Below are 144,179 nucleotides of genomic sequence, written 5' to 3' on the forward strand. Positions count from 1 at the left end.
GGTATCTCTTTTGTTCTTAGAATCACCTCTTCTGAAGTTCATAACCTCTTGAGTATGAGAAGTCTTTGCAATTCAACAGACATTGTTGAGGACCTACTGTGTGCTGACCGCTGCTCACACTGTGGCCTCAGCAAGGATGGCCACACCCTGCTTCCCCAATGCCCAGGCGTGCTGAGTGCTGGGAGGGGAGGCACCAGGTGCTCTGGAGCCCAGAGCAGGAGCAGGGTCAGCTTCACAGGAGAGGGACCTGGGCGGTGACACCGGGCCCTGCATGCAGGAGGGCTCTGCACTTGGGGTTTAATGTTTGCTGTCACCATCTTGAAATTCTTAATTATTTGCCTTTTGCATGGGCCCCTGCAAATTCTGCAGCCAATCCTGGGGCAGGAAATTTATGCAGCTTCTGGTTACAGCCAGGTTAGCTCTAGAAGGCTGGTTAGGGTTTTCCCTTGCAAAAAAGTAGGAGATGAGCACCCTAGGAAGAAGAATCAGCGTGTGCCAAGACGTGAGCAAGAGGCAGGGAGCACTGCGTGTGTAATCTAGAATTCTCCCTCCTCGTGAGTCAGAGGAAACGAGCTGTGTGTGGAGAGCATTCTGGTTTGAGTGCCTGCGTTCACTCTCCCCAGGGTTCAGCATCTTCATCTGCCAAAGGGGGAAATTCACAAATCCAAGAGTCCAGACGTCACACACATGCCTCCTCTTCTTTTCTGGCATCACTTTCGAGTCAGAGCAGGGAGAGATCCTGTGTGTGATGAAGGTTGTGGTCAGGGAAGGATCCAGAAGGACAGGGGAGCAGAAGTGCCACGCCAGGTCGTGGAGGTGAGCAGGTCTGAGAGATAGGAATTCAATCAGTGGGGCTGTTCTCAGTGTTCCTGAGAGAGGGACATGGCCAGAAAAGGGGCTGGGCGACACTGTCAATGACCCCAAGTACCCAGCCAGAGGGCTTGGGACTCTGAACAGTGGGGGCTCCTGGAAGCATCTGGGTGGGACCTGATGAAAGTGGCATCTGATGAAAATTCATGTCTGGGAGAAATCCCACACAGCTCCTTTCAAGGTTGGATCACAGAGAGGAAAGCCAGCTCTGCTGAGGACTCCTTAGGGTGGGGTGAGACCCGGCCTCGTCTGCCCCTCAGCACAGGACACACCATGCAGAGGAATCCACGGGGTAGCCAGGAGCCTCATGCTCCTAAGGCCACCGGAGCTGAGCTCTGTCTTCTTCCCCCTGCCCTCCGGAGGAATTGCAGCCCGGCTGCCCTGGGGTGAGTAGGGAAGCCGAGGTTGCCAGCCCGGAACAGGGCCTGTGCGTTCCAGAGGCTGAGCGAGGTTGCACAGCCCACCCCAAGGAGACTGACTCCACTGTGCTGACGGTCACACGGACACACACGAAGCAGGGTTATGTCAAAAGTTCAGGAGGAAGCATGACAGGATAAGGAGGAGAGGAAGCAACGTGGACAGCGCAACTATCCCGGGACTGAGACCCAGCATCCGGACTTCCAGCTGCAGGAAACCAGGAAGGGTAGGGACTAGAGCTGGCCCTCCCGCCCGGCCAAGGGGACCGGAGAGTGGTCAGCGTGATGCTGAGTGACGGGTCAAGCCCAGATGAGGGGTGGAGTGGCCCCACTGCGTCCCGAGTCTCTCAACTTCCTTCTCCAAACCTGGCTCTCAGCCTGCCAGGATGCCCCCACCCCATGTCTTCCCCTTGGTGACTCCAAGCAAGTCCATCCTCGGATCTGCAGTGGGACCACCGCAGGGCTGTTCCCACTCCAGGCAGGCCTGGGTCTGCACAGATGCAGCGGGGCAGCCAGTGCCGGTGGTCCAGGGGAGCAGGCCACCAAAGGGTGGAGAGACGAAGCTTGGGGTCCTTCCTGACAGATGAGACACATCTGTTGAAGGCCCTTCCCCTGATTAACTCCCACAGGACACAGGAGCTCCTCTTCTGTAGGACTAGGTCCAAGCTGCCATGGCTTGGCCCTGGATGTCCTCAACCTTTATATCCCAACAACACAAACCTACCAGTTGGCTTGAGGCAAAGAGCCCTTTATTTGTGCCCTAATGACAAGCTGTCATGGAAGCTGTTGGAACCCTGATCACATTGCATCACGGCTGTATGTGTCCATCTCTCCAGGAGGCTGCGCTGCATCTGTATCCCCAGGCGGGGGTCCAACATGGAGCTGGTGCTGGGGAGGACGGAAGGGACATGGCCCATCTGAGGCTGCGCAGTGGGACCGGGGTTCCAGGGTTCATACCCGCACCTCCTGACGGGCGTGCTGGGCTCTGCTTTTCTGCTCTCCGTCTGTCTCGCCTCTTGCTAAACTGAAAGCACCAGGCTGGGGCAGTGCCTCGCCAGCAGCTGGAGCACGGGCAGAGGAAGGGGGATGCAGCAAAGGAAGCCCTGGGACATCAGGACTCCTTTGCTTCATGACCTCCTTACCCATCCCATTGGACTGCGCTTTCAGAGCCTAGGGTATTTTTATAAGGGCTTTAGTAAGCTTCCAGATTTGGTCTGCACTTAAAAATCAGAAGTGCTAGAAGGTTGACTTAGACTGCAGCGTGAGGGATCTGGGCAAGAAAGAGAGACTTTTCCCTCAAATGAGGGTGGAGATGAGCAGCCAGGCGTGTGCGTCTGCGTGTTGGGGCCAGCTGGCTGGGTCCCATCTCTCCGGGGGTTGGGTCGGGGGAGCCAATGTCAGAGGAGCTTCTGGGATGCCACGTGGGCCGCCAAGTGCCTTGCGTGTGTGTTTGCCTTCCATCCTGACGACACCCAGTGAGGTGGGCAGAGCAGGTGTCGTAAACTGAGCAGGAGGCAGCCAAAGGGAGCAGAGGACAGAGGACCAGCACCCAGGCAGAGGGAGTGGTGTGTCTGGAAGCCCCGGAGCAGAGTGGGGCTTGGCTCCTTCCAGGATTCTCCTAAGAGAGAAGGATCTTTTCTTTTCCTGATTGACCAATAAGCTTTCAAGGAGCCCAGCCAACAACTGGCCCGGAAAATAGAACCCCGCTGGGTCCTTTTGGGACAGAATCTTCAGAGTTTGGCTTCCCAACATCTGATTTTTCCTTTAAAATGTAACCTGACATGTCTCCAACAGCCGCATCCTAGAGCTGACTACTGAGCCACACCGCCATGGAGTGATGCTGGAGATGCATATTATTTCCATCTTCCATGTCATCTCCAGTGGAGGTCTGACCGCAGACCCCTAGAGGAGTCCGGATTCCACAACCTGATTTGCTTCCACTAAGCTTAGGCTAGACCCATTTGTAAATGGAGAGGCTCACCTGTGCTGGATTTTTTCGAGATGAGTAAGAGATGTTCTTTGATAATTTCAAGCATGCTTCTGTCTTGACAATGAGTTGCCCATTGGATATCTCTACTTTACTATCCCATGGGTACCTCAAACTCCTTACCTGTCATTCCTGTCTTCAAACCCACTCGTCTTGCAGTCTTCTTGACTTTGATCTAGAATCATCATGCTTCCAGAAAATAGTGGTCATAGTGGTCATCCTCCTTATGTCTTCCCCTCTCACCTTCCACATCCAACTGGTTACCAAATCCGATTGATGCCATCTGAAAAGCGCTCCTCTCATCCCAGGTCTCTCCCTGCTCCCTCTGCCTTGTCCTAGTCTGGATCCTCCCTTTTATAATTCATTGCTGATCTTCCAGCTCTCACTCCATCAATCTGCCTCCAGTCCATCCGTCAGTTATTCTACCACCAAAATCATCTTCTTAAAAAATCAAGGAAAAAACTCTTGTTGGTTCCTCATTACTTAATAAACTAGTGATTCTCAAAGTGCACAAAAACATCTCCTGGGAACTTGTTAGAAATGCAAAATCTCAGGCCCCACCCAGACCTAATCAGTCAGAGGCTCAGGTGATAGACCCTTCAGGTGATTCTGAAGCTAAAGTCGAGGGTCCTCAAGCAATCAAATCCAAACTTTATAGCCTTTCACACATGGCCTTGAGTTATTTGGTCCCAGCTTCTCTCTCCAGCTTCCTACCGTCATAAAATTCTCCTTACCCCAAACCTTTTACTTTTCTCTACATGTGTTAGACCCCTTCACCACCCTGCACTTTTGAAGGCTGTTCCTCCATCTGGAATATCTTTCCCCTCAATCATCCCTGTCAAACTCCTACTCATCCCTAAGAGCCAGCTCAGAGTTGCCTCCTCAGGGAAGCCTTCCGTGACTGTTCCCAGCGGCATTTAGTTGCTCATTTTGTGGGTTCCTGGAACCCTTTTGCTGACATTCTAGTTATATCTGTTTTATCTGTAGATTTGGCTTCACCATAGGGAGTGGATTTCTATCAGATAATTAGAGCTGTTATAAAATAGCACCAACTCCTTGTGAGCAGGTGCTTATGGAGAGGACGTGAATGTTATCAGGGGTACTCTCAGCGGCTATACCTGAAGGTCGCATCTTTCCTACTCACTGTTCTTCCAGGAGGGATGACATCTTTCGTGCTGAGTCCATACCGTTGAGCTGGGTGCCAGACACCTAATAGGCATTCAATGGATTAAAGAATGTATTGAATGGATAAAAGATGGATCTCTGATGTAAGGGAGGATGAAAAGTTCCGTCCAAATGTGAAATTCCCATCTTCTATCCTTTTGCAAAAGCCCCCAAAGGAGGTTACAGCCACGTTGATCTTTATGTTTCAGGGCAAAGCTACAACCACCAATCCAGCGAGTACAGCAGTTGATAAATTACTGGGTGGGGGATGGATGGTTTGGGGGGTTTGGGTGGGAGACCCACTCCTCTTTCCCACCTCCTGAAAGTCCCTGCTGCAGGGAGCCTCCGTGCTGGTGAGTCTGGCATCTCCCCCAGGTAGATCGATTGCTCTGAGTCCCTGCTGTGTTGACCCTTTAATTGTTCCTTGTACCCCATGCCTGCCACCCTCCTCACTCCCCCACCTCACTGAGATTCAGGTCAAGGTCCCCTGAGGCACTCAGCATCCTCCCCATTGCTGTCTTCCTCAAAGAGTGCAGAACAGGTGCTTCCAGACCACCCAGACCTCCCGGGCTCCCATCTGGACACGTCCCCTTACCAGCTGTACCACCTTGGGTAAGTTACTTAACTTTCCTTGACCAGTGTCCTCAACGGCACAGAAGAGAACTACTGGGGTGTACACGGAGCCTTACAGGGAAGCAGCAGCCAGTACATGATAACCATTACTATGATTATTTATTCTTCAGTCTGACCTTACCTTCCCACCCCTCACCCCAGCACCAGCTTCCAGCACTTTCCTGCCCAACCAGAAGGCCCACACCTTCAGCCCCTTCTGTTTTGGCTGCTGGAATCTGCCTGATGCCTTTTCTGCCTGTAAATCCTCAACCCCGACCAGCCTGTTTTCCAGCCCCAAGAGTGTTCGTGTTCCATATGCTCCCCAGCTGGCTCCCCAGCTCCTAAAGGTTAAACTAGTGTTCTAGAACATTCTTTTCAAGCATGACCTTTCCTTAAAAGAAGGCAATACATCCATGGTTGGGAAATCAAAGCAGCTACACACACACACACACATACACACACACACACGACTACGTGCAAACACGCTCATGGGCGCCCACCCACCTCCCTACAACTCCATGTGAAAAGCCATCTAACTCATTCAGCTGTGCTTCACCATTTCCCAGTAAACTTTTCTGTTTTCCTGCCACGGAGGTTTCTGTCACAGCACACGCAATGTCATTACTGACCCCTGCACCAAGTCAACTCAGCCAAACTCCTCAGAGGTAGCTCGCCTCTAGAAAATTCTCTCGATATGTTTGGGCCTTCGCCTCTCCACCTCGTGGGCCCTCCCCACCCCTGGCCCCCACCTCAGCCCATCTGTGCTCATTTTGTCAGCCTTTCGTACCAAATACAGGTCCAGGATGGAAGGAAACAAACCCGTGGTCCTTCAGAGGGCTTGCGTCCTCGCCGTGGTTCTGCTCGTCCGAGCCGGGCCACCTTCCATCTGGAGCCAAACAAAAGCCCCGGGGGTCCCCGTCAACCCAGAGGCGCTTGCTTTTCAGCCTGTGGTGAAACACGTGTGCCTCGTGAGCAGCCCACTGGCCTGCTGTAACTTGAGAAGCGAGTGCAAGGAGTTTGGGAGGTCTCCTTAGATCTGGGGCTGGGAACCTGGAGGACGAGGGTTAGGCTGAAGAAGAAGGCTCCAGGTCAGAGAATCAGCCCTCGGGGGCTGCGGCTCTTCCTGGGTTTGTGGAAAAAGAGCAAGGCCAGGCCTCACGGGGCAGCCGGCATGGCTTTGCACGGCCGGGGCCATCCAAGTTCAAAGCCTGGGGGATGCGTCTTCCTGGTGAAGTCAGACAAATCTCCAGGTAGCTGGGAGGTGACGACACGAATTTCATTCCTGCACACATGTTCGGAAGTGATAACATACACGCATATGGTTTCTCCAAGCCCTGGTGGAGGGTTTCCACGCCGACTAAATGAACTAAAAAGCAGACGTACACATACAGACATGCTCATGCATGGATGGGGAGGGAAAAACAACCAAGATCTTCAAAAATGCCAAACCCTAAACACCAACCTGGAGAAAGCATTGTTGGACATGAGAGACAGACAGACAGACAGACAGACCTATAATACAAGAACAAAGCTGTCCCATAAATTTGCAAGAAGGAACAAACCCCATAGCCACCCATACACACACTCTTCAGAAAATCACGTGCGTTGCCAGTAGTTTTGCTGAGAAGGGTTCAAGAGATCTGTGGAAGGGAAGTGGGTGAACAGGGGACTGCCTCCCATGGGGTAGGTGATTAAGACTCTTTAATTAGGATCAATCCTCCACTGTGAAGTTGGGAAATTCCTACTGGAATTCCAGAGTGAAGGCTCCTGAAAATTTCCCCAAACCTAACCATCAGAGGTAACCCTAAAGGGGCTTCTGATGGGCCAGGAACTGGATATTTTCATTACATTGCAAAATGATCTTATGAAGTAGGCACTATCCTCATTTTATAGACAAGGAAACAAAGGCTCAGAGAGGTTAAGTAACTTGGTCAAGTTCACACAGCCTGTAGAGGGGGGCGTCCTTATGAAAGAGCAGAGAGAAGCCCCCACCAATGGCCAACAGAGCTTCTGAACGTGGCATCCATCCAGGAAGAGAGGACTGGCAGCCTGGATATTGCCCCTTTCTGCAGTAGGAGCTCGGGATGCTGAAATGCTCACTTTGGAACAGGTGAGTTAGCCAAGGTCATGCCGCCACTGGCAACAAAACTGGGCCAGAACCTGCCTTCCCTCCAGCCAGGCTCCTCTCCCTGCAACACACCTCTCTGTTTAGCGAAGCTCCAGCAAGAAACAAGGCCACAGGGGAAGATGACAGAGAGCAAGTACGTCTCCAGGAGCCAGACACCTGCCCTCCAAGGCCCTCCCGTCTCAGAGATGAGTTGAACTGCCAATCATCTCAATGGAAAATGTGTGCATCAGATTCAAAAGGCCTCCTGTGGACCTTGTGGAAGGCTCTGCCCTGGCCCGTGAGTCTAACACGTTGGCTTTGGCAGACCTTGGATGCCCTCTTATGCCAGTATAGCTGCTGAAAGGGAACTGTGTTCCCCAGCACGGGGACGGAAACAGAGCTGCCCCACAGCCTGAAGCCCGGAGCTCCTTTCAGGCCTGTTTTCATCATCCCCGGGTTCAGCTCTCCCGTGAGCTGCACTTATCCCGGAAGCAAGCTGCTCCAGACTCGCTCTCCACATGTAGGCAAACTCCTTCCATTCCACATGGGGTCCAGGACTCAGCCCTGCTGTTTAGGAACTATGCCTTCCCAGACTGGACTCTGGGGTCTCCATCACCCAAGCCCATCTCCCCAGGCAGCCGGACCTTCCAGACAGGCCCTAAACCCATTGGGAGTACAAGTTCCAGAAGAGGAACATAAAGGCTCCTTAACTCCAACCTGAGAGCTGGGCTTGGGTCAATCATAAGACTCCCAGTATCCTACTGGCATGTTTACTGTGTTCTTGACATAGGCTCATGAAGCAGGAGCTTCCAAAGGTTTCCACACAGAGAACGAAGCTTTCCATTTCTCTAGTCCTGTGTGGTTCATTCTGAAATGCGAGGCTGCAGGAAGGGGACGGGAAGGTACTAGAGATGAGGAGACAGGACAGCGTCAGCACTCAAACAGGGATTTCCACCCTCCTTCTGCTACTTACCTGCTCAGTGGCCACGGGCAGGTTAAATCCTCAACCCTCAGTTTCGCCACCTGTAAACCGAAGATGACAAGTGCTACCTCAAAGGATTTGTGACAACTTACGGTGGGTGGCAGCACTTGAAAGTGCCCAGCATGGGGTGGGTACATGGGAAATTCCTCATTTCCTGCCCTTGTGTTTTGGTCATCCAGAATCGAGTGCGATCTGACGATGCTCATCCCCAAAGCCACGGCTGTTTGCTGAGTCTGCTTCAAAAGGGTCATATCCCATAAGGGACACAGACGCTATTAGACATGTGTGTCTTTTATGGGAGGCCAGATCTCGGGGCACAAGCTGCTCCAGATATCGAGGGCACACACGGGCCTTGGATGGAGGCAGGGAAATCCAGAGAAGAGAACAGACAGGGTTTCAGGGCAGTAATGCAGGGTCCATAGTGGTATGGTGGGTACCTCGTGTCTCCGACCAGATGGGAGATGGGAGTCCTTAGGCTCCACACCCTGGAGGGTGAACTGCTTCCCAGGGGGAAAAGCACTTGGAGGGCATCACTAGTGTCTTCCTTGGCAGGACAGATGTGGCCATCATCAAGTGACCCCTCGGCTGTTGTGGACCCCTCCTGGGATCAGTAGGCACCCGGAAATTTCCCTCCAGTTGGGGTTTTTACATCTAAGGGGATGAATCAACCAAAAATGATACAGAGCTCATGTATAGTAGACTCTAAAAAAGCTGAACTCACAGAAGCAAAGAGTAGAACTCTGGTTGCCAGGCGCTGGGGATGGGGGAAGAGGAGATGCTGGTCAAGAGTACAGATTTCAAATTTTAAGAGGAATAGGTTTGGGGGAGCTAATGTACAGCATGGGGGCTATAGACAACAATACTGTACTGTACACTTTAAAGTTACCATGAGGGTAGCTTCTAAGTGTTCTCACAATAACAACAATGACACTTGTGTGAGGTGAAGGATGTGCTAACTAACCTTATTGCGATAAACATTTCGCAATATATACGTGTGTCAAATCATCACACTGTACACCTTGAACTTATGCAATGTCATATGTCAATTATATCTTAATAAAGCTGGGTGGCGGGAGAACAAAAAAAACCCCACCAAAACCCAAAAATGATGCAGAGGAACACAATACCTAAGTAAGGAGAGGGAGGGAAGGGATAAGGAACTTCCATTCTTGAATATCTACCCTCTGTTGGGACGCCTACCGCCGTAATATAGCTGAATCACGGCAACCTGTGGGGTAGGCAAGACCCATACCTACATCTGAATCTCTGACTCCAGGAAACCTGGGCTCAGGGAGCCTTCAAAACCCTGCCCACAGTCACAGGGGCTAGCTGGAATTTGAACCTAGGTCTGACTCCAAAGCACCAGCTTTTTTCAGTTCCCCCTGCAGCACCAAGAGGGAACAGCAGAGGAAGGGGTGGCGGGGCTCCAAGAGAATCTCTTAGGAGCACATTTCTCTTCTGTGTGCCGATGACTCATGATCCATTTCTGCTTTTGGGTAACCATACAATTATTTCTTTTTTTTGTTTGTTTTTTGTTTTTGCGGTACGCGCGCCTCTCACTGTTGTGGCCTCTCCCATTGCGGAGCACAGGCTCCGGACGCGCAGGCTCAGTGGCCATGGCTCACGGGCCCAGCCGCTCCGTGGCATGTGGGATCTTCCCGGACCGGGACACGAACCCGCGTCCCCTGCATCGGCAGGCGGACTCTCAACCACTGCGCCACCAGGGAAGCCCCCATACAATTATTTCTGTTACAAATAGTTAAAAAATGTTTCCTGTGTGCGTCAGAAAACCACTTACAAAAAACAAAAACCGAAGCCAAAAAAAAAAAAAAAAAAAAAATTCAACCCTTAACAATCTCAAACCCCCAAACAACAAATGTGCTGAAAAGAAACTTCCAAAACGAAAATTGCCAGGTTCAATGTTATTGTTTCGGGACTGTAACATTGTAACTCTAATTGGCAAAACTGACAGCAGAGAAAGGCAAGTAGGTTCTGGGCAGTGAGCTTGTTGGTCAGAATGAAGGGTGTGGCTCCGAGCTGCCCAGCATCACTGCAACAGACGTGGTAACAGTTCTTTTAGTTAATGAGTCAACCAGGAGGCATCCCGGAAGAGGGGATATAACTGTGTCTACACACAACTCTGACATCAGCCGATTTTAACAAGTTTACTAAAACGACAGTCATGGCCTTGACAATACTGAATGCAAAATACTGGTGTACACAGATTTTACAGGGCGGTGGCTCCCAAGAGCCAGGTTACAAGGATCAGGTTTAACAGATGGGAGAGGCCTGAGGGGAGGCAAGCACACGGATTTTATTGAGAAAAAAAGCTTATATACTGTAGGGTTGCTGAAGTTTAATAAATAAAGGTCAACTTATAATATATAAAAACAATATAAACATTTATATGCTACGTGCATATTGTATAATTTAAAGTAATAATTTATATATGGGGAGAGATGCCAATTTATGTTCTTCCGATTTTTCTCGACAAGGCACACACACAGGATGTGTCTATCCGTATCCACCGCCAGCCGACCAGCTTGTTGTTTTCTGACGTCAGTGCCCGGACGTAGGTTTGGGAGGTTTTGCACTGTGAGTTCCAGTGTTTGTCGTCAATGCCTCTGCAACCGTTCTTGACAGGCCTGGCCTCTTTACATCTCGTCTCATAAAAATATTGTTTGACGGGAGAGTTTCCGGTTTTGATCTCCCCCAGCACTGTGACCTGGTGTCCCCGAATGTCGATGGCCGATGACTTGTCGGTCACCCACAAGCTCTCGCTGTCACACACGGAGTACTCCCCTCGGTGACTCTTGTGCTCCGCATACCTCTTCCTCCGCGCCGTTCTGTTGGTCGCCACGGGGTTGCCCACGTAATCCTCCATGAGGTACAGGGGAGGGGGCTCCAAGGGGGTGCTGTCACTCAGCAGGACCCGGGGGGAGTTGTAGCGTCTCTGATGCCTCAGCAGTTCGGGGCCCATGGCCGTCATGGGCTGGAATTCCGACTTGGCGGGCTCCCGGGGGGCCTCTGCTTTGGGCAGGGTGCCCTGGTAGTTTTCCTTCACGTCCACCATCTGCTTGGAGAGCTTGTTTTTTAAGATATCTGCCTGGATCAGCTTAATAATCAGGGAATTGAGCGAGTCTTCCGGCAGACTCCTTTGATCCATGCTGTTACCTTGGATGCCACGGAGATAAGCGAGAAATATCACATAAAACAAGATGGACATCACCTTGTTCACCTGTAAGATCTGAAAAGGAAACATAGGTGTTAACAGAAGGTGGTGGCCGCTGGGTCTGTGTCATCCTGAACCAGAGGCTGAGGATCCCTGTGAGGCAAGAGAGAGAGCAGGGTACCACCATCCTAGGGGAGCACCAAAGCGCCCCTGTACTGGCCAGATACAGAGGCTGTCTAGTTCTCTCCCCTTCCCCTGGGAAATACTGCCTTTTACGAGCCCTCCTTTCTCTCCTAGATGTCCAAGTGCCTTCACCACAACAATCTTTCCTCCAGCATCGTGGCTGTGTGAGAGGGAAAGAGGTAGGTAGGTGTGTGTGTGTGTGTGTGTGTGTGTGTGTGTGTCTGTGTGTGAAGACAGAGGGCAAAATCATCTTTTTCACAAGGAAACCAAGAACATCACCGGAAGGACTACAGCCTGAAGAGTCAGGTCTTTCCCGAAGACCCGGGTCACAAAGAGGCAGGTGTGCTTGACTCCAGGCTTTCAACCTCCATCTCTTTGCTGGACAGATAGCGCCTGTCACCTTTGCACCTGATGTCTACCATCTGCAGCCTTCTGCTGTGTGTAGATGACGTCCTGCCACTTCTTTATTTTATTTATTTATTAAAAATTTTTTCTTGGCTGTGCCATGCAGCATGTGGACTCCTAGTTCCCCAACCAGAGATGGAACCCGTGTCCCCTGCAGTGGAAGCACTGGAAGCGTGGAGTCTTAACCACTGGACCACCAGGGAAGTCTCCTGCCACTCCTTTAAAGGTCCCTTGAACCAGAAAAGATCACATCCCGCTCCACCTTGGCAAAATACAAAGAAATGGAACCTGAAAATTATAAATGCGTACATACATTTTTAATTAAAAAAATATCGGTGGCAGTAGCTTTGCAATTGCCTCAAGAATCATAGTTCTCTTGCCCCCTCCACTTCAGCGCCTGAGATCTCTCAAAGGAACAGATACCCCAAGGCTGGGGGTTGGGCCAGTTGCTTCTACATCCATAGCATCAGAGACGGCTGGTTCTTGGCCAGCCTGGCAGAGCTGTTCTCTTGCCCTTGTAAATGACCATGTGGGCTGCGACCTATGCTGTGAGAGGGCCTGAGTGTCCGGTGCTCTGCCGACCTCTCCAATGGACATGCTTGCCAAGGCACCCACCTGATCCCCAGAGACCCTCTTCACAAGACAGCAGCCCCCCCAAAGCACCACCTGTAGAAGATGGAGACACAGCTCAAATTAATGGGCTACACTTGCCCTGAAGTGCAAGGTTCCCTGTTAATTTTTCATGTTTGACTTTTTAAGTGTCCACTATGAACTGTTTCTTTCTTTCTTTCTTTCTTTTTTTGCAGTACGCGGGCCTCTCACTGTTGTGGCCTCTCCCGTTGCGGAGCACAGGCTCCGGACGCGCAGGCTCAGTGGCCATGGCTCACGGGTCCAGCCACTCCACGGCATGTGGGATCTTCCCAGACCGGGGCACGAACCCGCATCCCCTGCATCGGCAGGCGGACTCTCAACCACTGCGCCACCAGGGAAGCCCCTGAAATGTTCCTTTTAATGGTTCTGTTTCTAATTCAGCTGTCTCCTTGTTTCAATGGCATATTAACCTATCAATGCTCTCATTCTGTTGCCCTAGTAGAACCTCGTCTTGGGGTTTCTGCTGAGTCCTTGTGGAATTAGAGGGCTGATCTTGACATACCTTCATTGCTGGCCTCTCCCTCACTAGAGCACAGCCCTGATTTTCCGAGGGTTGGCACGGGAAGGAAATTTTTCCGGTGGGGAGGGCTGGCTTCACTAATGACCCCTCCTGTGCCCCGTGCTTCACACCACTCGCCTCGAGGTGCTCATTCTGTAATCACCATTGAAGCCAACTTACTGTCCCCAGGCCTTTCTCGTTTCCTCTTTAAAGCTCTAAGCACGGAAAATAAAATCCTTCCCTTGGTTCACCTTTGGTATTTCGAGAAACCCAGGGGGAGAAGAGAAGGGAAATAAACAAATGTGGAACAAGACATAGAAAATCAGCCCTGCTTACCAAGTACCCGTGTCTGAGCCTGCCCGAGCTAACTCACTCCCGGGACTCAGAGGCATCCTTTTTCCCCATCTCGCTGGAAGAACTGCGCTCTCGTCCCCAGAGGCCAACAGCACTGCTGTCACTTTCTTCCAACTTCCTCCTCCTGGCGCCCAGCCTGTCTCTCTGATAAGGGGACCTTCTTCCTTGCATGGGAACTACTCTCTGGACAACTGACTCCTTCAAGGTCAAGGCTGAGAGAAGGATTCTAGCTGTGCTGCTCACCTCTAGAGGTTGCCTCCAGGAATTGTATTATCCTGGGAAAATGGTTCCCACAGGATAACTGATCTCCCCCCCAACTCTGCATAAGAGTGACATCCTCTTCAGTCTTGCAGGCCCAACAAAATCAAGCTTGAACACAAAAAGTGTGGTGTACATGCAACTAGAATTACACCCACTTCTCCCTTCCAAAATAGAATACAGCTGCAATAAAATAATTTGGGATGGAGAGGCTATCGAAAAACAATTTATGAAACCCCCCAAAAGCCCAGCCACTATCAACTAAGAATAAGCAGGCTACCTGCTCACAGGGAACTCAGTCAAGTGTGGGGAGTGGAGGGAGGTCCCAGGTCCAGTAAGAGTCATGCCTAGATGAGTAAGGTCATTGCAAGGGTGAGTTGGTAGGAAGAACGTTGATGGCTTGGGCTGCTATATGGGAGGTGGCCTGGATATGGAACCAAAGGATGTAAGAAGGAGAAGCGTATTTAATCCAACTCCTTCATTTTATAGATGAGGAAAACCCAAACTGCAGTTTCAAGAAGAGGAGAGGCACACAAGGGCTGAGAGGGGGTCTCCGCACTCTGGGCCCAGCATTCCTTTTCATCACATCATGATCGGGCTCCCACGCCCCACCCTTCAGCCCTGCTCACTGTTCACGAGCCGCTTGAATAAGTTTACGGCGCATGTGACCCTTCACCTTGCACACTTTCATAGCCTCCTCTCCTGCTGAAATTTTGCTCATTCTTCAGTGCCTGGTTCAGAAGCTAACTTTTCCATGATGCTCCCCTGATAGCGGCAGCCCGGCCTCCTTTGTTTCTCCGTGGCATGGTGGCAGGTGTCACAGCCCTCAGGGCATGATGTGGTTTACTCCCTAGACTCCCCCTCCTTCCTGTTTGTGTCTGCCTCTCCCCTGAGTCCACACCACAGTGAATACAAAATGGGTGCAGTGAGTCAGAGATGGACCGAGGGTGGCTGGAACGCCTGCCCTCCATGCACAGAACTGGCTACCTAGTCTGCAGGGTCTAAGGCAAACATTTCTCACAGGCAGGATGGCGGCAGGAGGTGTGACCACATTTGAGGCAATGCTCGGAGCCCCCAGGTGCATGCTCCATGGTCCCGTGGGACCTCACTTAGAAAACCCACAGTCAGGGCTTCCCTGGTGGCGCAGTGGTTGAGAGTCCGCCTGCCGATGCAGGGGACACGGGTTCATGCCCCAGTCCAGGAAGGTCCCACATGCTGCGGAGCGGCTGGGCCCGTGAGCCATGGCCGCTGAGCCTGCGCATCTGGAGGCTGTGCTCCGCAACGGGAGAGGCCACAACGGTGAGAGGCCTGCGTACAGGAAAAAAAAAAAAAAAAGAAGACCCACAATCAAAAATAAAATTCTTCCAAATTTCAAGATGGTAACCACAGAGCGTTACACCTTGAGTTTGAGGTCCCCTCTCTGAGCACCAGACTCTGTGTGATGCCCCAGCTGCAGGAACTAAGACAGTTCGTCCTGGTGAAGTTGTCTGAAAGTAAGGGCGGGAAGTTATCGTTGGTCAAAAGGGATGTGCAAAGCCCACAGGGTGCTGCGAGGCAGGGTGCAGCGTGCATGGCCATGGACGGGAGCTGTGACTTTAGTGCAACCCGGCAGGGAGGGCCCGGGGTTGTGGACAATGAGAAAGGCTCCTGAGACCGCCTTCCTTGCTCCCCTGGGCAGCGGGGGATTGGGGGAGAGGTCAGGATCATCAGAGAGGAAGACTTCATCACGGATATTGCAAAGAATCGCCAAAGCACAGTGATCAGATCATACAAAACAGACTGACTTGTAGTTGATTTATTATTATTTTTCAATTCTCTACAGAGAATTGTAGAGGTTGGACTGTTCCTACCATCCCATCTACCTGTGGGAGCCCCAAGGCAAACCCCAGTACCCCCTCGGGTCCCAAGCACACAAATTCAGCACAGAGACATCAGGCCAGCACTGCTGGTGGTAGGGTGGGACAAATGAACAAAATGAATTATATAAAAATTCCCAAATGCCCCTTAGCATGGGTCCTACCCATTTCTGGATCTGGATGGTTGCTTACCATCAAGTCGAAAAACTCGTCATGATACTTTGGAATAAGTCCTGGGAGTAAATCATCTGAAGGCTGGTAAGTGTTTCTAGATATCTGCAAGGCTGCGTTAAAACCCAGCAGGCTTCCTGCGGACTCCACTTTGATAATCTGTTTTCAGGTTTTTTTCGGAGAGCCAGTCCAAGAATGTCGCTAATAAAATTCGCCCAAACACAGATGTTGAAGTTGGAAGGGGCCATAGGGAACCACCTCATTTTTACCACTAAGGGCACTGAAACCCGGAGCGGTGTAAAGTGAGCTGTGTGAGGTCTGACTGCTACATGACACAGAGAGGGACAGGGGACCCTTGGTGATTAAGTGTAAGAGAGATCGCCTGGCTGGTGCATAATCAAAGTTGTTGTCAGGGGTGAAAAGTGACATCGTTATGAAAGCACTTAGCACCGTGCCTGGCACACAGTGATCCACTGGACAGGTTCGATGAACATGAACCTCAGTTATCTGAGGCAGCAGAAGACACCGCACGCCTGCCCTCCATGCACACACACCAGGTAGCAAGAGGACTAGTTCCCTGGAGTGGGGAGTGGAAGAGGAAAGGCAGTACCAGGAAGGCGCATCAGTGAATGTTTCAATTTGGAGAGACTTCTATGCTCCTTCGCTAGTGGTGACTGCAGTTTATAGAGACCCCCGTTTAAGCAATGATCCTACTGAGTTATCATTGTCTGAATGGCTCCTCCTGGATGACTAGGCCACGTCTTTCTCACCCCCCCGTCTCTGACGTCCGGCACGGGGCTGCACTGTTGTCGACTCTCCAGGTCCATTTACTGAATGAGCACCTACTACAAGCAAGATCTACCAAGACACAGCTTCCTGGCCTCGGATTCTGTTTGGGTTTCTGCCAAGCCTGGTTTGGAAGCCAATCAACTCTGCCTTCTTCTCCCAAAGAAAATACAGGCCTGGCTCTGAAGCAGGCCAGGGTCCCCAGGCTCTTCTCGGCTATAATTGGAAAAAGACCTGTTAAAAACCTCCGTTGGACCCCTTCCTGCACTCTCCCCAGTGCCCGCTTTCCCCGCTCAGAGTTTTCCAAGATTCTGACCAGCTTGCAGATGCTATTTTGCTCGCTTAGAAATGCTTTCCCACATATGGTGCTTTCCCAGTCCCTGGAGCAACATTCCTACAGGGTTTCACCATCCCTCAAAATACTCAAAAGAGAGCAATTTCTGATTCCTCCTCTTTGGCTCAGTATACAATACACACAGAGGGGTTGGGGTCTGGGAGGAGCAGCTGAAATGGAAGAGAAGCCAGTGAGGACGGTGGTACAGGGTCTGAGGCCACAGCAACCAGGGTCTGTCCTGCCACATGCGGGAGACGGGGGCCGTCACCGCTGAGTTCCAAGTCACCTCTCTAGGACTAGCTCCCTGGCACGTGCGAGCCACCGCCTGGCCGTGAACCCCCAGCCCTTGCTTGTTGCACGTGTTCCGAGTGAATTCTGTAGCCTGGGCAGAGTGGGGTCACCAAGCACAGAAATGTTCTTGCCGGGAAATGACATACGTTGCATCTTTCATCTTGGTAACAACCCCTCGAAGGTAGGTAGTTACATTTCCCATTTCAGATGGGGAAACCGAGGTATGGGGAGGTTTAATAATTAGCTAACAAGCAGCAGAGCCCCGACTGGATGGCCGTCTGCCCCTGGAGCAGATGCCCTGTGCTGTCTCTCTGTCCCGGCTCTCACACAGTCCAGAGGAAATTCAGTTTCCAAGCCTGGAGCCAGGACAGCTCAACCCGGCAGGCTGAGCATCCCCGCAAGAAGCCTCTAGGCACCTCTCAGCAGTTTCCAGGGGCTTGAGGCCACCACTCCTGTTTCCTCCTCTCAGATTCCCCATGAAAGGAAACACAATTCAGTTTCCTCCCGTCCTTCCTGGGCCTGATGCCCTCCAAGGTCAGGCCCCATGCAGGTGCCTGTCCCACGCGTTGCTTCATACAGAGCACAGAATGTACCACCTCAGACCCATGGGTTTGGCCCCAGCGCTGGAAAATGGGGTGAATAGCACAGAAGGCATAAAGGCTCTGTTCTAGCTTTCCTAAGGGAGGAGGTGTGAGAGCAAAGGTGGAAGCACTTTTTAATTTGCCTAGTGTTGAATATGCAAATTCTAGAGATTTCATTATGTCCAGGGCAGCCACATCCGCCGGAGGCAAGTGCACTTTCTGGCAAGTGCACCGAGGACACTGGCCAGTTGTAGCCATAAGGACCGAATTCTCTGGAGAATTTCTGCAGCGATGACCTGGTCTCTGATGAAGCCTACGAGGTCCAAAGACCACCTCCTGCCAGATAACCCTAACATCTTGTTCAGGGAGTGGAAAGAGAGAGAGGTGGGGAGGCGATAGATTCAAAGCAGAATGACCAAAAGGAAAGGAATGTGGTGGAAACATTAAACTAAGGCCATATAAAAGGACTGGCCAGGCTTGTTCTCCTGCCTTAATTGCAAAATTAATTCAAATTGGCTGTGTTCTGAACACGGGTCCTGAGTCAGTTGGGGCCACATGAAGATGTTCTGACCCCTGACAAGGCTGGGAGCTGGGAGAGACAGGTCCCGGTGGAGCCTCCGCTGGGGACTGGTCTGGTCTTGGTTAATCTCTTTAATAATGATCGGGAAGCAGGGGAGAGGAAAAAGTGGCAGGTTAATTGAAACGCACAGATGACGCTTGAAGGGAAGGCGCTACAAACACCGATGAGGACAAACCAACTATTCCCCAGCCCCCGTGTGGGCGGGCAGCCTGGAAGAAGCAGGATGAGATTAGACTGGAAACACGTAGGTTAACTCACTGGGGGCAAGGTGCATCCAAAACCAACAAGGGAGGGAAACGCTTGTGAAACGATGGAGGGAAGGAGAGACTTGGGGTGCCTGGAAGGAGCGGGTTAGAAATGAACTCACGAGAACTGGGCTGTGTGGGTGTTCATGGCGCTCTTCCCCCGACGGCCCTGCATGCATCCCTCAAACACACCTCTCTCACTCCTATTGCACCTCTGAGGGTGGCCACTCTTCCCTGTCTTAGGGGGAACAAGAACACATACATTGAGCTTTAGAGAGGGTAAGAAATCGAGCCGAGATCAGAGAACCAGTCAACGACTGTCATCAAAGATGCTGGTGAGCGTGGTCTAAATCCCCGCCCCCAACCAAAAAGCATCACCTCTCTGCTGTATTTGGTGAGACCCCTGATCCCTGGGCAGGTCTGCATCACATAGAGTCCATACAGGTGACAGCAGAGGCAGGGAGATGAATTCCTTCCCTGTTCTCTAAAAGCCCCTCATTCAGCATAGCTCCTCTTAGTGAAACTTACTTAACTCAGGGTTCTGAAACTGACTGACACAGACAACGCTTGGCCCAAGATCTGAACTAGGACAAGGTCCTCGGTTTTCAGGGGATGCTGGCTTCCCAGTGGAAACAAGACAACCTATCAACAAGGAAGGTGTGTTCTAGGATGAAACAAAATGAAATAGAGACCTCAGAAGGGTGACTCACCTCCCTCAGAAAGGAACTGCTGAAACTGGTTCCTCTTGGAGGCCAGAAAATGAAGACAAGAGACCCCTGAAAGGGCAAGGAGCCGGTCTCCCAAAAGCAAGCTAAACACCCTGAGCTGGAAGTAAAAAGCTGGGAGTTTCTTTTTCACAGCTGTTGGAAGAGGAATTTTACATTGTTCAAAGCATCCACTCATCGGGCCCCAAGGTAGTGAGAGACAGAAGGTATGGCACATGTCAAAACAATGTGCACCACAGCTCCGAGAAGAAGGTAGTGCAGTTATTCCCCAGGCCAGGGAACCCTCTGGCTTGGCCTCATCTTGGCAGAGAGATCTGAAAGGAGCTTGGTATGCCGACACAAGCCCCAGGAAACCCAGATTTACTTTATCCTTTGCATACTATCAATTCTCATTTCATGGCCAGAGGGTGGACAAGGAACAATCTGCAGAGAAAATCTGAGTCAATCCAGCTACTGGCCATAACTGTGTTTATCTAGTAAATTCCATTTTCTTTGTTGCTCATTCACTGATGCTCATTCACCACTGTGCTTGAAGATGTACATGTATGGGTTTGTGGTGGGCTTGTGTGTGCATGCGTGCACGCACACACACACCTCACACACACTGTAGCCTCCCAAATGAGGATGGGTTACAGTCGAGTTATTTCCAAATTATTATATCATTTAATATTCTGAGACATCTTGATTTTGGTTTCATTTTCTGCATCTGGGTTAACTTCATTTTTCCAAGTGTGGAAACACACAAGGGAAGATTGCTTTCATTACACAGACAGTTGTGGGTATGGCTGGCGTTCAACTCTTAGCGTCAGAGAACAACCTCCCCAAGCAAATGAAACTTCTTGTCCTAGATGTACTCCTCCTGTTTGAGTTGGGTTGATGGGTCAAGCATATGTATTACCTGTAAAGTGCTACCCAGCTGTAAGCTAATTGTATCAGAAGGCTGCTGACCTCCAATCTTTAATAATTATAATAAATAATGATGAGGATGATCAATTATCTACTTTGTCTACCCAGCCAAGGATGGGTCTCAAAATGGCAGAATAAGGAAGCTGGCTTTATCTTGAGAGCTGGGAGTGAAGGGAAATCCCAGATGAGGACTCCCATTCACTCTCCAGATGCCTCTTCCAAACCAAGACCACAGCTGGCTTGGCAACGCCTAGGCCTGTCACTGCACCCGCCAGGGCAGCGGCAGCGAGGCCGGGGTCAACCCAAACCACCCTGGTTTGGCCTCACGAGGACTTGGCCACAGTGAGTGTGGTCAGATGGCAGCCTTTCTCCTCCAGGCTTGGCAATGGGGCCTGTGTCTCCCGCTCACGCTTCCCCTAGACCACAGCCAGCCTCCTTCCACGAGGATGAGGGACTGGCAGATGGTCCATGGCTGCCTTTGGTCTGGACACCCTCTCCAGGAAACCACGCTGTCTGGGGACTCGGAGGGCCAAAGCCTCCTTCCACGGCTCACCCAGCCACCGTCCTTCACCTGAATCCCTGCCAGACCAGGAAAGTAAGGCAGGAGAGGCGTCTGCACGGGAGATTTCCTGAGCCTCTTTGCACCCCCCTGCAAAGGGAGGCTGGAATGGACACACAGAAAGCAAATCCATCTTCCACCCGAACCCAAGTGTGTGGAAGGCACTTCATAAACATTATGATCCAATCCCAAACCATCTACCGACTCTCGCTCTGGGCAGCTGAGCAAGACTAGAAACCAACCCAGAGTTTGTCCTCTGAATTTTGGCACCAACATTGTGGACCCAAAGCTGTCATTCATCACAGACACAGTCATCATAACCACTTGTAATAACAGCTAGTATTTACTGAGCCGCACCATATGCTGAGGACTTCTCCAGACTTTACATGGATTGTCTCAATTAATCTTCATGGATACAATTTTCATGCCCACTTGTCAGCTCAGGAAACTGAGGCTCAGAGGATTAAGTTATTTTGTCTGAGATCACGCATCATTTGAGAGGTGGAGCCAGGATGCAGACCCTTGTGTGACCCCCAGGCTGTACTTTTAGCCAGTACTGCAGACCACCTCCCAACTCGTTCCAGAGAGTTGAAGGCACCTGCCACTTGCTTGCAGGGAGTGAGGCACCAAGCCCCACATTGATACATTAATGCTTCTTTCCTTGTTCTGAGAAAGAGATCTCCAAGACAGGTGCTCTGAAGTGCAAAGGGAACATTTCACCATCCAAGGCTGAGCATCGCCAATTCACGGTGGCTGAGAAGCATATCTATGCAACACGGGGCTGACGGGCTCACTTATCTATGCCTTAGTTTCCCCAAATGTCACACATTCCTTTCCTCTGACCTTATTGGATGGTAAAGAAGACCAAGAACCCAGGGATTCTTTTTGAAATTTGCTGGAATTTTGAAGGCGAGACAGATTTCTGATTATTTGGTTTTCATAGATTTTTAGCGTATTGACAAGGAGAAATAAAATAATGCGGACTCTCGGCACATCTCCCACTTTGATTTAAGAATGAAAAGCATCTCTGCCACTGATCAGCTTTGTGGCTACGGGGGAATTACTGCTCGTCTTGGGGTCTCAGTTCCTAACGGGCTTTCTCCATAGGGCTGATGCTGGTATTTTGGGCAGGAGAGTTAGTTCTTCATTATTCAGCTTTGTCTCCCACACATGAAGCTATGCCCCCAACCTACTAAATGTCAATCATGTCCCCAGTCATGGTGACGACCAAAAAAAGGCACTCACACTTTTCCAAATACCATCTGGGGAGGCCTTATCCCTCCTGGTTAAGAATCACATAACATAATGCTGGTGGACTAAAGTGGTTCTCAGCCGTTTTTGACCCTTTTTAGAATGTGATAAAAACTAAAGAAAGTTTCCCCTAAAAAAATGCATGTGCACATATCGGAAACAGTTTGCAAAAAAATTGGAGGCAGTTCACCAGCTCCCCAAAGCCTAACCCAGAGACCCATAGATCCTCGGCGAAGAGCTCTTGAACTAAACAGTTTTTCACAGCTTCTTTCCAGCTTTAATATCCTGTGCTTCTATGACCCTCTGCTAACCCCGGGCCATTTCTTCACCAGACAAATGATCCTCGATACTGGTCTCGTTTTCTGGTCCTTCCTACTTTTCTGTGTCCTTTTGAAGGACACAGAGCCAGGCACTGGCATCCTAATCTACTAGAATTCTCATACAATGGGAAGGTTACAGCAGGAAAGTGGCCTGCCCCAAATGCAACAATCAACTAATGGAAGAGCCAGAACCAGAAGCCAGCTCTCCAGAGGCGCAGAGCCATGCTGCCCATCTGGAACCAACACAGAACCATAAATATAAGGACACCCAGAGGGAAACCTGCCCACGAGTTTGCAGAAGGGCTTCTCCGGGAGGTGCGGCGGAATCGGGACCGGCACAGCATGTGGAACGCTACACTGTGAGAGGGCTGGAGCCCTCGCAGCCTGACTCGGCTCAGAAGGTAGCCCATGAGGCAGAACCCTTCCTTTCCTTTTACAAATATTTGTGTGGCATCAGCACCCTTGTCTAGTGACATCTGCACACCTCAAGAGCTTTGGAATGTCATGTCTTTTCTCTTCCATCTCTGGTCCCACCACCATTCTGGATGACTTCACCTCCAGCCTGATGGCTTTTCCATCCCTTTGGTTTCCCTGTTCCTCAGCATGCTCAAGACCAATGCTCTCCCTTGGCTTTGAAAACCTTGCTGTTTCCGAAGAGCTTCTCTGCGTTCCAGCCGACTGGCCTTATGAGTGTGAGCGTGGCTGCACACTGTCTCAGGAGGAGAAGCTGGAGGAGGGAGGGGTGCAGGACAATCACAGAACATGGCCCAGGGGACACCCCAGAAGCCTGAGAGAGGAGGCTTAAGCACCAATAGAGGCTCTCGTTTATATCAGATGGCAAAAGTGGATAAGTTCATTGCTCTGGAAGAGACTGTAGCCAGAAGATACATTGGGATCAAATACTGTGCACAAGCAGGTTGCTAGTTTAAAACATGCTGATTTCTGACACTCCTCCCACCTAGTGGTGGGTCCATGTGCCTTTCTCTTGTAGGTGGCTGGCCTGTGCCCATTTTGATCAATACAGTATAGAGGAAGTAACATTACGTGACTTCCAAGGCTAGGCTGTAAGCGGCTGTGTGGCTTCTGCCTGTTCTTGGGGCCCCGAGCTGCCATGGGAGGCACTGACATTCAAGGCCACCATGTTGGTGACCCCCCTCACCATGGTCTTCCAGCCAGTGCTGCCAAGGCACTCGTCTTGCGGGTGAACTGGCCTGGGTGACCCATGCCAGCCCATCAGTCCACTGAAAACCACCAAGGACCTCTGTCAAGGCCACCTGACACAGAAGAATTAACCCAGCTCGACTCAATTCCCTGAGCCACAACACCATGAGAAATGAGAAAACAGTGTTTTCTTTTTATGCCACCAAGTTTGGGGGAGTTTGTTACACAGTGAAAGATGGAGAAGCACCCAGAGCTGGAAAAAGTACAGAGGATGAGAGGTGTCACCTTTTAGTGCCAGTGATGACATTTCACTAAGTTTGCTCAGAAGAGTCTGAGTACATTCCTGGAGGATGGTCTAAAATGGACCTCGGGGATCATGACTGAAACCACGAAGAATAGGACCGTCCCCACGGAAGAGGCGAGCCGTCAGACACCTGAGGCCCTGCAGCCAAGGGTCTGACTGCAAAGGGGTGACACAGAGCCACCTCTGCTCCTGGGGACCTCAGGGCAAGTGACTGTGGGGGGCTGGGGAGGAGGAGGGAGGGAGGGAGACACAGAGAGAAAGAGAGGATGGAGGGAGGAAGGCAGACAAGGCTTTCTTGAACAGGGTTTCAGCTGAGTCCAAGGCCCCTGCATGGTGGCTTTTGCCCCAGCTAGGGAAAAACAGGGGAGGAGAGACTGTCCCCCAAAACCACCACGACTGCCGCCCAGAGGGTGTCTGAATCCAGATCCACCCGTGTTAGGAGCCGTTCCACCCCGCCAGCACCCAGAGTTGGCTAACCCCACCCCAGGTGACATTTTCTTCCTAGCAGCCAGGGACATGAACACAAGCAGGAAGGTATGAGCACTCAGGGTCAAAAAGGGCTCCCTGGTGGTGACACAGAACAGGCCACGCTCCTGCGGCCACTGGGACCTTGTCCCAGAGTGGCTGGGGCAGTGCCTACAGCTCTCTGCCATCAGAGCAGAGCAGACAGAGGAGGAATTCCAACCTATACACGAGCTGCTGGGAAACAGGCCAGCAGAGCGTGTGTGTGTGAGGATATCTGTGAGTGTGCCTGTGTGTGTGTCCATGTGAGTATGTGTGTATGTGTGCATGTATGTGTGTGAGTGTATAACGTGTTTACTTGTGTGTGTGGTGTATGTGTGAATATCTGTGAGTGTGCCTGTGTGTGAATGTGTATGTCTGTGTGTGAATGAGTATATTTCTGTGTCTGTGTGTGTATGTATGTGTGTGCAAGTGTATATAGCTGTGTCTGTGTGTATATGTATGTCTGTGTGTGACTGTGTGTGTCTGTGTCTGAGTGTGTGTCTGTGCGTGTGTCCATGTTTATCTGTGTGTGTCTGTATGTGTGTACGTCTGAGTGTGTGTGTGTATGTCTGTGTGTCCGCGTCTTAGGGTGTGTGTCTGTGCGTGTGTCTATGTGTATCTGTGTGTGTATCTGTGTGTGCGTGTGTGCAGTGTGTTGGGAGAGGGATGCCGAGGAGGGGAGACATCCCTAGGGTTGGAGGAACACAGGCTGGATGTGCCTTGCAGCTTTCCCAGTCAGTCTCCATGGGACCTCGGACAAGCCTTGTTTCCACCTCCCAGGAGTCAGTTTGCTCTTCTACAAAGTGAGGGAATCCAGGTAAATCATCCTAAGATCTTTGCAGTGTCTGCAGTCTGCCTCCCCACAGAGGGGCGGAGACAAGGCTCTGGGCTCCCTGCTCTCTCTCTCTCTCTCTCTCTCTCTCGTCCCCAGGGACAAGGGGGTGGGTGGGTGGGAGACGCCTCTGGGGTCCTGCTGACCCCGCTCCCACCCCTCGCCAGCTCTGCCCATGTAAGGCGGAAGGCACATGGGCCCAGTGGCCCTCTCGGGTCCCCAGGAATTGGAAACATGTAAGGACAGGCTGGGGAGAAGCCCGGGAGATAGAAAGAGAAACTCTGGGTCAAGTTTGCATTTCTCATTATTCCTCCAACCCTTCTCAAATTCCTTTTGTTTAGAAACCTCCTTGGGTTTCTGAAGGCTGTTCCCTCCCCCATCCCACTCCTGAAAAAGTCTAGGAGCTCCTCCAGCCTGTAACCCTTCCGGATAACATGTTCCATATGTCGGTCACTCTCTGCATGAGATGTGAGCACTCCCTTTCCTGGTCACCTCCTCTTTGGTCTCCCCACAAGCCTCTCCCTAGAACAAGAGGCAGCGAGGGTTTCCAATAGGTTGGAGCCCGCTGAACCTGGGGATTCCTTCAGCTTTGCCTCCGAGTGCCTGGAGCGTGCCTGCCTTGGCCCCAGCCTGCCCACCACCACCGACAGCTGCACCAGACCCTCCTTTAAGCTCTGGGGCCAACTGAGCAGCGCTGACCCAGCTTGCCACGTTAGTTGCTGAGAGCACGCTTCTGCAGCAAAGCAAACAGCCCTCTATTGTTCTCCTTTCCCACCCACCTCCCCCTCCTCCTGTGGCTACCCACCGTGGTAAATAAAGGCTGAGGATTTTTCCAGCACAACTTCCAATGCTTTTTGAGGGGGATGTGAGCACACCTTCCATACCTCTCCCCTGACCTCTACCCCACACCCCCCACCCCCTCTGATGCATCTTTTGGTGATTGAGTTTGACTCTTGAAAAATACAATGCATGGCTTCACACTAGTTCTGGTGGATTTCCCAACAGACAGAACAAGGTGGGTCTTCACCCCTCTGGAGGGGTTGAGTTGGAAAGGCTGAAGATGACCTCAAGTAAGCACCAGGGAGCCTGAGAACTGTGTGGAGCTCCTCTTCCTCAAAAGCACAATTGTACTTAAAGGCTCCAGGCCCCCGTGGGTGTCCTGGAGAGCAAGCAGAGGCTACCCTGAGACAGGCAGTGAGGCAACCCTTTAATCTAACAAACACAGCCAGGAGAAGTGGGCAAAGCATCCATCAAGAGGCTCAAGGCTTTCACAGACACAGGTTGCGGGCAGAAAACATCTGGGGACATAGCAGAACCCCCTGATCTCTTAAAGGAAGGAAGGATGCTACACTAAGCACCTACTATACGCCAAGGACTGCAATTTAAAACTTACATCCTACTGCCTTTAGCTTTTTGGGTGGACATGAAGTTAGGAAAATTATAAAGAGAGGGTATTGCTATTTTAAAGCTGAGAAATTTAGGGCATAGCGTAAGTGAGTGATGCGCTCAAAGCTGTCACCGCCAGAACCAGAACCGTGCTTCCTGACTCCTGATCCAGCACTCTTCCTAGAGGATAACCTCTATTCTCAAAGCCCTGAAGGGCTTCCCTGGTGGCGTAGTGGTTGCGAGTCCGCCTGCTGATGCAGGGGACGCGGGTTCGTGCCCCGGTCCGGGAAGATCCCACATGCTGCGGAGCGGCTGGGCCCGTGAGCCATGGCCGCTGAGCCTGCGCGTCCGGAGTCTGTGCTCCGCAATGGGAGAGACCACAACAGTGAGAGGCCCGCGTACCGCAAAAAAAAAAAAAAAAAAAAAAAAAAGCCCTGAAGAATCCAGAGGACAGACCATATGCCTGGGACCGCCCAGGAAGTAGAGATCCCCTAGCTCTCTGTGAATTTTGGGAGAGTCCCTACAGCTACAAAATGCAGACTGCACTTTCCTCTAGGCCCACTGCCTCTTTGATGCACCAATTCATACAAAGTGGATCATTTCCAAAGATGGGCCACCTCTGGCTGCAGGAGCCTCTTCCTGTGCAGGGAGATGGGTGGGGCCAGTCCTTGGCTCAAGTTCTGCACCTAGTTCTTTCTAAGCCTCCCCCAGTCCCCCCTCCCCCATTCCTGGCTCTATTTCGTCTGAAGATTTATTGTATTCTGGAGATCAAACAACTGGTTAAGCAAAAGCCTGTGTTAAATACAATCTTTCTCAACAATACCTGTTTTAAGAAAATGACAACAATCGTGAAGGAAAATGTGTTTGATGATGGACATGCGACTAATGAGACAACTGAACTAATATAATTGGGGGAATCTCACTTCAGAAGCTCCAATTACGCTTGATGGGCTTTGGCAAGGAACCCTGCAATTTGGTGCTAATGAATGCGTTAACATAGAGGGTACGTTGGAACCCAAGCATGTGCAGGAATGTGTCCTGACACTGCACTGGGCTCGCAGCAGGAGGGCCACCGAGGACCTGATGAGCTGAAGTGGAAAAGGGTTGGAGACCTCAGGACAAGCAGTCATTTCTAGTCAACAGACCAGCTCTTCTGCCTCTGGACCAATTGGCAGAGTTTGCGTCATCTACTTCAGGGAGATCTATTTGGGTTTTACTAGAAAGAAGGCTCTAGTGAGTTTCCAGGCATGCCGTCGAAATGGCCAGATTCACTGGATTTAATGGAGAGGATTGCAAAACAGTTCTTTCCGGACCTGAGGCTCTGTGATTCTATGTAAAGGCAAAACACTCCACCATGGGGACGCTGATGGGGCCATAGCGATGTGGGGGAACAGTCAATGACCTCCACCCTGAAGTGGGTGAGTCACATGGTGGAGAGGAGGGGATGGCTGCAGACTGTAGTCACACTGAAGGGTCTGGAAATATACTGGCATTGATTCAGAATGTGGAACTTTTGATCCTATAACATTTTACATTTTAATTCCCCTTGGTGATGTTAAGAACGCAGTTGGCTAGTGCCACACTGACAGAATTTATGAAGCAAAACTCATCCAAGAACAGGAAGGAATGACCTCAGTTTATACCCTACTTATGCCTCTGAAAATGCTGAGTGCAAATCACATTTCTGTGAATTGATTTGTGTTTTAAAGATACTAGGAGGGTTTGCAACAAAAAATCTTACTGGGAATTCCTATGGAAAGCAGTAAATAACCACTCTTCCATTAAAATATATATACATCAGACTAGTTTTAGCTTAAAGCAAAGTACATCTTTAAATGTAGAGCAACTATGCTGTGAATATATATCACAATTCCACAACGAACACATGTGCTTTGACATTAAATTCTTCACCAAGAGAGTAAGACTTAATCCTTTGATGAGCTCTTCAACTATCTGGGTGCCCTGTTACCATGCATTATTCCTTATGGCTTATTCTTCAGGAAACTAGAAACTGGGAGGAAGGAAAGAGGCAGGAGAATTTTCTGCTGGCAGGTCCCATTTTGTCCACTCCCGTGTCCTAAACAATGTCAACCTAAGTGCCCATAAAAAATGACACGTCTGTCTTCTTCTCAAAGAGCCCAATAAGGAAAGGAACAGAAGGAAGAGAAAGCAAGCAGAAAGCGAGCATTCGGTATGTAGCGAAGGCTCAAGAATAATTATATCAATAATGATGATAGCATTTGTTCCTGCCTGGAACTTCGCTAAGATTTAATTCTGCAACAACCCTCTGAGGCAGGTCCCACAGTTGACAGTCACTTATCCGAAACCCTGTGTATTACTGTACATTACCTAACACTCTCCACGGGTCTGGGGCAGCCCCTGTGATTAAACAAGGTAATATTTCTATTGCAAAATTATAAATACTCACTTAAGAGAGATAAAGATTATGTCAATTCAGGTTGTATTTTGCAGCCAAATAAATCTTCTGAAACTTTAAGAAGGGACTCTGGGTTTTCGGAGCTTTGTGGGTTTTGGAATTGTAAAGAAGAGACTGCGGGAGTGCGTTATTCTCTCTACTTCGTAAATAAAGAAATAGGGCCCCAGAGAAAACAACTTGCCTCAGATCACACCACTGCTATACTAGAGCTGGGGTTCAAACCCAGGTGTGTCTGACACCAAAACTTATTTCTCAAACACCATGCTATCTGTGTGATGTTTCCCATCTAAGAGGTCAAGAGGATACGGAGGCCAAATTAACCCGTGATTGCATACACCCTTTTTATGTTTAAAGAATTTTAAATAAATTTCTCTAGAGATTCTTTTTCCATGTTATAAAAGTAATAAGAGCGTATTGGAGAGCATTCTAAAAATACAAAAATACAGAAAGAAATCTATCAACTCCCACAAGTACCCAGCCTTTTCTAAACACGTGCAAAGTTTTTCTATGCATTACAAAATTGAGATTGTTGAATACACATCCTCCTTCGACTGACTTACTTAATCTTATAATCTAAGCATTCTCCCATCATATTAAAATTGTACATAAACAAAGTTTTGATGGCTACATATTTAATATTCCATCCCAGGAAAGTGCCGTAATTTACTGGATTACACCCCCTTTGTAGGAAATGTATTATTTCCAATTCTCCATTGTCATAAATAATGCTGCAATAAACATCTTCCTGTGCAGAGGTGACTGTGGGTCTGAGTTATTCCCATGGTCCTTTGCTTCAGCCCTTCTTTTACCCCACCCCACCCCCACCCCCCACCCTGGTCACATCTGCCCTGCACTTCCCCAGCCTCAGGTCAATCAAGCATCCATTTCTCCGGCTGATACTCGGCTGCAGAGACGGGGAAGGGTGGCATGGGCACTGTTTGGTGCCAAGCAAATTTATGTTCTCAAGTTTGTCTCAGCCCTTGCTGTAGATCAATTTTTTGCTATTCTTCCTATGTGAGGTCTTTCTTCTGTTCCTCACAACAGCTCTCTCAAAACCACATTTATCTCCTGAAGTCTCAGAGCACAGAAAGCTTGCTTCCTACTTCAGAGAAAAAAAAAGAGAGGGTCCCCCAGGTGAGAACTCCTCACTCTGTAGACACATCTCCTTGAATGCACACAGCTGAAGTGGCCAGATGCTTTATCACCCTAACCAGTAAACTTGTGAAAGTGAAAGGGGGTGCTATTGATCGTTTGGTTGGGGTAATGGTCACAAGGCAGGCCTGCCCTGGATCAACCAGGACTCCACACTCACACGGAGTCCAGCCATAATTTCCTCTGAGTGTCTGGGTTGTCCTGGTCACATTCTCTCTGCAATAGCATCTACAGTGACACGCTGGCCCCACCGCCTCCCATTCACTGAGAAGCCTCCATCCATCAGGGCCTCCATCCCAATCCTGTCTTCAAGCTGCCCCTCTCTGCAGGTTTCCTTTCCTCAGTAGACCCAGGCAGAACTCAGAGATTGCTTGCCCTGTGGGTTCAGTTCCAGACCACTTGCAATAAAGCAAATACCATGATAAAGCAAGTCACATGAATCTTTTGCCTCCCCAAGACATATAAAATTTATGTTCAGGGCTTCCCTGGTGGCGCAGTGGTTGAGAGTCTGCCTGCCGATACAGGGGACACGGGTTCGTGCCCCGGTCCGGGAGGATCCCACATGCCGCGGAGTGGCTGGGCCCGTGAGCCATGGCCGCTGAGCCTACGCATCTGGAGCCTGTGCTCCGCAACGGGAGAGGCCATAACCGTGAGAGGCCTGCGTACCACAAAAAAAAAAAAAAAAAAAATTTATGTTTACACTATAATGTAACCCATGAAATATGCAGTAGCATTGTGTCTAAAAAAAATGTACCTGCTTTAATTAGAAAATACCTTCTGGCTAAAAAATGTTAACCATCATCTGAGCCTTCAGCGAGCTGTAATGTTTTGCAATCGTCAAATCAAAAATCACTGATCACAGATCACCATCACCAATAATAATGAGAAAGTTTGAAATGCTGCCAGAATTACCCAAATGTGACACAGAGACATAAAGTGAACAAATGTGGATAGAAAAATGGCACCGATTGACTTGCTCAAGGCAGGGTTGCCACAAACCTTTAAATGTAAAAAAGGCAATGTCTGGGAAGTGTGATAAAGCGAAGCCCAGTAAAACAAGGTGTGCCCGTGATGTTAGCATGTTACCAACCCTAAACAAGGAAAAGAAAATAGTTCTCCCCTAAGGACGACTAGCTGGTCCCAGGCCAGCTTCATATAAAAGCACCTGCACTGGTTACTTCCACTTCCTCCACCCCCTCGAAAAGGGCAGAATTGCCTCCATCCATCCTCACCACCAGCACTGGGCCCTCCCGAAGCAACCCTCCCAGAACAGCCCTGGGTCCCTTATTTGAAAATCAGGTAAATGCCTTGTAGCCCTTTCTTCCTTAGCCTCCTGGCCCGCCTCCTTCAGCTTCTGTGGCTCTCCCACCGTTTTCGTCTAGCCGTTACTAAATGGGATCTTAGTTCCCAGACCAGGGATTGAACCCGTGACCCCTGCATTGGAAGCACGGAGTCTTAACCACTGGACCACCAGGGAAGTCCCATTAAGTTCCAGTTGATTCTGCCTCCTACTTCTCACAATGCACGCCCCTTTTCCCTACGGCCCGTACTACCTCTCCTGCCGGGATTACTCCCGGGGACCCTTAGATGGTCTCTGAGACCCCATTTTCACCCTCTCCCAGACTCCCTCTCATTTCCTCTCCACACTGGAACGGAAGGATCTTCTAAAGTGGAGCCTAACTGCATCGCTCCCCAGCTGGAGAAATTTCTGTTCTTTTCTAAAACCTTCGAGGTGAAGCCCAAATTCCTCAGCCTGGCATGAGGCCCTTCCCAGTCTGGGCCTGGGTGCGTGCCTAACCAGGAAGGGGTGCAGTTCTGCAAACCCACCAAGTGCTCTCACCTCTTCAAGGATCTCTTGTGATGAGAACTTTTTTTTTTTTTTTTTTTGCGATACACGGGCCTCTCACTGCTGTGGCCTCTCCCGTTGCGGAGCACAGGCTCTGGACATGCAGGCTCAGCGGCCATGGCTCATGGGCCCAGCCGCTCCACGGCATGTGGGATCTTCCCGGACCGGGGCACGAACCCGCGTCCCCTGCATCGGCAGGCGGACTCTCAACCACTGTGCCACCAGGGAAGCCCGTCTTCAAGGATCTCTGATGACCCCCTTTGCCGGCAGTATCCCTCCCACCCCCACCCTTTACCTGGTTGATTCCTATGTGTCCCTCCGACCCTGCTCCTACACCAGCTTCCTAAAGACACTGCCTTTCAGCACATTCTTTTATAACCCTCCTTTTCCTTGTCTTTCTCCCGCACCGGACTGTAAGCTCTCCTTCTAAGTCTGATGTCCTGAGTATCTATAATGGTGCCAGGCTCACAGTTGGTGTTCAGTAAAAGGTTCCGAGAAACATAGTCAATGGATCAAAGGGATGGACCTCTTAAGAAGCGTGATCATTGATGGTTTTGTCCTGGTATAATTATTATTCGTTCTCCCTTTCATGCTCACTTGTCTCCAAAGGCCCTTAACATGGACTAATTGCACCCTCTAAAGATACTTATTGAGTCAGGAGCAACAGAATGGCTAGTGCGACTCAGCTGAGGATGCCGTGAGGGTGGTGAGAGGAGTTCATGCTCACTTGTCTCCAAAGGCCCTTAACATGGACTAATTGCACCCTCTAAAGATACTTATTGAGTCAGGAGCAACAGAATGGCTAGTGCGACTCAGCTGAGGATGCCGTGAGGGTGGTGAGAGGAGTTCATGCTCACTTGTCTCCAAAGGCCCTTAACATGGACTAACTGCACCCTCTAAAGATACTTACTGAGTCAGGAACAACAGAATGGCTAGTACGACTCAGCTGAGGATGCCGTGAGGGTGGTGAGAGGAGTTCCTGGGCGTCCTGGCAGCTGATGATGACACGGGTGACCTCTCACACAACCCGTGTGCCAGCCGCTGCAGAGGAAGGATTCGGGTGCCAAAGAGGAAAACCAAAGTTTCATTTCCAGCAGTCCTGGCCCACTGCCCAGAAGCAGCACCGCTGCCTCTCTTTAGGAAGGAGAGGTGAGCAGGAAGGCAGCTCCCCCGGGAGTACAGAGAAGGACTCCTGCACCAAGACGGGAAGGGACACAAGTCCGAAGCCCCTCTGGACCTGCGTCTCCTCTCTCACTCTCCACCTACAGTTCTGGCAGGATCAGGATTAGATTGGGAATTCCTGGGGCTTGGAGAGAATGCACGAGACTGGAGAACCTGCAAATAAAAGCACGTGGGAACCAGCACCCAACAGGACTCATGAAGGTGAGACTAGGGCTGGCCCCAATTACCCCTACGCTGCGGCCACGGAGGCTAAGTTCAGGGTGGGGCAAGGCTCTGGGAGGCCCTCCAACCAGGTCAGGGGGCCCCGTGGGGCTCTACGTGACCACTGGCTTGCATTGTGCCGGAGGGCAGGGCCCATCTCATTCAGCTCTGCAGCTCCAGCCCCTAACACAGTGCCTGGAACAATGTGGGCTACAGGATGACATGTGTGGATCAGAAAGAACTTACTCCCAAAAGACATATAAGGATCTGGGAAGAGCTGGCCAAGCAAAAGGTAAAGAGGAAGCAGGCTTGACTCCGTCACAGTGACAAAAAGAAGGTTCAGGGTCACGTCTTTAGCAAGAGCTCTGAGGGGAGGGGAGGCTGTTTTTGAACTCAGCAGGACAGGAACTCTGCTGGACCCTCCCAGGAATACATACACCTGATAAGTGAACCTCAGAGAGGGTGCTCTCGTCACCCAGAGAAAAACAAGACTGGAGAACTTTTTTTTGAAAGTTCACTGAATAACAGCTCTGGGGGTAAATTAACACAGGCATCAACATAGAAATCTGAGGTCACTGATCCTCTAGAACAGAAAGCAAAAGCCTACTTCTGAGACCAACTCCTGGTCTCTGATCCCACCCCTTCCCACTGCCGTGGCTTTCTCCCTCAACATCAGCCTCCCAGGAACCCTGGGACCAGCGGGGAAAAGACAGGTACAAATGGGAAAAGAGACCAGCCATGATGGTCACGCTGGCCTTGAAAAACTGCCCAGTCGCCAGGCATCATGGGAGAGCGGCACCTCCCCTCCCCAACCCCAGGCAGGTTCAAATGATAGTAACAGAAGAACTGACTAGAAAGAGGGGCAGAGAGTAAGTAACCACTAAAGGGAAAAAGTGAGGACGTTGGCATTGGTGGCTCCAGATGTCACAATAATAATTCCGAACATATACACTGTTCTGTATATTTTCGAATTGATTATTACAGTAGCTCAATGAGATATAAGGAGCAATATTTTCTTTACTTTCCGTTGAAGAAAGCTGAATCTTAGGAAGATGAAATGATGTGTCCAAAGACAAACGGCCACTAAGTGACAGAGCTAGGCCTCCATCCGCATCCTCTGACATTTATTCTTTTTCCTAAATGCTTACACGCACTCTGTGCCTGATCGTGTGTTGCCTTCAGACCACACCAACCCCCAGCTCTCTTTCTGTCAACACAGTCCTGGGATTCTTACCTATTACACGATATTAAAAAATACTTTCAAGTTATTCCCTCTTTAGAGCCCAATTACATATAGATGGCAACCTGACCCTTAGCTAAATCACATACCTCTTGCGAGGTGATGCTTTCTGGACAGGATCGCAGAGATCACATTTATCAAAATGAAACCAGGTGAACATTGACAATATGCAGACAAAGGTCCAGGCCCCCAGCTCGGTTTTCTGTCTTGTACATAACGCTTTCTTGCACCAGACTTGCAGTGTTCATGCGAAGCACTGGGGAAAGTGTTTCCCCATCTCTCCGACCCTCCTACCGACGACCAAGACATACCCTGCAGGATGCCTAATGCTCACTTTTTTCTTTCCACTAGGAGGCAGAGACTTTCCCACCAGGAGATCCATCCTGGAATTCTATAGAGATCCAGAGATCTATCCCCAGGGAGCAAATCCAAGTCTCATGCAACACTATTCCCCTCTCTACAATGCCTCTTCGTGCAGACTTCCTACCCTCTTCACCAGCCTCCACCAGACGCTCTTCCATATCTCCAAGAAAAGCTCCCGAGCAGTCCGGCCACAGAAGGAAACACACGTAATAAAGAGCCGATAACGAAGCTGACTCTTCTGAAAGGCCCCTGGAAAGGGCCACGGCTACCATCAGCCATCCATGCCCTTGTGCACCAAGGTTTCCCCTATCCTCTATCCCAAATCTTCCTACTGCAACTTTTAGTCCCTTTTCTTTCGGTACGGTCTTGGTGGGAAAAGAGTACCCACACGATCATGCTTCTGTATTTCAGTGTTAGTTTCTAATTTCAATACACTATTTTATGAGTTTCCCAAACTCACATAGGTCCTCTGGGCAAGAGATGAGGAAGCCCAATGAGAAAGTGACCTATTTAAGGTCCCTCCCCAGTTGATGAATCCAGGTGTCCTGAGCCCTTGTGAATTGCTGTTTCCGAAGGCCGTCTGCTGCACATTAATAGCCTGTGAAACAGTCTATAAAAACCAGAGGAAGTTTTAGTGCCTTCAAGTCAGTGAGTCTCGACACAGACTATACCGGTGGCTGAATAACTATTTAATTGTCGATTGCAGGACACAGTCACAGGGCGGAGAGGAGCCTGGGGATGGAGGAAATGAACTGCAACTCACGTTGCCAGAAGGAAGGGTGGGGACGGAAGCGGCTCCAAGCAGGTGTTGACAACATGCCCAGCTCCTGTGAACACCAGCAGCCAGAGACTCGCACTCTGCACCTCAAAATAGCAGCCTTTATCAGAAGTCATCTGGGCGACATGCTCATCTTACAGCCAGACTTGCTGGGGGAGAGGCCTCCAGGCTGGGTGGCGTGCTCGCAGGATGTCTGGGGCTTCCCCTGGGAGGGGAAGATGAGGCTTCTGGTCTCACAGCGCGGCTGGTCCGGTGGGGGTGGGCAGAGGCAGGGGAAGGAAGGATGGTGTCGAGAGGAATCTCTGGCCCCCGGTTCCCCCTTCTCCAGCCATTGCACCAGGGACCCTGGAGAAGGCAGGGCGTGCTCTCCAGGACGGGAGTAAAGAGGAGGGCACAGCCCCTGCCCTGCAGCTAAGGGAGGGTGGGTGGTGATGGAGGTTTATCCACTGCACAAATGGCCACTCAGGCTCCAAGCAGAATGCCCCAGGAACAGGGATGACCCTGCTTCCACCTGGGCATCCAGATGTGACACGGGATTCAGCAATTAAACTTCAGGCTGAGGGGGTGTTTTCCGGCTGCAAAGCTTGAATGTACTAGCTGCTCACTCTTGGAGCCCGTGACCGTTAATCCAGTTTCCTGCTCACAGTAGAAATAAGAAAGAGCTCTTGGACCCGTATCAGAGGAGAGGAAGAATCCCAGCCATGTGATTCTTCCCCATGAAAACCTCTACAAGTCAGCCCTTAAAATGAACTTGTGAACAAGTAACAACACCAAAGGGAAATGGGGTTCCTCTCATTCTGGTTTTTAAATACGGGGGGGTCTCAATAAATCAAAGATAGGGATAATTTAAAAAATAATCGATGGCACAGGTCTAAAATTATCTCAACATTTAAAAAGAAATTAAATGCACGGTTTCAAAATTATTTTTATATTATTTTGGAATGTGAAAGAGACACACATTCAGCAAGCTGTGTGACCTTCAAGGTAAGTTTGGCCAATGTCTCTACATTTTGCCTTGTTGGTCAGGGTTAGTTCTAGATTAATTGTAGAATCCCATTCTATGTTCATGCCTAAGCCAGCAAAGAAGTGCAAGCTTCCCCTTTGTCCCGTGCACTCTAAGATGATCGCTGCACCCGGAAGCATCCCTGACTCCACCACCGTGAAGCCTCCCTCTCCCTAGGACTCTGCAGACTCCAGCCCCTCCCCATCTAAGCCGTGCCCCTTCCCCTCCAAACCCTCCCCTCCCAGCCTGCTGTCTTGGAAAATGGCTCTGATGTCCTTATGCTCTGAATCTTCTAAACTGTGGCTCTAAGAGGGTAAAGTTAAACTTTCAGTATTCACAAAAACTTTTCTCCCTTGAGTGGCTACTCTGGCAATGAAAAGCTATGGCTTGCCATTACTGTCTGTTATGGATTTACAACATTGATTCAGCGATTCGATAGACTTCTCTTTTCTATGTGGCCTCCACCCTCCTCTCTGAGGTTAATGACCCAATAGGTTTTGTTTTGTTTTGTTTTGGGGAGGGGGGCTTCACCATGACCCAGACTGGTGTCCTGTTTCATTGCCTCCTGGAATAAAGAGGGCAGTGTAATTAGCAGGCTAGCAGAATTCAGTATGTGAGGGGTACTGAGACTCTACCACTGAGCTGCCAGTTCTGAGCTCCTATCTGTGTTGTTTCCTACCGTCTCCGTGCGTCACGCCTTCTCAGGGCTTCCTCACCTCTCTTCCTCCAGATACAGAAAGGACTTATAACAGAAACATGAATGAAGACTTAGGAGAAAATGCTCCGTGGTACCGGGGAGGTGTGTGTCAAACGGACAAGCAAATCTCCCACCTCACTCTTCACGACTCCGTTATGCGGATGCGATTTACACTGGCAGATAAAAGAAGTCTGCCCTCAGTTTGTAACTCGTTTGTGACCCAGATTTACATGGCTGTTCTTAAAAAATAAAAAAGAGCCCCTAGGGTTCTCACAATGAGTCCCGTTGAGGTGACGTGCATTAAGATATTGACTTGGAGAAGGATGAAAAGAAATTACAGGCCTGATGGAAAATGTATCCCTCTTTCAATACACGATATCCATACATTATATGTAATATATACATATATATATGCATTTGAGTGTGTGTATATAAAACAGCTCGAGGGGTGGAGGCCAGAGCGTGAATTACATGAACAAATCAAGGCAGAGTGGATATCACCCAACAGACTGTGATTATGTTGATTGAAACCAGATTTAAAGAACCAGGGGAATTTGTTTGGGAACAGAGAATGGGACCAAAATATTCCCTCAGAGAGGAAATCTCATCAGAGGAAACTGTGGCTGGGGGGTGGGGAGCAGGCTTGGGAGGAGGGGCGGTGGCTTCGTGGCAGAGTTTGGGAAAGTAGAAAGGAAAGGGCGCATCTCTCCACTTTCACGGTGTACAGCGTACCCGGCATGATGGAGCCAGCAGAGAGGGTGGTGGACAAAGGAAATCTGGGCAGGGAGGGAGGGGGAGGGGAGGAAAGGCAGCCAATAAGGACCGGCCAGTCTATCCCTCTGCAGCCGCGTGCTGGGAAATAAATTCACTCCAATTTGGTGATTGAACAGTGAAACATAGCTCATCTCAAACTGTCAGAATTCAAGGTTGGACATTCATCACATGGAGGTTTGAAAGGAGCAAGATTAATAGACAGGTCTAGCAGGAAGCATCAAAAGAATCTTCTTTGGAGGAGGGGTGAGAGAGGGAAGAGTCTGGCATCGGGCCAATCCCTTGAAGAATTCAGAATTCTATCTTCTGAATGAGCCAAGGGCCTTGTAGCAGCAGGTGACCACAGCCCAACCCAATGACAAACCCCTTCAGATATAACACAAGGCCATGCTCACCTGGGGGACCTCCCCAAATACATGCTTTGAAATCATGGTGACATTTTTAAAAAGTCCTCAAGAGCAGGATTTTAGCATTCGGAGGAACTTGGAAATCATCTAAGCCCTCAGGCTTCATTTCACAGATGAAAAAACCAAGGCCAAGGAGTTATGAGCTGCCCAAGGCTCCACAGCCAGTTAATGGTGGAGCCGGAACTGGGGCTTGTGCCCCCAACTATAAGATTCTACGGGTTTTTTTAGGTTTTTTTTCCCCAAATTTTGTGCTGCTCTTGTGACAACTTTGCAACCCTCAATAGATCGATTAAACCATGGAAGACACTAAAGGGAATATGGCCTAAGAATAGGGGAGTTAAATACGGAGGAGGACCCACCAGCACATGAAAGGCCTCTTCCTCCCAGGCACTAGGATGCTGACACTTGGAGAACAAAACTCTTCTCTTTGGCTACAATGCTCTTATTCCCATCACAGGGAAGGATAAGTGACATGATCTGAGGAAGATCACAGAACCCAAATCCAGGACCAACTCTTCCTAACACTTCCCAATGCTCCAAAAAGGGAGCCTGGTGGACAACACCCCACGCCTGGCTCCCATCCCGTTCAAGGGCACAGAGGAAAAGTGCAGTCCTGCTGCTCTCTCCCTTCCCCCATTCTTCCCATGAACAAAACAAACAAGTACAGAGAGTTCAAGTTCCCTGTTCTGTCCCAGGGCAGACAGCTGCCAGTCCTCCTGGGAAATCCCAACCTGCAGGCTTTCTCCCCTGTTCATTTTGAAGTGGAGGAATTCCATGTTCAAGTTTGAACAAGAGACTACTCCGAAAACAAAAAAAGGCAAATAACATTCTGGTGAGCAGTCAGCACTCTCTGGATAGGTTTCTCTACCACATTTGAGCAGATTTAGAGTCCCTGTTTCTCCTCTTATCCCCTTTCCTGGATCTCCCTCAAGCATGTGTGCATACACGTCACTTCTGGAATGAACTGATGGCTAAAAAAGTCTGGATCAAAAGGAGCATTTGTCAGAAGAATTACGAGGGAACCAGAAGTTGTTGTAAAAGACTCTCCTGGGGCTGGCAGTACATTTTTCTGGCATTATCCTTGCAGGCTGGGCTTTGAAGCACAGGGAGGGCAGTGGGAAAGAATACCCAGAGCTGGCCTCACCACGTGCACCTCACCACTGGCCAGCCAGGACAGAGCAGGGCTGGCCTTTCAGAAGAACTCACTTCAAGATGTATAAAGCTCTAGTATCAACCCCTGCCTGGGGTAGGCTAGAGGCAGCTCAGCCTGGAGACTGGGGCACGGTCCCCATGGTGCTCACAGATCCCTGCCAGGCCCTGCTTCTGGCTACCTTGGCTGGGAGACAGCCTGGGATGCTCAGCATCCTTTAGGCAGACTGAGCTGCATATGGTGGGCCAACAGCTGAGTCAGGGACGTGCCTTTTAATCCCAGCCGTGCCACTTACAGGTCAGATGGTCTTGAGCAACTCCTGTCACCTCAACAGGGAGCTAAGTTTCCTGTGACAATGCTTCTTGAGCAGTCCCACCTGGTGCACAGTTCCTAATAGATAAGTAGGGACGCTGGTCTGAGCGACATGGCCGGTGTACCACGAGGGTTCCCTTGATGGAGAAGTTTAGTGGGGCCACTGGTCCAAGACTCAGATCAGTTCCACTAGGTGAGTGGTACAGAGGGGACTTTGGGGCAAGTGGGTGGTCTGGGAGGTCAGACAGACCCTCACTCGGAGCCTGGCTCTGCCATCTCTCTGCCGTCTGACTGTGAGTAATTCACACACTTTCTGTAAGCCTCAGTTTTTCCAACCGTAAAATCAGGTTGATGATGCCTATCCCACAGAGCAGTTACGGGAATCAATGAAGCATTGCATGACATACGCCCAGAGGGCACATGGTAGGCTTTCGATAAATAGTCTTCCCATTCATTTAGGAAAATGTCTGTCTTCAACCTAAACTTTCCCACTGGTACAGGGTAATAAGCCCTGCCTTCTTTCTGCCTCACATGAATTCTGCGCAGATGAAATAACATAAACATACGTTGTCATGGTGTTACTGCCTTACAAGGCGGATGTAAAGAGCTGTCACTCTCAGCAGCCAGGATCATCCCAGGTCAAAGCTGTGTCAGCCCCCCTGCTCCTGGGACAGGCTCCAGCCAGAGTCCTCCGCCACCTTGAATTCAGCTCTCCCTGAAGCTTTCCCCAACCACCCCAGCCCATGCTGGCCTCTCCCAGCTCCAGGATCCAGTGCTCTGGGGGGAGAGGATAGTTCTCAGTGGGGAGTGGGGAGCGGCAATGAACTGAGGGAGGAGTTTAGCTTTGCATCCTGGGTCTTACACTTGCTACTTCTGTGAGTTTGGATACATCGATTCACCTCTCAGAGCCTTGGCCTCCATATTGAAAAAAAAGAGATAGAACACCTAACCTGTCCACCTTAGGGGGGCTCTTTCCAATCTCAACTGATAAGTCTCATGAGTTTTAAATGAATACTAAAGAGAATGGTGAGGATGGGAATGATGATGTCACTTCATGTGAATGACTCGCCTTCCTAATGAGGTCGTCAGCTGTGTAGGAGCTCAGAAGTGGAGGTCTCACAATAGTCTAACTTAGCGTGTCCTTCTACACACCCCACCTCTGGGATGTAGAGGTCTGTATCAAGTACATAGGAAAAAAACCAACATATACTCAATAAATTCAAATAAATACAAGTACGGTAGAACACAGTCATTTTGAGGAACAACAGCTGAGCATCTTCCTTGGACTGGAGCTCCCTAAACTTGGCCCAGCATCACAATCACCTAGAAGCAGTTAATATTACAGATTCTCAGGCCCTACCCCAGGCTTGCTGAGGCAACATCATTAATGAATAGGCCCAAGAATCTATGCTTAAGCAAACTCCTCCATGGTGACTCTGATAAGCATGAGGTCTGGGACCCACTGCTCCCTCCAGGCTGACCTGTCTGCCTTGAGATCAGCAGGAATCTCTATCCCACGCAACTCCACACAACGCCTAGCATGGATACTGCTCAGAAAGTGTCTGCTGAACTGAGCAGAAATTCCAAGTTGGTGGACCTGCCTTATAGACCCCACTGGGACCTCCCATGGGGAAGAAGCAGCTGTGCTGACTACCTGTGTCAGAGCAGAAAAAAACCAAGCCCAGCTCAGACCAAGCCCAGAACTGGACCCCTGACTTTCTTGTGGGAACGGATGTCACTTTGTTCCCATTCCCATCTCAAAGAGGCATGATTGACAAAGAAAGAAGGGTAGAAAGGGAGAAAAGAAGGAAGGAGGAAAAGAAGGAAAGAGGGAGGGAAGGAAGGAGGAAAGAAGAAAAAGTTGCTCCCATCACCTTTTCATTATCATCACAGAATCATAGATGTCAGACCTAGAATCGGCTAAATCAATCTCCTGATTTTACAGGTGTGGAAACTGAAGCCCAGAGAAAGGCAGTAGCTTGACAAGTCCTCACAGCAAGTTGGTTCCCTGGGAGCACAGTATAATGGAAAAGGGACTAAGCCAGCTCTGCAATTATCCAAGCATCCGCAGACCTGCCAAGATCCCACACAGGACTTGTCCTAGAGCCATATATACGTATGCTTCTGAAAGCATATGTACTGACTTCCGCTTCTGAAACCCGACCTCAGCAAAAGAAAGAGTCCTGTCTCTTAGGCCATGCCCCTTACGTAAACCCATCCTCACTACAACCTGCGCCCTTCAGGGCTCTTATGGCCGCATCCTCATGCTGGTGCCTTCTCCTGCCTGTCAGTCCTATTGCCCCACCCCTGCCCCATCCCAGCCCATTCATCTAGAGCTGCTGCAAGACTGATCTCAAGGGCTACAGTTGCCGCCTCCTCCACGAGGCCTTTGGGGATCTGCCTCCTTCAAACTCCCAGGACATTCTGATGATCTTCTATTTTGCCACATCCTTTGTGTATTTTTTTATCCCTCATGATAGTTTTTAAGATGTATAGGGGCAGGGACTACGTTTTACACTTTTCAATGCTTCCCATATTGTCTGGCATACATGCAGGTAATCAATATCTATTTGTTTAATTACAATGAATCTTGCCTTGATGCAGGGATCTGGATCCTACCCCTTTCATTCCAGAAAAAAAGGACCTGATGGCCTTGACTAATCCTTGGTATGAACTGTTCACATTTGAGTGGAAAGATAAACAAGGAAAAGTCCAAAGAGAATCTGAAGCCACATGGAAGAGATCTATTCCACTCTCCTTTTTCATTGCAAATCAGTAGAACGGGAAGTAAAATGCACTACGTATAATATATATATAATGAGAAAGGCATTTGGAAGTCACTGACATCTCAGGATGTGTGAATTTATGACCCTAAGGGTTCAGTTTGCTCCAAGAATGTCCCCTGAGGTTGCTGCTCTGAAAATAACGCCTCCCCAGTCTGAAGGCAGCATCCAGTGCCAGTCTGACATCATGTTGGAAAAGGCAGTCCTGGGCATGCCCTACACACTGCTCTGCAGTCTTATGACCCTGGAATTGTTGAAGTACAATGAAACCTCTTCCAAAAAAGCCTGTCCTACCACCTCCATGGGTCCCTTGTTCTCCCTCATCACCACCAGCCAGAACACTAGGACAATGAGTTGTACAAATATCTCAACCAAGATCTCTTCCAGGGCTTTCCTTAGTCACAGGGAGGATGCTCTGCACAGCCAAGGTCTAAAGCAGGCCTGGCGTCAGCACACAGCTACACATGCAGCATGGCAGGTCCTGACACCGGGTGTGAACTCTGTCCTCCCAGGGTATCAAGGGACCATTATATTAGTTCTTGAAAGAGAGATTTAATAAGAGTCTTGACGATGTGAAGTTAAAGGAGGCAGACAGAGCCCCAGCTGTTCCCCATCTGCCTTCACCAAGGACATTCAAAGTAGCAGCAAGGGTGGGAGAAGTACTATCTATTGTCCTCCACATGGGAGAGGGAGCATGTCCCACTGCAAACTCATATTTGGTCATCTCTTGCTGAGCTGTTACAATGTGCCAGGCTCTGTCCTAGACACAACCACACACATTATCTTGTAAGTTACATGTTACCTTAATTAACCCTTATCTCAGACCTCTGTGATAACCACTGTTTTCTTACTAGAGAGGAAGAAACTAAAATTAGATAATCATTACTAATAATTAATTACCAACAAGTAGTAGGTTGCAGAGTAGAATTCAGGTATTCTGACTCTAAGCCTAATGTTCTTTCCATTAAATGAGAGGTGCCAAATGGGTTTCAGTCTAAGTTCCAAATCCAACTGATTGATATATGGCTCCCTGGAGACCTGCGCTGAGGATTAAAAGGCCTTGCGAAGCTCAGTGGGAATGAGTGTAATGATTGATTAGTGATGTCTGCTATGGGCAAAGAACTGACAGTGGGAAGGAGTGCTGTTATTGATTAGTGATGTCTGCTCTGGGCAAAGGGTAGAATGGTAGTACATGTGCTGAATTTGTCACCCTCACATTAAAGCACACTTCAGTGAAAGAACAGGTTACTCTGTTACAAAGTTTTACCACACATCTAATTCTCCACCACAGCCTTTAAAGTGTTCCCATGCATATACGCCTCAAACATTTTCAACATTCTCTCAATTTTTCCCCCCCAGGTCTTCCGAGTTCTCCACATTTCTCTTTAAGTGACTTGCCCAGAAAATAAGTTTTGGATCAGCATGGCTTATGGACACAGATTTCCCTTCTCCAGACTTCTTCCTGTAGGCTGCCCCAGTTCGACCTTCCTCATTATCCAGAAAGGCCCTTCGGGGATGGAAAACTTTCTCAAAACACAGAGGGGGGATGTTTTACATGACCCTTGACAACTATGCCCTGGGATGACCATTACTGATGCAGGGCTGCAGCTGCCAGGACACGAGGAATGGAGGCTGGGAGAGTGGGTGTGCTGACAGGGGAGGTGGGTGATGAGAAGGCAGGACCAGCCTCGGGGGTCAAAAGGCTGAATGTGGGCAGCTGAGAAGTGGCTTTCAGAGCTTAGGCAAAACGGCACTGCCTGTTTTGAGCGGGGAGCTGATGAAGGCAGAGGGAAAGTTTAACAATCAATAGCCATACAGCCTAGAAGTGATGTAGTGCCTTGTGCAGCCAACCATTAAAAACAAATCAGGAGGAAAAGAGAGGGGGAAAACGCCTCTTCTTCATTTTAACTCCTTTGTCTTAATCGTCAAAGTCATGTGGACATCACGCTACAGGCAGAACTGACCGCAGAGGAGGACTGGGAGAAACCAGATCCCACCCTCGGCCCCCTTTAAAATGATTAAACTCCTATCAGACCAGGCCGGATACCTTGACAGCAAAGACGTCATGCTTGGAGCAGCAACCCTGGGAAAGATCATTGGGCAAATCAAGACCTTAAAAAATAATTACGGTTCACACATCCTGAAGCAATAATGACTTCAAAACTGCCTTCACATGTGATTTATATATAAGCATATTTCCCCCTTGAAACTTCCCCACCCCCCTTCCCCTTCTGCTCACTCCACCCAAAGCCAATTGGTTAGAAAGTCAATATTCTTAGGTCCTGCTAAAAAGTCCAGATGGAAAAACCCTGGTCATATCAGGAGGAAAAGAACTGCTAACACCACCTGCCATTAAAATTCTTCTACACCCAGTTGTGCATGAATGTGAGTATGTGTGTGTATTCCAAGAGGTTCAAAGGGAAAAATTAATTAAGCCTCCCCCTCTCTGCCAAGGAATCAAATGCTCTCTGGGGCCTGGCTTTGAGGCAAAGAAATGTACTTCTACAGGGCTCTTGGTTCTGATCCAGTTTATTGTAGAAAGAGAGAATGAGGTTAAATCAGGGGCAGGGGCACTGGAATCGACCTTGCCCTCTTTTGTCATCCCTGGGAAGGTGGCCCAAATCGTGGGAGGAAATGATCGCTAAATGCGCATCTGTTACCTGCCAGGCACTGGCCCACAGGGAGGTAGAAAGGAACACATAAAGATGGAGAAATCCCTTGGATCATTGGCCTTGTGGTGACAAAAGAACAAAACGGAGACCAGTTCTGTTTTCAGGAGGTCCCAAAGGGGAATTGACAGGTGGGATCAGGAAAAGGGAAAAAGCCAGAGGAGAAGCTGGCCCCTCAGGACAAATTGCAACTTGAAATGAGCATCTGGAACAGCAAATCAAATATCTTTTCAACATCAGCCTTAAAGACGGAGACCAAGAGCTCATGCCTAGGCAGGAAGAAGAATTAGAGGCCAAGACCCCAAAGGGAAAAAAGGTGGCCCCACAAGAGCCCTGCTGATGAAATCAGCTCTCAGACCACAGCCCCTTCTGGGAAACAACAGCCAAAGCACCTTGATTTTTTTTTTTTAAAAAAAAGCACCTTGTCTGGGACATCAGCTGGGCTCTGTCTTCTCATGCTGCAACTGCAGGTGTAAAGAAATGGAAATGAAATTTCACAGCCAGGCAAAGATCCCAGACATATACTCCTCCCTGAAGATAACTGAAATACGAAACAGCTCCAAAGAAGATGGAATCACTTCTAAGAGGTCCGGGAAATAGCCACTTGCTGGAGTGTGTAAAGGCTAGAGCCAGTGCCCGTGTGCCACTCAAGCAGGGGAATAACAGCAATGTCTTTGAGAATGAAGGACAGACGCATCCTTAACAGGGCCTGGGAGCTGCCCAAGGCCTCTTGTCAGCTGCTCCTTCACCAGCAGGAACTGGCTGCCTCTGGAGAGCCTCCAAGAAATTTTATGGGGGTCAAGGAGGAAGGGTGTGGCCAGTCTCCATCCTCTGACTTCATCCCATCTGAGAATCCAGAAGAGGAAGCAAAGATGAATTCTAAGCACAGAAAGCCAGTTTTGGGGGAGCCAAATCAGGTGCTAACTTTGGGGGGAAGGACAGTGTAACAGCAGCGCTCCCCAAATCAGTGAGAAGTGGGGGGCATAAAGGGAACCAGCAAACCTGAGCTACAGCCTCACTGTCACGGTCACAGCTGCTTCCCCAGCTCGCGGGCTGATGGGATGTTCCCTGGCATGCCAAGAGCCCAAACAGAAGAGTGAGTACTGTCTCATCAAGGAGAGGAAGGGCGTGGGCGTGTCCACGTGTGTGGGCACGACGTCTGTGTGTGTCTGTGTGTGTGTGCGCTGCACACTCCCTTTTTCTCCCTCACTGGTCACAGAGAAAGAAGGAGCCAGTCCGTCTACTGCCAAAATCATTTCAGAGCTTGTTTTCAGAGGTTTTCAAAAAAAAGGAATAAGCTCCTTGTGGGCAGAGATTAAACCTCATTCAACATTTTACTTGGCTGTGTGGCATGGAAGGATTGTTGCCAACGTGAATGGGGTTAGTCACCTGTGCTGGGACTGCCTAATGCCACCCTGAGGAAGTTGGTTTCTTAATCCCAGGCCTGATCTCTGATCCCATTCCAGGTTTCTGCCGGGCAACCCTTTGGTTCATTCACCCTTTCATTCGACAACTGTGTATTGACTGTTTATTTGAAGCCAAGCCCTCTGTTCAGTGCGGATGGAAATGATGTTATGAAGAGTTCCTGCCCTCAAGGAGTCTACAGTCTAGGAAGAATGGTGTGGAACCAGGAGTTAGAATAGGAAACATGGGTGTTAGGAAAAGCCGAGGGTGCTCTGGGAGTACGTGGCAGGGAGCCCTGGTGAAAGACAGGGGATTAGGGACACCCTCCCAGAGGAAGGGGTGCTGCAGCTGACACCGGAGGGGTGACAAGAGTAGGCAAGAGGCATGGTGGGCAGAGGGATTGTTCCAGGTGGCAGGAACCAACACCTAAGTCCTGAGGCTCAGAGGCAAGACGGCACATGGTGTATCCTCAGAAACCACTACAAAATCCAGTAAGGCTGAAGGAGAGAGAGGGAGAAGGAGGGAGGGGAAGGGCGGAGGAGAGGACTGGAGAGGGAGAGAAGGAAGTATAAAGAGGATGGAGGTCATGTCAAGGGAGCCATGATAAGATAGGAAAAAATGACCCAATTAGCTTTGCAAAGTGTGGGGAATGGCAAGAGATGAAGACGCTTTTGACTGGGGTTGTGGCAGTGGAGACGAGGGGACCTAGATGAACTCAAGAGCCATCTCTGAGATCAGAATTCGAATGATGTGGAGGCTGCCTGATTGTGGGAATCAGCAGCGAGACGAGCTGAGGATGGTGCCCAGGCTCTGACTCGACCAAATGCAGAAGCAGGTGGTTTCACTGACTAAGCTGGGAAACAACAGATAACATTCCCTGGAGGTAGACCGGTGTGTAGCACAGAGGGACCCCATGTGGGGTTTGGGACACACCAAGCTTTCGGTACCTGCAAGACGTCTGCGTGGCCTATCTACCAGGCAGCAGGGTATATGGGTCTGTAGCTTACAAGAAAATCCCTGTATGTTTGGGAGTCAGCCCCATGCAGATGTGAGAGACCAATGGAATGCTTGAGAGAGACCATTGCCTATGGAGGGCACGCAGAGAGCAGAGCCCAAGGCAGAGGAGAAGAAGTCAGCTAAGAGAAGTGGGAAGAGACTGCCAGAGGCAGGGTGGAAAGCAGGACCGTGTGGGAGATCCAGGGAAGAGAGAATTTCAAGAAGATGACAACATGGAAAGGCTCGGAGGCCCAGCAGGAGGAGGCCAGCCTCTCTGGCTTTAGAGACGAGGCCGTGGGCCGTGGGGGCTCTGGGGCATGTGGGTGGTAGGAGCGAGGTTGCAGGGCGTCTGGGCATCACGGAGCTGGCACCTCTGTGAAAGAAGTTGAGTCGTGAAGAGGTCAGAGAGTCAAGGCAGGAGCGGGAAGGGAGGCCTCCCAGGGTGGCAAGAGGGGCACCGGGTTCGCAGAGCCCTGGATCTTCCTGGCAAAGACACTCACGGCTGGATTAGGTTCATTTCCACCTTCCGACCATGCCTACGTCACACCCTAATATGCCGTGGATGCGTGCAGTGCCTGTTCTCTCTAGAGTTCAAAACGCTTCATAAATATTTCCTCTTGGCTCCCATTCCATGCCTGTGTAGCAAAAGTAGCAAGACGACCATCTTCCCCATTCTGCAGGTGAGCAAACCCAGGCAGAGGCAGTGCTGTGCCCCATGGGTGGGTGGCAGGACTGGATGGGAGCTCAGTGCCCTCTTCCCACAGCACCCATCTCTCCGACTAGCAGCTGCGGGGTGCTTGGCACACTGGGCCACTAACAGGGTCATTTGGGGACTCTGGGGAACTTGGGTCCAAATCACTTGACCTAAAGGAACTCACTCTGTTTCCCTGTCTGTTCCGGGAAGCCTGGTAAAAAGCCTGGCGAGTATCAGAAACTGAATCTGGTCCTCACCAAGTCATCTGTGCCGAGCTGCTGAGAGGGAATCTTACACAAACCTCTCTTCCAATAGCCAGACACTTAGCAGAATAATGCTGGGGCTCCAACCCCGAATCACCGTTCCAAGAGGGAGGGGTGGAGGTGGAGGTGGGTCCCCAGAGGTCCCAGCTGAAGTAGGGTCACCGAAGCAGAAGTAGGGTCACCTCTGCCCAGCGAGCGAGCTCTCTGCAGAGCATGCACAGCCCTGCCTGGGGAGGTGGGGTGCAGTTGGCCCCAGCAGCGGGGAGATAGATTCGATAATGGTGGTGAGGCTCCACCTGGGGCAGAGGAAGCTGGAGTTTGCTGCAAAATCACATAAGGAGGATATCATTCGTCCCTTCTCGACTCACTTAATCGACGTGGGTCTATGTGATTCTCAGAAAGGGCTGGTACTGCCCCTCCTAAAGGGCATTTGGAAAACGGGGGGAGGCATTCCTGGTTTTCATGGTGATTGATGGGGGAAGAGGCTACTAGAAGTTAATACCTGCAGGGCATCCTGAACCCCTTAGAGAACCATCCTGTGCAAGTGATCACAGTATCCCTGCTAAGAAACACACAGCACCCCCCGAACACCTGAGACCACCCATTGACTGCAGAATTCCCAGGATACTTGAAGGAAGACGTCATCGATAAGCAAACAGCTTGCCTGCCCTGTGCCACCCTCTTTTTCTCCACTGGACCCTGCAGCGCTGAGCCTTAACCAGTGGGCCACTATGACCCCCAGCTTGCCACAGATGGTCTGCTTGCCTAGACTTTGTGGACCGTGTGATCCTTACCATTGACCTTTAGGCCTGAACCTTCTCCCAGGGTACCCTTCACCCTCTCCGTCAATCATGGAAAGGACTTCAGTAGAAGGGTGAACAGAGACAGCCTCCTGCCCATCAGCAGCTCTGAGTCAGCAGAGTGTTCCCAGCTCAGGTGCTGCATGCTCTGAGCAAGACTTCACCTCTCTGAGCCACACCGACCCTCCCCTTCCCCATCATCCATTTAAACAGGATGCAGACCTGGGCCTCCGCTGCCCGGGGTGCAGGCAGACTAAACCGGAGGGCATGAGCAGGGCTCGGGCTCCTCTGAATACAGGGGAGGGTGTGTGTGTGTGTGTTTGGTGAGTCTGTGTGTGTGTTCGGTATTGAGGCGATCGCAGGCGATCAGGACCCAAAGGTTCATTTAATCTGTCAGGGCAGCACTTGTAGAGTCAGAGCCCAGGCCCTCGGCCCCCTGCCCCAGCTGCAGGCATCTTCCTCCCTGCTCCCGGCTCACTCACGGGGACCAGCCCAGGTAGGCACGGGCTGTGTTCCAGAAGCTTGTAATAGTCTCCCAGGGCTGACAAGGATGGAAGGCAGATGTGTGCAGCCCAAGAGTAATAGGAATCATGAAAAGGAGTAGCCAGCTTCCATGTGGGAAGCTATTGTGGGAAGAGACGGCTGCCATGTGGGAAGAGACAGGAGTCGGACAGGGGGTGGGGGTGGTGGAGCAGGAATCAGGAGCCAGATGTGTGCCAGGTGACTCTGGGCTGGGGTCCCACGCGGAAGATATTTCCACAGGAAGAGGGGCTGCACTCCCTGCAGGGGCCCGGCCCCAGAGCTCATGAGGTCATCAGGGTGAGTCCCAATCCAGTATGGCTGGTGACCTTATGAACAGGGGAAACCTGGGCCAAGACAGGCACTCAGAAGACGATGTGAAAACACTCAGGGAGGGAGGCAGGTGAGATGGCAGGCTCCAAGGATTTGTCTACAAGCTAAGGAGCACCTCAAGCTGCCAGAAGCCGAGAGAAAAGCATGACACAGCTTCTTCCCTAGAGCCTTCTGATGGAGTATGGCCCTGCCAACACCTTGATCTTGGACTTCTGGCCTCCTGAACTGTGAGACAATAAATTCCCCATGTTTTTACCCACCCAGGGTGTTATGGAAGCCTCAGGAAACTCACATGCTTCCCCACCCTCGTGGTCTTCCTGGGCTGCCTGCCATACCCGAAGCTTCTCTCTGTGTCCACAGCAGACGACGGAAGGTTGAGTTTTGTTAACAAGCCACAGAGGATGAGCTGAGTCATGTATCTTGTGGATCGAAAATGCTCCCGGACCATGTCTAGGAGCTCAAACTGGACCCTGCAGGGTCCCCAGCATCCACCCCCCTCCTCCTGCCAAGAAGGCTCCCCAGGAAGTCTCAGTCGTCATGCCACTCTCAGTGTTGCTGGGCAAGGGAGACCTTCTGGACAGGTGTCCCTGGTCTGTGGTCAGCCGGGTAAAGATCCCAAACAAGCAGGGCAGCTTAAAGGGGCAGGAGGCTAGGCCAACAGGAGAAGAAAATCCTCCAACCACCGCAAACATTTGTTAGGAGAACAAATACCAGCTCAACAAGGATCAAAGAGATTTCTAAGTCACGGAGAGAACAGTTTGACAATGCAGCACACAGATAAAGCCAACTGGAAAGCTGAGGCTGGGCTCCAATTCCTCCTAAATGGAATAAATGAACTGACAAGGAGGGAAAGTCCAAATGGGAGAGCAAAGCAAACACATGTGGGCAGATCGGGGAGCCTGAGAAAAGCCACACTCTGTAAAACAACAGTGTCTCAGGGAAGGGGAGAGGGAAGGATAGAAGGACAGGAAAGGAGAGAGAGAGCTGTGGTGGGACTGGAGGAAACGTCTGGCCAGTAAGTCCACACGTGCCAGAGCGCTGACAACCTTGCGACACTTTAGACGTCAAAACAATATGAATATAGATAGGAATTATAATAATCTGTTGTCGATTTATCCAGCTTAAAATTTATTTCCTTAAAGCTGCCTTTTATTAAAGGTTTCCCACATGCCACGCACTGTTTAAAGCATTCTGCATGATATGATCATTTCATCCTGTACAATTCGATGAGTTAGATCTTTATTCCCATTCCACAGGAATCTGAGGATGATAGATGACTTACTCAAGGTCACCCCACTAGTAAGTGAGGGAGTTGGGATTCAAAGCCAAGCTGGCCTGGTTCCCACACCCAAGCGCTTTCCCACTGCACCACGTGACACATGCACTTCGCTGAAACGTACCTTCTAGAAATCTCCTCTAAGAAAGTAATCACATCTGTGCATAAACATTTATGTAAAAGGTTGCCTAACTGTAGTATAAAAACAGTGGCCAAAAGGCAAACGTGCCACAGTCATTAAACAGTTAAAGGGTGGCACATGATGGAATATTATGCAGTGAAAATGATCTTATACAAGTAAATTTAAAGACATGGAAGAAAATATACAAAGCAACATTAAGTGGAAAATTCCAGTTAAAAACTGCTCATCAAGTATGATGAGCCCCCTTATTTAAAAAAGGAAACACACACACAGAGTCACATACACATGTACACATGAAAACACACTCAAACACACACACACAGGAAAAGAACTTCAGGGGATATATCCTAAAATGTTGATGGGATTTCTGGTAACTGTGTTCCTCTATTCTAATAGTTTCCTAATTCTCTAAAATGGACATATTTTAGAACAGCTATTTATTTCATAATTGTACAACAATGTCGTATGTTATAACTACTTCTGAAAGGACCCCCAAAGCTTCAGCTGTCATCTTTTCTGTTTCCCACTGACCAGACGCAGAAAAGAGCAGACCTTGAGCAACCCCAACCAGCAATGTGGTACTTCTTTGGCCGTGATCTTAACCTAGGAAAAGCCCAAACTCTTGAATTAAGGAGGCGAATGATTTGCATTTCTGATTAGATAAAATGACCAGATATGTGAACTAAGCCTGGTGATTTAAGAGAGGATGAAGCAAGGACCATGTTTAGAGACAGAGGGGGATGAGGACACCAGGCAGAGGGGGACGGCCACTTACTGCATCTCGTAAATGACAACTGTGCTGTTCACTTCCAGCAAGAAAGGTGAAAAGCACTGAAAAGAGGGGTAGAGTGGGAGAAGGGGAATTGTTTATAAATAAACAAGAAGGCAGTGTGAAGTAGTGGTTAGGAACACAGACTCCAGAATCAGAAAAGAGTGATCCCAAGCTCGGCCACCACTTCCTAGTCATTTAACCTTGGGCAACTTATGTGGTCATTCCAGATACTAACTGAGCAAGTGCCATGTGCCATGGAGCATCTCAGGTGCTAGAGATACAGCAGTGCAGCAAGGATACAAAAAAGCCCTACACTCCATGAGATTTGTTAATACTAGGGAGAATAAGAAAATACATTAGAAAACAAGTGACATATACAGTTTCTCAGATGATCTTAGGAGCAATGTAGAAAAACCTGTCCGAGCCTCAGTTGCCTTGTCTGCAAAATGGAATGGAAATAAAGCAGCTATTTCCTCAGGTTGGGAGATTTCCTGAGATCACACATAAAGTACTGAGCGTGGTTCCCAGTTCAATAAATATTAACGATCGCCATTCTTTTGAGATTAAGAGTCAAATCTACTCTTCTACTCTGAGTGACAACACAAGAGTATCATGAAAAATGATAGCAACCATTCAGAAATTGCAGAAGCAAAGGGGATTCAACCCCATGTGATGAGGGAAAATTAAACCAACTACACTGTGGTATTGGGTTTCCTAATGGCTAAAACAAAGAGCAAAATTTTCCTCGCCTTCGGTTGTATCCAACCTCATAAGAAGTCAGAGGAATCCCTGACCTTCTTTTGATAAAGGTAATATCTGTTCTTTGGTTTCTCCTACTTCAGGATAGAGTTTAATGAAAGACACAAGATCCGGGGAGTTTCACCTGCTCCTGTGTCTCTTAAAGATGCTACATAGCAAACTGTTCTTGCAGAGGCCAGGACGAAAGGAGGTTGTTTGCTCCTCTAAGCCCACACATTCCCAGGGCCATTTGGGAGTCATGAGATCATTAAAGACTCAGATGGGGTTCTCCAAAAGCCAGGTGGAGCCAGATGACAGAGCACAATGCAGCCTCCCACCCAGGCGTTAGGGATGAACCCCCAGAAATCAAGGGTGCTTCTGATCCATGACCTAACCACTGTCCAATGACCAATGATTCCCCAGGAGAAGAAGGAAAGAGATGACATCTTGGTTAGGCAAAAGGAAAAGCTTTCCAGAAGTCATGCTTTAGAAGCCTTGGACTCCAGCCTCCTGGAGAGGAAAGAAGTCATAGAGGCGAGAAAAGGGCACGAAGAGATAGATGTGTGAATTTGTACGTGCACACGCCAGCCAATGCATGTGCAAGAATGTTTTAAGTAACGGGATGCAAGGCTTTAATCAGATGGATTATCCTGGGGCTTCACAAACCAGTGGTTTATTTTTTATGCCCCTCAGAGGGGCTCAGGGATTTGTTTGCATTTGACACCAAAGAAGATAACTTGTGATGCTTTTCCTCATCTGTACAAAACCAGGTTTGGCAGAGCCCTGTAAACTCAGGAGCTGGAAGTGTTAGGTTTTTCCTCTGAAGACCTGCTCCTATACTGAAGGGAGTCCTTCCTTTCCTGGGTAATGGGATGGCAACAAAACAGCAGAACAGGTACCTGATGCTAATTCAGAGAAACACTTCAGGAAGGCAGCATCTCCAACACTACAACCTACAAAGCAGGACCCATGAGATGGAGCAAAGGGTTAAACTGGGAACAGATGAGGAGACGGCCAAGGGGAGTTCCCAGAAAGTTCAAAGAATGCTCTGAAGGGGAAATAATGTAAACCAAAAACAGCAAAAGGGAAGAGGAGCCATGAGGGGACGTAACAGAGCCTTTCCCCAAAACCACAATGCCCTGGAGCGGGGGAGGAAGCTGCTTTGAAATGCAGCTTCTGTTACTTCTCTGCATAGACTTTCTCCCTTCCCGGCATCAGTCAAGCCCCAAAGCTCCATGCCTTTCCCACCTCTGTGCCTCCATCTGTGCCATCTAGAGCTACCTGCTAATTCTCTTGCCCAATCCAGGGGGTCTCCTCTTCACCCACCAGCAGTCTTTGGGACTCCAACTGCCCTCTGTGGGAAATAGTCCCATGGCCTTAATCATTTCTAGCTTGAGTTGTGTTTAGTTGGGGATGTCTTATCATCTCCCCAGATACAACATGAGTTCATGGAGGTGAGGAATCATGAATTTTTGTATTTCCCATCAGCCAGGACACAGTGCCTTACCACATCAGGTGCTCGGGAGAGCTAGCGGCTGGATGAGTGGTCTTTTCAGCCCCGGAGTTTATGCCCGTTTAGGTCACCGACCTGAGTTCGTTTTTCAGATTAGATAAAAGAAGCATAGTGAGCATTCTATTTTTCTTTCTCTTGCGCTTCTGGCCACAGCACACACAGAGTTCAGGCTGGAAAGTCAGCTCTTTCTGCGGGTCTTAGGAACCCAGCAAGGTCAATGGCATGTCTCCCTTCCTGGACTTGGATTGTTCCTTCTTCTATTGACAGCTTTCTTTTTCTTACACTCTCTTCTCTCACTTGTCCATCAAGTCTTTCCAGCCCTACTTCCAAAACAGACCCCAAATCTTCTGGTTCCTTAACACCCCCTCACGACCACCGGAATCCAGGCCTTCATTCTCTCTTGCCCGCTGTATTGGCAACCGACTTGTCTCACTGCCTTTGCAGCCTGCCCCCGACAAAGCAGGCAGAGCAACCTTTTACAAATGTTGAGCAGAGGACACTATTCCCTGCTCTAAAACTTCCAATGGCTTCCCAATACTCTCGCAGGGGAAAAGCTCTGGCTTCCCACCATATTTGGAGGGGGGCGTGGCTTCTAATTACACACCTCAACTCATCACAGGAATCAATTCTGTAAGTGGTCTACAAGGCCTTACACGATCTAGCCAGCCTCTCTCACTCTCTGTCCCAGCCACACGAGCCTTCTGCTGTGTCATGAACATAACGATCTAAAATACCCTCTCCAAAAAGAATTTGAAAAAGAATAGATACATGTACATGTATGACTGAGTCATTTTGCTGTACCCTGAAACTAATGCAACATTGTTGATCAGCTACGCTCCAATATAAAATAAAAAGGTAAAAAAAAACCCTTTCCCACTGTCTATCAATCACATCACTTGATTTTATCATCCATCTTGGCACTAATCCCCACAGGAAAATTTCATTTGCCTATCTATCTATCTATCTGTCTATCTATCTATCTAACCATCCATCCACTTGTTTGTTTCTGCATTGAAGACTGTTTCCAGTGGAATCTAAGCTCCTTGAGAGCAGAGGGTTGACCTATCTCGTTCTGTGCTCTGTCTCCTGCACCAACAACAGTGTCCCAGCACATAGCAGGAGCTAACTAAAAGCAGAGGGTTGACCTATCTCGTTCTGTGCTCTGTCTCCTGCACCAACAACAGTGTCCCAGCACATAGCAGGAGCTAACTAAATATTTCTGGATAGAACGCTCTTTTTGGACACTAATGTAAGAATCACCTGCCAGCAGAGCCAAGACTTTATAGCTCTGGCCAGGAATGAAGCAGCTGCTTTTTCAAGTTACCCAGCTGAAATTTCCCGTGGAAAAATAAAGGCAGCTTTAAAGATACACTCAACCAAGACAGATCCATCAGTGCTGGAAAAGTCTTGCCAAAGTCTGGGACCCCTCATGCCGCTGGAGTTCAGTTCAGTGTAACCAACATTTCTTACACACTGTACTAGTTCCTGGTGGATACAGTTAGAATAGGGCCCTTACCTGCAAAAAGTGGACAGACATTTGAGCATCTATAATGTAGTAAATGATATACAAGAGATATGCTTCTGGCCTCAGGGGAGGCTTTCTGCGTGAGCACTTGTAATGGTCAGCCAGGCAAACAGTGTCAGGAGGTTTGGGAATACAGTAAGTTCCCTACATATGAATGACTTCCATTCCGAGAGTTTGTTCATAAGTCCAATTTGTTCATAAGTCCAACAAGGTTAGTCTATGTACCCAACTAACACAATCGGCTATTTAGTACTGTACTGTAATAGGTTTATAATACTTTTCACACAAATGATACATATAAAACAAACAAACACAAAAAATAAAGCATTTTTAATCTTACAGTACAGTACCTTGAAAAGTACAGTAGCACCAGTACAACAGCTGGCACACAGGGGCTGTCACGGAGTGAACAGGCAGGAAGAGTTACTGACTGGAGGAGGGAGAGGAGGTGGGAGACAGTAGAGCTGAAGGATCGTCAGCAACAGGAGACAGAGGGCAAGCTGCAATTTCGCTCACGCCTGACATGGATGGAATGCACGTTCGAATATTTGAAAGTTTGCAACTTGAAGGTTCGTATGTAGGGGACTTACTGTAATGGGAACAGAAGTCTGGCTGTGAGAAACTCCCATAGAGGCAGGACACTCAGGCCTATCACGTGAGGCAGGCAGAGTGGGTCATGGGGCCAAGTGCATCATGTCCCAGGAGCTCGGACTGTACTTGACGGGGGTTGGAGAGTCTCTCATGGACCTTATTTATTCAAACATACATGTGTTGGGTAGTGTGGATGCATTCACTCTTTATTTCCATGGGCAGCAAAATTGCTCATCCACAAAAATCCCAGATAATGTAGGAAACAAAGAGAAGAGTGAGAGGAAAACCAGTTTTTTGTGTTGTTTTGGAACTCCCAACTTTTACTTGGTGTGACAATAAAGAAAATATTTTTAAAAACCAGGGCTGTTTCAGAAAAAGGGGTTAAAAACTTAAACTCAAAAATGAGTCTAACAATTAGATGAAAGATGATAAGAAGAGAAGAATTTCACCAATGAAACTGTGTGTTTCTGACAGAAAGGTGTGTGGTTTAAAGGAAAGATAAATGGCACCTGGGCAGACGAGGAAATGTGGTGTCTGTGGGCAACATATGAGTTGTGGAGTTAGAGAGCTCTGGCTGCTGATCAAGGCTCTATTGGGCAAGCAGCTGAAATTCTCTGAGCCTCAGTTTCCTCATCTGTGAAATGGGGGAAATTATGTCTATCTTGCCAAGTGGCTAAGGGGATGGGATTGTGCCCTAAAGCACCAAGCACAGTATAATACCCACTGTCATGACCCCACATGCAAACAAACAAGCCAATAAATCCGGAACAAATCTTTAAAAATCATCACTTTAAGAACCCTCCTCTTGGATCAGAAACTTGTTCTCTATCTGCCTAGGATTTAAGGATCTGAATCTTCACCATTTCAGATATTCCTAAGGCCTTCATTGTTTAGACTTGGGTTCAGCTTGGAAAAGGCAGAGAATTAAAGGGAAAAAGCTCACACAAACCAGGACCTGCATGTGTACCGTGAGGATCTCACTTTCTGACTGTAAGAGGCACAGCTTGGGGGATGCTTTCTTAGAGAAGAGCCTCAGATCTGCACTTGGGGAAAGGAGCTGAGCCAGGGATGGTGGTCTTTCCATGGCAGACATGCTCCGGCCTCCCTGAGCTACACAGGGCATGTGGGGAAGGTGAGAGTACCCCAGCCAGACCTCACCATGCTTCCCCAAACTGCGTGCAGAATTCATCTCATGCCCGTCTACTCTGGTGAAGACCCTCACTGGATTGTTACCCAAAGACAAAGACCAGGGATGGTCCCGAACATGCCCTAAACTTAGCAAGACACAGAGTCTCGCGGGGACACCTAAACCTGTCCTCTTCATCCTAAGGGGATGCTCTGTGAGGCCTGCTTATTTGTCACTCATGAATCTGCCCTTTGATCAATGCTCCTCTACCACCCTGCCACACAGACACTCACAGAAGCTCGATAATTTGGGGGCGAATGCTCAGTCCACAGGCCTGTGCTCTGAGAAGAGCCGCACCTTTGTTGAAAGGGTAGTACTCTGAAGTTACGTGCCTCTTGACATGACCATACTCAATGGTCCCCAGCTAATGAACTAGCATGAACCTATGACTCCAGTTGGGCCAATCAGATCTCACCCTAAGGAATTTGAAACGGGAGCCCTGGGAGAGTCAGTTGGTAGGCCTAGAATGAGAAGTGGGGAAGCAGGGTCCAGAGGCAGAGAGAACAGGGCCATGTGGTCCTGTAGACAGAGAAGTGCCTCCAGGCTCCTAGGTTAGTCTCTTATGAAGCGTGGCTACAGTTCCTGCCCTTGGATTCCCTAAGATGGCACAGTATTTGGTTATTTCCCCCTTTGGGTTAATTAATAATATCATGATAGTATCAGCTAACATGTATTGAACCTTGACCATGTTCCAGACTCTCTGAGTCTACACGCTGTAACTTATTTAGTCTTTCCAAACAATGTAATATCTTTTTACACTTAAGGGAACTGACTGAATCTTAGCAATACTGTCAAGATCTCACAGCTAAGAAGAAGCGGAGATGGGATTTAAAACCAGGCTGAGGCTCTATTTTAATTACAATAATATGCAGCTAACAGAACAGTTCTATCTACAATAAGCCCTTGCTATAGGGCAGGCACTGTGCGAAGTGGTCTGAGTTCTATTACCATTATCTCCACCGAGGCTTAAATGTTTCACTTGGATTCTTAAGAACTTTGAAGGGATTCCCATTTCAGGATGGCAGACTGAGTTCCCACTTCAATCCTCCTCCTCCTCCTGTATCAAGTCCATACATACAACAGAAAACACATTAAAACTCCCTTCCTGTTTTCCAGCCTAGGCAGTTATACATTGCCTAGGCTGGAAAACAGGAAGGGAGGCTTTCATTGGCTAGGAACTGTAAGGAATCCCTAAAAGAAGGTACACGTTAAAAAAGCCACAGATAATTTAAGAAGCTGAAGCCAAGCACTGAATCCACGTGCAAGGAATGTAGAAGAATCTGCCACAGAAGATAACCCGGCAGTGAGAATAACCAACCACCCTCCGAGGAAAACCAGCACCATGGAAAGAAGCAGCAAACTCTACTACTGGAACAACTGAATCCCCAGGAGGCAGTTAAAAGAGTGAAGAGAAAAGGACCTTGAATATTTCATAATCTCAAAGATATAAGGCAATGCATCCACACAACAAGAATAGGGGTGTTTCAAGGGTATTTGCATAATGATGAGATAGTAAACAGTAAGGCAGGGGAGGTCATCTATGAGCTCTGCAACCAGATCCACGATGCTGCTGGGAGGGAAGTTCTGTTTCGCAGATGCAGATATAATGGTGGAGACAGAGGATAATGAGAGCAAGCAGCTGGAGGCAAACTCTGGGGGATGGCCTTGCAGAAGGGATGAGGAACCCACATCAACATAACCTCAAGTTTCCTGTACCACATCTTGAATGCCTCATGCCTCTCCGCTCCCAATATGCGGTCCCATCCGCCCCTCACGTGAGCTTACACCCCAGACGACGTCATTAGAAACAAGTAAAGGAATACATGGATGCTTCCAAGCCACAGCTGTAACATTTCTTCCCACAGTGCCCCCTGAAGGCTCCCTCCCCAACTCTCAAGTGCTGTAGCATGTCTTTTAAGGAACATTTTCCCAGACTGACTTGGAGGAGAGCCGCCGACCAAAAAGGACAATGTGCTATTAGCATCAGAATATACCAGTTTCAAACCTAACATATAGAAAAGAAACTTACGGTTACCAAAGAAGGGGGAGGAGGGATAAATTAGGAGTTTGGGATTAAAACATACACACTATTATATATAAAATAGATAAGCAACAAGGACCTACTGAACAGCACAGGGAACTGTACTCAATATTTTGTAATAACCTATAAGGGAAAAGAATCTGAAATTGAATATATATATATATATATATACATATTTATATATGTATAACTGAATCACTTTGCTGTACACCTGAAACTAACACAACACTGTAAATCAACTGTATTTCAATAAAAAATTTAAAAAATAACCCAGATATAAATGCTTCAGCTCATCTCTTGCCCCACTCCTTGAAATACTACTGTCCCTTGAGTTAAAAGCAGAAAGCCATTGCTGAGGGTGACGGCTGTGTGATGCAGGGTCCGGGGATGGGGGGTGGAGCCTACCTGTTGTCAGGAATGACTTCAGTTCCACCTGCAGGATATGAACAGAGAGCCCTGTGGGTTTCTGCTTCCACTGCTTTTTGCAGGGCTTGTCTCTGTCTTCGATGGGGAATCCCCCAGCAGTGACTCGCATAGAAAGAGACCCCACCCACCTGCCCACACCACCTTCCAGCTCCCCCACCTCCCGCCCCGGGGAACCACCATCCCGGGCCCTACATCTGGTTGGCACGGCTCGCTCCATCATAGCTTCCAACTGCACTCAGGCCACTCAGCAGTCCGGAGAATCCCAAATCCAAAGGCTTAGAGACACACGCACTTAGCCACGGGCACTGGACATCCAGCCTCAGCACGACTGCCAGCATCCACAGGGATAACTTCTTGTAACGAGAAACCGAGGGATTGTGACCGTTCCACATTGTCCACTTTACGATTTGGGAACATGTGGTTGGCAATGCAACTGTTTCAGACCTCACTAGTTTTTTCAGACCTTGATTTTCAGCTTCCTTCTCTGACCCTCCACTCCTCTGCCCTCCTGCAAGTCCTGGCTCCCTAACAGGAAAACAGCAAGAAAACAACTGCCTTCTGCAAAGGAGGCCCGTTGGTTGAAGCTGGTCCTCAGGGTGGGCCTCTTGGGAGTACTGTCGTCCTAAGCCTGGCGCTTGAGTGGATCCCTCGGACTCGAGAGGGAAGAAAGGTGCTGACTTTCCCATTGAGCCATCGGTGCTGGACATCAACGGCAGCCCTTCTCCATAACTGCTCCAAGAGTAGGGCCTCTTACTGGTATGCAAATTCCCAGGGAGAACCATGGCAGGAAATCTGATCATGCATAGACCACAAACAATTCTGCACTCTGAACGCACTGTGGATGCCATGCCCTCCAGCCTGGGATGGAACTGTCTCTCGGGGGCAGCTGGGGGGAATTAATGAGATGACCTGCACAAAGGTACCTGCACAGGGACTTCCCTGCCAGTCCAGTGGTTAGGACTTCGCACTTCCACTGCAGGGGGTGAGGGTTCGATCCCTGGTCGGGGAACTAAGATCCCACATGCTGCACGGTGTGGCCAAAATAAAATAAAATAAAATAAAAAATAAAAAGGTACCTGCACAGCACTCAGGCCCTAGGAACACTGGTCTCTGTCCCTCTCTCTCTGCCGTGCTCCCTGCCCTCACCCTCAACACCGCCTTCAGGAGATGGAGTTGAGCTGCACTTAGGAATCTGCTGAGAACCTGTGATCTGCCCTCCTGGTCTCCTCTTTCCGAGGCAGGTGCCGGATGAGTAGGGAGAAGGACATTCAGCTCAAATGAGCTGAGCATCCCTCAGAGCAAGGGCCGACAGCCCCCGCCTTATGACAGTTAGACTTCCTGGACTTTACGATAATGTGAAAGTGACACGAGTTCAGTAGAAACCGTACTTGGTGGATCTTGAATTGTGATCTTTTTCCCTGGCCTGGCTATATGCGTAGATCCTCTCTCATGACGCCGCCCTGCAATCACGATACACTTTCAGCCATTCTGTGCCCCGATGGCCATTCTGTTTTTCACTTACAGTACAGTATTCAATACATTACATGAGATATTTGACACTTTATTATAAAACAGACTTTGTGTGAGATAATTTTGCTCACCTGCCGGCTGATGGAAGTGTTCTGAGCACATTTCAGGTAGGCGGGGCTAAGCTGTGATATTTGGTAGATGAGGTGTATTCAATGCATTTTCGACCAACGATATTTTCAACTTATGATGGGTTTATGGGGACCTCACTGAAGGGGACAGATGCCACGGCAAAGCCACAGAGGGGCAGGGACAGTGCAGAGGGGGGTTCCACAGTGAGGTCTTTGTTGAGCAGAGACCTTCGAGATGACACAGAACGTCCTCTTTGGTTCCCTTGCCTCCACCAGGGGGGATTCCTGCATTCTACCAGGCCAAGTCACTGGAGGGCATGCCAGGTGTCTGTGTGAGTCACTGTGACACACACTCTTCTTTTCTGTGCTAACCTACGTGACTTTGCAAGTGACTCTCTATAGGGATCCACTACAAGCAAAAGAGGTTCTGTGGAATTTGGTAATTTTCAGGAGACTTTGAAATACACACACACACACACACACAAACACACACTAATCGATAGGAATCATCAATAGATGGATCTGATGCCCAGAATCTGGGACCTGCCAGATGCCCCAGAAAACTCACCATCTGTCCACATCCCACTGTGAGCCTCTATGAAAAGGGCTGTGAGCAAACAGCCCCCTCTGGAGAAAGTCACCATCACAGTTTCAACTCTTCTGGGGTACGACTCCAAAAGCCGCTTTCATTTTTGATCCGGAATGAAATCAAGTTTGGATGGAAATGTATAGAAAATGTAAACAGGTTGGGAGATCCTCCCACAGCCAACTGATCTCTCAGCATTGTTACTGGTCCCCGTTTCCCTACAGCCAGAGCCACGCTGATCCATGACCTGTCGCCTGTCCTCCCAGCCCGTCCTGTCCTTCATCTCCCCCGGAGCCAGCACTGGTCAGAGTAACCAGTGATCAAGTCCGGCTTGATCAAGTCCCCCCTGCATTTCATTCATTTATTTGCTCATTAATTCATTCTTCCATCCATCCAACCAATAGTCTTTTTCCCATTGAACAACTATTTAGGAAAAGCCATCTCCCGTATTGAACCAGAGTGATCTTTTTTTTTTTTTTTTTTGCGGTACGTGGGCCTCTCACTGCTGTGGCCTCTCTGGTTGCGGAGCACAGGCTCCGGACACACAGGCTCGGCGGCCATGGCTCACGGGCCCAGCCGCTCCGCGGCATGTGGGATCCTCCCAGACCGGGGCACGAACACGTGTCCCCTGCATCGGCAGGCAGACTCTCAACTGCTGCGCCACCAGGGAAGCCCCAGAGTGATCTTTTTTTAAAATAAAAGACTGACTGTACCCTCCCCTGTGCCACCTCCACTGGCTCCTGCTACCCCTGGGGTTGGGAGGGGGCTCAGCGTGGGCCCTCCTTCCTCCCATCTCCCTGGACACATCACCCCACGCTGCTCCTCATGAACCACGACCTGGGCGGCTTCCGGTTCTTTTAGCCCCGACTTCCCTCACCTGGGGCCCTCTTTCCATCTGCACCTCCACCTGGAGCTCTCCTCCCCCCGCCCTCCTACTTTCACCCACGATTACAAATCACAACACAGGCCATCAGAAAACCTCCCACGAAACTGCCGGGAACTGAGTCTCTCCCTCCACATTGGCTGCTCTTGGAAGAATTTCCCTTTCCATCTCTGTCCCAGCCTCTGCTCTCTCTCTCTCTTTAGGCAAGATCCCAGACATCACCGTGCCACAGGAAAACACATGATAAACAACTCCTAAGCCTTTTAGTAAAAGGGTTTAGATCCCCCTCATAGTAAAAAATCAGACCTTCTCTAATGGCTCCATCCTTGACGGTGCCTCTGTTGAGAGGTCCCCCAAGAATTCAGGAGACTTTCTGCAGACAGACGGTAACTTAATACAGCAGCCCCAAAAGGAGATGTAAACACGGAAGGGGGACTGGGAAGAGACATTCCTGATTCGTACAAGAGCCAAAAAGTAAAAGGGAGATGTTAGAGGTTTAGAGTGACAATCTGAGGTCTCTCTGCCAGTAACCCAACTCCAATCCAACTTGGTTTTCTAAACTCACTAATAGACCACAGTCTACAGTACCTTTCTCTCTTGTTCTTTTCCCCTCCTTTTCTCTCTCTTTTCCCCTCCCTCTCTCTCTCTTTCTCTCTCTCTCGCTCTCACACACACACACAAACACACACATACACATGCACCAGAAGACAAGAACATGGAATAAATACACTTAAGGTTTCCTTGATGATCATTTAAATGTTAAGAAAGAGAGAGAAAAAGAAAGAATGGGAGTGAGTTGTGAAAAGCAACTTTTCCCCCATTTTAATCCACAGTCATCAAAAGTCTTAGATACTCTTTTTAAAAAGCTCCACAAATGCAATGGTAGAATGAATTCTAACATGAAGGAATCCTAGACCTGAGCTATAATCTACACTAGGATACTAATGCAGTTTCTTTTGGAAAAACTATCCTTGACTCAAGCACTATGCAGATGTATTTTGCAAGGAAGGTCCAGGGGGAGATATGGAGAGAAGCAGCAGGCAGACACGTCCTGAAAGCTGTTCACCTCCTCATAGCTGTACAGCACCTGAGGTTACTCTGGGGACATTCTCTCCCTCCCACTGTGTGTGGGGTTGTCAGGACAGGACACACCATGAGATGCCCTCCCTGCAGGGGATGCAAGAGGGACTCCGGCTCTACTGGTCCTTGACAAGGTGGAAACGAGGAACCACCTCCCTCTGCATGCAAATGTGGGATGCGATGCTGGGTCAGGGATGGGTGGGCCCTAGGACATTGAAACCAGCCCCCCTGGGTCACAGGGACCTTCTAGGTCCCCGAACTCCAAGCTCAGAGCCTGTTCCATGATACCACACAGCGATTTTAGGAGGCGCTCACCAAACCCTGGGGCTGCTAAAAGCAGACCCAGTCAAGCTGCCCACACTTGTCTTTCCCAATCACTCTGTCTACAAGGACTCCCCCTTCCCCAAAACCCCAAAGCCTCTGGGGTCCCTGCCACTCACGTGCCACGTACCAAACATATCTTGCCACATCCTAGGGTCTATTTCTTTGCAGGTCTGTCCCGACTTCCAAGTAGACTGCAAGGCTCTTGAAGGCAGGACTTAGCCTTCTTCGTCTTGGCACTCTACACGGTACCCAGGTACCCAGCATGGTAATTAAGAAGAGTCAAGAGAGGCACGAGGCCCCCTTCAAATAACACTTTCGTTAAGCAGAAAAGAAAAACATCTAACAGATGTGTTATGTTTTTTAAAGGCCCCCTTCTAAATTCCAACGAAGTTACTTAACAAGGACCTGATGTCTATTCTCTTTCTGCTGGTATCTGGACCCATTGAAAACAGGATGTGAAAAAAATGCTGAGGAGCTCACTGAGCAGGAAGGACTCATAGAGGACAAGAGTGGACAGTAGATGGCAGTCTGTCCCTGTGTCAGGAGTGGTCACAGAGACAACACACAGTGCAGCCGGGAGAAGCAGCGCTTAAAAGCCTCAGGCAGACGCACTTCCCCCGCCTGGGCTGACTACAGCCAAGAGCAGGGCTACTTCTGGAAAGCACACACACCTACACATCCACCCAGACCTAACACCTGTACATCACGCCCCTTCCCCAAACTCCCCCTGGGAAGAACCAATGGCTCCCATTACAACGGGCTCTGAGCATCCACCACAAGAGGCTTGGTCAGGCCTTGGGAACTCAGGGATGAGAAAAAGTGAAGGCAGTTCATGGACCCTCCAGCCTGCTTCTGGTCCAGAGGATTCCCCATCATTATTCACACCAACACACAACATTCCATCCAGGAAGCCTGTGCTTGAACTTCCATGCTCACAGGCCCCTCCCTAGAGCACAATGATGTAACTGGCCCATTGTCCTCACCAGCTCCTAGACCCTGGAGCTCAGAGCTCAGCGTTCATCTCTGCATCTTCTCCAGCATCGAGCACAGAGCCTGAGACTTGGCAGCCACCAACAGGATGCTTAATGAACAATCTTTAAACATGTGTTTTCTGAGTGTCTAGAGATACATGGCCCTAATTCATGTGCAGTGACACCCAATTTTCCCATGACCAAAACCCACATTTGCAGAAGGACTTGGCAGACTAAGACACAGGGGAGAAGGGGGGCTCTAAAGAGAGCAAGAACAGCCTTTCCTAGTGGGCCGGCAGTGAGCTTCATGACATCAGCCTCGGGACAGGCCGAAATGGGACACAGAGAACACGTACGGCTCTGGACCCTTGGGAAGGAGTATCACTTCTCTGAGCCCAGCCTCTCACCGCTGGACTCCCTGATAACCCACCTGTCATGCATTCACTCACCCAACACAGATCAAGGTGTTGGGGACACAGAGATGAAAAGACCAGGTCCCTTTCTCTGCAGAGCCCGTCTTCTAGTGAGAAGACAGAACACCGCGTGGTATAACCCAGGGAGACTGAGAGGGAGCCCCAGGCTCCCTGGAGGATGCAGGGAGGCTTCCAGGAGAAGGTAATGGTGAAGCAAAGATGTGAAGGATGCTTTCAATATCCTGGTGAAGAAGGGAGAGCTTTCTAAGCCCAATATACACACAGAATAAGCCCTCCGTGACCATCTCAAGTTCAAGAACAGATGTATATTTCTGCTACTCCTACCCTCTTGCAATCAGAGGACGTTTCCCTCTACATTCAAGCCCCTTATCAATCCATCCATCCAGGCTTTTCCACTAGCCCTCGATTCCCATAATTACTGATGAGTCAGGAAAGATTTGGGGGATCATCTAAGCCAGGAGCCTTTCACTCTCCATGGAGCAGAGACTCCCCAAATTGCACAGTGAGGCTCTGGGACAGTTTGGGGTGGAGTCTGGTATCTCTGCTCATAGTTCAGGGTCCTTCTGATTTCACTCACCAAATTCAACTACCCAAAGAGAATTTTATCCACATAAACCTTTTCCTATGCTTTCAACTCCCAATCCAAGATCTGCCACCAATCTGGCAAGCTTGCTTCTTCAGCACTTTATAAACATGCACTCCTCCATGTGTTCAAGAACTTATCTGGCATCATATAACTTCATTTCCTCCTCCACCCCCTCCACATCTCTGCACGTAAGTCCTCCAGAGGAGCAGGGATACCCAGAAATGCCAGGCATGGGCCACAGTGAGGCTTAGGGAGCAGCAGAGTCATGGAATATGTGAACGGTCATGACTGGCAGGGTCCTTTTGACCTTCAAGTGAATCCCATTCCCTCTTTTTCAGGAAGAGGAAACAGAGGCCCGTGGAGGGAGAATGCTTTGCTCAAGGTCGCACAGCTAGTTTGAGTCCTTCGCGAAGAGAGGTGAGGTGAGCAGTTTCGGGAGCAAAAGCTGGGTGTCAGGAGAGTTGGGCTCCTTCCCAATTACAGGACGCACATGTTGGGAAACAGGTGATTTCCAGAGCTGCACTCTCCCTCTTGGATCCAGTGGAAGCAGGGGATGGATGTGCCCCATGATCCATCAGGAGTAGATCTGCTAGACACAGAATGGAAATAATCCCAGAGTGAGATCTTGAACTATATTCCCTGAGGGATGATTTGGAGCCAGAGGGGGAGGATATTTTTAAATGCCAGGGGCTCAGACCTAAAAACAGAGCGGGGGGCAGGGCAAGATTGGTCTATCATAAAAAAATGATAATAATAGGGCTATGTCCTCTTACAAAGAAGGAAAGCATCCCCCTACACGTGGAATGTTGTTTTAAACAAAGGAAGCACATATCTTTTGAGCCACAATTTCACAGGCATTAGGTTAATGTTGTCCATTTATTAGCACATTGAAAATACTTTTCAGTAATAGAACCAAGTCATTCTCATTCATTGCTTTGAAGATGTATGTGTGGTAGTGGTGACGGGAAAGTCAGTGGAGGAAGAAAAAACAAGAGCCTTCAGTCACACCCTTCAGAGATGGCGGCAACATGCACCCCGAGAACACCCCTGGCTTCCCTACTTCTGGTATTGCCCAGAAGGGCATGCAGCAAGCAAGGGCCAGGGCTGGAAGACTCTAAAACTGCTCTGCTCTGCATCAAACAGAGCCTGGGGACCCCAGTCCTCGGTAGCAACTCCTGCCTTCAACCTCTCAGCCCCTGTATACATGGAGGAAGTTCCCTAGCCTTTCAAGGAAAGCCATTTTCCAAATTCTGAAGAGCCCTCACATTCTCCATTCTCTTTTACTTTGATTCTGTGCAACCCTCATCACAGGACTCAAGAACCCTGGGACCCACCACCTCTCGTGGGCAAGTGGATCAACACCAGATGTCCAGCTCCAATCTTACAGAGTTTACAAGGAGGCAATTGTGACTTAAATCAACACCCCCATTCTGGAAGGGCAGATTCCCTTGTCAACAGGACGGGAAGTGAAGGGGGAGGGTGATGGGAGCTGAGACAGATCTGACATCCAGCAGGTGGCCAGAGAGCCTCAGCATTTGTCTTGCACATGAAAATGAACCTTCCCATGGAGCAGGTTACCCTGTGGGGTGACAGACTTTGGAGAGGGCTATCAAGCAATCTCCCATCTGGATGACATCACAGAATGCAGAAACAGAACCTGACTGGCAGGTGATGGACTTGGGATGGTCACAGGCTGCAGGCTAGAATGTCAGCACATCGAGATCTAGCTGTGTACCCGTCAACATACCCCTTAACCTCACATAACCTCAGTCTCCCCACCTGCAAAAGAGATAATTTTGGGCACTGAGATAACACCATGTGATATTTACAGTAATGCCTGGCACCCAGTAAGTACTCAAATATTAACGATCATCATCATCAATCATCTTCAAGGTGGGTACTTCTCTCAGTCAGAAACACTAATAGGCGTTCATGTGGAAGCTGGATGATTAGCATCGGGTCTACCAGAAAGCCAAACCCCACCCCTTAGAGCTCTGTACACACTGTGCAGGCGAAGCCAACTTCAAGAGCATTCTTGGCCAAAACAAAACTCTATGGCAAATTCTTTGCATGCCTTTCTGCCTTTGACTCAGCCATTCCCCAAAGATAAAAACAGGAGCTCATTGAGGGTGTGCCAAGATGCACTCCAAGCAAAGCATATTAGCGCTAATCGAGGAGGAGGATGGGGCTACTGTAGAATCCTCAGATGGTGCCGTTGGAATGGAACTTTGAGATCCTCTAGTTCAATTTCTTCATTTACAGATGGGTATGTCAAGGGCTGGAGAGACCATCCAGGGTCACACAACAGCAGCCTATTAGTGACAGAGCTCAGTGGCAGGCTTGGTCCCCCACCTCTAAGTCAGCAGGCTTTCTGCTGCCCCAGGCTATTTAAGATGACCTTGGCCTGGGATCTTTTGAGATCAGTAAGCTGCCATTTACTCCTACAGCTCTGGTCTTGAATGAGCAAGAACCTCAACTCTTTCAAAAAATCTCTGACTGAACAAAATCCATAGAAGCCTGGGGGCTCAACAAAAGTGTTTCCTGGAGATGCTGCTGAAAAGTGAGCAATCACAACAGACCACACCAAAGTTCACGTCAAAATCCTTCTCCAGCGAAACCACACTGACAGGCAGAGGCTAGTCCTGTAAGGATGCCCAGAGCCACAGACAGCCTCTGGTGGTTCCCAATTAGGACTGCTTGAGAAGGACCATGGCACAGATGTGGACACGAAACAGCCAACGCATCCTCACCACCCAGACGCGTGTGCACACTTAGCCCCTTGGTATTTTTAGGTAGAAGGAAAGGCTGACTTACGGAAAACTATCAACAACACGCAAAGACTTTACAGATCTTGGTCCCTCTACATGTGCTTTCATAGGTTCTAAAATGAGTCCTCTGAAAGGCTTCCTTTGTCCAGCCTTGATCTTAATAGAAATGTGTTCAAGCAAGAATGAGGTTCTATCTGCACTGGCCTCAGATGTCCTAAAAGCTCACACATCCTCCATCCCCAAATACAAATGGTCTGAAAAAAAGCTGCTCCCAATTTCTTCCACAAGCTGGCTCTTCTGCAAGACACAATACGGTGACAGTCCAATCTGAACCAGGTGCCCATACACCTGCCACCCATAACACAAGCTCTAGAAATGCCTCCTGCCCTCCCAGGGCCCCTCCTGTGCTCTTGTGTCCCCCAGCACACACACAGCCCTGCTCTCCTCTCTCTCACCTAGGCATGCACACACCTATCTCACCGAGGCGTGCACACACCTATCCATGCACAAAGTACATCCACAGAGCTTATCAGCAGCACCACACGGGTCTTAGACTGGTCTCCGGTAGATTTGGTCCTTCTCCAACAAACTCAATTTTAAAGAAAACTAAATGGACAACCCTAGCAACGGTCATTAGTTCAGCATCCCCACCACCAGAAACTGCCTGCCTCATTAAAGAGTAAAACAGCAGCTGGTGAGGTTGGGAAGCAGGGTGGTGGGTTTGAAGGATCTTCTGTGTCGGCCTGACTCCCTGCTCTCATTCCAGCCAACCCTGGATTTACATTCCTCACAGTTGGGGTGGGAGCACTGTAACTGCTCAGGAAACAGTCTGGAGAAGCCTGCAGCAGGAGCCGCCTGCTGCATTTGCTGTCCTGGATGGAGGGGCGGAGCGGGGGAGGCCTGCACATCTGATCTGTCTGGGAGGGGAGCTGCGGAGATGGGAAATGTTATGTAATTAAACTCTGCTGGCCTGTCCCGCCTGGGGAATGTGAGAGCCATCAACAGTGACCTCTTCCAATCAACTTAATTGGCCCAATCTCGCCAAGAAAAGCAGCAGAATTGGTTTAGTGTCTCATGGAAATAGCTTAGCGCCTGACTATTTATGGCCATTGAACTCAAGGATGGATGGGAGTCTGACTCTGAGCCAGCAGTTCACAGCATGTGCTGACTTCTGGGAGGACTCGGGAGGCTTGAGTGGGTTTCCTGGTCCCTCGTTTTTCTTTTGGTCTCCATTTTTGTCTCTGGGGAAAGTGGCTGCACCAACTTGCTGCATTGGGTGTCTGCAAAGATCCAAAGCCCATGCCCTCTTCTTACGGGCAGGCTCTTGCCTGCCAAGGACGTGTAGCCCAGAGAAACACAGACCTTCGTAGTAACCCGGGTTGGCTGGACTTTGCTCTTCTTTTATCCTAACACGCCGAGGACAATGACTATTTTCTCTGTCCTCAGATCACATTTCTTTAGGCATCATGGCCTGCAGAAAAGGGAAACGTCCGTGTCGGAGAGCTAATGACATTGATTTGTGGGCCATCTTTCTTCTGAATAGTTCAAAGACCTGTTACGGAAACAGGTTGCCATCAACAGTAATCTAGGCTCGGCTGCCTCCATTTTATGGGTGAGTAAACTGAGGCAGTTATAGAAGGTTCTGTCTGCACCATGGGTGAGCAGTAGACACTCAGCGGGCATTAAGACTGTTTTACCAACTTGCACTGTAAAGAGAAGGAGGCCCAGGACCCATGTCTACAATGGTTCACATCCATGCTAGCGCCTGTATTCAACTCGGCGTCACCTTTGAGAAAAGCTTTGTACCCCTAAACACACCAAGCTTTGATGGGGAGGGAAGCAGAGTGAATTTTCCTTCTCATTGAGTCATGGCAGACAACGCCATTTTACACAGAGGAACAATGGAGGATCAGAGAGATTAGAACATTTTCCTGAGGTCACCCTGCTCCAAAGTGGCAGATCCGGACTAGAACCGAGCCATTCTCAATGGGAAACCTTCCATCTCCACCACGCCATCCTCCGAAATACTGCCGCAAGATCCTCTGACCAAGGGTCAGACCCTGTATCAACACTCGTACACAGATGAATTTCCCCGACAAATAAGGGAGAACCTCAAAATGGCACAGCCATCATTTCAGGAAATCAAAAGTGTCATGGGTCAAACAGACGAGGTTTATTCCCCCCAAACATATGCCCTCCCACGAATAGACCTAATCAATGAGGTTCCTGGTCAGCAGGTGTGTGCGGCCAAAGCCCACCCCTCCCCCTGCTCTGTGCCAGTTACCTCCCCAGCTCTTGCTGGTATGAACCCAACCAACGTCACATGCCCCTCCCTCCCCAAATGCTTCCTAATAAACCTGCAACCCTTCTTTTATCTGTACCTTTTAAACTTTGATACACATCTGAGCATCCAAGACAATTTTCATCCTTCCTCGGCCACAAAGAATTCCTGCAAAAATATACATTCCACTTCCTCCACCAGAGCCAGCATACACACCCTTCCTGTCCTCCAAGCTAGCCTCCCCCCAATTACTTCACTCCAGACCCACGGCGTGTGTGCATGCATACACGCACGCCCACACACACGTTAGCTTTACACTCACAGCCCAGAAGTCATCAAAGATTAACAAACACTCCCAACCTGCATCTTCCTGCTCACTGCCTCGCCCCTTCTCCAGCTCCACGTATGAAGCTGCATCCCTGCCATGCTCTCAGAAACTCAGCCCTCCAGTGTATCAGCACCTGCATTCTGACCTGGCTTGCTGCACCCTCCATTCCCAGCCCACACCCCCTACAAGAAACAGTAACAGCCCTCAGCTCCCTTCCCAACACACAAAACTATCCATCACCCCTATCTTTCTGCGCCCTTTTTACAAAACCACAGGTACCTTTCAAATCAGCTTCCCTTTGGCCTCCGAGATCCATAAACATCTCTAGAAACTGAATTATAGCTCTTGAAAAAACCTCGACTAGCACCGAGCTCTCCTCGTTCCTCCTGGCAAAACTGTGGCAGTCTGCTGAGCCCTGGGAAGAAATTGTTCTAGGGCACCGTGCCACGCCCCAGTACCCAGCAATGGGCTGAGCATCCAGTGGGCATTCCATTTCTTATTTCTTAAATAAGAAACCCATTATACAATGTAATACTATGCGCATCCCTGCCACGCGGCATGCAAAACACATTTCTCCGCTCACTCAGATCTCACTCACACACATCCCCAGCCGATACCAACACACAGAGGACTTTTCCCCTTAAATGTACATCCCTCATCCTAAGCCTTCTCCAATTCCCTCCCCTCTGGGGAGGTGCGGGGGGCGGGGGCGAGGCAAAAACCACCACAGTATCCTTCTCTGCAAATGCCCCATCTCTCCGTAAATGCGTCTGAGCCCACACTTTTCTGTTCCCCACATACCCCAATGCCCTCCTGGCCAAATTTCCCAGCACTCACTCATACAGTTCACACTCTGCTCTTTGCAGATAATCTCCCCGCCCCATCCCTTCGGTAATCCGCAGGCGCCTAGGCTAACCTTCCACACACGTCCCCCACACGGGCGCCCTCCCACGCCACACCCACTCCGTGTGTCTGTGCAGGCGCGCACAAGCCATCTGCTGCAACACACCGTACCTCTCCTGCCCCGACACCCTTCGCAGGCCCAGATTTCTCATCAGCTACACCTCTGTTCCCACATGCTCTCACCTGCTGCCCGTGCAAGAGAGCCTCAGAAACACACACACCCCCACCTGCACACAGAGCAGGGGGAGGTCCCGCACCCTGGCCGTCCCCCATGCACACCCTCATGCAGACACTTTCCAAAAAACCTCTTTCCCTGACCAAACAGAGCGCCCAGGGGTCCTGATCGCCCTCCACGGACCGGCAGACCCGTTCACACAGAGCCACAGCCTCCACTTCCAGCTACAAAACAGTCCACACCAGCACAGAGCCGTACACGCTCCTTCCTGCAACCCCGCAGACTCCCTACTCCCCCACAGCACCGTTCAGAGCTTGGTTTCTTTTCATCGCCTCCTCTCGCAACGCCAAACCCAGGTCTGAGCGTTTGAGCCCAAGGCAGAGGCGGTTGGATTTGATCCCCTGAATCCCACCCCTCCACCTTCTTTGTGTCGGGGGCGGGAGGGGGGCAGGCTGAGGACATGGGAGAATTTCTCAGTGCCGGGAAAGCAGAACCGACTGCAAAGTTCCTTCCCGTTCCAACTTTCTCCATCCTGACATTTGGGACAGAGGGTTTAGATGTGTCTCTGGCTCTCCGTTCTGCGGAGCGGGAGAGGACATCTCTTCATTAAAGAGCACTTGCCCAGCACAGTCCTTAAGCGACTAGAGTCCCGGGGTGACACCCACCCCTTTTAGCCCGCCCTCCCTCCCCACCCCAGCTCCCGCCCCCTGCTCCTCGGCGCACAGAAACAAGTCCAAGACGTGCAGTCGCCAGCTCTCCAGCTCCGAGCTCAGCGCTAGGGCTGCGTCCAGGCAGCTGCCTGCACTGAGACTCTGAACGTGCCGCCCGTCGCCAGAGGTCGAGACCAGGCTGTCTAGTTCGGTGTTTCCTCCACCTGGAAGCCCCCGGCCACGGATCCAACGAGAGGGATCCTTACTAGTCAGCAGCCCTCACCCGGTGCGGCTCGGGGGTCTCAGTGCTGTGTCTTTGAGGAACGCAGCAGCCAACCCCCCCCCCCCCCAAAGAAGCAGCGTCTCCTCGCCGCGCACCCACTCGCGCCCGAAAGCCACAAGCAGGGTCCCCTCCCCCACCCCAGGCCCGCCTTTCCCGAATCTTCAACTCCCGAGCGTTCTAAATTTCCTTGGGAGTGTGAGTCTACGACCCCGAGCTCAGGCTCAGGGGCCACGGAGAAATTTGGTCCTTGGGGGTCCTCTGAAGTCCGACCTAGCTGCGCCGGGCCCCGGGCCTCCCAGCCTCCCGGTACCTCCGATTCCTAGAGCTGGCCCGGAGGAACCGCGAGGATCTCCCCAGGGACCGCCCGGCCCCCGTGCCCGCCGCTCCCGGCGGCGACCCAGACGCGCGGGCCGCGCGCACGGCTCCAGCATCTGCGCAGAGACCCAGGGTGGGGTGGCCGCCGGCCAGGAAGAGCCCGGGGTGCGGGGCTGCTTCCGAGAAAGCTTTGAGCGGAGGCAGGGGGACTCCAGCAGGTAGCCACGCCACGCACGGAGTCTCAACTCCCGAAACTGGGAAGCGACTCTCCGGGGGGTCCGGAGCTCCGCGTCCCCCCGCCAGCCCCCGCCCGGCCCGGGCGGGGGAGGAGAGCGGAGAGCTTGGCGAGGTGGCGAGCGGGGCGCGGGGGGCGCATGCGGGGAGAGACGGCGGCACCCTCGCCTCCCCGCCGCCCCGGATACGACTGCCACCCCCTTTTGTTACGGGATGCGCGAGGAGCCTTCTCCGCGGGAGTAGACGGCTGCGCTGGTGAGGGGCCGGCGGTTTCCCCGAAGCCCTTTCCTGCCCTTCCGTCGGCCCCCTTTCCCCTCGCCTCCGCCCCCCACCGCCCCATTTCCAATCCCGGTCCCTTAAACCTGATCACTTTCCCAGATATTGGGCGGTTTCTCCAGCAGCCGAGGCACGGGAGGGAGGAGGTGGGGAGGAGTGTCCGTGCGCGGGGGCGGGCGGGTGGCTGTGATCGCACCTCGGCCTGGGCAGATCCGGGCGCAAACTTCGGGAAGGCACGAGCGGGGGAAAGTGTGGGAGCGCGGCGCGGTGGGGTGAGGGCGGGGTGCGGAGCCCGGGCCGCGCGCAGCTCCCCGGCCCCGAACCTGCCCGCCCAGCGTGCCCGCCTCCCCTTACCGTGGCAGAAGTGACCATGGCATCCGTGTGACTGTTTCCAGGGACGTCGACATGAAGAGAAAGGTGGACGCGAGCTCGGTCATTCAAAGTCTCTCCCACCCCGCCGCCGCCGCCGCCAGGCCCCAGCAGGGGACAAAAACAGGAGAAAGGAGAGGGAAGAAAGTAGTTGCGCCGGGCTCTCTCGGGGGCCTCGCGCGGAGCTGCTACGGTGGGGAGAGGAGCCTTCAACTCTGAGTCCCGTGAACAGAATCTGCGCGGTTATAACCAGCCAACCCGGCCAGATGGCTCCGCGCTCAGCGCCTTAACCCCTTCGGCGCCGCGCCGCCCGCCCCCGCGCCCGGCCGGCCGCGCGAGCCTGCGCCCCAGCGCCCCTCCGGCTGGGGTCGGGGGCCACTGGGGGCACCGGGTCATTTCCCCTGTCCTTTCTTAAAGAAAAATATTCCCAACCTCCAAGTCGGTAGTATGCTTCAGTTTGCCCCTCCATCTCCGATTTAGAGATCCAAGAAAAAACGAAATATTTAACTTTTCACTGCACTTTACACATTCATGCCTTTAGTCTGTCTCACGTGTTCTTCTCCTTGAAAAATCTCTTTTTGATCTTCTTTTTGCTTTTCATTTAAGGTTTTTCTTTACAAAGCAGAAGGGCCTTTCTTGCCCCTTGCCTCGGGAGGCTTGGGTCGAATGTGCAAACTCCTCCGAACCTTCGACCCTTTCGGCTCCAGATCTCTCCCCACCCGCTACCAAGAGCACCCGTCCGTCCTTCCCTCTCCCCACCACCGGAGCACGCCCCGGGACCCCGTTCCCAGGCTGCCCGCCGCTCCGGGACCAGCACCCAAGGCGCTGCAGGCGGTCCAGGCGGATCAAGCCAGAGAGATATGGGGTCGGGGTGGGGGGGCACGGGGCGGGGGGGTTGGGGAGGGCGGGTGTGTGTGCGCGCTTGTGTGTTTGTGCGAGCGTGAGCGTGGAAGGGAGAGGGTGATGAATCGGAGCCTCCCGCCCCAGGCAGCCTTCAACTTCTCCTAAGCCCCTTCCAAATGAGGGTCGGGCCCTGCAGCCGAGCGCCCTCCCAGCACCCACCAGTCTGCACGCGGGGACAGCGCGGGAAGCAGAAAGGCAAGCGACAGACCAACCTTTCTAAGCGCTCCGAAAGGAGTGACGTCCACTTCCCCACCCTTAGATTATTCGAGGAAAGGCCGGGGAATGCAGGGGGCAAAATCTCTTATTTCGAGATAACTTTAGCCGCCCATTAGACCCCGCTTGGGGTGAGCTCGGTCTCTCTAAATTTACCCTAGTTAATGCATTTTGCTTTCGCCCATTTGCCGTCAAGAGAAGTGGTGGTGGGGGATGTCACTGAGGGGTCAATGAGAAATCCAGAGCCTCGGAACGGAGCTTTGCCCTCCTGTCCTCCTCCTACCCGCTCCCCGGGTCGTGGCGTGGGGGGATCTCATCTCCGATCCCCCTCTCCCCCCACTTCTCCCTCCCTGCCACCTCAGTCACCCCTAACCCCATCTCTTTCCAGGACCTTTGGACGTGCGCGCGCTTGGGGGAGGGGTGTGAGTAGGTATCGCTTCTCCCCGCGGCCCTGCCGTTCCGGGCGTCTAATAAGCAGTTTAGTTGGCGTCCAAGTACAAAAACATCCAAATTCCCTTGACTTGATTTGAGAATTTAGTCAAACACCAAGAAATAAGGGCACCGCACCTACCAGATCAGGCCGAACCCGACGCAGAGAGGAGGCTGCCGGTCCGAGGGGAGGTGGGAAGGGATGGGGAGGCTGGGGGCTGCGTACTAGGTAGATTGTACCTGCCTCATCATTATCCTGGCTGCTGGAGATTGCCACATGGAAAACGGCCAGAAGCGCCTACTGAGGCCCAGGGGCGGCCCGTGGTCCCTGGGGAGAGTAGGGTCCTCCTTCCGTGCCGCCCTCGCGCCAAAAGGTTCAGGTCCTCCTCCGGGCCAGATTAAGCTGCAGAGATGTCCCCTCCACCCGGAGCACGGCACCATGAAGGTCTGGATTGGGCGTGCTCTGCTGGGTCCCGGTTTTCTCGCTCTGCTCTGGCCCGCCCCCCTGCCCTCCCCCACTGCCCGCACTTGCGCCCCAATCCCCCCACCCCCACCCCCGCTGCCGCGAAGTCAAAGGCGGGATTCAGGCCCACTGGCCACGTTCTAGGGGCTCTTCTCTGGAGCTCCAGGTCCTCAGGTAACCCAAAGACTGCAAGGAAAGAGGGGGTTGGCTCCCGCTGCAGCGAGGAATGGGTTAAAAACCTGTCCCGGCTGATCTGCCTGCCGCTCTACGGTCACCAGCACGATGGAGGGAGGATGGGAAGCGAGAGGGGCAAACTTAAATGTGAAAAAAGTCAGAAGGAAAAAAAAAAGAAGAAGAAGAAGACGAGGCAGCGTGGAGTTTAAGACCGATTTGCTCTGCAGATGCCAGGCGCTGACTGGCTCTCTCGTTTTGCCAGGACCTAGGCGATCCCAGGAAAAGTCTGTGCCTTTCCCAGCTCGAGGGGGTTTTGTCCTGAGCTGGTGGGTCTGTCTTTGAGTGCAATCAACACGCCTTGTAATATGAGAGGTGACACCTTAATCTTGCCAAATATGCGTGGTGCCTTGGGGGGGAGGGGGAGGGGGAGAGAAGGGAGGGAGGGGCTGAGAGAGGAGAGCGGAAGAGGAGAGAACAGGCAGAGGCCGAAAGATGCCCTTTGCTCACTTTTTCCTAAATGGAGAGCCACTGGCCCTTTCCTTTGTGGAAGGCCCTTTTCAAACAATCTTCCTGGAGCAGGCAAACTGCCTTTTCCTTACTGCTATCCTTTCTAGTTCAGAGCTAAGTGTCCTCTTCCCCCCCTCTAGAGACTGATATCCAGGTCCTCCCTCTGGCTTCCAAGAGAGTGACCAGGTGATCGAGAAATAGCGTGGCCAGAAAAAGGAATAGAAAGGTGTATTTTTTAAAAAAAGATAGAGTAAAAGATTATTGCATATAATATGACATCGTTTTAGAACTGTGGAGCATTGTGACTTCTAAGCAAATCCATTTTTCGAAATAAAGACAGATCTGAGTGCTGCAGACTGCTAAAGCAAAGAACAGAGCTAGGAAGTAAGCTGGGGAGTTCATGCCCCAAAGGCGGTGCTGGGTCCAGGGGCAATCCATCCAGAACTAGGTCTTTTTGGATCCCTTTCTCCAAGTTGAGCCCGTGGTCGCAGCCTGGGCCTTGGCCGTCCATCTGTTGACTGTATTTTTAGGTTGCTGAACTGTCTTTTGCTCCTGGCTGCATCTGGGTGTCAGGCCCTCCTCCTGAAAGCGGCTTGTGAGAGCGGGGACTGGATCTGGTGCTTGGAGGTCCGCTTTAAAACTCTCTCCTAAAACAAATTTCTAGAGCAAGCCTCCTGCCCACCCTTCTCTTTTGCAACAGCGCCACTCTGTGGTTGAAACACTGAATAGAAACAGAATGAAAACGTTGGCCTGAAGTGTGCCTTTTTTCCCTTGTAAAAAGCAGCACTTATGGCCTTGATGTTGTTAAGTGGACTGTGTATTGGCGAGGTGGGATGCCCAGCGTGTGGTCTTGTGCTCTAGCTGCCTGTGGTTAATTCACTGTGACATGTTGACCCAGGAGATAAGAGAATTGGGCCGAGTGGCCTCCAAGGACCCTTTCCTCTGTGACCCTTCGTGGCAAAGACAAGTGGTGTGATTTTCCCCATGATCAGCTAGCTAGCCTTGAACATTTGTCTTCTCTCATTGTCTTTTGTTTTGTTTTGTTTTGTTTGTTTGTTTTTCCTCCTGCCTTGGAGATCGCTCCTCCACACCTCATCTGATCCTCAAATATTTGCAGGTTGCATCTTCTGCGGCTGGAGGGCACTGCGGAGAATTTGGCAGGATGCCCGTGACTCCTTTCTTGGGCCCTACCCTGTCCCTCCCCACCCCGACTCACTCAGACTGCTGCTTTGCCAAGGGAGCCTGAAAGTCTCTGTTTGTGAAACAATTAAGCGAATGCAAAAGGTGCTTGCACAGGGACTGGGAATTTAAGGGTCAGGGAAGACCGTGCACTCCCTTCACTCCTGGCACTCAAAAGATTCCCCGTGAGCTTCCCTGGTGGCGCAGTCGTTGAGAGTCCGCCTGCCGATGCAGGGGACACGGGTTCGTGCCCTGGTCCGGGAAGATCCCACGTGCCACGGAGCGGCTGGGCCCGTGAGCCCTGGCTGCTGAGCCTGCGCGTCCGGAGCCTGTGCTCCGCAACGGGAGAGGCCACAACAGTGAGAGGCCCGCGTACCGCAAAAAAAAAAAAAAAAAAAAAAAAATTCCCCGCTGCCCACCCATTACTGCACAGGTCCTAACCACAGCGTTATTAACATCACACCCATGTGAACATCACGCCCATTAGCAACCCTGCCCAAAGGCCCTGAAGAGTCCTGTGTGAGGCATTACTCTTTTTTTGCAAAGTAGGTGCAGCTGTCCACAGAAGCCGTGTGCCCAGGTCTTCCCTAAAATTTCTATCTTGAGAAAGTGCGGCTTTGCTGTTATCAGCACTGGTGTCTGGCAGAGAGGGGATCCCAGAGATCATGTTCTCTGAGCCTCTGTGTCCTCACCCCACATTGAATAGTTGAGGAAACCGAGGCTCCAGCCTGACAATGACTCTCCCCACGGAAATAGAAAAAGCCTGGTAACAGATCAAGAGCTACGATTCATTGAAAGAGGGGATTTTGGACTCATCCAAACCCAGGTTTCATGCGGCCTTCTTCACTTCACAGCTGTGTGTCTCTGGGCAGGTGCTGAGCTTCTCAGTGCCAGCCTCATAGGAGTGTTATGAGGATCTAAGGAACGTATTTATTTAAAACACTCAGCACAGTGCGTGGTACCGTGGAAGCCCCAGCTCCCGATCTAATGGTGCTTGCACTGAAATCCTGCCACCCCACTGGTGGCGGATCAGCCTTTAGAAAGACTGTCCTGTTTTTTGTAAGCTGTCTTTAAACATTTCATTACGGTAACTCCATGGGTATATATTCTCCCCTTTGTACAAAGACAGAAAGAAATCAGCAGAATGAAGTAGTGGACATATTAAGAATTTTAATAGCTTCTTAATATGGACCTCAATGAGCATGGAAGACATAGCTGAAGAATTTAAAAATCTCATCTTATTCATTCTTTGCCTCTAAAACAGAATCACCTCAGCGTTGTAAAGGAAATTCCAGTGTCCTTTAACTCTCAACAGCTTGCCTAGGATGTTCTCGGTTTGTTGTTCTTGCTAATTACGTTCTAGAGCTTACACTGAACAATATAATGAGTTACACTGAACAATAATTGATCAACTCATTTTGTGAAATAGCATGCAGATTCATAATTATGCTTCAAAAAATTACCCAGAATAATAGAGAGAAGGTATGGATTCCTACCACACAGGTGGATATAAAAATCATAATAAAGTCTCCTATTTCACCAGTCATGACATGAATTCCTCACCACCCTATAAATTAGCTTTACGTTGCACCAAACTCCACGCATAAAAAAAATTGACATGAAGGTTTCCTAGGTAACTAATGCACTTCCAGAGGGCCTAGGCCTCAGGAGACAAAGGGGGCAGGGAAGGGGGTGGGGGCAGGGAAGTGAAGAAAGAGAAAAAAAAAACCTTTGATGAGACCCATGTGACATAAACAAAATATTTCATGGGTAAGAACTCATAAGGTTTTATTAACTGGGTTTGACATAGCTATGGCACTGCCATTAATTCCATCTTCAGACGATAAAATACTCGCTAGACTATCCCCCTCATCACGTGAGCCAGCATCTTCTGGTCCAGGTGCAGAGTTACAGATGCTGAGAGTAACTGTTCATCTGCTGAGCTATGCCCACTCACCAGCCAGCTGTTTCTTGAGCCCTTCAAGGGGTATTTAGACATCACCAAATGCTGGAAGTGAAAAACAGGGTCAATTTGGATGTTTCAAGAGATGGAGATGCCTATGTAACAGTATAGACTCTGAGCCCCTTGGAGCAGGGCTGTGAGCCTCAGGGGAAGGCTGGGGTCCACGGGTTGAATGGACAGGGTCCATGTCCGATTTCCAAACCTCCAGCCTGGTGGTCTTTTCACTGCTGCTTCATCTGGGGAAGGGTCTGGATGCTAAAGAACCCATGAATGCTTAGGAGGACATGGAAGGTTGTAGGAGGAGCTTAGGTTTCCATTTATGCTGAAAGAATGTTGGTTCATCCTGAAAGACATACAATCCAGGGAATCCAGGAACAACAGGGAGAAAGCAACACTGTCACTGACTTTGTGAGCTCAGGGAATTCACTGAACTTTTCAGCTCCTTGGTTTTACCATGTATACAAGGGACTTGGCCTCACTTTCTTGTATAATGGGGAATGGAAATAAGAAAATTAAAAAAAACACACTGACTGGGGTACAGTGGAAGTTTTATATTATCTGCTCTCCTCCACCTTCAGTAATTCGAGTGACAGTGACACTCCAGCTGGTTCCAAGCCACAACCAGGTGACTTCTCTGTGCAAAGCTTGGCGAGTTGCTGATTCCTGTGGCTGTAGTGTTCCTACCCATTACTACAGCATAGAGTGAAGCTTGCCTTTTGCACTTTCCGTGACTTGCTGGCAAGAGGGCACAAAATACAGGTTCTTGTCTAGAAAGGCGACTAGAAAACCAGAGTCCTTTCCATCACACGATCCCTTCCACTGTGTGTTGAAGTCATTTGGGGATTTACCTCTGGTTGGGGACTGGAATGGGACTAGGAATTAGACAAGTCTTCTGGCCACACCCTTCATTTACTATGCTTACTGGGTAGTCAGGGGCGGGGAAAGTCTAGGAGGCAAATCTATAGCAATCCAAAGGTACAGCTTTCCCAAGGATTTAAGGCTAAGTAGGGCAGGAACCCAGGTCTCCTTACTCTTAATTAGGAGCCCCGTCCGGTCCAGCCATGAGTATGACAGCGACATACAATAAAATGTCCTATGAGTACTCTCTTCCTGTACATCTCTCCTCAGAATTCCAGGCTGGGTGACCCAGCAAAGGTCACCTCATCCATTCTCCCACTCCCAAGACCAATCATCATTCACCACCGAAAGGACAGGCTCAAAATGTGCAGGATGGGGTGGGGGGCAAGGAAGGTTCATCCTGTTGTCCACGTCTCCTTGAAAACATTCTTCTCTCCAGCAGTCTACAAAACCAAGGACAGGGAACTAATCACTGAGCCCTTTCCTTTGAAGACCTTGTGCCCAGACTTCCCACGAAACACTCAAAAGGGATGTTAGCAGTTCTTGGGGGCCAAGGAAAGCCAAGTTCAAGTTAAAATAAACTTACAAACCACTTCTCTCCTCAACACACACAAATATATACAGACACACCCCTGCAGGCACTCATCCGATGCTTTGCTATATTTACCAGTCCGTTCACGGTAAGGTCTGACCCTGTTCCCACCCTGAGAGCAGGCTGCCCTCAGGACCCCATTCAGAATGCAAGTAACGCTCCAGCCACAAAGAATACCCAAGCTGGGGTCTCATAGAACCATAAACTCCCAGCGCAGGGAGAAATGTAGCAGGTGGGAACCTTCTTTACAGATTGTCATCATCACCATCATCTTATTATTTATTATTATTAACAATAGGTTATTGAGTGCTTCATGGGTACCAGGTACTGTTAATAATATGAGCATTATATACCAGGTACTTTTTTAAGCACCATGGGTGGGTATGTGTGTGTGTGTATATATATATGTACATATACGTGCATGTACCTGGACCAGCATATATTCATATGCTATAGATATATGTATATCACATGTCCTAGAACTGGACAAGGAGACAGAAAACCTGGTTCATGTCTGAGCTCCTGTGTGATCTTAGGCAAGTTACTTATCCCTTCCTAGTCCTCATTTTTAAAAAATCTGTTAAGTGGAGATAATAATTGTGCCGACCTGTAGGGTTTTTCTAGGGATTAAATAATATATAAGTAGGTACGATTATTATCTCCATTTTATTGATTTAAAATATTCAAGTGTAAAGAATATCTTGCCCAAGGATACCTAGGTCGTGAAAGAGTTGCAAAACAGAAGTTTGAACCCTAACCGCTTGTCACTTCTACACCATCCGACCTTGAGAGGGTGGTGTTTTTACAGATGAGGAAACAGGCCTAGAAGAAGACGAGCAACTTCCCTTGGATCACCCAGAGGAGCTCAGATGTGAGTTAGGTGTCCTGCCTCAGGTCCAGGGCCTAGGCCAACAGTATCAGGGTTGCAATATCTGTAGGGTTCATTCTCCTGGGCTCAAGGTCAGCCTAGGGCAGTGAGAGAAGGAAGGAGATGGATGATAGTGTACAGTGGTGTCAAGTCCATCCATGGCCCGGCCCTTCGAGAGCCTTTGTAGATGGAGGGAACTCATTCCAGAACAGTGACTTGGTACCTGGAAGAAAGACTGATTTTAGCACCCTCCCAGCTCCTCAGCAGGTCTCTTTGCCAGGACACAGCCTAGATAACAACATGCCAGCCTTGGGTAAGAGAAATCCCCCAAGTAAGCGGGACAAACCCATGCAGTGCCGGGTTACTATGAAATTCTTCCAAGGGGGCAGGCCGTTGGCTTTGCTCCAAAGATTAAAAGGCCTCTAATCCAAACTACTAGTGCTGACAGCATCAAGACATACAGGCAAAAAGTTGAGCCTTGAGTCTCTAATAAGTACTAAGTCTGTAAATTCCCACTCCAAAACCATAGAATGCTGGATTAGTACATTATGGAAAACTGATGTATTGTTACATATGTTTCCTTTGAATCCCATCCAGTCACAAGTACACTCATGCAAACATCTCCTCCTTTAGTTTAGACCCAGACTTGAATGCCACTTAGAGCTCAGACACAGCAGGCAAGCCAGCAGTCAAAACCTGCCTGTGAATGAGCTTTAAAGTCCGGAGCTGCTGCCAACAAAGTAATAATGAGGCATCAGATTTATATTTTACTGCTCCACCATGTCCAGCCTCTCTGCCTCCAAACAAGGATAAGAGAATTCCACTGGTCCTTCTCCCACTGCTTCAAAGGTCCTTTGCCAAAAGTTTTCAACGGTGAGTCCAAAAGTTAGAAAGTAGTTCCTGTGGCGCAAAGAGAAAGAATAACTTTGCAAATGATGACAGTGATGATCTTTCCACCTGTATCGATCTCCCCCCACTGACTTTATGGACAGTTTAAAAATAAAGTTAACAAAAGAGATATACGACAAAGTTGGAAATAGCCTTCTTTCCATACATGGATATTAATAAACCTCAAACCATGTAGTTTTCCCAGGGTTAGCAGGGAATCCATGGTTAAGATGGGAATGGACTCATAACTGGCAGGAGATTTACAGTATGAATCACTGGTCCACACTCTGTATCTCAAACTGGAAAACAGACCGGCTGTATTGTAGCATCAATGCATGAATGACTTAAGTTCTTTCAGAGTTGCGAGGTGCCTGAGATTCCCCTAGTGCAATTGCTCATTTTACAGAGAACATTATCAAGACTCAAGATAATGAAGGGACCAGCCAGAGAGCACACAGAAAACGAGACTTGTCAGTGAGAGTGTGGAACCCAAACTCACGACTCCTAGGATGCTGTTCTTCATCTGCTCTGTCTATACAACCCCCAGGAAATAGACACAACTCCTGCTTTCCTTCTGGAAATGCCCCTTTTCCCTTTAATTCCTTACCTTTACCTCTTTCCTCTATTTCATTATTTACTTCCACTTATTCTAATAGTTCATTGTCTTTATTTTGTTCCCATTGTGCACTACTGGCAAGACAAGAGAAAATTAACTTAACATGCAGCAGGCAAGGTTTCAGTAGGAAATGGAAAAGAGTTTTAATTGCATAGAGGTTAAAAGACAGCTTCAGAAGTGGAATGGACACTTTCCTATTTTTGATGACATAAGGTCAGTCCTTTCTGAAGAGAGGATTAATTAGACCAACTCTATTTTTCATAACATTATAAATAACCTTTTAAGATTCTCACCTGAATGAATCTTTTTAAAAAATCTTCTTTCCTTTGTATTAACGACAGCAAAAGTATCTATCTTTGCTAAGGGAATGTTTCTTTGGTACAATTTTTAATTTTATTTTTTTCTTGCAATAAAGCTATCAGTAAAATGTAGGGTCAAGTTCTTTGCTCTCCTATTTACATCCTAATTCCTTCTTTGTAGAAGAGCTGACACCAATATCTGTTATTGGCATTACAGACCTCAGGAGCTTAGGGCCATCCAATAAACAGGAGTTGCAAAGACCCCAATATCTAGAAGGTCATGATGTAAATTTTAAAAATGTGGCTGTTGTGGAAGACCCCAAAGGATAGAACTAGGAATTTGCAGGGGTGCAAATTTTAAATCAAGACAAAGTGATAGTTCTGACACACAGAATTTCAAGAATTAGAATCAACTGCCTCCATAGCTATAAGTCACTGGACAAATTCAGGCATAAGATTACCTTGAAACAATGTTGTGGAGGATGTAAGAACATATGATACACAGAGAAAAGATCTAATACACATATGATTAGTGTCCCATAAAGAGAGGAAATAGAAAATGGTGCAGTAGCAATATCTGAAGATTTAGCGGTCCAGAATTTTTGAAAATTGATGAAAGACACCAGCCCACATATTCAAGAAGTTCAGTGTACCTGAACAAGATAAATAGAAAGAAAACCACACTTGGCACACTGCAATGAATCTGTGGAAATCGAAGACAAACAGAAAAAAGTAAAAGTACCAAGGGGAGAAAAGACACATTACCTTCGATTGCAATGAGACTTATCAATGACTTTTTAACAGAAACTGTGGGACTCAGAAGACAAGAGAGTATCAAAGTACAGAAGAAAAGAACTGTCAATCTTGAATTCCTTAGCTAATAAAAGTATCCCTGAAAAACATGTGAAGTTATTTTCAGATAATGAAAATTTGAGATAATTCATTACTGGAAGATCTGCACTAAAGGAAATATTAAAGAGACTTATTCCTGAATGAGGAAAAAGACTGCATATGAAAGTGAGGAAATATAGGAAAAGTTAAATGTGTGGCAAATGTGAATGAATACTAACACTATGGAACCACAAAATATCTTGTAGAATTAAAGTCATGGCAGAAACAGCACAAAAGGCAGGACACTGTAACTAGGTAAAAGTTCCAAGGTTCTTGTGTTCTTTGGAAAACCATATTAATACTAATGTATATTAAACTTTAATAAGTCAGACTGACCTGTTGTAGTTTCTATGATAACCACAAAATGAATATAGCAAATGAAGATGCTAATGTGGGGTTTGGGAAAAATATTAACTCCAAAAAAGTCCAGAAAAGAGAAAAAAAGGAACACAGCACAGGTGAGAGAGAACTAATAGTAAGGTAGTAGGGAATTAGACCCAAATATGTCTATTTATATATTTATGAATGAATATATTGAAATAAAGTAATCTAACTACCTCAATTAAAGAAAAAAAGCTGGATTAAAAAAACATTACATGGCAATTACACCAAGAAACTTTAAAAGCAAGATGATTATAAAACATATACCATGAAAATATTTTCAAAATGTAAGTAGTGTAACTCTATTAATATCAGGTAAAATAGAGAATAAGGTAAGACTCATTACTGGAAATAAAGAGGGACATTTAAAAATACTAAGTTTCCATACACTAAAATCTAAACTTCCATGCACCTAGTAACATGTATATATTATACATATATAATATAGCACACACACACATGCACACACACAAGGGAGAAATAGACATATCCACAATCATAGTGAGAGATTTTAATACATCTTCCTCTGTAAGTGGTAGATCAAATAGACAAAAAAATTATTAAGGTTATATAAGATTTGTGCAACATCGTAAACAAACTTGAACTTACTGACAACAAATATTTAAAACTCTGCGCCCATAAATTTTTCCCAAGTGCACAAGTAGTAATTAACAGAATTAACAACATGCAGATTCGTAAAGTAAGTCTCAAAAAGTTTGTGAGCTTTAAAATCATACAAAATATTTCCCCTAACTACAGCCCAGTAAAGCTAAGAAATCAGTAACAGTGAGAAAACACCTAAATATTTGGATATTAAGGAACATATTTTTATATAACTCATAAATTAAATAATTGCAAGGTCTATAAAATATTTTGAACTAAATGACAATGAAATATGATATGACAAAACTTGTAAGATACAGCTAAAGCCATGATTAAAGGAAAATATATGTAGCATCGAATGTATAAATTAGAAAAGAATTAAAGCTAGAAATCATTTAACTAGATATCATCTCAAGAAGTTAGAAATGAAGAGCTAATTATAAGCAAGTAACATAGAAGAAAACAATACTCATAAGACCCGAAATTAATGAAAGAGAAAATAAAATTACTATTGATGGAATAAATTTTAAAGTTGTTCCTTTCAAATGTCTTTATAAGTGACTAATCTAATTAATATTAGATTATAATTAATCCTAGTACAGCTAATCAATAAAATTATAGAAGGCACAAAATACTGATATCAAGAATGAAAAGAATCACAAATTCTAAGAATTTAAATAAAAATATTTAAGGAAAGAACATTGTGAGCAAAATTATATCGATGCATTTGGAAATTTCTATAAAGTTTACAAATTCCTAGAAAAAGTACTCATTCCCCGAAGTGATATAAGAATAAATAGCAAATGTGAATATTCCTGTATCTCTTAAAGCATTTGAATCTGAAATTTAAAACCTTCTTGAAAGAACTCTCTTGGCTTAGATGGCTGCACTAATGAACACTTGTAAGTATTTAATGAAGAAATAACATCATTTTTACACACAATGTATCAGTGACTAAAATGAAGGAATACTTCCTAAATTGTTTTATGAGGCTAAAACCTGAAAAGGACACTACAAGAAGAAAAAGAAGTATAAGTCAGTCTCTCTTACCAATATAGATGCAAAAACTTTGAAATATTAGAAAGTAAAATCCAGGATATTTTAAAAGTATAAAATCATTTCCAATTTTTGTTTATTCCAGGAATGCAAAATTGCCTTAATATTGAAAACCAATCAATGCAATTTACCACGTGAAGAGAACAAAAAAGAAAAACCATATGATCATCTTAATAGATGCAGAAAAATTGTTTGATAAAATTCAAATCTCATTCATGATGAAACCTGCAAACGTAGCAAACTAGGAATAGAAGGAAATCTCTTGAATCTGATAAAAGGCATCTACACACACACACACACACACACACACACACACACACACACACACACATCCCTACCTACAAACCTACAGCAAACAACATATTTAATGGTGAAAAATTGAAAGATTTTGCCTTGAGAACATTAACTAGAAAAGGCTATCTGCTTAGTTGGAAGTCATACTCAGGATGATAAACAAATAAACAAATAAATAAAAATAAGGGTTGAAAAGGAAGAAATAAACTTGTCATTATTCATGGATAACATTATTGTGTATGTATAAATTTCAAAAGAAAATCCCGATAATCTATTTAAATTCAAAAGTGAATTTAGTAAGATCAGTAGTTATAAGGTCACCACACACACACACAATCTAATTATTTATTAGCAGCAAATGATTAGAAAATGAAATCTAAAAAATACCTCTTCAATAGAATAAAAATATTTGTATCCAAGAATAATTCTAGTAAATCTATGCAACATGAATAGGTACAATCATTTTAGAAAACTATTATATAAGTATTTATTGAAGTTGAATATATAATTATCTTTGGCCCAGCAATTGCACTTTAAAGTATATATTCAACAGAAGCATGTTGCACTTTGGCCCCCAAAACATGTACAAAATGCAGTAGCAATATTTTAGAAACAACCTAAATGCCCCTCAAATGTAGAAATAAATCAACTGTAGTGTGTTTATACAATGAAATACTCTATAGCAAATGAAACTGATGAATTAATGCTGCATGCAAAAACAGGAAAATCTGGCTACCAAAATGTTAAAGAAACAAATGAACAAAAAAAAGGTACAAAAGATTGCATAATATCTAATTTCATCTTCAATAAGTTTCTAAAAGAAACCAGACTAACCTGTGGTTTTTGAAGTTAAGATAGTGATTACCTCTGAGGACAAAAAAATGTAGTGCTTAGAAAGAGGCAGAATAAGGGCTTCTGGAGTATTAGTGATCATTCCTTGGTTTGGATGCTAATTACATGAGTGTTTACTTTTCAAAAGTTTATTGTCATGTATTTATCATGGGGGAACTCCTCTGCATAAATCTTAGAGTTCAATATTATTTTGTAAAAAAGGAAACATCCGTTTAAATAAATAAAACAAATTAATCAATTTAAAGAAAAATTAAGTTTATAATAGTTTTAGTGATATGCGTATATGGGAAAATCATTGTGTGGTTTGCAAAAGACAGACTTTTGGGAAATATTGAACTTGTGGCAACTTATGTTCTGCATTTCTCATCTTTTTTTTTTTTGTTATCTTTTTGGTCTCTGATTAGGCTGAGGACAAAAGACAGTCTGTCCTGACTCTAGGTATTTCTAACCCCTCACTCTTCTGCTGCCTGCATGGCCACATTACACTTTAGAGATCGTCTTGTTTGATTCCTCTAATTTTGAGGGCAAATGTATTAAGAAACAGGGGAAGTTTAAATTATATAACATCTCCAGTTGCTAGTCTAGCCTTCATTCTACTTAAATTTCAATAACGCTTGGTGAATTTGACATATACTTCCGTCCTCCTTCTGTGATATCCCTTCAGCCGTCCATCTTGGATGACCTCCATCCTAAAATGGGCTAATATATGTGAGAGAGCTTAGGATAATTCAAGAGAGAAAAAAAAGAAGAGAGGAAGAAGGGAAGAAAGAGAGGAAGGAAGGAAGGAAGGGAGGAAGGAAGGAAAGGGAAAAAAAGAAAAGAAGAAAGAAAAGGGAAAAAGAAAGCAAGAGCTTTAGAACCAAACTTGTTTCGAATCCCAACTTTCTTAGCCACTTTCTAGCTGGAGAACTTTGGCAAGATCATTAACATGTAATTGCTTCTCTGAGCCAATGTTTCCTCATCTGTAATGACTATTAAGCAGGATAACATATGTGAGGCCCTTGGCACAGTGCTTAGAATGTAGGCACCACAAAGTTATGGGTTCTGCATTTCCTCAGCATCTGATGCTTCAGTAAGGGATTAAGAGGGAAGAAATGATCTCGAGGTTTTGTGTGTCTCAGGTACAGGGTGTTATTATTCATCACACACCAGGCTGATGAGGGGAAGGGCAAGATTAAACTCTCCTGAGAAAATCTTTAATAGATCCCTCATGGGGTCCATACTCCAAAAGGGCTCGTCGAAGTAAGTTCATGCAAAGACATCATCTCCAGAAGGCCCCTGTCCAAAAGTATACATTGAGAGGGGCAATTTGTGCTCATTTGGGCTCATGGGCACTTAGTGTATCAGATCAGCTGGGTCAGGTAAGGAAGGTACGGCCTGCTGGAAAGAAGCAGTTACCCCTTGAGGCGGGCAGCGTGGTTGGTGTACCCCTAGGAAGCATAAGTGAGCAGGAGAGAGAGTTTTGTCCAATGGCTAAGAACACAAATTCTGGAACCACTCTGTTTGGATTCAAATCCCTTAGCAGTTCTGCAGGCTTAGAAAAATGCCTGAACTTTTTCCCTGCCTCAGTTTCATAAAAGGGAGATGCTGGGTGGGTGGAGAGGATGATGGGGCATAGGGTACAAGGACCATTCTAAGGAATTTCTACAAGAGTCGTGTTTGCTTCTATTTCCGGCTCCTTACTTACAATGTCCTTTCATAAACTTGCTTAAAGTCCCATTTCTGTTTTGCCAAAATAAGTTGCGCCATTGATAACTGTTTACTCTGAAAAGCCACTTAGAATTTAGAAAAGTGATCCTAGCAATGGAAACAGCATGAGATTAGGAGTCAGAAGACAGGTTTTAAGCTTGTCTCCATCATGAACACACCATGTAGTACTCATTAGGCCACTCCCTACCCCCCACTGTGAGTTTCACTTTTTATCTGGGAGATGAGGGGCTGTGTTAGAGAATCCCCAGATCCCCTCCCCGTTCTAAAATCTTATGACCCTTTTTAATTTGCCAATCAGTTTCAGGCTCTGAGGTGAGGGATGGCTTTCAAACATGTCATGATCAGATGGTGTGGCCAGCTGACCACATGGAACATTTTTCCCATTCCCCATCCTGGGTCTTGCGTGAATAACGAGAGTTTTCCGTTCTCCTTGATAAACAGATAACGGGAGAGGTTTTCATGTGTGTATATGTGGGAGAAATAAATAGATTCCAAGTCTATTTGCAGCCTCTGTGGGGGAAGAGGCAAAGACACACAAAGAGGACACTTGGTCACTTTAAATTCAAATCTTCTGGCTTCACTAAACTACATATTAACACATGAAGTGAATTAGCATTTATGATCTTAGACAATTGTTTATAACATTTGAGATTCATGGAAAAAGGGACTAGATACTGGAAGAGGGCAAATGTGTTTATTTTCAAAATAGGTGAGAAGGCTGACTCAGGACACTATAGAAGAAACTGAACATTCTAGAGGTTATTAAATTGATGGCTTTGAGTTCTTAGGCTGGAAGGTGACAGTCTCTAGGATCTAGGAAGGATTCACTGAAAATGTACTACAGAAGCTCGGCTGGTCATCAAGGAATTAGGCTGTCTCCGTGGGTTGAGGTCAAACTGCAGTCAAGTCTCAAGAGACATAAACAGAGGACTGTGTCTGTGTTCCGTATTTTCCATCAGCGACTTGGAAGAAGATAAACGTTCAAGCTTTCCAAATTTGTGTATTACTCCAGTCTTGGAAATATTTGTTGATATTTTCAATGGCAGAAACAATAGTCAAAAGAATTTGGAGACCTGTAATGCTACATGAAAACTAGCAATATCCAATTAAAAACGAAGGAAAAGGACAAAAATGTCAAGTCCTGCATTTCGATGCAAAGGCAGTTCTGCCAGGGTAAGAGTTCAACGATTGGGCGTGACCGTGAGTAGTTCCCGTGGACCAGAGTGGGAAGGTCAGTAGAACACAGACAGAACCAAGATGGTGATGCAACCATGGGCTGCATCAAATCATCTTTAGCTCCATTTCAAGGGAGCTAATCCCAGGGAAACAGGTCAGACATACTGGAGGTAGAGGGGAGGTCGAATTGGCAGACGTGCTCTGGGTCCAAAGTCCCTCACAAAGGATAGTAGAAGAATCCCTGTGAGTCCCAGTGCAGTGTTTCATCTTGGTGCCTTCTGGCTCTGAGTGCAAGGAATTTCCTTTTCTCTCCACTGGATAGTTTATCTTGTACATGATTATGTCCAGAGCACCCACCCATTAGCATGACAAATAAACTCCACTGAAATTTCTCCTTTTATTGAATAGTTCCTTTTAAAAGCATTCTAACAGCAGCCCAAAAGAGCTTTTAGAGGCAAAGTGCTTTATCACTCAGAGAATGTGCTCAAGGGTTTGTTTCACACCCATGAGATGAAGCTGGATTCTGGCAGGCAGTCCTAGTCTGGAGTCTGAGACAACTTCGAGAAAGAAGGCAGAATCCCAGCTTATCAAATAAGGGGGAGAGGCCAGTGGTTAAGGGCTAGGCTCTGCCAGTCAAGTCCAGGAATAGGGCCAAATCTTAGCTCAAGAACTTAAACAGCTGTGCGACCTTGGGCAAGTCACTTGATGTTTCTGAGCTTTGATATTCTCATATGTTAAACTGGGATGATCATATTACCCACCTCCAGAGCTGCTGTGAATCTCAAGTGAGACGATGTACAGAGTTCTTATCATAGTGTCTGGCAGCTTGTATGAGCTCTAACCTTGATAGATGTTCCCCAGAGGGAACCGTACAATTTCTCTAGTTCTTTGACACATAACCTATTCTAAAATGAGGACCCTGGTTTCATGCCAAGAAACAAAAATGTCATCATACCCTACACAGAATAGTGACTGCCTGTCTAGTATCCATTAACTGAGAATATTCATGATGACAGAAGGATATAAAGTCAACAGTTCTTTCAAAAGGATGTTTATTTTGACAATCCTAACATGCCCATGCCCCTGAAAAATAGTAGCACATAGATGTGCAGAACACACGTGTCTTCAGCAGCCCGTAACGCTGACCTGGGAGGACCGCAGGTGCAGCAGCGTAGGGTCCTGTTTCCCTGTGTGCTTTGAGGCAGCGCGGAGTGTGCTCTGCTTCTGCCCCGCTGGAAAAATCAGGCAGAGGTGGGCTTTGCAGTGAGTGTCCCCTCCCACTCGGATACCAGGACGACGGCTTCAGTTCACGTCAGGGCTTTTCTCCCTCCCCTTCCTTTCCTTATGAAACATACCCTGTGCACAGTTGTCAGAGTACTAGGGAGTGGCCAATTGGACGTGGGCTTTGGAATGACAATGACAATGCCCCTTGCTGTCTTTGTGAACTTGAGCAACTCATATCACCTTTATCTTGAGCCATACCATAGAGATGATAATATCTTTGTTTCAAAAATAAATAACGTACTATAAGCCAAATTTCCAGTATAATGCCTGGCAGTCACCAGAGGCTAACTCCCTCACTTGCTTCCCTCTCACCCCTTTACGTGCCTTTCCATCCCCCTGCGGCACCCAACTCCAGTACATTTTAGATAAGAGATGGCTGATAAATGTCTACGTGACTAATGGCCTCTCAGTTATGTCTTTCCATATCATTTGGGTGAATGGTTATTCGAAGTGATTGAGCTGAAATAGTAGGATATGATTAGAATAAAAACATTCTTGGATTTAAATAGGCCTTCAACCAAAGAATTAATTAATGAATGTAGGAATTCCTGGGACCCCTATAGGCCAGTGAACCATACATTGGACTCCAGCGTCCTGGTAAATCATCGCACCATGTACAACATGGGGCGCTCTGCCTGAGGTGAGTAATCACTTGGTTGTGGCTCTTCCACTGTGGTCCCCTTAGCTCCTAGTTAAGGTAGGGTGTGTGTTATATGATGTTTTAAGTCATCCACTTGTATCTGCTTGGTCCCTATCAAATAGCACAAGACTTTTTTTTTTATTTTTGGTGGTACGCGGGCCTCTCACTGTTGTAGCCTCTCCCATTGCGGAGCACAGGCTCCGGATGCGCAGGCTCAGCAGCCATGGCTCACGGGCCCAGGTGCTCCGCGGCATGTGGGATCTTCCTGGACCGGGGCACGAACCGCGTCCCCTGCATCGGCAGGTGGACTCCCAACCACTGAGCTTCCAGGGAAGCCCAACACAAGGCTTCTCTTGACCGGGTCATAGTCATCTCTGTACCACCAGTGTCTGTCATTAGCCCAACATACACAAGGTACTTGACAAATGCTGGGTGAAGGAATGAAAAGATATAAGAAAAAGCATCCAGTCATATGGCCCTCTTGAAACAGGAAAATGTTCCACTCTTCCACTCGCAGAAGGCAAGGTTTTGATCCCAGCAGTGAAGAAGCCTCATCTGGTCCAGCAGGTGGACCCACCTGACTCACTTCTCAGATGGAAGGTCTCCAGCACTTTATAGGGCTAGGCCTTGACATTTACAGCTGGACACACCAGGCAGCCAGCAGAAGGTGCAGGCTTCTCTTGCAAGAATGCTATGATGGGAGAAAGGAACTAGATCTCACTTTTCCAATAAGGAATTTAATTATCCAATAGCTGACATGTCCATGGAGACTCCCCTTAACTTTGGGGGACCTCTGATCTCATTCCTGTCTGCCCTCAGCATGGCTTTGGCTCAAGTACAAGGGAAATCAATGGCATTGTGCCTGTAGGCCAGTGACCTTCTCCCAAATCTAACCTCCCTGGCATTTGTCTGTTCTGAGAGATTCAGAAAGTGTTGAACGGATCCCACATCTTTGCAATGAGGGCAACCTAGGCTCCCACTCCAGTGCCTTGCTAATTTCCTAAAATGGCCTGAATCGCTGCAGTCACTTCCTAAGTGGGCTCTCCGTCTGCAGCTCTCCCCACTCGGGTCCTTTGTCCCCACTGCTGTTTCAGGAGCATGCTTAAAACAACAAAGATCATCAAGTCAGAATAGCTTCCCTTCTCCAAGCATCATTCCTGCTGTTGAGCCTACAGGATGAAATCAAGATCCATAGCACATGTGCCCCACCCTCTCTCTACCCTCTGGGTTCAACCTACCTTTTCTGTTCTATCTCCTAACCCTTTCCCGTAAGACACTGTGTGCACACCCAACTGTTTCACTAGGACCTTGCCACGCTCGTGCATTTGCATCCTCTCTTCCTTCTGCCTGGAATTACGTTACATATTAGATCTCTCCTGGAATAAGAAACAGAGCCTGTAGCTGTGAGGATTTCCCCAGATACTCAGAGGAGCTCATTTCAGCAAACTTGTAGGAAGGTCCTATTCTGGCCAGAAGATGCATTCAATCTGTTGGTCCTTTACAAAAATTGAAGTTTTTTTTGTTCATGTGAATTGGCTTACGATATCTGTTTTACTATGAGTACAGGAGCTGCTTTGCTATTATGAGCTGAATTTTGTCTCTCTCAGATTCATATGTTGAAGTCACAAGTCCCAATACTTCAGAATGTGACTCTATTTAAAGATAGGACCTTTAAAGAGGTGATTTAGTTAAAATGAGGCTGCTAGGGTAGATCCTAATCCAATCCAACTGGTGTCCTTCTAAGAAGAGGAAATTTGGACCCACACACAGATACCAGAGTTGCACGCACACAGAGGAAAGGCCATGTGAGGACACAGCAAGAAGGTGGCCGTCTGCAAGAAAAGGAGAGAGACCTCAGGAGAAACCAGCCCTGTGGACACCTTGATCTAGAACTTCTAACCTCCAGAACTGTGAGAAAATAAATTTCTGTTGTTTAACCCACCCAGTCTGTGGTATTTTGTAATGTGAGCCCTAGCAAACGAATACACTTGTAACAAGCAAAATGTTCTTATTCATCTTTGAATTCTTTAAATTCTTAGTGCTTAGAGCTTCTTGGAACATAGCAGATAATCAATAAAGGTATATCAAATGGCAGAAAGAATCTGGGATTAGCATCACCGTACAGGGCTGGGATGTAAGCACCACATTCTCGGAGAAAGGGCATATCCAGCTGCTGAGAGATCTAGGATGTTCCCAGGAGTCTAGGGCAGTAATAAAAATGATAGGGGTTCAGGGCACTGCTGTCCATTGCATATCACCAGCTGGGCACATGCTCAGGGACCCTCTGAAGACATCTCTTCCCTCCTGAAGACCTTCATATCCCTTTGGGATGACAGTGAGTTTCCAGATTCTTGGCTTGGTTTTCCTTTATCATAAGGAAACAAGAGAAGGTCTTCTTTTTTTTTCCACATCAGCATGCATTAGTATAAACTCCACCCCACATACTGCCTTCCACCTCTGAAAAATAGGACATTCCTGTTTAGTGAAATAACATGCCAGCCACAAAGACAAATGGAGAGCAGCAAGAAAAAGAAGCTGGGAGGCTGTGAATTGCTTTTCTTTCTTTCCCATATAAATATAGTACGAGAATGTCCGATGCATAACTGAGCTTTGGCGAAAAATCTCAGCCCATTTGTAGGGGAAGAGTGAGGACTTTTTACGGAGCCAACTTCTCTTCTACTTGAGGAAAAATTGATGTTGGAGCCAAGTTATACCCAGCCTGACCTTTTCCCTCTCTTCCTCCTCAAATGATGACACTTCCAGACTGTTTTCTGGGATTAATGTTCCCGTTTCAACCTACCTATGGTAAAGTCCCTTTATCCATGTCCTCATAACACATTCACTTGCATAGTCTTCTGAGTGCCTCCAATTTATACTTGTTAGTATACATATTTTTTACCAAGTTCACAAAGCTTTCGCTTCAAGGTATGACTGCCTGGCTTAGTGTCTGATGCCCATAGATGCTCTACAAATGTCTGTATGGAGGAATGAATGAGATGACCTTGTTTTCCCTACCTCCACCTTATGCCTAAACACACACACGCACACACACACACGTACACACATGCACAAATAATTCTCTATTCTACTCCCTTTTCTTGATAGCTGTTGTCAAGTTTGCACCTGCCTGGCAAGCTTCCCTTTAAACAGGGTCTCAGGACTTCTCTGGCGGTCCAGTGGTTAAGACTCCGTGCTTCCACTGTAGGGGGCATGGGTTCGATCTCTGGTGGGAAAACTAAGATCCCGCTTGCCGCACGGTGCTGCAAATAAATAAATAAATAAACAAACAAATAAATAAATAAGTAAATGGGGTCTCATGCTCTGGGCTGCTAATTCTTTATTGATCCTACCAGAACTGCCCAATCTCAGCTCTTGTCATGTCAATTACACCGATTCCAGAAAAAGAAATGTATTAGCCCAAAGAAATGAATGGTGGCATGCCAACCAAGTCTTGCCAGAAGGCCAATGGGGAAGAGATTATTTTAAGGGGAAGGGGATTCCTTAGATGACGCCACAGGTGTTTCCTGTATTTTAAGCTGACTCTGCTTGGCACGTTGGGCTATAGACAGCTTGCTGCAGAATTTTTCCTTTGATAAGGGTTTGGCGAGAAGCCTTATTAGATTTAAGTCTTTAGTATAGTGAGGGGACATCTTATCTACTTTGGAAAACCTGTTCTCTTAGAGCTCTATGCAATGCTATAATTTACATATGGATCAATCTGACCATTATGTGTCCAGTCGATAACTCATTTAGATTCTGATTCCCAGCATCTCAGTGTACAACTCTGCAAGAAAGCAACACTGTGTCTCTGCTCGTCTTTCGGTGCATGGAGACTCACAACCCCAAACCCATGTAAAGCATCCAGAACTGAAGACAGCGGGTCCCCTCTTGGACAATGCAGCTGATGAATGAGGCAACATTAATTAATAAGCCTAGAATGAATGGCTTATGGTCATTCATTCACTCAGCATATATTTATTCACAAAGCAGCTTCGTTTTGAGTTTCTCAAGGAGCTTCTGACATTTTCTTGGAAGTATAGAAAAGTCCAAATCTGTTATTCATAGACATAAACGGCTAGAGAAGAAAGAATCAAATTTAGGCTCCAATTTGAAGTCTCCTGGGTCAAAGCACGCCCTATGTCATGTAAGTATTATACTCCACTTCTGCACTTCTTGACACTTTCTTACCTGGGCTCAGGAAGCCCTGTTTGTGTTTGGTTGTTTGGGTTTTTTTTTTTTTTTTTTGCACAGCTAATACAAGGATCCTGCAGCTCCTCCAAATTCATGGGTCCTAAGCATTAGTGGTAGGACTGATTTTTAAAAACCTAGCATCCTATAGAAGTGCAAAGAAAAAGGGCAATATTTTAAAGGGTCTCTCCCCAACTCAGGCAATTTGGAAACCACTGGTTTTGTGAACAACTCAACCTTCTGAATTAGTAAGACTTGGATTTCAGTGTTCTAGTCTGAGTAAACTACCTCACCTCTCTAAGGCCTGTTTCCCACCATCTCTGAAATGGAGATAATTACACCTACTTCAAAGAGTTGGTGTGTGCATATGTGTGTTTTGTAAAAAAAGAGAAAATACCTATGAAGTGCTTATCACAGAACATAGTAGGTTTTCAGTAACTATCAGTTCCTGTATCTTCCAAGTTTCAGTCCTGAGAAGCGACTTAAGCCACACTGACTTCTCCTTCTTTACATCATGCCTGCCTCTTTGGGTTCTCAAAGGCCATTGCCAAGTGTTCCTATGCAGCCTCTAGCACGTACACTCTGAACTACTGATCGGTGTCCACCGAACCTTGAGACATTGTTCAGATTTGCTTCTGTAGCTTTATGTAATTCAAACAGGATTATGGAGCTGGAAAAAAAATGAGTCAAAGAGTCAGTGCACTTCCTTGCACCAAATAGTAAAAGAGCCCTTAGTTGAGAAGCATTTTCTGTCAAGGGAAGCTTCAGGCTTGTTCTCTACATAGCTGGACTTCTTTACTTCATGCTTAATCACAACTCAGAGAACATTCTGGAGGGCTGCAGAATCCAGCCAAGGGTGATGATGCACTCATCATCTTGGAAATGCACTTGGAAATCTCCCCAAAGTATCCATCAGTTTCCCTCCAGTGAGGGCTGCCTGGCCTCACTAATTTAATCAGCCAGGCAGGGGGAACAGAGGTGTTGCATTGGGCTCTGGGGGTCTTCATTGTGCTGTGTCATTAGAAGGGAATAAACACTACCTTATGGAATAAAGTCAGGGACAGAGTAGGGCAACATCAGACCGAGGAGGGTATCTGGTGACAATCCAGTTCAACCCCAGTCTTTAAAGAAGGGGAAACTAAGGCTCAGAGAGGGAAAACTCTTTGCTCAGAGTGACACGGATACTGCAGCTGGTGACAGATCTCAGGCAACAACTCCCATTTCCCGTTTGTGCTGCTGCCTGATTTGGTTCCGGCACAACAATTCTGTGGTCTTTGGAATTCCATAGGGTAAGGTTTGTCTTCGTCGTTTATTTTCAAACTTCAGTGATTCTCCTCATGACCCTTATTTCAGCTACCATTGCTTAAAGGCCACATTGAAAAGCAGGGAGAAGTGAATGAATGAGTCAGCGAATGCAGCTCTCAGCCCTCTGTCTGGTTGCTGCCGGCACTGCCCTAAATTAACTACACGGTGCATAATATTTGGCTTCATTGGGTGCCAGACAGATAGTGTTCCTCCCCGCTCAAGACTTAGGAAAGCAGGCAGTTCCATCTTTCTGGTCCTCATAATGTCCCTCCTGGAGCAGGGGTTCAGTGACATCTTGCTGAAAGAAAGAATAAATGAGCAAAGGAACCAACTGATTCCTACCTGTTGGAGTTCCTCTCTCTTCACCCTCACTCCCTGGTGTCCTTGTCCTTTTGTCCACAGTGCCTAGAATCACAGATTTTGAGAAAGGACTTTTCAGAAAGGAAATGCTGGATAGCCAGATCCAACCCAGTCCCTTTCCAGGACGGATTACGTGCCTAAGGAAGGGTCACAGAGTGACTCCGTGTCGGGGCTGGGACTGAATCCCAGCTTTTGTGATTCCTGGTGCAGGAGCTAAGCTTTCCCTGCCCCTTTGTTCCTTCTATTCGCTTGTCCTCCCCAGGAACATCTCAGGCCTTGGCTCTTAACCTGGAAGATGTGTTCCAGGAGCCACTTTACATGCTCACCATACGATGCACTCCAAGATGACATCCTCATTAAGAAAGTTGGCTTAACAGTAAGTGTGTAAAGCATGGCTTATCCCCTACACTGAAAGATAAGCATTGCCTTTCCTCTATCCTGAAGGACCACCCAGCTCAGCTGAGACTGGTTTATAAACATGGGGCTCCACAAGGGTCTCTGAGGACTGGGGCCAAGGACTGGGGCCAAGGACTGGGTGATAAGCATCACATCATGCCTCACACTTGGTACATCTCAGTTTATTGTTCTCATATGATGCTTATATATCTCCTATTATCTAAGAATATACAGATATACAGCACATTCTTAAAGATGACAGAGGCTCAGAAATTGGATGATTTGGCCAAGTGTCTTGCAGTGGCTATGATGGAGTGAGGACTCCGGTACCTGGTGATGGATCGATGAGAGGATATTAAAGTGGACGGATATTCTTTAGGCCGACCTCAATAGGAGCATCCCCTGCCTTCCACATCATATTCCTGGTCACTACAATTTGAGAGTGAGAATTAGGTTGAGAGAACTGTGAGTCTCAATACTGATGTTCTTAGTTCTCTTCCTAAGACTCTCAATACCGAGCCATATAAGTTAGGACATTTGCTATCACAAGGCAACCTGAAAATACAGTCTCTTAAATGAGATAGAAGTTTGTTCTCTCTTTGCTAACTGTCTGAGGGGAGCAGCTCAGACAGGCAGGAAGCCTTGCTCTCAGAGGTTGTACAGGGACCTAGATTCCCTTCATGCTGTGGATCTGTTCCCTAGGGTGTGAGAAGCAAGCAATTGCCTTTAAGCAGTGACATGAAATTCACAACCTGTCACTTTTTCTTACTGGCAAGAATTTAAGTCATAAGGCTCCCTCGATCTGTGAAATCCTGAGAAATATAGTTTGTAAATGAGTGGGTGTGCGTGTAGTTAATTTTGTTTGTGCGTTGAGGAGTGGTTCTATTATTAAAAGAAAGAAGGGAAAATAAATGCCAGGGACAGTTAGCAGTCTTGGGCACACGGGCTAAGAAACAGGTTCCTCTCTGAGCCTTACTAAGAAGAAGAGAAATCAGAATAGTGCACCTTTATTGACTACATACTGAAGGCCAAAGTCTGGGCTAAGTAGTGGATGCCTATTGTCCTATTTAATGCTCATAATAACCCTACAACATATGTGCTATTATTATTCCTGCATTCTGCATAAGGAAACAGGATGGGATTACATAGCTAGTAAGGAAGAGCCAAGACTGGCACTCAAATCTAGCTGACACTTAAAGTTCGTGATCTTAATTTGTATGCTATATTTTCTTTTTCCCTACCATTTGAATTCCAAACTGGGAACTCCTATTTGACAGGATGGCCCAGGCAACCTAAAACACTCAGTCAAACAAGGAATATATCCACTCCCCACTGTTCTGTTAATTATACTTAATGTACAAGCAATCCAAGGCGGCATTCACTGATAGATTCATTCATAGAGTCATTCATTCATGAAGGAAAAAAAGATTGGACACCTTCTAGGGAGCAGGTTTGAGGTTAATCATTTGCTTATTCAATGCTGAGAGAATTGGACATAGTGTCTGATCTTTAAGGAGCTTATAAACTAGAGGAGATGGTCCTTAACTCTGTAACGACAACCTATAATTCCATAACTAAATCTGGTAGTAAATATATACTATAAAGAAAATGCCATAAGAGAAAACAGTGGGAGGAATCACTTACTTTAGACTGAGTGACGTGGGAAGACTTCTCAGAAGAAGCATCATCTCAGCTGTGCTATGAAATGTGAACAGGAGGCATGACAAGAGTGTAGGCTGAAGTCTCCAGGGAGAGGGACCAGCCTGGCAAGGCCTTGAAGCAAGCGAGAACTTGGCATGTTCAAGGCATGGGCAGGGGACCAGCTTAGCTGGAGGTTGGCAGGTGGGGAAATCCCGTAGGAGATAAGGATGCTCTGGAAGCCCCAGGTCAGACCAGGGAGAGCCCTGGAGACTGTGTTAAGGAGGTTGGATCTTTATCTTGCTCCACGGGGACATTGGCAGGAGTGAAATGAACTATTTGTATTTTACTAAGACCCCTGTTGTGGATGTCTGGAAAATGGAGGGGGGAGAATCAAGAGAGAAAAAGGAAGGAAGGTTGAGAAGCTATTTGTAATGGTTCAGGTGAGAAATGATGGTGGCTTGGATGAGGGAGTGGGGAGTGGGGGTGGAGGGTTGTGGATTTGTGACCCATTTGGGGTTGAGTGATGGATTGGATTGGAGATGGTGGAGGGGTTGGGGTCCTGAACCGAGTTAAGAAAGAAATGACTCTCCCAGATTTCTGGTTGAGAGACTTGGTGGATTGTGGTACCTGCAACTGACATGGGAGAGATGAAGAGAAGGACTAGTTGAAGGCGATGAACTAAGGTGATCAGCAGAGTGCGGGAAGATTTTGAAACAAGTATCGTGGCCAAGGGGCAACAAAATTAGGTCAGACCCACCCTGGGACTCTGGGTGATTGTTCTACATGCAGGTTACACATGCACATTGAGAATTCCTCAGTGAGGGGCTCTTTGGGGGTGAAAGTCTGTTCACCAGATCAATTCAGGGATACTGTGGGCAGAGCTGCTCAAATTATACTCATCAAGGAATGACCCTAAGTCCAGGGAGAGTGACAGGGTACCCCAGGGGACAAATACGATAGGGAAAACAGGCTTGAAATTACTCTGTCTTTTGTTTTCTCATAAAAGCTAATGTGAATTTTTTTCTGTTCCATAATATATACCTGTATTTGTGTAATATACATGTATGTGTATATAATATCTATTGTAATAAGATTAATATTATTAATATTAAATTATGTCTCCAATTACTTATAATCAAGTGAAATTGACCATCCAGGAAAAGGTGTCTCATTTATACCTTGGTTTCATTTACCTCCTGGCATAAAGCCAGGCACTTTCCGAGGTATGTGTCTCCCTTTCTGAGAAATATGACTGTCAATGAATAAAAATCAGAGTGGGAACATGTAGGTATGCCTTCACCATCATCTCCAGTCTTGGGTGAGATTGTTCCCATCCCACGAACAATGAAAATGCTGTCCATCTGCCCACCTGCAGTGGCCAACTTCACCATGTCCCGTGCACACAGGTCATTTTAGTCTTTATCTGAGCTGGACAAGAGGCACTGTGGCTTTCTGCCCCAAGACCTCGTGGTGTGTGAAGATCAAAGTAAGGTGATCAGGGAGAGCAAAGCTCTGACGATACCCCATGCTCCTGGAACTGAGCCAGGGCACACACCATGGACAGGCACACACGGCTTCTTGTCTGAGGAGGAAGCTCTGTCCCCAGTCCTGAGCTCTTTGCATAGAAGTGGGAGTGGGAGGCCTGCCTGAGAATGACCTTCATTAGCTCTGAACCAGCTCTTCCTCCTCTCCCTTTCCCCCATCAGAGATTTATTTATTCCTTTGCTTTGGCGGAGTTAATGGGGACTGAGGCTGGGATGGCGGGTAGCCAGTAGTGGATGGAGAGTGTTATATATTGCTTCCTGCAGGGTGACACTGGGGGCGGACAGGGCGGGAGGAAGGGAGGGAGGGAAGGACCGGGCTAGACGGGCGGCTGAGGTCTGCTCTAATTGAATACCTAGAGAACAAGATGGATGGTCCCTCCCCCCCGCCCAGGGAGCAATTAGAACTTGAGGTAGCAGGAAGAAAGAGGAAGGAAAAAGCTGCGTGGGGACCGAGAAAAGGAGTCAGGGAGAGAAAACCCCCGATGGTGTTGGATCTCAGAATAAGGCAGATACACCAGGCAACAGAGACGGAGGTGGGGTGTGGGGAGTCCCTGTAGCACACACATCCCAACAGCAGGTCCAGCCCAGGGCAGAGGCGCTGGCGTCATTTAAGAAAGCCCTTCCGGTCTCCCCCTTGGATCTGGCATCTCCACGTTTGATGACGCATGAAATCCATTACTTAGGCTTAGGATTTTGAGTCCCTTGTGGGAAGCAATAATTTAAGCTGTGATCATTGTTTTACGCCACGGTGTGAATGAGTTGTGTGGTGGTGTGGTGGGTGGAGGGGAGTTGTTAAGAGCAAATTAATACCTGGAAAAAGCAAGTTAGGGGATATGAGAGGAAGATGAGGAGGAACGAATGGGGTTGAGGACCCCGGAAGCTGATCACTTGTCTTCCCTATCACCCCAAGCTTAGTGCTCTATGGCTGAATTTGGAGGCTTCAGTGCCCTGCCCCAGAAACACAGGAAGAGATGCAGGAAGGATGCTTGAGGGAGGGTGGGTGGAACTGGCATGGGGGAGGCATGGGTAGAGAGCGTGCCTAAAGATTTGGGGAGCTAGGCAGAAGACTGCTTCAGGGAAAAGTTATTACCAAGACAGGAGGTTTTTAGGGAGAATTTGATAGAAAAAAATGAGGTTGAGTGGCAGATGGGTGAGTAGCAGGCAAAATGTAAGGATCTTTATCACACGCTATGGAGTTTGGGCTTAATTTTACAGATCACCAGAAAGAACCACCAGCACTTTCTGAGCAGGGAGAAGAAGAGAGGTGGTTGAAGGGGAAGGTGCCGAAAACTAGCCCTCTGGACCTCATTTCACTTGCTCTTCCTAACACCCCGCGAAGGGAGGTCTTACCCTCTGATTTCTGCGGCTGAGGACCTTGTGACCTGAGAGGTTATATACCTGCCCAAGACATTCAGCTGCAAAGCAGGAAAGCTGAGATTCAAATCCAGGTCTATCTGAAACCCAAATCTGTGCCATGACAACACATAGGCATGTTGGCAGGTTTTAGTGAGACTGAAATTCTCCACCAACATGCCAGGTTTTGTTAGTGAGTCTATTAGTTTCCTAGGGTCACCATATGCATGACCACAGATTCAGTGGCTTAAAAGAGCAGAAATGGATTCTCTTCTGTTTCTGGAAGCTAGAAGTCTGAAATCAAGTTTCTCTCTGAAGGTTCTAGGGGAGAATCCTTCCTTGCATCTTCCAGCTTCCAGTGGCTCCAGGAATTCCATGGCTCATGGCAGCATCACTGGATCTCTGCCTCCGTCTTCACATGGCCATACCTCTGTGTCTCCACCCCTTCTCATCTCTTATAAGAACATTTGTCATTGGAATTAGGGCTCATCCTAACCCGGGAAGACCTTGCCCTCAGATCTTCAACCTTATTGCATCTGTAAAGACCCTATTCCCAAATAAGGTCACTTTCACAGTTTCTGGGTGGACAGATCTTTGGAGGTCACTACTCAGCCTACCCCAGGGAGCTTGAGGAAGGAGAACAGAGACCAGAAGCTCTGAGATACATCTCCTCCCCTTTCACCCCAGTCAATAGTTGTGTGGCTACGGCATCTCCCACCCACTGTCTTATTTGCTTTTCACAACAGTCTGGCAAGGGGTCGAGAAGGAAAGGATGGCCCTTGTCCTTTATAGGGATGAGGGAACAAGGCCCGAACCCTGAAAACTTACCCAGTGGTTCCACCCTCTGGAACTAGACTTTCAGCCGGCCAGGGGTTGAGTAAGTGAGTGAGGGGCCTATTTCTTTACCAATTGAAACAGTTTCGGGTTCCAGACTAACAGAAATAGTAGTGGCATCTCCTCTCCTGATTATCAAGACCAGTTGCTGTCACCGCAGTTTGACCCAGCACCCTGTGTTCAGAAACCCTTAGCTAAAAGACCCTTAGCAGATGGCCATGGTCACATGTCTGTAAGTAAATGAAAAGTTTTAATAACCTTGGCCAAAAGAAAACTTTGGTTCCTGGCTTTCAGAGAGCTAAGGTTTCAAGTGTTCCTGGCTGGCTGGTGCAATGGCTGTTGGTGACTGGAGCCCCTCCTTCCTGGCCACCTTCAGGGCTCACCGCCAACCCCTGCGGCTAGTGATGTCTTACATTTGTGATTGGCCTAATCAGGCCCTGAGTCCTGGGCTCCAGTGCTGCCTTCCATGTGGCCATAGGGTGGGAGGTGTCCTGAAAGCTGTGAGCAGTGGTCACTGAGTGCGCCTGGGTGAGTGGACAAGGAAGCCTGCTTTAGCATAAGTGTGTTTCATGTGTCAGGAGAGGGATTCGGGAATTATTTCAGAGGCTCCGCAGTATCCAAGTGAGGTGTCCAGCCAGCCCCTCACAGCTTGGAGGAGCTGCCTCTCTGTGCTGGGACGCAGATGTCTGACATGTGTTTGTGCGGAAAGGGCGGGGGGAGGGAAAGTGGAGCTGAGAAGGGAAGAGGAGGGGGAGGGGGAGGAGGAAGAGGGAGTGGATGAAAGAGAAATTGGGGGGAGTAAGGGTCAACCAGAGGAAGGCAGAGAAAGGCAAATAAAAGGAAGAGAGAGAAGAGTGAAAGGAGAGAAAAAAGTGGTTGGTTCTTGTGTGATGGGAAACGGGGTGACCCTTGACTGATTTGCTCTCAAGGATGGGGGGCCTTTGACCATCACATCCCCCTGGAAGGATGCTCTTTGAAACCTTAAGCACCAAAAAATGTAGGATGTTCCCAGCCGTGTCATTCCAACAATAAAGATAATAATAAAAAGTAAATTCACCCAAGTTCTGGGGTTTTTTTCATGATGATTTTTAAAAATAGCAAACAGGATTTCATGAGGTTTTTTTTTTTTTTTTCATGAGGTTTTACAATAGCAAATATTATCTTCTTCCAAAAAGTACATTTTGATGACCCTCCTTTGCTAATGCTCCAAGTACAGCCTTATCAGGTAGAGCACACTGAACAGGTGAGCATCAGCAGAATGAGGGGGACGTCATTGGTGAGCGTCCTTGTGTTCATTTGTACAAAGTTATTTCACGTATGCTATAAGACTGGATTCTATGAGGAAAGATAAAGCAGATTTTAATTTTTTAATTAGAAAAATGTATGGCTAAAGAAAAATGAATCCTTCAGTCCCAACATCCACCTACTCCAGCTGCTTACATTTCTCCAGCGTGTCTAATGACTGTGCATAGGTGAGGATGCTTATACAACAGGAGGAAGGACGTTCTCCTTCAAAGCTGTCCAAGAATGGAAGACCCTCTTCAGGAGGAAGGGAGTACTTGTCAGTACTGTGGTTTCAAATGCACCCCACCATCACCACCAAAAGATATATCCACATCCTAAGCCTCAGTACCTGTGAATGTGCCTTATTTGCATAGAGGGTCTTTTCAGATGTAATTAAGTTAAGAATCTCAAGCTGAGATCATCCTGGCTTTAGGGAGGCCCTAAATCCAATGACTGGTGTCCTGATAAGAGAAAGGAGTGGGAGGTATGGGACACAGACATGGGGGAGAGAGCAGAGACTGGAATGATGCGGCCACAAGCCAAGGAACGCCAGGAGCCACCAGAAGCTGGAGTTGCCAAGGAAGGGTTCTCTCTAGAGCCTTCAGAGGGAGAGAGGACCTGCCTGCTGACACCTTGATTTCAGACTTCTGGCTCCAAACTGTGAGTGTATACATTTCTGTTGTTTTAAGTTTCCAAGATTGTGGTGATTTCTTGCAGCAGCTATAGGAAACTAATACAGAGGGATCAAGCAGGGGATTATGCCTCCTTGGTAAAGATATCTCCAAAGGAATCTGAGAATCAGAAAAGCAGGTCGTTTGGCTGTGTGACTTTCAAGGTTCTTTCTAATCCTCAAATTTTATAACTCAGAGAATTTTTACTCAACTGCATTATGTACTTAAAATTTAATGTTCTACTTTTATATTCAATGTGATTTTATATGACTGTGTATGTATATAATTTCATGTATTTGTCTCTAATGACTACATAATATGCCATCAAATGAAAGTACCACAATTGCCTAACTTCTCTTACTGTTGATGCAAATGGTTTAAATATTTTTTACTATTATAAGTAATGCTGCCTCAGGCCTCCCTACTCAAGCAGCTATTTTTCATTTGATGTCCTATGACAGTGGTTCTCAACCAGGGGTGAGACATTTGGCAGTGTCTGAAGACTGTGATTATTACAAGTTGTTGGCAGGGTTGCTACTGTCATCTACTGGCTAGAGGCTGGGGATGCTGTTAAACATCCTACTTACAGGACATCTTTCCACAGCAAATACTATCCAGTCCAAAGTGTCAACAGTGATAAGACTGAGAAAACATGCCTTCGGATAAAATCTTGGGATGGAATCAATAGGTCCTTGGGTGTGACTCTTGACATGTGTTGGAAGAGTGTAAGCAACTGCCCGACAGTCACGTGCTGGCCAGTGGCAGAGCCAGGCCCACAACTAGGACAGACTGCAGTCCAGCACTGTCATCATCCCAGCCCAGCAATCTCTCCTCCATAGTCTAAAGTTAGGGAAGCATCCAACAAGGTGTTTCAGGACCGAGAACAAACAAAAGATAAATATAACTGGACCTTTGGTGCTGAGGCTCTTGATGACTTTGGGAAAATGAAGTTTACCCCTCTTCTAAACAGAATGTTGATTCCCACTGTGTTAGGAAGACTTCCCTAAACACTTCAGTCCATACCACCCATCTCATCATAAATGCTCCTCATTGCCTGCACTGATCATGAAAGCACTTTAAATGTTCTGGCACATGGTAGGCCCTTAATAGATGCTTGGAAAATGTCTGAATGATGATCAGTTTCATAGCTTTCTGTGAACTATCCTGGGTATGAATACAGTCTGGTCTGAAACAGCGACTGTAGGAAAATACATGCTCACTGAAACTTGAAATGGTCCAGGCAGAACCTGCAGCCTCTCCTTCATCTCCTGAGACTTGGGGGCTGCTCCCCACTGGATGGTGGAGGAACCCATTCCATCCGTGCTCTCGGAACGTGGTTCAGAAGAGGGCCTCTTCCGTGTCATCTGGGAGCTCATTAATAATGCAGGTGGCTACGTCACAGGTGTACAATCCATCACCTACCTAAAGCCCAGAGCCGTGTTTATATGTGGATGGATGAAGACGGCCCCCCTACCACCACAATAGCAGAAGGAGCTGGGATGTTCAAGAGAAGCGATCTGGGCAAGGCACTCTTCCTTGTCAGTGGATGTGATGAAATCGTGTAATAATGCACAGGGCAGGGAAGGGGCACGTACTCCTTTAGCATGATAAGGTGAGGATTATTATCTTGCAAGCCACGTAAAATGAATACAAATTTCTCATGAAGACCAGACAAGAGTCTTGAGAATGACATTAATCCTCAGTATGGGGTAATGCGCTAGTCTCAGACCCTTTATAAGGAATAAGGGTCACAGTCCAGAGAAAAGCCTTTTGCCCTCATTTCTATTCCTGCCCTTAAGCATCATCTAGAACTCCCTCCCCGCCCCACCGCTTCCTACCCTTTGGAAACCAGAGCGTGTGCCTTCTTTTCACCAAAGTAATAGAGATGGTATTAAAAAAGGTCATTGGGATGAAGAGGGTGTTTCAGGCATTAGGAGGCTGTAGAGATGGGGGTTTCATTACTCTCTCAGGAGGATGACACATCCTGGGCAAGAGGAGGGGGAAGAGATAGCAAAGGAAAGAGTCTTGAAGGAAAAGAGCTGCAGGAAGGGGTGCCTGTGCAGGAGGGGTGCCTCCCCTCTTTGTGAGGTGGGAAGGGACCGGGGAGTGAGGCCAGGGGTTAATGCCTGAATCCCGTGTCCCACCCTTTCCCCTAAGGCTGCATGAGTGTGACCAGACCCTTTCAGTAGGAAGTTGCTTCATTGGGTCCCAGAGTCTTTTGGATTGGAGGAAGGCAAGAGAAGAAAGAGAAGGAAGTCTCCATCTCCACCCCAACCCTCTGGTCATCTAACAGGTGTAAACCACACCCTCTTCATGGCTTATTGGGTGACAAGAAGTACTTGCCCTCAGACTGTGAACCAGCTGGAAAAAAGGTAAATAAAATACACCTTAATTAGCATCACTCTCTGTGGGACAGCAAACAAGGGTCTACTATGCAGGTTCTATTGAGATAAGAAAACTGAGAACCAAAAGGTCTATAAATAGCTTCATGGTAAAAGAGCAATCTGGGTCCAGGACACCAAGCATGTGCTCCTCCCCATATCTGACTATCTATCTCTTGCCCCTGGGAGAAGAGAAGGCACCCGCCTGTATGGTCTCTGGGAGACGGCGGTGGGTGCCAAGCAAGGGACACAGTGGTCCACACAGCCAAGGGGGAGAACGTGACGTCCCACTCTGTGCACCACGCACAGTTCATACATCCCAGCATGTGATTCATTGCTCTTAACTTCTCCCCTCCGTGTTGTAGTGAAACTGAGAGGGGTTTTGCTCTCCAAAAAGCGTCTGGAAGTCTTTGAAAGGCATTGATCACGTCAGCAGGCGCGTGCCTCCCTGAAGAACAGTTGGGTTGCAGTGGCTCAGAGTGAAGTGTGTGACATGGGCTGCAAATAGGGAGCCCCTAGCGTCTGCCATGCAGTAGGACTGCATTCAGAGGGAGTCTTCATAGTCTTAAAGGAGCAAAAATGTCTTTCCTGCAGCAAAAAAATACTCATAATCCTCTTCTTATCCATCAAACCTCAATCAGAACTTAACCTCTTTCTTGCAGTTGTATTTATTTTTCAGGAAGTGAACATATTGGCTCACCTTACTTCCCTTGCCTTCTTTTCCTTACTTTCTTTGTGGGTTTTATCCAAAGTCGTGAAGCCTGGGAGGTGGACGTGGAGGAGGCAGTGTCCATGGCAATGAAATGATAGACTATAAGTAGTAGTCAAACATTTAACACATGTATTCACTCATGCACTCAACAAGTAAACATACTTACTGAGCACCTGGCATACTGGCATGTGAAGGACAAGCAAGATGAATAAGACAGGACTAGTTAACAAGATACAGCATGTATCCTGATTGCTACTATACCAAGAGGAAAATCCTTGCCCCAAGGTGTACAAATAAAATAATATAGGACTTGAGGAGAGAACGTTCAGCTTAAGAGTTCATGGAAGGCTTTGTGAGGTCTCAAGATGACATTTTCATTGGGCTTAAAGAGGATTCAGGCATGAGAGCATGGACAGTAGTAGGAATTACTGGCAAATGAACCTGATAAAATAGTGACGAGGAATTATAGGTTAAATATTGATGATGGTAAATTATATAGGTTGAAGTTCAGGTAAAGTATATGATGGGAAGTAGTGGAAATTGTCCTTGGGAAGATATGTTGGTATCAGATGGTGGACCATATTTGGTGGATTATGATGGCTGCAGAGGAATAGAATATGATAAGTGTGGTCCTTCACCCACACTCACAGACACAGGCGAGTGGAATAGTTGTAAAGAAGAACATTTATTATACTTTTTCAGTGGCCCAGAAGAAATGATGAAGACCTGAATCACATCAATAAGAGTTGGAATGGAGAGGAGAGTTTGGCTGGATGATAAATTGCAGATACTGGATTGGTAGGATTTATCACTGATCATTTGTCAAGCCAAGGGAGGAAGTGAAGTTCAAGATGACTTCAAGGTTTCCAGATGGTGAAGGAGAAATCAGAGGAATCTATTATGAAAAATGGGAAACAAAAGAAAACTAGCTGATTTTGGAGGGAAGATCATATATTCAGTTTTGGAAACACTGAATGTGTCAGTCCACTGGGCTATCGAGGTAGAGATGTATAGCAGCTCTTTTTCTGCAATTGCAAGGTGGTAGTTTCAAAATCGGGAGTCTTCAGAATAGAGATTATAATCAGAGCAATCAAGCTGGTTGAGATTGTCAAAAACAAGTCCAGAGAAAGAAGAGAAGAATGGAGTAGAAAAGAAAGGAGAGGTGAGGTCAGATCTTTAGATAAGCTATGGTTCAAAAGGCAAAAAAAGAAAAAAAAAGAAAAAGAGAAAAGTTAAAGAGAAAAGAAATTGGAGAAGATAAGAAGGAGGAGGAGGAGGTTCCAAAAGGAGTAATTTGAGAAGAGAGAGGACAAAAAGAGCACTACAGTACATTGGAAGCTGAATCAGATATGATATGATTAGGTTTGCTGTATAAAATGGAAACCCAAAATAACAGTGGTTTAAAATTTTAGAGATCTGTTTTTCTTTCAGAGAGAAGAAATCTGAGATAAACAATTAATAGGCTGGCATGACTGCTCCATGTTGTCATCAAGGACTCTGGTTCATTCTGTGCTTCTGTTCCATAAACTTTTGTATATGGCTCCCCTGTTAAAGTTTGCCTCGTGGTCCAAGATGGCTGCTGGAGTGCCAACCGTTATGTCCACATTACAATAAATGAAAGGAGGAAAGGGCAAAAATGCTTGTGTCATCTTTTTGTACTACTTTTAGATATTCTCCTATAAGTCCTGTCAGACAACTTCTGCTTCCGTATTATTGGCTGCAGTTAGCAGCAGGGAAGCTGGGAAAGGTATTATTTGCATTGCTGCCTGGAATAAACTCAGAGTCTATTTGTAACTAAAAGGGGAAATGAATACTGGATAAGCAATCAGCAGGAGTGTCTACCATAGAAGCCAAAGGTGTTTCATATAGTCCAGAGGAGTCAATAGCAGTGGATTTAAAAGTGTGGTCACCAAACCAGTAGCTTCAGCATCACTTGTGAACTTATTAGAAATGCAAGATCCTGGGCTCCATCTTTGACCTATTGAATCAGAAACTCTGAGGGTGGTGTTAACAATAATTAACAAGAAATTGGTGTCTTAATAACCCATCTAGGTGATTCTGATAATGCTTAATTTGAGAACCATTAATCAACAGGTTTAAATGCTGCCATTTATCTCAAATTGTTTACTTCAATAATCATTGTTTGAGCAATTGTCATGTATCAGGCGCAGTGTTGAGTTCCTCTATCTATATCATATCATTTAATAGGTGGCTTAGTTAAGGGACCATGAGAGCAAATAACAATACTTAAAATTATACTAAAATGGTTAAAAGTTTCTTTGATGAGTTAAAAAGGCCTTATTATAACCCAGTAACATTCTTCTGAATATTGCTTCTTATTTCAAAGGACTAAGCAAAAATCTGGTTGTGACCATTGTGTTTATCTGAATATTTAGTTAGAGTTTTGACCAAAATGAACCTACCTGAATAACTGGTCAGGTATACAGTGTGATATGGTTCCCAATAGAAAACACACACTTATCTGTTACTAAATTGAGGAAGAGAAGATGCACATTGTAAAACTAAAACTCACCAATAATCTCATAGCAGTAAGGTGATGTAACCATGGGCTCTTACTTCCCCTTATAGCTTCAATAAGAGCTGTGAACAGATAGAAGTGACTGATTACAGTTTTTCTCAGTTCATATCTCCCTTACAAAGAGACAAATAAATAAGCAAATGATGTCAAAGATGTTTAGAAAATTGAGGTAGGAAAGACCACAGTTCCAGATAATCTTCTTACCAAATAATTAGCCAGAAAAGTTACTGAAGTTTACTTTCATTTATTCATTTATTTAAGCAATGTTTTCAAAGTTCCTGCTACATCAAGCATGGCATGGAACATGGGATCAAAGCCAAGTAGGCCAGTGTCTGCTCTTCAGGAGTGCACTTGTGCTCTGTAAAGAGGGGAGATGGGTCCAAGACATACACACCACTGAGAGTTGCAGTGGTGACATGGATGCAAGCTTCCATGGGGCGTAAAGGCCAATTCTTCCTGGAGAGATAGGATCCAAGATTTCACTCTTTTAATCGGTTTCTGTTCTGGATTTAGAGTTTTTCAAGGGTAGGCATGAATTCATCTCTGTATTACAGAAAATCTTCCTCTCTTCTATTTCCAGTCAATAAACCCTGTAAGCCTCAATTGGTGATCATCCTGCTGCAGCCAATGAATGCGCAGATAGCAATGTCTTGAATATTCAGAACGTCCTCCGTTATGTGCTTGCTGTAGATTTGCAGACTCATACCCAAGTGTTAACCCTGAACCATAACTATTGTTTTGGTCAAGTGTGTGAGAGTGTGTGTGTGTGTGTGTGTGTGTGTGTGTGTGTGTGTAACATGTGGAAATTATTTTAAAAAGTCTAAAAACCCAACCCCATCAGGCTGAAACACATCATTTTTTTTTAACATCTTTATTGGAGTATAATTGCTTTACAATGGTGTGTTAGTTTCTGCACATCATTGTTTTTAAAGCCAGCTACCACATAAAAGTTTTCTTTGACTCAGAAAGGAAATATTTATTCCTATACCTGCTGTTGGCTGTTACCAAGTGACTTCCTATGGTCTTTGGTCAGATGCATTTTCCCCCTTATTTTGACATTTTCTTCCCTAAGGTCATCCTGAACTCCTCCAAGACACTGGTCATACACAAAACATGGCGAGACAGTCCCATGACGTTGAGGGGCTGGGCAGACCATTCCCAGGAGTGGGAATCTCCACTGCTTCTTCTATTCCCATTGTAGAAATGTCTACCCAGGGTGTTGTACTTTAATCCAGTTAACCAACCTAGAAGGGGATGAAAAATAGAAGACCTGCAGGATGACAACTCTGTGTTGTGCATGGAACAGCAAAGAGTCTAGTCTACTGGAATACTGAGTGAGAGGTGGATGGAAAGACAGAAATAGTTCAAGGATCTTGTATCTTAGGCTAAAGAGTCTGGATTTCCTTTGTCCTAACCAGCCACATGACCTTGGTCCAATCATGTCCCTTCTCTGGACCCCAGTTTCCTCTTCTGTAAAAGGAATGAGGTTGGATTAGAAGCCTCCTCTTACAGATGATAAAGAGGAGGCACTTAAAGCCATTCAACGGTGTGTTGGAAGGGTTTTTAGGGAAGATTCATCTAAACTGTAGAATGGATGGCATTGAGGAAGTGTGGGATACAGGGAATCACATAAGAAGTTATTTCAGGAGGCCAGGCTTTCTTGCTTGGTACCTGGCTCCTGACCCTTGGGTGTGAAGCAAAAGACGTTGTCTCTCTGTCCCCATCACTCTGTTCCCTCCCTCCACTGCTCAGAATTCCAAGTCAAAGGTAAGGCTGACTGATTTGTGGGTTCTTTCCTTGGTCCCCCGACGAGTTCAGCATAACTCCTCCTACTGGACAGCTGCAGGATGGGGTCTCAGGGGTAGTGGGGTCTTCTATATCCTGCTCTGGTTCTCCAATAGCCAGTCAGAGCATTGGGCAGAAGCAGGCTACCGCCATCAGCATGAAGGATGGACTGTAGTTTGTCACTGAACTGAGTTTCTCAGTTGCACGTGCAGCTTCAAGAGATAAGGAGAGGAGCGGGGACAGCCCTCCCCCTCTGGGCCTCTTGCCTCCTCTATGGCACAAGGCCCGGCACCCTCCCCTGCCTTTGCCATCTGTATTCACCAAACTTCTTTATAATAACTTTTGCGTTTGTGTTGAATTTATACTGTCTGAGCTGACCCTCCCCGCAGCTCTGCAAGTAGGTGGGACAGAGGTTGCTGGATCCATTTAACTTAAGAGAAAACTGAGATTTGGTTTCAGGGTGACCTACCCAGTTCACAGAGCTACTGAGTTTCAGAGCTGGACTCCCCTGAGTCTTGCGACTCCAAATCCATTGGTTGATTCTGGTATCAGAGCCCAGTGAATCCAGCCAACCCTGGAGAGACTCAGCTATTGGGGAAGGAACACTCCAACCTCTCTCCTGTGCTCCAGTCTCCAGACAAGGACCCTCATTCCTGGGTACCAGTAGGAAGCTGGGTGGCAAGCGAGTCTGGGTGATGCTACAGAAAAGGGCAGAAAGTGGATCTGGGGGGCAAAGAGAGGCTCCCCAGCACACCAGGCATCTCATGCTTACCTCCACCATTGCATGTATACGTGTAGCAGTTTCCACTGAAAAATGGAATCCTCAAGCTGCCAGTATTTAGTGCCTGCTGCTCTAGGGTAGAAGTTCATAATCTTCTCATATAATTCAGGGGATCAGTGAACTTGAGTCGGTAAAAATGACATTCTTTGCTTTCACTAAACCTTAACTGAAATTTAGTATTTCCTTCAATTATGAAATAGGCAAAAAGCCAAGGTAGAATTAGCAGTAACTATGACATTGCCATCCATAAGGTATTTTTATGTATATTACAGATTTTGCAGATATCTGGAAAGATGCTTTATATTCTTCACTACTTCAAAATTGTAGTAATTTTTAGACGTGGCTGTAGATCGTGTTATTTAATGTGTTATTAAAAAAAAAGGTCATCTATTATTGTATCACACATTTGGTTTTTAAAATTTATTTTGACAACTGGTTCTCAAAAAAACTGGTATCCTTTTAAATCCCACATATTGCATGCACTTAAACATTTTTTTCTGAGTTCATCAGACAGCCAAGGGGGTCTATGGCACAAGTAAGTTTCAGGAACCCCTACTCTCTGGGCCATGCAGAACTCCTGGAGCAGAGGTCCTGGAATGTCCTGGAAGACCGTGATTCTGTTAAGAAAAACTCCTTAACACCTCTTTGGTTATAGGTCAGATCCTATTCTGGAATGGAAAAGTGGTGCCACTGAGCTGAACTGTTTAGCATGGATTGTCCAGAGAAGCAGACATGATCATATTGTGAAAGTGTTGCTTCTCTGGGGGTTTGAGTCCCGGGCTGGGGAGTAAGGCTAGAGAGGGTGTCACCGGGTGGAAAGTCACAGCCTAGGACTGGAAGGGGGAGGTGGATGTGCTTGAGCAGGTGTGGTCACTGCTACCTATGTCAGGCTATCCGTTTCTGCTCTGCCCTCCAGATACGTTTGATACAGCCCAGAGTTAGTTCTCACTTGGGGAATTAAGGGCAAAGCAGTGAGAGGAAGGGGAAATAGCCTGAGAAGCGATACTGAGCCCCGATAAATGGAATGGGCAGAGAGAACCCAGACAGAATACGGTACTTTAATACTGAATTGAAGAGTGACTCTCCCCTCCAAGGTTGAGAAGTCCAGGGAAGTGGACGTTTTCTTTTGTAGCTGTTGGTAGCCTTGATTTTCTCCCCCATCCCATGAGCCCACTCAGAGAACTGGGGCTGTGTCCTAGCCATTTCTGTGTCCCCCTGCATCAAGCACAATGTCTTTCTCCTGACAGATGCTACAAAAATGTGAGTTGTGTTAATTATTGACTGGCGGAATGCACTAATGAAAGAATGAATTCATGAAGAGTGTGGTTCAGGGGCGTATCGAGGTGAGGTGGGGAGTGGAGGAAGCCACCCACCCCAGAAGGAAGGATTGTTTTATCACTGACCTTTTTGTTTTTAATTTAAACTTTTAATTTTATCTTGGGGTCTAGTTGATTAACAATGCTGTGTTAGTTTCAGGTGTACAGTGAAGTGACTCAGTTATACATATACATGTATCTATTCCTTTTCAAATTCTTTTCCCATTTAGGTTGTTACATAATATTGGCAGAGTTTCCTGTACTATACAGTAGGTCCTTGTTGGTTATCCATTCTAAATATAGCAGTGTGCATCGCTGACCTTTTTAGATTGTTTAGCTCATGGCAATAATAAAAAGCAGATCAACTTTTTATCCGTTTTATGATTGTGTTTAAATCCTGTGCCCATGGTGCATCCCCTTATTGCCCGCACCCAGGGCAGACCACTCCCCGCAGCCCTTTCTGTGTGCTTCATGCAAACGCACGAGGTGGTGAAGCTCCGATTCAGTGCACAGTGAATCAAACCAGAATGAATGTGACCGGACGTCTCTGGTTGCCCACTTAAGCAGTCATGGCCTCCATTTATCTGAGATTTTACCCTGAAACCCTGCAGACCCTGGGGAGCATTGAGAAGATGTACTGAACACAGGACTGAAACACTGAATGGACAAATGGACAGTACTTGCCAAGCGGTTTCCATCACACTCCAGATGATGCCTCCCCCGCCCCCTACCCCCCATCTCACCGTGGCTGAAACAGCACTGCCATCTCCCTAAGGATGCCATCCACCTAGGGAACGGTTCTCCGAGCGAGCCGCTGAACATTTGCTCAATGAGTTGTGAAATAACCTCTGCTTGGGGCACCATGAATTGGGAGAGAAGAGCATCCCCATAGGGCGGCTGCCCCTGTGAGTGCTGTCTCCCAGCCGTGCATCCCTGGAGACTGGCCCAGTGAGCTTGGTGAAGAAATGAGGGGATGGGGAGAGCTACTGGCTGCAGCCACGAGGCTTTTTGAGATGACTTGTGGGACTTGGGACGGCTCTGTGTTCATGAGTCACTTGGGCTAAGTTTAGTGCTGGCTTCAGTGGCAGAACAGATGGGCAGTCAGAGCAAAGACCTTCTGCTGGACTCTAGCCCGGCACGACCCCATCCGATTGGTCAGCCAGATCTGACCTGACACAGACTCAGGCCTGTGCTCCCAGGTCCTGGCAATGGCAGGCAGAGGACAGGAATCCGTGACTGCCCATGATTCCTTCTACACACACTCATTCAGAAACTTTCGTTGAGCACCTGTTAGACAAAGGTAAATGCAAGTCCCTCCCTCAAAGGACATGAAATCTAAATGGAAGATAGACCATAACCACACAGTTATATCAAAGGGATCAAATAGATGGGAAATGGACAGGAAATAACAGTGACTGCAGCTTGGATGGTGTTTTACAGTGAATAAAGAATCCTCTTCGATCTATCATTTTATTTGCTTCAAACAGTCATCATGGGGAGTTGTATCATTATCCGCAAGTGACAGATCAACACACTGAGAAGTGAAATAAGTTGCCCAGCGTCCCAGAGGAAGCAACTGGGGGGATCTGGGAGTCCAGACCTCCTCCTTCAATTCCCAAAGCAGAGTCTTTTCCATACCACTCTGCTGTTACATCAGCTTTTTTTAGGATGGGATGTTCATTTGCTTGGATAGGAGAGAGTGTGGTTTAAGAGTCCTAGTCCAAAACAGCATTGGTAATTTAATAATCTCGGAGTCCCTGGCTTTACCATTCTTTCAGCCTCTGTCACGCACACATTTCATTCCTCCCCCCAAGATGTTGTTGTATTTTTTCCCTTCCTGCATATGGATGTGCTTTATCCTCTTTTTTTTTGTAATTGAAGTATAGTTTATTTACAATGTTTCAGGTGTATAACGAAGTGATTCAGTTTTACATGTATATGTACTTTTTAAGATTCTTTTCCATTATAGGTTATTACAAGATATTGAATATAGTTCCCTGTGCTATATATCCTCTTTTTTGGAAAAAATATAATTTTATTGCTTTTATGATCATAGAGATATCTCTACTAATAGAAAGGGGAAAGTGGAAATACATTTGATTATTTAACTTAATAACTCTAATGCAGACAGGTAGATAGATAGGTATAGGTATACAGTAGTATTCTTTCTTATTACGACTACCCAATAATAAGAAGATAGAAAGCACTAGTGACTATCACATTTAATGGCATGTGGTTTAACAGCAATATTTGTGTATGATGATTTTCTGAGAGCTCTCCATGCTTATATTTTTTTAATTTTTAAAATTTTTGTTTCATTTTTTATTGAGGTATGATCGACATACAACATTGTATTAGATTCAGATATACAACATAATGATATTTGATATTTGCAAATATTACAAAATGATCAGCACAATAGGTCTAGTTAACATCTGTCACCACATGTGGTTCCAAAAACATTTTTTTCTTGTGTTGGGGACTTTTAAGATCTACTCTCTTAGCAATGTACAAATATGTAACACAGTGTTACTAATACAGGCGCCATGCTGTACATATATCCCCAGAGCTTATTTAAGTTAAACTGGAGATTTGTTTCTTTTGACTCCCTTCTCCCATTCTGTGTTTTATCCTTTTAATATCTTTTCCTGCTTCTTCAGGGATTATATTACTCTCCACCTCTGGAAGGGCCTGTGTCCTGGACAAGGGGAATGGGCAAGATGGTGGGAAGGGGTGGACATGATATTTATGGAGGGGCTAGGAAAGTACTCTGATACACTCCTGGATGCCTTCATTGAACCTTTACTTCCTGCCCAGTATCTCTCAGGGTTGTGGTGAGGATTCAGCCCAGGGGGCAGCCATTTCACCCTGCATCCCAGAAACTCAGGCCCACATGCAATTTCTTCAGGGAAACCCACTCTTCCACCATGTAGGGAAAGCCCTGGGTTGAATCCCCTGGGATGGAATCCAGAGAACAGGTCTCTTTCAAGTCTATTATATGCCTTTTCAGGCAAGAAATAAGATTTTCTTGTTCTAGGGTCTGTTATGATCCTCTGATGGTCACTTTGTGGGTTTTCTAGCCTGAACTCAAACATGCTCCCTGGTTTCCCTTTAGATGTATCTTGCCATTTTCAAATTCCAGCTTTTAACATAAAACCTAAGTGTCTGTAAGACAAGCTCTGGCCATGCTTCTGATCTAGAGCAATGAATCCTGCTGGGTGTCACTTCCCAATGAGATGATTTGGGCATCGTTGGGATGTGGGGAGAGAATGGGCTGGTGGGGAGGTGAAGAGTGTGGGTAGGGTGATGTTGAGGTGGAGGTGAGAATGCCCACGTGGTTTATTGAGAGTAGGCAGAATGACATTCTTGTTTCATCACATGATGAGTGTTTTCAAGGCACTGAGCCAAGACCAGCCAGAAACCGATCAGGGGAAACACCTCTGTGAAATATTCCCGAGTTCACAAAGCAGATGTCCACCGAGGCAGCACAGCTCACCTTGTTCACTCCTGCAGGTGGTCACAAAGCACGGGATCCGGAGAAGGTGCAGGTGGGTGGGCTTCTTAGAGACAGCTGGCAACAGGGCCAAGATTGCACCCCAGATCTACTGAACCCTAAGTTCACCTTCTATTCACAGCCCCCGAGTGTACATGATCGGGTGATAGTCATTCTGGTTCTAACTCTGCCCCTAATTAGTTTCATGACCTTGGTTATGTTACTTATCCTCTCTGGCCTTCTGTTTCCTCCTTTGTAAGATGCAGTTTTGGAAAAGTTGATCTCTGGCTCCCTAGGGGCAGGGACTGTGTCCCCAGCGTATGGAGTGCCACCTGACACTTAGTCGGTGCGACGTGAGTGCCTAGAGAGAATGAACCAATGTTCCACTATTCTATGAATGTCCATTATTTTATTTATTTATTTTTTTTGCTGTACGTGGGCCTCTCACTGTTGTGGCCTCTCCCGTTGCGGAGCACAGGCTCCGGAAGCGCAGGCTCAGCAGCCATGGCTCACAGGCCCAGCCGCTCCGCGGCATGTGGGATCTTCCCAGACCGGGGCACGAACCCGTGTCCCTTGCATCGGCAGGAGGACTCTCAACCACTGCGCCACCAGGGAAGCCTTAATCTTCAAGTTTTGAAAAGTGAATATGAGCATTGAATGTAGACTGTAACTCAAACAGGATTTAGATTCAAAGGATTAAGGGCTAAAATTGAGAGAGGCTATGTGTTTTGGAGTACTTACTCTACCAAGATTATGAGCTGTCCCTAGACTGATTTCCCATTTTGGCAATTTTTTTCTAACTATTCCTAGTAGATATTTGTTGTCTGGCTCCTGAGTATCCATTTCATCTCTGTTCTGCCATTGGTAACAGTATTGGGAATTTCCTCTCTCAGTCAGGAAACTCCTGGTGAGGCCCCCTCCTTGCTACAAGGGTGACACACATAACACAGGCCTGGCCAGTCATATATTTCATTGGCCAAAGTGATTGGTTTTGAGATGAACATATGACCCAATCAGCCAATGAGGTTTTTGCTAGGGTTTTTGAGAGAGGCAGGGAAATTTCCCCTTGAGACTTGAACCTCAGTTGATTGGAGACTGTTTCTGTGAAGGCTTAGTCTGTCATACAGAGTGTAGTAAGTCAGAAAGAGAAAAACAAATACCGTATGCTAACAAATATATATGGAATCTAAAAAAAAAAAAAAAGAAAGGTTCTAACGAACCTAGGGACAGGACAGGAATAAAGACACAGATGTAGAGATTAAACTTGAGGACATGGGGAGGGGGAAGGGTAAGCTGGGACGAAGTGAAAGAGTAGCATTGACATATATACACTACCAACTGTAAAATAGATAGCTAGTGGGAAGCACAGGGAGATCAGCTCGGTGCTTTGTGACCACCTAGAGGGGTGGGGTAGGGAGGGTGGGAAGGAGGCCCAAGAGGGAGGGGATATGGGGATATAGGTATACATATAGCTGATTCACTTTGTTATACAGCAGAAGCTAATACACCATTGTAAAGCAATTATACTCCAATAAAGATGTAAAAAAAAAAAGAAAAAGAAAGAAAAAGGAACAAAACCAACACAATGGGGGCAGAATAAGTCCTGCCCAAATCACCTGACATAAGTCACTATTAAAGCACTAGCCCTTTGTTATATGAGCCTACAAATTATGTACCTTTTATTTGTTAAGCAAGTTACTGGATTTTCTATTCCTTGCGGTTGAAAGAGTCCTACATCATTGATATAACATTTTTTCAAAATAGAAGGAAGGTATTTTAAATATTTTGGATATTTTGAGTAAATTTGTACAATTAAGTGGTTTTTCATATTCACAGAGTTGTGCAACAATCACCACTATCTGATTCCAGTACATTTTCGTCACCCCGAAACAAAGCCCTATACTCATTAGCACTTATTCCTCACTCTCCTCTCCTCCCAGACCCTGGTGACCAGTGATCCACTTTCTGTCTCTATGAAGCTGCCTAGACACTTCATACAAATGTAACCATACAATATGTGATATTTTGTGTCTGGTTCTTTCACTCAGCATAATGCTTTCAAAGTTCCTCTATGTATCCTGTATCAGTACTGCATTCCTGTTCATTGCTGAAAAATATTCCACTGTATGGATATATCACATTTTGTTTACCCATTCTTCAGCTGATGGACATTTGGTTGTCTCCATTTCCACTTTTTGGTGATTATGAATAATACTGCTATGGACATTTGTATACAAGTTTTCGTGTGGGCATACATTTTCATTTCTCCAGGAGTGGAATTTTTTGATCATATGGTAAATTTGTGTTTATCTTTTTTTTTTTTCCACACAGACCACATGGCTTAAGCAACAAAAATTTGTTTTCTCACAGTCTGAAGGCCAGAAATCCATGATGAAGGTGCCATTGGGATTGGTTTCTGGTGAGCTCTCTCTTCCTGGCCAGAAGACATGTTCTTCTCTCTGTACTCGTATGAAGACAGAGGGATCTCTGCGGTTTCTTCCTCTTTTTATAAGGATGCCAGTCTTATCAAATTATTTTCTCACCTTTATGACCTCATTTAACTGTAATAGTCTCCTTAAAGACCCTATTTCCAAATATAGTCACATTAGGGATTAGTTCTTCAACATATAAATTTTGTAGGGACACAGTTCAGTCCATAACAGATCATTGGTTATTTAGGAATGTGTTGTTTAGTTTCCACATATTTGTAACTTTCTGAAATTTTCTTCTTTTTTTGATTTCTAATTTTATTTCATGTGATTGGAAAATGTACTTCAAAAGATTCCTATCCTTTTAAATTTCTTGAGGTTTGCTTTATGGTCTAATGTATGGTTTATTCTGGAGAATATTCCATATGCACTTGAGAAGAAACGTGTATTATGTTGTTCTTAGGTGGAGTGCTTTATAGAAGTTTCATAGATCTAATTTATTTATAGTATTGTTCAAGTGTTATATTTTCTTGTTTTTTTCCTTCTAGCTTTTCTATCCATTATTGAAAATGGTTTACTGAACTCCCTACTATTATTGTTGAATTGTCTATTTCTCCCTTGAATTCTGACAAATTTTGCTTCATGCATTTTGAGGCTCTGTTGTTAGGTGTACATGTGTTTATAATTATCATTTCTTTCTCATTATAAAATATTTTTCTTTGTCTCTAGTAAGAATTTTTTTCTTAAAGTCTCCTTTTGTGATATAAATAAAGCCATTCCAGTCCTCTTTTGGGTACTTATTGTATGGTATTTCTTTTTCTATACTTTCAAGTTTCAACCTATTTGTGTCTTTGAATCTAAAGAATGTCCCTTGTAGATGGCATACAGTTAGACCATTAAAAAAGTCCCTTTACCAGTTTCTTTCTTTTGATTGTAGTGTTTAATCCATTGACATTCAATGTAACTACTGCTAAGGTAGGGTTTATATTTGTCATTTTGCTATTGTATTATATATGTCTTATGTGTTTTATTTCTTTATTCCTCCATTTCTTCCTTCTCTTTGGTTAAACAGATATTATCTAATATTCCATTTAATTCTCTTGTTGTTTCTCTTAGCATATATTTTTGAGTTATTAGTGGCTGCTCTGTGGATTTTAATTAACATCTTAGTTTATAAAAATCTGGACTATATTAACACCAACCTAATTTTAATAGTGTACAAAGATCTTATAGTTCTATCCTCTCCTTATGTGTTGATGTCACCATGACATCTCTATGCAGTGGGTGTCCATCAACTCAGATTAATAATTAGTGTTTTTGCAGTTGTCTTTTAAATCAGATGAGAGAAAAAAAGTGTTACAAACATCTAAAAAAATGCCTTTATTGGGCTACTCACAAGCTTGACAGTGAGAGTGTATTCCCCCTTAAATTTTGCTCCCAAAGCAGCTCACTTAGCTCACCCTGGTCTCAACTCTGCTGCTCATTTCATCCTCCCCCCAGCCCCTCCTTAAATGCCAGCATTTTTTATTTTCTTTGTTTTTCACAAGTGTGAGTGACAGAGGCCGAATGTAAACAACTGAAGCAGTTCAGTGGCTCTCAATGCCACGTGCCTGCTGCAGACTCAGAGCAGACATCACCAGCCCTCTAACGAATAGTCCCTTGTGCATTGCCCACCTGGCCAGGGGCTGCTGCAGACAAAGGAGGGTGTGGAGTGTCAGGGGGAGGAGATTCTGTTGGGGAGGAGGTCTTCTGTTAGAGCAGGGTCCCTGTGTCAAAGGGGGTCCTTCTGGGAATTCAGCCCTATGGAACCACAGGTATGCACAAACAGAAAAAAGAAATCAATGAATGTCTGGTCTGTGTTTGGGCTTGTGGAAAAGGATTGCATTTCCTTTCCTTTTGTCTATTCATAGATTCTCAGACCACTAATTCCTTTAATCAATAGTGAAGATTTGTACCAGGTGTCTCAGAGATGCCAGCATTTGCTTGTTGCATTAATGCCACTTAATCTCCTCTCTTGCAGAGCCTGCTCAGGGACTCCAAGTAGAACCCACTTGGGGGGCTGGCTTCTCCAGAGTGGTTCGGAAGCATGAGACCAGGGATTGAGGGAAGCCAGCGGCCATTGCTTCTTTGTACAGAGCTTCCCAGTTTACAACACACTTTTACATTCACATTTCAGCAGGCAGACAGGTCAGAGGTTACCATATTTCCTAGGAACTAAGCAAGAAAAATGCTGCGAATTAAAATAGGGCACATAATTGGTGATAAGATATATTCCAACTTCAGAGAAATTAAAATGTGATTAAATAAGTGTGTGTGTCTGTGTATCTTGGAATCAATGAAATTTAGTTCCAAGCCTATTTAACAGGCAAGGAAAACTAGGGTCCAGAGAAGGTAAATGACAAAGCTAGGCTCCTAGTTCACTAGTTCCTGGTCCTCTGGCTCCCAGCTCAGTGCAATTTTTAATACAAAGTCTGTAACACAGTATTTAAGGGCAAACCATATACCTACTCTGGGCTTCACTTCTCTCTTCTGTGAAATCAGGATAAGAACATTTGGCTTCCCTGCCCCAGAGGGTTATTAGGAGGCTCAAATTAGATGATGTAGCTGCTTCTCCTATTTTTTCATCAATTGACTAAGAGTTTACTGGGTGTGTCCCAGGTGGTGAGCTCTGTGTCAGGTTCGAGGAGATAAAGGGAGACAGATAAGGCCCCTGCTTTTGTGAAATTTCAAATACTGCACTTTGTAACTTGCAGAAGAATATACGATGACAATGAATTACTGTTGCTATTGTTACCATAGGAGATGCTGGCAGAAAAGCCCTTGGATGGAGCCTAATGGGGTTGACAAAGAAGGAGAAGGTGGTAGCCCAGCTTTGCCTAAAAGAAACCTCAGATACGGTGTCTAGAATTTTCCAGGGCATAATGAAAAAAAAACTGAACGTCCAAAATTGGAATTCTGGCCCCAGTGCTCTTCCCGGATCCTCTCTTGCTTTGCGACTCTTTATTCCCTTCTCTAGTGCCTTGAACTTGCTGTGGGCTTTCTCATCTGCACGTTTTATCCCCATCCTTTCATCTTCTCGACGCTATTTGAAAAAATCCAGCCCAGGTTTTATGAATATTTTTCTAATCAGCCCAGATCACAGTGATTTCCTTCCTCTCACTTCCTTCTGCATGTTTTTCAGCCCTGGCCCTTCAGCATTCACCATGTTTCAATTCACTGACAATATCTCTGTGTTTGTCTTCCTACCTAAGGAAAGGACCCTGCCCTCCCTCAGAATCCATGCATTGATTAATTTATTGCTGGTTGAACCTTAGTCCTCATTTTTTTTTTTTTTTTTTTTTGGCTGCACTGTGTGGCATGTGGGATCCTAGTTCTCTGACCAGGGATCGAACCCGTGTCCCCTGCAGTGGAAACACGGAGTCTTAACCACTGGACCGCCAGGGAAGTCCCTTTATTCCTCATTTTAAACTGCCTCAGCATCCTCATTCTTGCACTCTGTGAAGTAGACAGTGAAAGTCACCTCTTATAAAATGGAAAGCCAGGTTCTAGCAAAAGTTATCTGTGGTGAAATCAAAGCTAGAAACTGATGCAGCATCTCCTCCCCAGATATTCTCCAAGTTGAAAGCTGGGGACAAGTGACAAATGATCTTCTTAAGGCAAGGATGATGGGCCCTGCCCCTCTCTGCTTTTTGTTGTATTTTTCTAGCACACTCTCCGTACTCTGACCTTAAGAAAAGAATGGAATTGGTAATTAACCCTAGGAGAGCGAAAAGTTAGCAAGGAAACCTCCTCAGTGCCTGGCAGTATGTTAGTGCTTACTAAATATTTGTTAAAGGAGTGAAAAAATGAAAAAAGAAACAAGAGCTGGGCAGCCCTGTGAGAGGGTGGCCAGGGGGAGTGGCAATGACACCTGTTGTTACAAGGTCTAATTCCTTCTTTTGCTAATGGACTGCTGGTCCCATCGCTGTCTGGGAGACAGTTATAGGATCACAACATCTTAGAGCCCCAGACAGGCCATGCCCACTCCCACCCCAGGACCTTCAGACAGCGTTGTTCTCACGGCCCTTGCGGGACCCTTCCTCTACATTATGTGTGTGGTTTTCTCTCTTACTTCATTCAAGACTCTGTTTAAATAAAATCTCAGTAGAGAGTCCTTCTTTCAAAGCTCTATCTTCAATAACACCTTCCATCACTCTCTATCTGCCAACCCACTTTCCTTTCTTCATAGCATCCATCACCACCCAAAATGGTTATAAGCTAGGTGAAGGCACCACCTGGGAGTGTGCCGTGCATAGCCTGTGTGGCCATGTGCAGTGGTCTGTTTTTAGAGGACATCTTATGTATATACTGGTTTATTTGTTCATGTCTGTCTCTCATCACTAAAGTGTAAGCTCCATGATAAAGACTTGGTTGTTGTTTTTCGTTGAATCCTTAGTGCCTAGAACAGAGCTTGGCACATAGTAGGTATTCAATAAATAGTTGTTGGGTGGAAGGATGGATAGATAGATGGGTGAGACCTGAGGCTAACTTTATCTTCCCTTCTGTAGCATGATACTGCTCTCTTCCCTACATCTCTTGTTGAAGAATGGAGAGCAGCATTCTAACAACTTCACAGATCCATTTTACGTCAGAGCTTGTGGGACATTAGTGACCACCTCATGCAAACCTCTTATTTATATGTACAGAAACGGAGGCTCTGAGAGCACTGTGGTTCTTCCCAGCTCACCCTAACATGTTCATGGACCAGTGGCAGAGCTAGCCAGAACCCATGATGCTCAGCTTGATAAACTTTCATTCTACAGTGTTGATACTCCCTCTTGAGTAATGGAAGATTTAATGCCTCTATGACATAAAATAGACCTGTACTTTGGATCAGAATCTTCTTTCTGAGACAGGCAGTTGCAGCTAATTTTAATGGCCCAGGGTAGCTTTCAGACCACTCTGACCATCTGAACAAAGCCATACTCAGGTTGTTTTCCTAGGATAAATCTACTCATAAGAAATATCTGACCCGGCATACAAGAAAGATCCATTCTGCCAGGATCTTCCTGTCAAGCAATCAGAAGACCAGTAAATGAGCCATTCTTGGTGCAGACACCTGAAAGTGTCATTAACAATGCAGGCATTATGTAGGCAGATATATACAGAGCAGCCAGCCTTATGGGAGACTGCTCTGACGACCCATTCCAGGCTCATCACAGAAAAGAGAAGGTCCAAGTGCATTCAAATCCATCAAGCCTTTATTGAGGGCTTCCTAGTACCTAACCCTAGGTTTCAATACAGCTTTAGGCATGAGAGAAAAATCTCTAAGGATCAACCGTAATGAGCCGTATGGGGGAAAGAGGGTCAGAGAGTTCAGGAAGGGCTAGATGGGTGAGAGAACATCTCAGGGACAAGGCAGTAATTCCATGGAGCTTGGAGAGATTAAGTACATTCAGAATATGAAGAAAAATAAACAAAACCATGACAATAGGAATGGTCTGGGACCTGGACTCCAGGTGTATTTATAGGATACACTAGGTTCTAGTGAAAAGTATTTTTATAAGTGGCAGAAGCACATTATGGAGAAATGGAAGTCAGGAAGAGGAATCAGACACGATACTGTAAGGGACAGATTGTTGTGAAAATATAGTCAGATTTTTGAAAAATGACATGATGGAAGGAAGGCACTAAGCAGTTCATATAGGTTGGTTTGAAGGGAAAGGGAGGAGATAACTGAAGGCAGAAAGGCCATGTCCAGAGCCGAACCAGAGAAGAAAGAGTTTGATTGACAGGTGAACGCCATCTTTGCACACAGCACTCTCAGCCTCCAGCCTCTTCAAATGCATCCCACCTTAGGTGAGCAGATTCTATTCTTTCAAATATCAGAGAAATAGATCCTACAGCTCTCCTCCAAGCCCTGCCTCTGTCATGTGTGACCACGGAGGTTAGAAAGTTCTTCCTTTGGCTTAATGTTAATCTTTCCCATGGGCATTTATGTTTTCCTTCCTCTGTTCCCAGCAGTGAGGGGAAAAGGAAATAAAGATTTCATAAAGTCATCCTAGAATGGCACTGCTGGAGGGGATCTTTGAAATCATTCAATTCTACTTATTTCTTGAAAAGATCAGGAAACAGAAGGGGAAGGCTGCACAGCTCCTCTGTGTCTGGACTGGGATCACACAGTGGTGTGGATAAGAATCCATCTGCCAATGCAGGGGACACAGGTGATGGGTCTGAGAGTGTGGCTGGCTGTGTGTGTTGGTCAAAAGGGGCAGGTGTGTCCTGAGAACACTGCAGTATCATGCATGTGTCTCAGTCCCAATCCAGGTTGGAGCATCTCTGACATAGATGAGTCAAGTCTGAGCCATAAGGGATGCTCAGGTCCTGGGCAAACACTGCTTCCCATTCTCCCTGCCAGACTGTTCTCACAGGAAAGGATTTAGCAGTCACACACCCTTAAATTTCCTGCCGTCTCTCTTTCTCTCGGTCTCGTCTTGGTCTTTGGACAAAATGGAAAAGCTGGGGCCATTTTAGGGACCTCACTTTATCCCCATTAAAAGAGCTGAGCATAGCCTATGCTTGATATACCTACTTGGACCTTCTGGTAAATGATCGGATACCATCCTTGTTAGTTGGATCAGGGCAGGACTAATGTAGGAGTTGATACCATCAGGTATGATCTGTGAGAAACCACAAGCCTGGCCCAAACCATCATGTCATTTACCTAGCACAGAGGCAGAAGTTCTGCCTACTAGAATCCTTCTTTGGAGTGATAGGTTTGTAAAGCTACATATACCTCTGGGAAGGAGGATGCTTCCTGAAGTTGAAAGCAGTCATTAACTTCTTGATGTACAATCGTTCACAGGGATTTCACTCATCATAGAAAGAAAATATTACGAGGCTACAAGAAATAAAATAGAAACATGGAGTGGAAGGGCAAACAGGTGAGACGTGGCCAATGACTTCACTCCAGAGTGTGGCGCTCTGGGCGACAGGAAGAGACTGCTTCAGATTGCCTGGAGAAATCTACAGGAAGGGATGTGGGGAAGCTTCCCAGTTCTGCCGAGATTCTGAGGAATCATTCTTTCTGCCCCGCCTGGAATGGAGAATTCAAGTTTGGAGACATAAGACAGACCCTTATCAAAGAGTGAACACATGTAGCAGGATTAGGGCCCATGGACATGAATAACTCCACCAGGCTGGCCCTGATATCTTCCTGATCCGCTCTGAAGGGAGGGAGGCTGAGACATAACCTCACCACCAAAGCCAAAGTATGTCACGGAGCTTTTAATAACCCTGCCTGTCCCTGCCTCCCTCACAAAGGGGAACAGCTGGCCTCACCCTCCCCTCTTTTCATTGTCACTTTCCCTCTGTGATTCTAGGACATTGTCTTCGAACGGGTGTCCCCAGACTGAGAAGCATGTTTCCAGGATATTAGCAGCAATCATTTGATAATTTCTCTAACGCTGTTGTTGCTGGGATTGTCTCCCTAAGTGGTGGTTACAAAAGGCAGTTGGGGAGATTCGGTCTAATTAGAGGCCCATCTGTTTTTCACCTGCTTGCAGTTTCAGTCCCACCCATGTTTGCCTGGGCCACCCAGGTCTCACGACACCTCCTGCCCTCAGCAGAGGAGAATCTCAACACAGTCTGGGAGCGCTTCAGACCAACACCGTGGGCCAGGTCTACATTTGGGGACTTCCTATCTCCCCATTCAATGCCTCTCCGTCCACTCGTGGGGACCCCCAGGAGGCCCACGCTCACCCAGCAGCAAGCGCCAGCCAATTGTCCATTTCCAGGAATTTTGTGAGCCAGTTGACATCACACTGGCGGCTTGAAATTAGCCACCGTGCGGGGATGAGGTGGGGTGTCTTTACATCGTGGAAATCAACAGATGCTTCAAAATAGCACACGGCTACCCTCTCCTTCTTTCGGGAATCCTGCTCCTCCATGCAGCCTACCAAGGCTTTTTCTTCCTTTTCTCTCCCACACTCCATTTTCCCAGATATGTGGCCTTTCTCTTTTGCTCCCCAATGGCTCTGATTGGAAAGGATCTAAGAAAGTACTTCCTGCTATTGTATTAATAGACAGTAATAACCTCTACCCCTCTGGTGACACCTACACTTTAACTTCAGGCAAAACCTTAAACCAAGGGAATAACCCTGTTGTTCTCTGCATGACATTCTGAATAGCTTGTTTGGGGTGGGGACCTTCCTAGAGCCACTGCTCGCTTGAAAGTGGTCCCAATGCATTAGGTGGCAGGGCGATGTCCTCTCCCTGCCTGGAAGGATGCCAGTGGCCTGGCCTGGAGCCGGGCAGTCGGTGAGGTGAGTCCTTCCCACCTACGAGCTCAGTCTTATGGCATGTTTTCAAATAAGTGGATCCCTCCATATTCAAAGCATAAAGATTGTGCCAGAATCTTAACCTAATTCTTCAAGATTCAGTATTTCCTTCCAGTTGAATTAAGGTCCCCAAGAAACAGAACTGGACTTGAGAAGTGGGAGTGGGTTGATGTTTTAATCCCTGAGATCCCTGGGCTGCTCCAGTCATATCTGGGTGTTCATAGAGAGAAGAGCCATCGGCCTCTAAGGAAGGGCTTGCGCTTTGAGACAGCAAGTCAATTAACGCTCCGATTCTTGAGCCATCTTAAGTTTCCTTAACCCTTTCTCCAATCCTTTCAACCTCTCCAAGGCCCTTCCATATCTCACTTCAAACTCTCCTTGAATGATCAAGGAGCCCGGGCTCTGGCAAAGATCTGTTTAGGGCAGGAGGTGAAGGAAGAATTGCCCTAAAGCTTTTACATGTCATTTTTAATTTTATTTATTTTATTTATTTATTTTTTGCTGTACGTGGGCCTCTCACTCTCGTGGCCTCTCTTGTTGCAGAACACAGGCTCCGGATGCACAGGCTCAGCAGCTGTGGCTCACGGGCCCAGCCGCTCCGCGGCATGTGGGATCTTCCCGGACCGGGGCACGAACCCGTGTCCCCTGCATTGGTAGGCGGACTCTCAACCACTGCGCCACCAGGGAAGCCTACATGTCATTTTTTAAAGGGAACAGAAGCCCTATCACACTCAGTCACACTATGCTGCCTCTCACAGGATTCTGCATTGGGACAAGGCTTCACGTAATGAATTATGCATGATAATGGTCAAAGCCTTGACTTTTATTTCTATATCCCAGAATCAGGTTAGCTTTGAACACTGTAGGTGTTGCACTTTACTATGATTCCTTGTTCTCTACCATGACACTTACAACAACTGTAATTAAAAGTTTGTGGGCTTACTTGTTTAAATTATGTCTCCTTCCTTAAACTGTAAGCCCCATCAGGGCATCAGGGTCATTGCCTGTCTTGTTCATCAGTGTGTCCCCAGCACCTGGCAAATCATGGTTGCCCAGTAGACACTTTTTAAATGACCTTAAGATCTTTCTCAACAAACCAGAACTTCTTCCCCTATTTTGAGTTTTCACTTGTTTTTCCTCCTACAGTATGGTAACCTGAACTTAACAGTATTGAAGTACTATTTAACCAGGAAGCAGAAGGGTCTCAAAGCACGAGTCCTCTGAAGGCTTCTGCATTTTGGCTCTATTGTAATTTTGTTGGAGAATCCAGTTGCTAAGCCCAACTCAAGAATGTAAGACCCCTATGGTCCTTAACCAAATTTTTAACACTTTTTGTGGCCCAATTAGTTTCAGGTGTACAGCAAAGTGGTTCAGTTATACATATACATGTATCTATTCTTTTTTAGATTCTTTTCTCATATAGGTTATCACAGAATACCGAGTAGAGTTCCCTGTGCTATACAGTAGGTCCTTGTTGGTTATCTATTTTACATATAGTACTGTGTATAAGTTATACTGATCTACTTTCAACAGGGCATGTGCTGAAAGGTGTTTTCTCAGCAGCAGAACTGGGCTTCTCCTGGCTAATACACTCTCTCTGACTAGGTTTTCTTGAGCACAATGGATCTCTAAGGCCAGGACCGGGTTATACACAGTCTCAACTGCTCCTATTATCTGTGGCATTTTCTTAAATTCTGATGACATCTTTCAAGGTGCAGTTTCAGACCCCTGGCTACTCCTCTTCCCAATCCCCGGCTCTCACATAGAGCACATCTAAATCTGGTGCAGTTCCCGAAGTCATCTCTTGCTGACTAGTCCTTAAGTCAGTCCTGTAGGTAACTGTTTCCCAGGCATGACCATTAATATGCTGGGAGTTCAGCTGGTCTGGACAGAGGTTCTCAAAGTATGGTGCCTAAACCAGCAGCATCAGTATCATCCAAGGACTTGTAGAAAGGCAAATTCTAAAGCTCCACCATAGATCGATGTATCAGGGTCCAAAAATCTAGGTTTTAACAAACTCTCCAGTTGATTCACATTGCACCTGATCTCAAGTTGAGAACCACTGGCCCATATTCTAGAACATATTTTAGCCTTGGAATTCTTCAAGTTAGAACTTGGAATGGAATTGAAACAGGAGGGAATGAGGCAGGGCACAATCTTTAAAAGAATAACATAGCGTTTACAGATACGATGTAACTCGTTAGAACTGATTAGGCCCAAGATGTTGGAAGAATTGACTTCCAATATACCTTGAGCCTCATTATACGCTCATTGTAATACATTAGCTAAACGACACACCCACCAGTGCCATTGACAGTTCCAAGGCCAACCATAAAAGGTTGAAAAGTGGGTGGTGGCCCGATTCCTGGAAATCTCTACCCCTTCCCCAAAGTAGTTGGAATAACCCTCCCACTCATTAGCCTATGAAATTACCCAGCCCATAAAAACGAACTGCCCCATATATCGGGGCCTCTTGCCTTCCGAGATAGTCCGTACTCTGTGGAGTGTGTTTCTCCCAGGGCCTCTCTTACCTTCTGAGATGGGCTGCATTCTGTCTATGGAATATGTATCTCTCTAAATAAATCCATTTCTTGCCTATTGCTTTGTCTCTCACTAAATTCTTTCTGTACTGAGACATAAAGAACCTGAACTTCAGTAGGTCCTGAGACCAGGTGTGTGATTTTAATTAAAAGACACTGGGTTCGAGTTGCAATCTGGGTTGTGTGGTTTCAGAATTGTAAAAAGAGGAAGTCTTTTAAAATATCATATTGTTCATCCTCCTCATTTTTCAGGTGAGTCAATTGAGGCCGGAACGATTTGCCCAGAGATATGGTACCTTCCTCACAGAGCCTGTGTCTCATGGGTTCGTATTCCGAGCTCTAAGAGTATAGATCAGAGTGTTCCCAGGAGGTTTGGCCTTGGAAATGTGTTTGTGTCTCGTGTCAGGGCAAAACCCAACCTTTCTTGTGCTTTGATCTTCTTGCTGAGGTACAAATCCCTTCCTCCCTGTTCTTCCTCCTAATCTCTAATCACACCCAAAAGCAGAAATGTCTTGCAGAAAAAAAAAAAAATCTCCGAAGGCTTGGAGTAGAAGTATGGTCTCTCTTCCAGAGCTCCAACAGGTGATTCCCAAATGTAATTGTCACCCAGATTCCCTGCGTGCCTGAGAACAGATGGGCAGTCTGTAGAGGACTCCCTCCTGGAATTTTGGGAAAACCTATTCACAGACGTGGAGGAGGGGCTGCTAACTGTCTCTGAACTGGTCGGCTGGCAACTTTCACTCCCCTCAAAAAGGAGAAGAACTTGCTGTGTTTGGGGTTGGTCCATTATCACTTGGGGGAAAAAAGACAAAACAAAACCCTAAACCGTTTTTGCCAGCCTCTGCTGCTTATGTCCTTCCAACTCAGGATGATGGCCAGCTTTACATTTCATCTATCATTTGAGACCATATGTGGAAATTCTGATCCCTGACATTTTTCTTTTTATCTCTCAAACTGGAAAGGCTTGTTTCTCTTCCAAACCATCTTATTAAAAAGACTAGAGTTGACTCCAAGGGCTGCAGGCAGAATGGTGACAAGTGACAGGGAGTGGGAGGGAGGGAGAGGTGGGTGCTTTGGGAAGGCCAGGGTTGCTGCAAGTCCTAGCCTGTCTCGGGCTCTCCTGGAGGGTGCCTGCATCATTCACAAAGACTCTGCTCACTCTCTTTCCAAGACCTTCAAAAGCCTTTGGCTTATACAGTCTGCCTATCTCCTCTCCCCTAAACACAGTGCTGTGTGTTTCTCTATCGAAAGAGGTTTAAACAGTAAATCACTGGAAGAAAACTGTTCCTCCTGCTTCCAAAAAATTCTTTTTTTTCTGGCTTGGGCATGATGTTTTTGTCATTGGGTGCCCTAGCTCTTTGCCTTTAGGAGATCTGTACGTTAATATTTGCAAAGAAATGATCACTAAAAGCCAATATGGGTTATGTGGAACAAACCCCACCTCCTCTTTTTAAAAATGGTTACCAGGCAGCAAATCAAAAGAATGCTGTAGTTATATAGAGTATCTTCATTTCAGAAAGGCATTAAACAGTCTTTCATGGTAGCCATATTAAAACAAAAAAACAAACAAAAAAAAGAGAAATAAAGGTTGTCTCCGTGTCCTGGGTGTGAATTCACAGTGGTCATCATTCAACTTGGACCAAGGTCATTTGTGCCATGACCTGGGCCCTCCCCCCCATGCTTTGCTTGTCTCTTCTTTAGTGATTTCTGCAAAAGCATAGAAGGACTGTTTATCAAATTTTTGCGAGGGATAGCACAGAGAAAGATGAACGCTTTAGATAACAAGATGAAGATTCAAACATTCTCAAAGTAAGAGTGTTTAACTTAAAGCTAAAAAGTAGAATTTTTAACCCCAAATCCTGCAATTAGTTACATAAAAAGAAGATGAAGGAGGCTGGGTGGGCATAATAGTCATCAGCTAAAACAAACAAGCAAACAAACAAACTTGGTGTTCCCATTGACCATAAGCTCTGGCCTGCAGCTGCCAAGAAAGCCAGACGTGTTGGGGTTCTATTAATAGAAGTATACAGAGCAGATCAAAGGAGACAATGGCCCCACTGCACCCTGCACTAGGCAGACCACAGCTGGACTATTGCCTTGTCCTCTTCTGCATGACACATTCTGAGAGGGACATTGATGAATAGGAGAGAATACAGAGGGCCGGAAGTGGGGTGGTGAACAGCCTGGAATCTGATTCATGGATGCTCCAAGAAATGGGAAAATTCAAGAGGTTCCAGAAATTACAAAAAGGCAGATTTCAGCACAGAAGATTTTCTAATAATCAAAGCTACCCAATAACGGTCTATCTTTTTCTCATAAATTAATGAACTAATTTTCAAAGAAAATGCTCTAATTCTAGCTGTAAGATACATCTGGTATTTTATTGGGAAGATTTCTCTATAGCATGGGAGGCTATACTAAGATGAGTAGGATGTCTAGATCCTTTTTAAGACTGCTTCCAACCCAAAGATTCTGTATTTGGGCTAGTTTTTCCACCACATCAACACCCTGGATTGGGAACCATGAGATCTGGTTTTCAAGTATGATTTTGCCAAGATCCAGGTGGGCTAGTAACTTCTCTCTAGGCTTCATTATTTTTTTTATTTGAAAAGTGGGAAGGATGAATTACATGATTTCTAAGGTCAGTCTTAGGAAGAATATTCGATTTATTTTATTTTTGAAATTATAAAAATTACTGAGTTAGAGGTGATCACTAATTGGGTGGAACAGACTCTTTGAAAACTTATCTTGCAAAGTGAATATTCCAAAATCTGCTTGAAGAAGTCATTTCTTTTTCAATTCCCCTGTCTCAGTCCCTGACAGAGGATATCTAAGAAGGCTGCCCACTAATTTCTGCAAATGGACATTTTTCAGCAATGGTGGCTACAGGGCTCTTTTCCAAAAATGAAATTCTCATATGCCCATAGGAAATATTCAATGCTTTTCTATAGTGTTGTAACACTAAAAAACTGTAAAAATCTTGACACAAAGCCTCATAAGCACTGTAGAGATGTCTTTAGTCCCAGCTGGTGGAGATCTAACTACCTACAGCCACTTCAAAGAGTGATTTAAATGTTTCTGTTAAAATTTAAAACAGTCTTAGCCCTTGACCAGTGATTCCATTTCTCAGTATTGACCCTACAGAAATATACTCTCATGTGTGTAGAGGTCTGCATAAGAGTGGTTACTGTAGGTCTGTTTGTAATAGCAAAAGGCAGAAAACATCTAATTGCTCATCATCTTGCAGAAGGCTAAACAAACCATTGTGTATCTATCCAAGGGACATTATGCAGCAGCTAAAGAGTGGGTACCGATGAATGAAGATCTACACCTCCTGCTAGTGAGTGGGAAAAAAACCAAGTTGCAGATGATATAGTCAACATAATAATATTCAACCATAGAGGATGTTGTTTGACTTGTACAGAATGTGTCCTGCACTTTGCGTTTGATTTTTCTGAATTGGTGGCTAATATTTTAAATTGAAGAATTCTACATTAAAATATAGATTTACTCTTTAAAAGAAAATTGGCTTTAAATCAAAGCTGATAATTTATTGTGTATATAACATGTATAGAAATAAAGCACATGACAACAATGGCACAAAAGGTTGAGGACGGAGAATGGAAATATAATGTTAGAATATTCTTAGAGTATACATTAAATGGTATAATGTTATTTGAAGGCAAGCTCTAACAATTTAAAGATGATTATTGTGAAATCTCTAGAGTTCACCGCTTAAAAAATTAAAGCAAAGAGGTATAGCTAATAAACTAACATTGTAGTTGAAATAGAACAATAAAAATAGTGAACCCAAAAGAGGACCAAAACAGAGGAGAAAGGGAACAAAGCATAGGTGGCACAAATAGAAAAGAAATAACAAGATAATCAATTTAAATCCAAATATTAAATACATTAAATATAGAAAGTATAAATACTCCAATTAAAAAACAGAGATTGGAAAAGAAAACAAGACTCAGCTAAATATATTCTTTAAGAAATACAGTTTAAATATGAAGACACAGATAACTTAAAATAAAGGAATAGAAAGTATACGCCACACAAACACCAACCATAAGAAAGTTAGAGTGGCTCTGTTCATATCAAAAAGTAGACTTCATTAAAAGGATCGCGGGCTTCCCTGGTGGTGCAGTGGTTGAGAGTCTGCCTGCCAATGCAGGGGACACGGGTTCATGCCCCAGTCCTGGAAGATCCCACATGCCGCAGAGCGGCTGGGCCCGTGAGCCATGGCCGCTGAGCCTGCACGTCCAGAGCCTGTGCTCCGTGACGAGAGAGGCCACAACAGTAGGAGGCCCACGTACAGCAATAATAATAATAATAATAATAATAAATAAATAAATAGAAATAAAAGGATCGCAATGAAGACAAAAGATATTTAATAATAATAAATGAATCAATCCCTTAAGAAGTCATAACAATCCTGAATGGGTATACACCTAATAACAGAGTTTCAAAATATAAGAAGCATAAACTAGTAGAACCAAAAGGAGAGATAGAAAAACCCACAACTGTAACTAGATATTTCAACTCTCTTCTCTCAGCTATTGATAGAATGAGTAGAAAAAAAAATAAGAGTATTGAAGACAACACTATCAACCAACGTGAACTAATTAACATTTATAGAACACTCTGCCCAACAACAGCAGAATACACACTCAGGACACATAAACATTTATCAGAATAAGTCATATTCTGGGCCCTATAACAAGTCTCAATATATTTAATAGGGTTAACATAGTACAAAACATGATTTCAATCACAATGGAATTAAATTGTAAAATAGCTTTGAAGAATTTTTGATTAATTATAAATGTATTAGGGGGATGGCTGGGAGAATCCAGAGATAAATTTGCTTCAGGTCTTCAAAAGTGTGGAACTGAACTTCTTGACTTTTAAGGCTGAACAAAGCATGACTGATTCTTTTACTCTTTTCAATTCCTTCAAGGCCATGTCATAACTTCCCTAGTCACTAACATATTATGTAGAGATGCTTTTCACAGAAGCGAAGTAGGCAGTTGCTCACATGATATGTTCTGAAACATACCATGAAAAGCCCCTGCCCTTTGTCCCCAAAGTTTGGACATTTTTTCAAGTATAAAACACTTGAAAACCCAAAAGAGATGTGAGTGTCAGTCACGAATATTTTAGAGTAAATCACTTTATCATAGGTAAACAACTCAGGCCGTTAAGGAACCGATGCATTTTTATGGAGGGAAATGAGAAAGCATCAGAGTGTCCAGATCATGGTCCTATCTAAGCTGAACAAGCCCAGAAAGGATGCTTCTGCAGGTGCCCTGAAGAAACTTATAGGGCGAGCATCATTAGGAGAAAAGAAAGAGGCAGCGGACAGAGATCAGGATACAGTTTAGACTCAGGTCTATTCACGATTTTCTTGGGACCTCCTGTGTAGTGGAAAGCAAGATGATTAATGCCAACAAACTTGTTCCTACCTTCACTGCAGTACTGTCGTAGATCTGATGAGAATGAGGACTGACTCCCTCACTTTTCTGTGCTTGCCTCGGGGATGTGAATGTCTGAACCATGTCCTGGCAGACACCCCATGGGAGACAAGGCCTTTACCATGGAACGTTCCATGACGCAGACCCAAATGGCCCCAAAGGGAATACTTTCCTAAGGGGTCCCGGCTAAAATATTTATTTTGTTGGGTGGCATTCCTTTGTTTCCCATGGTCTAACTAGACTTCCTTGCTTTACCCATGTCCTTAACCATAAGCTCGTCTTTTGAGTTTGTTGTGGTCGTGGATAACGTCTTAAGTTCTACATCATTGAAAACCGAGAGAACCTGACAACTGAGACAACTGGTCACCTCCTAGCATGATTTGAGGAGCCAACCCTTCCTTTAAAGTCACTTCCTTCCCCCAACTCTCCCTTATTACAGTTACAGACTCATTCTTTTGACTGAAGCCAGTACGTTGTATGCTTCTGCAGGGCAAGATTGAGCCTTATCCATCTTTGAATCCCTTTAAAGAAGGAGGGAAAATTCTTTGTTCAGGACTCCTCCCTGGCAAGCATGCTCCATCAGTATTGGTTGGATTGTATTGCATTAAGCTCTCTTAAAATGCAAAGCCTCTTGGAGGACTCTTAGTAGTCAGATAGGAGTTACAGTTAGTATAGAGAATTCTCTAACAGGGGAAGTTTGGTGGGAGGGAAAGGATATAAAGGTGGTAGATAACTTTTTGAAGAAGTCAGGTAAACACTGAAGAGATGGAAAGGTATTTTGCTAAGGGCGATATGAAGGGTGCAATAGAAGCTTCATGGTCATGGTAACAATTTTGGGGATACACGCCCTGTCCACAGAAGTGCCCTATCAGCAGCCATGGTTCTGCTGCATGACTCTAACCCCACGGCTATCACCAGTTAGATGGGGGGTGACGACCAGATTGAAGATGAAACAGAGCTATCATCTTTCTCAAGAACTGACCTTAGGAACAAGGATTGGGAGATGGGGATGAGTCAGCATCCTCAACAACACGGCACTGGGTTGTGTGTCCGCACACTTCAGCTGCCTCCAGCTTTTGGACAGCTGGGTAGGTCAGCTTCTTCGTGGATTCTATGAACTCCAGTATCCTTCCAAAGACGCTCATTTTTGCTTAAACCTACTTATATGGATTTCTGTTGTGTTGGTTTTTGGTGTACAGCAAAGTGAGTCAGTTTATATATATATATATATATATATATATATATATATATATATATATATATACACACACTATATATATATACTATATATATATACTATATAGTATATATATATACTATATAGTATATATATATATATTCTTTTTCATATTCTTTTCCATTATAGTTTATTACGGGATATTGAATATAGTTCACTGTGCTATTCAGTAGGACCTTGTTGTTTATCTATTTTATACATATAAACTAGAGAATGTGAATCAAGTGTTGTACCCTGCAGGGTACTGCCCTTTTAAGTGGGTTCATTCTTCTTTAAATGGGAAAAGCTGGCTCTCATATTACACCATGTTTAGCATCCTTGATCCTCACCTTTCAAACGCTGATAGAGCCTTTGAAACCAAAGCATTGCCCAGGTTTGCACAATGAGGCAGGTGGTATTGCCTAAGTTGAGTATCACTCTGTTAAGCAGAAATAAAATAGTTTCAGTGATCCAACAGATTTAGGAAATGTTGGGTTAAGCAAAGTTGCATAGATTTCTTTAGAATAGGAATTCTCAAAACGCTTACTATGTGAATGTACAGAATGAACGGATCCAATTTCCCTTGACCCAACTCTTACTTCTGATCGAGCCTGGGGACACTGATAAAGGGCAGGTATTTGTCCCAGGGAAATTGTAGTTTGCATCCTCACTGTGAACCACCAGCTTCTGCACTCCATGTAACCACCACTTCATGCCAGTCGAGAGCAGCACGTTGTCTAAGAAAGAGAAGGAAATAATGAAATACTTTTTGTTGTTATTAGAGAGGCCAATAAAAGGAAACTCTGGCTGTGGTACACTTTTTCTGTCGGTCTACGAGCAATTCCCCTATTGGGAAGAATAGTGAGAGTAAAAAAGTCCAAGTGGGAAAGCCAAACGGAATGAATACTATGGCTAGAGGATGAAATGGAAAAAATGGAGGTGCCCAGGGTCCACACCTCACTTGGATTTTACAGACCAAGTTCACTGAGGCAGCCACACAGAACAGTCAAAATTCCTCCACCATCCTCGCTAATTTTCCATTACCAGTGAAGACTGAATTTTACATTTTCAGCCCTCACCTCCCTATCCAAACATGGGCCCTGCTCCAAAGCTATACAGCTCAGGCAAGCAGTTTACAACTTCACCGGCCAAGTCTGTCTTGAAGGATTGGAATAGATTCTCTTGATGGCCATTAACATTTTCATCAAAACCGCACTATCCAAGTTGGTCACTTTTCAGTTCCCCACATCTCCTGTGACGAGTGGTGGCTGGTTTGCTGAACAAAGGTGACCAGGGCTGGGGTCAATGAGGAAGGTGTTCTCAACAAAGGTTCTGAGGGACTTCAAGGAAACCTCAAGGGGCCCCAGACAGGGCTGTCCAAACAGCTCTGGGAAGACTGCCTATGGAGTGGCCGGGTTAGAACTGAGACCATGAGTCTGTCAACTCAGTTTCTTTTCTTGCTGCTAAAAATATTTTTGGTTTGTTATTTGACTTATTTTCACTAATTAATTAACTAATTCGCCCCTCACTCACTGAACAAATACTTACGGGGAACTTGCTGTGAGCAGCCCTGTTCTTGGTTCTGGGAAAACAACAGTCAACAGAACAGTCAAGGTCTCTGCACTTACTGAGCTTTCATTCAAGTAAAGGAGATAGACAATAAACAACTGAGCCAATAAAGATATAACTAAATATGAGGAAGGGACAAGGCTAGGAAAGAGAATGCAGAGTCAAGGGTTAGTGGGTGATGAAGTGGGGCTAGACGTTTGCTATTTTATACAGAACTATGAAAGATAGCCTCTTCAAGAGGCATGAATGAAGGTGTGAGCCATCTGAAAGTTTGAGGAAAGAGCATTCTAGGCAGAGGGAACCATGAGTGTGAAGGCCTTCAGCAGGATTAAAGCTGTTTGTCCAGGGAATTCCCTGGTGGCCCAGTGGTTAGAACTTAGTACTTCCACTGTCCTGGGCCTGCGTTCAATCCCTGGTTGGGGAACTGAGATTCCGCAAGCCACGTGGTGCGGCCAAAAAAAAAAAAAAAGAAAGAAAGAAAAATAAAGTTGATGTTCTCATGAGGAGCGTGAAGGCCAGTGTGGCTACTGCAATGTAAGCCAGGTGGAAGGTGGTGGAAATGGAGCAAAGTAGGCAGGGCCCAAAGTGTGTAGAGTCCTGGAGACCATGATAAAGAGTCTGGCTTTTGAGACTGTTGGTTATGGAACAGAAAGTAGGAGATAGCAAGAATGGAGGAAGGAAGAGATCATTCTGGCATGGTTAAGAGCAGGAAGGTGATTAGAAAACTACTGCACTATTTCAGGCAAGGACAGTCATGGCTTGGACTAGGGCGATAGCAGCTGAAGTGGTAAGACAAGTAATTGGATTGAGATGGTGTTCCAAATATTTCTTTTTTCCCCTGTATTTCCCAACCATTCTGCAGTTACATTAGAGCCAGATGATTAGTGCAATGAGTAGAACTTGTGTGTGTCACATCCAGGCTGTGACAGTTAAGAGCAACTGTGTCCCCTCTGTTGTTTTCCTCCCCAACCACAGCCGTCTGGGTGTCACATGTGCCAAAAGATGGATGAAGGTCTCCCAATGTATTTTCAGCCAGCTTTTCTCATGTTGATTTAAATCTCATGAGAGTTAAAGTGCTTGTTCTGGAATCTCACATTGTTTAGTCTGAAATGTACAATATATATTTTGAAGGTGAATCTAGAAGGATATGTTAAGGGAATAAAGAGAGAAGACTTCAAGATAATGCCACACTTTTTTGGTGTTATTATAGGGTGAATTATGATGCTTTTTATGCAGATGGAAAAGAGTTAAGGAGCAGAATCACGTTTGAGGGTTAAAAACTAAGGATTCGAGAATGGACCTGTTAAGTGAGGTGCCCCAGGGATATTAAGGACCATTTGGGCCCAAACACATGTTCCTATTGTGTCTCATTTTTGCAAAGTTTTGATGGTAAGCATATTAAGTTCCTAATGGCAGTTGTGATGATTTTAACTAAGTAGAATCTGCTACTTAGATACTTTATGATGGTAGTAGAGGAAGTCAGGTGTAAAGGGAAAAATACT

At 46.8% G+C, this 144,179-nt stretch overlaps 1 protein-coding gene across 1 annotated transcript; it reads right to left on the reverse strand.

Annotated features, from left to right (window-relative positions):
- Positions 1–10,605: 10,605 nt before the first annotated feature.
- NTF3 (neurotrophin 3) lies at positions 10,606–77,530 on the reverse strand (the record flags this gene model as incomplete). The annotated part of the gene is made up of 2 exons (XM_079715948.1): positions 10,606–11,385; positions 77,492–77,530. 2 exons carry the CDS (start codon positions 77,528–77,530, stop codon positions 10,606–10,608), a joined length of 819 nt encoding a protein of 272 aa, XP_079572074.1.
- Positions 77,531–144,179: the final 66,649 nt, after the last annotated feature.

Source organism: Hyperoodon ampullatus (assembly GCF_949752795.1).
Source record: "Hyperoodon ampullatus genome assembly, chromosome: 11".
NCBI classification, from domain to species: Eukaryota; Metazoa; Chordata; class Mammalia; order Artiodactyla; family Ziphiidae; genus Hyperoodon; species Hyperoodon ampullatus.